At 42.9% G+C, this 144,179-nt stretch overlaps 1 protein-coding gene and 1 non-coding gene across 7 annotated transcripts; both read right to left on the bottom strand.

Moving 5' to 3' along the window:
- Positions 1 to 1,488: 1,488 nt before the first annotated feature.
- LOC142438059 (U2 spliceosomal RNA) lies at positions 1,489 to 1,679 on the bottom strand. Its single transcript, XR_012782525.1, has one exon. It is a non-coding gene; the product is annotated as a U2 spliceosomal RNA (small nuclear RNA).
- A 48,308-nt stretch (positions 1,680 to 49,987) lies between these two features.
- On the bottom strand, positions 49,988 to 135,468 carry PRRX1 (paired related homeobox 1). 6 transcript variants are annotated; one of them, XM_075564853.1, is made up of 5 exons: positions 135,337 to 135,468; positions 133,282 to 133,435; positions 66,785 to 66,975; positions 60,924 to 61,105; positions 49,988 to 51,350 (listed from the first exon to the last, which is right to left on the bottom strand). In XM_075564853.1, exons 2-5 carry the CDS (start codon positions 133,379 to 133,381, stop codon positions 51,212 to 51,214), a joined length of 612 nt encoding a protein of 203 aa, XP_075420968.1. In that variant the 5' UTR covers positions 133,382 to 133,435; positions 135,337 to 135,468; the 3' UTR covers positions 49,988 to 51,211. The 6 variants fall into 6 exon arrangements, with proteins under 6 accessions (XP_075420968.1, XP_075420960.1, XP_075420922.1 ...); XM_075564845.1 differs by lacking the exon at positions 135,337 to 135,468 and adding an exon at positions 133,828 to 134,660; XM_075564825.1 differs by lacking the exon at positions 135,337 to 135,468 and adding an exon at positions 57,132 to 57,203 and having other exon boundaries at positions 51,212 to 51,350; positions 133,282 to 134,666.
- Between the last annotated feature and the right edge of the window lie 8,711 nt (positions 135,469 to 144,179).

Genomic DNA, 144,179 nt, shown 5'->3' with positions numbered 1-144,179 from the left:
TCATTTCCTACAGTAGGCAGGGTGAAGTTAATAACCTTTGATAGATGATGAAATGAAGGCTCGGAAAGATGAGATAAATTTATTGAATTCCCAGTAAACACGTTGTTCTAGTCCCCCACTTCTCTGAGGTTACAAATGCAGTAAACGACAAGGACTTCTCAGGCCTTTGGCCCCCCCGCTCCTCTAATAATCTTTCTCCTCTTCCTCCTATCCCAGTTGTACTTGCCCATGGTCAGTCCCTGGATTTTGTCACTACAATAACTTCAATCTCTCCAAGATCTCAATTTTTGTTAATCTCATTCCTATTTCCCCCTACTCACTCCCTTAGGCAATTCAAGACCCAACCTGCAACCTCACCACACTGTCCATATAAACCTGTTGGCTCACTGTCCCACCCTACAGTAATGTCCTTATCCAATTCACTCACGCAACCTAAATTCTATAGTCAATCCTTGTAATCACTCCTTTGTATACAGTCTCAACAACAACCTTTCCCATTTTTCACTTTGTTATATGCACTTGACAAAAGCACACCCATCAGTTTAATCCTGGATCGGTTCCAGGCCTGCACTCATACAGTTGGGTGTTGCTGTAAAATATATGCCCAGTATATTGTCAGGATTCACCTTCACTTCAAGACCATAAGCTTCAAGAAAGCCTTCATGCTGTCAGGAAATGAAGCTGTCCACACCTTTTCATGGTGCTAGATGATCACTTAACACCTTCTTCCCTTTCTTCAGGAGACTTCCTGGTTTAAGGGTCGCTTTAAAGTTGTGGTGCTAACCAAAGAGCAGAAACTTAAGCCTACAAGCCACTCCTCAGAAGAAAGATGAGGCAGTCTGCTCTTGTAAAGATTTGCAGTCTTCCTTTCAACTGATGTCTTTGCTATCTGTCTCCCAAGAAAGCAAAGGCAATTAGAAAAGAGTGTTCCACAAACTCCCATCATCACATGGACCCCACCATCACCACATACAGGCACATGCTTTACCTTCCTCCCTGCTGTCAAGCATGGCCTTTCCATGCTCCTGCACAAGACCTCTTTATCCACGTGTGCAGCAGGACCTCTCTCCTCTCTCCTGCTCAAAAAGAAATGATCTTCCACCATACCCACTCATCAAATTTCCTTTTGTACTAAAAGATTGCAACCAGCATATAAATATTTATTTCTTTTGCCTTGAGTCTAGAAAGAAAAAAGTGTCTCTAGTAAACTGTCTTGACTAGAAAGAAAAATTGACTCATCAACTCTAACTCCATTTTTTTGCTTCCCTCTGTAGGAAAGCCTCATCTACTGTTGGTATTTTCAATTCCTCTCCTTCCTTAAATTCATTTTAATCAAACCAATCTCTACCTTAATCAAAATGAGTCAAAGTAACTAATGATCTTCGCATTCTTAAAACCTAGTCTCAGTTCTCAGACCTCATCTTACTAGAGATATCTGGAGCATTTAATATTGTTGATCTCTTTTTTTTTTTTTTGAGAAGTCCCTCGAGGGGGTGCACCATTCCTGGAAGCACTGCAATACCAGGTCGATGCGTGGAGTGGACAGAGCAAGCTCCTATTCCAACTCCCTGCTCCAAAAATACATTTAATATGTTGTCCTCGGATAGAGGATGTATCAGGTATTAAACTGATAAGAATAGGTACTACACTTGATCTTAGCCAAAAGACCGAGAAGTGATTGATCTCTTTTCCTTGATATATCTTCTTCTAGTGGCTTCTAGAACATCAACTTTCTTGATTTTTTATCCTGCCGTTGCTCCTTCTCAACTTCCTTTGTTGATTGCTCTTGTACCCCTCATTTCTTAATGCTAGAGTACTCCAGAGCTCAACTCCTGCTCCTCATTTCTTCTCTATCTGCATTCATTGCTGCGTGATCTCACCTAACGGCAAGACGTTAAATAATATTTGTCATCTTTCCTGTGCTTTTATACCTATCCCAGAACTCTTTCCCAAACTACAAATTGTGTGTATACTTGCCTATACTTACCTGCCTATAGATTTCAAGGAAATTTGGGGCTAACCAATGGGGGGCTGTGGGGGAGGGTATTGAGCCAGTATTTTGCCTGACCCACTGAGAGTTGCATGCAGAGGCTCATCCCCTGCAGGCATTCTTTCAAAGGCAAGTGACAAAATCTCTTGTTCAGAGAACTCCAGAGGTGGCAGCACCTCCTAAAATGACAACTGTTGTGTCCTATCTAAGGCTACCTGATAGCGAGTGCAGTTTCACAGCATCTGTGTGAGGGGATGTCAAAAACTTTGTGGGAGAAATTCCTTTTTATTTTCCTTCCACTTTTCAATGGCTTTTCTGAAGCTCCCCTTGTAAAGCAGCTGGTCTCTAAGTGGATAAAACCCAGCTTTGGGGGGACTATTTTTAAAATAATGTGTAAATTCTGATCAACTGTTTTTGTTGGTCTGTTTGTTTTCCTTCTGGAGCAGGCCTAAGAGGCCTCAACTTTCTATGAAGAAGTAAAGAACTTGGAACCAGGCACAAATGCCATCTGGAGCTTCTTTTAAATTTTTTAATAGTTTTACTGACAGAGTGACATGTAATTCACATGTCATACAATCATTAAACACATTAAAAAGAGTTGTGCCATCATCACTACATCAATTATAGACCATTTTCTTCTTTCTTGTACTTGTTGTCATTAGCTCCCCATTTCCCACCAACCCCAAGAGACTATTAATTCAGTTACTATCTATCTAGGTTTACCTTTCAATAAACCAAACCAAGCTCAATGACAACAACAAAATCGCACATAGAAAACCTCCGTTGAGAAGCATGTGATTAGCTTTCTAAGAAGTTCCCTGTTTCCGAGAAATGCTTTTACGTAAGCTCATGTAGACAACATCGATGAAAAAGAATTCTAATTTCTCGACATTTTTGTTAACAGCTGTCTGTGTTCTTTATGAGTGGTTATGAAGTGAGCACATAGTAGTTGTTGTTTTTCACATACCGTTCAAAGTAATCAATCAATCATATTAAGAAGACTTGTGCAATCATGATCACAATCAATTTCAAAATATTTTCTTCTCATACTCATTATTATTAGCTTCCCATTCCGCCCCAGCTTTCCTTGCCCTGCCCTGATCCAATTACTGTCTGTCTACCTATCCTGGATTTCTTCAGTCTAACGCTCTCCCAACTGAGCTATTTCGGCGGCCGACATATCCTGGATTTCTTATACAGAAACTCATACAAAACCAAGTACAACCACGCAAAGCAAACAAAACCAGTAACAATGACGGGAAAACATCCATGAAAAAGAAAGCAGAAAGTACTAAAAACCAAAACAGCAAAAAACTGAAACAACTTTAGAATGGGTCAAAAAATCAAATGTTTGGGTATAACATTTTAACCTAACTGGCATAGTGGTTATGTGTTGGGCTGTTAATTACATGGTCATTAGATTGAAACCACCATCTGCTCCATGGGAGAGAGATGGGACTTTCTACTCCTGAAAAGACTTACACTCTAGGAAACCTACAAGAGCAGTTCTACCCTGTCATAGATGGTCACGATGAGCTGTCATCAGCTCCATGGAAGTGAGTTAATTAGATGTGGTCATATCTGCCATAGTCAACTTTACCATGCTCACAGTCTCATAGCGGAGCTGTGCACATCCCTCGACTACGGTCAGAGGGAATTCACGAGACTTAATCCATGTGAGGAGGCTGCCAATGGATTTTGGGCTCCCACTGTCATCCACATCCTTCTGAAAATGAAGAATTCACAATTTAAGATCTGATGCTATTCCCTCCTTTGATTTAAAAAAAGCATATAGACTGGTGAGCTTTTTTATTTGGACTTAGTTGACCCCTCTCTTAGAGGGCTGCTTATTTTAAGACAAGCCTTTAAAAAGCCAGGTACTATTCTCTCTGATATCCGGGCACCATCTGGTGTCATTTCTATGCTTTTTGTAGCACCCATATTTTCAGTGATCTTTTTATAAGGGCAAGCATCAAGCAGGGCCACGCCCACAAGAATTAGTTATTCTTAGATCGGGATAGAATTTAGTGAGCTCCAACTCCATTCTTATATCTATGTTTTATATATGTCTCTGGTTCACCTAAGAGGCATCATTATGATTTTAGGATAAAGAACATTATAGATTATAAATCAGCATAAAGTAATTCTGTTGATACTCTCATTAATTTAGGCAATGGTATAGAATGTAAAACACTCTTGAGAAAAGGAAATTATACAAGTATAGGCTGGGTTCAGAATGCAATACATAAACTGTTGACTTACACAAATTAAATTAAGTGACTGGACCCTATTTATACAAACAATGGGAATTGGTGACAGGACAAAACTTTCCAAAATACTCATTCACAAAGACAGAAACATGCCTACAAGATTAATAAATGGTGTGTGTGTGTGAGAGAGAGAGAGAGCGAGAGAGAGAAAAAAAAAACCTCACAGTCATTGAGTTGATGATGCTCACTAATAGCAAGCTTACAGGTCAGGGTAGAACAGCCCCTGTGAGTTTCTGCACAGCAACTCTTTTTAGGAGTAGAAAGCCTGTTTTTCTCCATAAGAAAGCAAGGGGGGGCATTAAAATAGTTAATATATGGCAGTTCCAGGCCACCATTCATTGTGCACCCTCAAAGCAAGGGATCTGAACCAAAGTTTAACAATAGCCAATTCCCTAACTTTGGGATAGCAGTCATCTGCTTTTTCTCCCATTGGGTGCTTCAGTCTTAAGTCCAAGGGCATATGTCATTTCCATAAATCTGCTCTAGGTGAGTTTGAAGTAAAGGGCAGTTCATTGAGTGGGGTTTCCACATTGACTCTTTCTGGTCAAATATGGATGTTGTGTGTCTCTTAAGGACAGAGTCTAAAGTTCCAGTAGTCTATAACACATGGCCTGGGGTCACTAAGGACTGGAGAGAAACTAGGTCAAAAGTGGGGAATTATGAACATAGTACCAGGCATATTCTCCCCCTTGGGTTCTATATGCATGTTGTTAAGTGTGTTGTTTTGTTTTCCAAATGAGAGTTTTCTCCTCCCTGTTTACTCATGAATAGTAATGCAATCACTTCCCTGAGACTTACATGCTCCCCTCCATGTCTTGATTTCAATTTCCAGTAACGTTCGTTGATCACTCTTGTTGGAGTGTCTGTTAATTCGGAATGACCTTAGTACAATATTGTATGGCAGCAAACGGATGGTCTTCTCTCTCCCCCCTCATCTTGAAAAACACCCCAGCTGAGGTGAAGTCTCTCCTGTCAAAGAGGTTTTTAATACGTACATATAAAGGGGGTGATAGATACTTCGTGGGCTTTGGATAAGCACTCTACCTCTGTCTGGGAGACAAGATTAGAAGGTTGCATGGACAAAAAAACAGAAGTCTGCCTTCTTCTTGGTGTTTATGATTATCATAGTAGACTCATACAATATTTTTCCTTTTGTGATTGACTACCTTCACTCAGCATAATGGTTGCCAGATCCATCGATGTTATGAGATGTTTCATGGTCTCATCACTGTTTTTTAGGGATGCATAGTATTCAATTGTGTGTCTGTACCAGAGTTTCTTTATCTGTTCTTCTAGTGTGGCCCTTTGGGCTGTTTCCAGCCTCTTGTTGTTGTGAACAGTGCTGCAGTAAATATGAAGAGCATACATCTATTCATGTTCTGTCTCTTATTTATTTGGGTACATGCCCATTAAAGGTATTGCTGGACCATATGGTATTTCTATTCCCAGTTGTTTTAGGTAGTGCCATATCACTTTCTGCAATGGTTGTACATGTTCACAAGCTCACTATCAGTGTATAAAAGTTTCAATCACTTCCCACCTTCTTCAGCATTTGTTGTTCTCCGCTTTTATGAATTGGGCTGTTGTTGTGGGTGTAAGGTGATACCTCTTTGTTGTTTTGATTTGCATCTCTCAGATGGCTAGTGATCATTAGCATTTTCTCATGTTTGTTAGCTGTCCAAGTGTCTTCTTTTTGAATTTTCTATTCATGTTCTTTGTCCACCTTTTAAAAAAAATCATTTTATTGGGTCTCGTACAATTCTTATCACAATTCATCCATCAATTGTATCAAGTACATTAGTACATTTGTTGCCAGCATCATTCTCAAAACGTTTTCTTTCTACTTGAGCCCTTGATATTAGCTCCTCATATTCCCCCTCCCTCCCCACTCCCTCCTCCCTCCTGAACCCTTGATAATTTATTATTTTGTCATATCTTACACTGTCTGATGTCTCCCTCCACCCTCTTCTCTGATGTCCCTCCCCCAGGGAGGAGGCTACACGTAGATTCTTGTAGTTAGTTCCCCCTTTCTACACCGCATTCCCTCCACCCTCCAGGCATCGCCAGTCTCACCACTGGTTCTGAAGGAGTCATCTGTCCTGGATTCCTTGTGTTTCCAGTTGCTATCTGTACCAATGTACATCCTCTGGTCTAGCCAGATGTGTAAGGTAGAATTGGGATCAGGATAGTGGGGGAAGGAAGTATTTAAGAACTAGAGGAAAGTTATATGTTTCATCATTGATACCCTGCACCCTGACTGGCTCATCTCCTCCCCACAACTCTTCATTAAGGGGGTGTCCAGTTGGCTACCGATGGGCTTTGAGTCTCCACTCTGCACTCACCCACATTTTCAATGATATGATTTTTTGTTCCTTGATGCTTGATACCTGATCCCTTCGACAGCTCGTGGTCACATAGGTTGGTAACGTTTCTTCCATGTGGGTTTTGTTGCTTCTGAACTAAATGACCACTTGTTTATCTTCAAGCCTCCAAGACCCCAGACACTATATCTTTTGATAGCTGGGCACCATCAGCTTTCTTCACCACATTTGCTTATGCACACATTTGTCTTCATTGATCATGTCAGGAAGGTGGGCACCCACTGACATGATTTTTAGTTCTTTGATGTCCGATAACTGGTCCCTTCTACACCTCGTGGTCAGACAGGCTGGTGGGCTTCTTCCATGTGGGCTTTGATACTTATCAGCTAGATGGCCGCTTGTTTATCTTCAAGCCTTTAAGACCCCAGACGCTATATCTTTTGATAGCTGGGCACCATCAGCTTTGTTCACCACGTTTGCTTATGCACCCATTTTTCTTTAGCAATTGTGTAGGGAAGGTGTGCATCCTGGAATGCCAATTTAATAGAACTCCATTTTCTTCTATGTTCTGTAAGAGTTTGTTCAAGATTGGTATCAGTTCTTCCCTGAATGCTTCGTAGAATTCTCCTGTGAAACCATCTGGCCCAGGGGATTTTTTGGTTGGTAATCCCTTGATTACGTTGTCTATTTCTTCCATTACTATGGGTCTGTTGAGGTTGTTGACATCCATCTGGGATATTCTAGGGAGGGATTTTGTTTCCAAATATTTGTCCATGTCTTCCAAATTATTGAATTCGTTAGAATATAGACCTTTATAGTACTGTGTAATTATCCTTTTGATTTCATTGGGGTCCGTTGTCCTGTTTCATCCCTTATCCTTGCAAATGTCCTTTGTTCCTTCCTTTCTTTGGTTAAGTTTGCCAGAGGTCTATCAATTTTGTAAATTCTTTCAAAGAACCACCTTTTAACGGCATTAATTTTTTCCATAGTTTTCTTGTTTTCCCTCTCCTTTATCTTGGCTCTGATTTTTATTATATCAATCCTCTTGCTATTAGTAGGGTTATTCTGTTGACTCTGCTCTAATTGGTGTAAGTTTTATGTCAGCATATCATTCAAGTGTCTCTCTTCTTTTTTAATGTGTGCATTTATTGCTATCAGCCTTCCTCTGATAAATGCCTTTGCTGTATCCCACAGGTTTTGGTACATCGTGTTTTCATTCTCATTGGTCTCCAGAACTTCTTGATTTCATCTCTGATCTGGGTCAATACCTACTCCTTTTGCAATAGGAAATTGTTTGTCCTCCAATTGTTTACCCTTGTTTTCTTCACTGTTCTTCTGTTAATTTCCAGCTTTATAGTGCAATGATTAGAGAGAGATGTCTGTGTAACCTCTATGTTCTTAAATCGACTCAAGTTCGATTTGTGTACCAGCATGTGGTCTATTTTGAATATGTGCCGTGTGGGCTTGATAATGATGTGAATAATTTGCATGTGGGTGGAAAGTTCTGAAAATGTCTATCAATCAAGTCATCCAATTGTGCTATTTAGATCTGTAGCCTCCTTGTTGAGTTTCTTTCCCAATGATCTATCTTTTTCAGAGAGTGGTGTATTAAAGTCACCAACTATAATTGTTGAGTCTGTGATCTCTTTTTTCACCTTTTGGAGTGTTTCATTTACAAATCTCACAGATCTCTTGTTAGGTGCATATATGTTTACTTTGCTCACTGGTTCTTGGTCTATTGTTTCCAAGAGCATTATATAGTGCCCCTCCTTGTCTCTTGTTATGGCCTGTATCTAGAGTTCCATTTGGTCAGATATTAAGATCATTACCCCTGCTTTTTTTGCATTACCATTTGCTTGGTATATTTTTCTCCAGCCTTTAATTCTCAACCCGTTTTTGTTTGTAAGTTTGAGATGAGTCTCCTGGGGGCAGCAGATTGATGGGTTATGTTTCCTATGCCAATCTGTTAGCCTTTGCCTTTTGATGCCTGAATTCAGGCCATTGATATTGTGTTATTATTGCCATCTGTGGACTCTGTGATGTCATCTTGTACCTTTTGTATTGTATATTTTCCTATCTACTTATCTTATCCGCTTGTGTTGTGTGTGTGGTTTATGTTTTCCTTCTTTCCACTATTGAGCTGATGCTATCCTGGGGACTGTTTCCTCTTTGTCGCCCTGTGGGTGGAGTTGTTCTATGTGATGGTCTCTTATTTGCCCTCCGTGAGTGTTGATCTTCTGCCCATACTAGATCAGCAAGGATCTTTTATAGGGCTGGGTTTCTTTTTATGTATTCTTTGAGGTTGTCCCTGTCTGGGAAGAGTATTACTTCTCCATCTATCTTAATAGATAATTTGGTTGGGTAAAGTATTCTTGGGCTTGTGTTGTTTTCCTTCAATTTTTGGAATATATTACTCCACTCCCTCCTCTTCTTTATCGTTTATGCTGATAGATTTGAACATACTCTTATTGGGGTACCTTTGTACGTGACTGTTTGCTTTTCCCTAGCTGCTTTTATGATCTTCTCGTTTTCCTCATAGTTGGATAATTTGACAATTATGGGTATTGGTGACTTCTTAGTATTTAGTCTGGCTGGTGTTCTTCCAGCCTCTTGAATGGTTGCCTGATTTTCATTTATTAAGCTGGGAAGTTTTCCTCTAAGAATTCCCTTGCTATTTTTGCTGTTGACTTCTTTGTTGTGTCTTGTTCCAGTAGTCTAATTATTCTAATATTGTTCCTTTTCATAGCGTCAGACATGGCTCTCAGGTTTTCTTCAACTTCTTTGATTGACTTATTTGACTGCTTTTCCCATTTGCTGAGGTCTGTTTGGTTATCCTCTAGGTAACTGGTGCAATTCTCTGCCTCCTCAAGCCTATTCGCAAGACCTGTCAATTTGTCACTGGATTTTGTTACTTCATCCCTTAACGCTTGTATTTCCCTTTGGTGTGTTGCCTTTATCTCCTCTATCATTTCATCTTTTTCTTCATTGCTTCCCTCATATCCTTTATGATTTCAAGCAGCATTTTGAAAATTTCTTTTGTGGCAGGTCAATATCTGCTTCTTCTATGCCCATCATTTGGTTCAGGACTTCTCCCAATATTGTCTTCTACTTCTCCTGCTTTTTCGTTGAACCTGTTGGAACTCGTTGTTACTTATGTGTCATTTTAGAGGAGCCTGGAGCCATCTTCCTCAGCGAAGAGTCCTGGGCTCTCTCTTAGGGGTTTGTATGAGTACTTCTAGAATTATCGCAAGGGAATTACCATAGATAGAGAGATTGCCTTGGAGGTTGGGTAGATGTTCCTGCAGTAGCGTGGAGCCCCACAAGTGGTGGTCAGGTGTTTCCCCCAGTCACTTGTAGGGCCTCAGGATTTAGGCTGGGGGTATCCCACTTTTTGTAGGAGAGAACCCCCCTGCTGCTTGGTATGTGGAAAAGGACCAGTGGAATTCCCCAGCTGCTTGTCAAGCCAACAAATGCAGGTGGGAGCTACCCTCGTTGGGCCTTCATAGTTGCCCTAGGCAGAGGGGAGTGGCCTCGAGGCTGCTAGTGGCTTGTGACAGGAAAAAGATTGAAAGGAGAGGAAAAAGAGAGAAATAGGAAGACACAGACTGGAGCAGTAATGCCAAGCAAACTGACACCCACTCACACACACACCACTAAAATGCACAGAGTAGACAAAAGTGGAAACAGTAAAAAAAAAAAAAAGTAGAAAATAACTAAAACGGAGAATTAAATCTACTGAGGTTGTGGTACAAAATAGAGAAGAGCTAGAGGAAGAGGAGGAAAGAAGAAAACGTGAAAGGAGAACACAAAGAAAGAAAGGAGAGAGAAGAGAAAAGGAAGGAGAAGGAGAAAGAATTTTAAAAATAGTTAAAGAAATAGCTGACCCCATGCTGTGCTGTGTAGCACTGACTCGTCCTGTGTGCAGCAGTGTCTTAGGGGTCAGGCTGCCCACTGTGAGGACAGGGTTGCCCGAGGCAGAATGTAGGGGTCTGAGAACCAGCCGTGACATGTGAAAGTTATGAGAGGGAGCATAGAAAATGATGCAAACAGAGAGAGAACAAAGAGAGAAAGAGGAAATAAAGAACAAGAGAATAAAGAGGAAGAAGGGGGGAAGCTCAACTGTGTCCACTAATATAGGCTGTTATGGCAAATAGGGAGGCAAGAGAGAAGGATAAAATAAAGAATAAAGAGATAGGTTATTCCTGGTTGCTTGAATGTGGGTCCAGAGGGGTTTAAACCTTGCCCCACAATGGCAGATTGGTGTGCCCTTTTAGTCCCGGGACACAGTGGTGCTGGGTAGAATTGCTCTTGTTGACAAGATCGCTTTAGAGGTCTGATGGAGGTTTCCTCAGCTGCACAGCATGGTGTAGATCTTTGTCCCAGATACCTTGTGTAGTGTACAGCACTCCCATGGAAGGCAGGCTGGAGTTCCTCCTGCTATTTAGGTTGATTTGCCCTAAGTGGAGGTTAGTGACCTGGAAGCCAATAGTGGCATATGATAGAAGAGAGTGGGAGAGAAGAGGAGAAAAGGAAAAAAAGAAAGAAGAGGGAAAAAGAAGAAAGGGTAAAAAAACCCAACATGAACCTGAGCTCATTGAGACTGACTGTGAATAGAGAGAGAAGAAATGGAGTAGTAGGTAAGGAGATAACTGAGACTTGATCACCTGTCTGTGAGGCTAGAGAAGTTCCAACTCTTCCTTAAGGCAGCAGGGTGTACCCATTTGATGTAGGGTTCCACAGATGCTGTGTGGGATTACTTCAAAGTCAAGATTGCACCTGTGGCCAGGCATCAGTTGAGTGCTGGAGTTCGCTGGTGTACCTGCCTTGTGCTGTATGTAGCACTGCAGCAGGGGCTGGGGGTGGTGGGGGCTGGGGTGTTCCCACAGCCCTGTCTAGGGCCCCAGGGCAGGCAGGGCCTCCCCAGCTATGTGTAGAATCACTGAGAGGGAAGCTGGGTTATTGTCCTATCCAGTCTATTCTAATTTATGTTAAGGGCCTCCAGCCTATGTGCTCCTTGGAGCTGGGTAACCAGACTTGGGTTTGAGTTTTAAACCAATAATATATTTTCACCCTTTTTTATTATGCTTGTGATGTGCTCTGATTTGGGGGCTATCAGGCTGACCCTCAGAGGGGGAGACACAGCTTATCAGGGGGGTTGTTGCTTTTTAGGCCAATTGGAACTAAATTTGCTCCCTGAACTCCAACTATCCACCTATTTTCTCCCACACCGTGATCTACCTGAGGTAAATATCTGCTTTTTCTTCTACTCCAAAGTATGGCTACCCGCCACTGCCACTCCCCAGGCTCAAGGCAGCCAACCGCTTGGAGAGCTCCAGCGTGGGGTTCCCCGCCTGTCTTGAATTCTGTCCCCTCTCAGGAGTCAGCCTGGAGAAATCACAGATCCTGGTGCCTGTGGGCTCACCAAAGCTAGAGCGCTTTAGAGCTTTTGGGGTTTGTTTTGTAAATGGAAATTCCACACAAAAAGGGGTTCAGGAGAGACCCTGATACCCTAGTTCTAATTTGAGGACTCCATCTCCCCGTTTCCTTCACCTTACCTCCCAATTTTCTGGTCTGGCAACAGGAGCTCTGGACGGGTGAGTCCTGTCGGGTCACCATTTTCCACCCCCTTCCCTTTGCCCCCTTTTAATTGGATTATTATTTTGATGTTGTTTTTAGCTTATTTATATAATGCTACTTGACTTCCCTACTTGAATGAACTCTATAGCATCCCAAATTCAACGTACACAAGCTAAACTCCTGAACTTCTTTGTTGCTCTCTCAAATCTGGTTTCCCAATAGCATTCCATACCGTGTTTAAAGCAACTACAACCTTCCAACACTCAGGCCCAAACCTCCAAGTCATCCTTAACACCCCCTTTTGTTCTTGGACCCCACATGCAGTCCATCAGAAAATCTGTTTGGCTCTAACTTCAAATTCTATACAGCATCCATCAACTCCTCGTTATGTCAACGGAGTCCTATTTTGTACTCCTCCTCAACCTAGAAATTAATTCGGTAATGTCAGAAGACATTTGTGACTGTCATGACTATGGGTAGGGTTGCTATTTCATTTGGGGGTAGAGAACAAAGATGTTTGAAACATCCAACAACGTACAGGAAGGCCCTCTCTGCAAAAAAAACCTATTTGCTCACAAAGGTCAATAGCTCTAATGTTGAGAAACCCTGATTTACCCTTACCATGGTGGTCAGAAGGATCCTTTTAAAGTAAAACTAAATCAGCTTAACTCCTCAGTTGAAAGTCTCCAGGGGTTCTCTCTTTCATTCAGGGTAAAACCAAAGTTTCTATGATGGTCTTTAAGGTCTTCCTTAGCCTTTGGGTCCCATTGAAACTCCACCTACCCTCCCCATGCTCATTTTGCCCCAGAAGCAGCAGCCTCCGTGCTGCTTCTCAAACATGCCGAGGATGCTGTCCTTGGCGCTAGCCATTCACTCTACTGACACACTCATTCCCAAGTTACAGTTTTCGCTAGGTCCCTTCCCTCCTGGACATTTCACTTGTTCTGACTGGTTAGCATTATCCTGGCATACCCGGCCGATTCTCTGCTGCTTGTGATTGATCCTTACATTTTCCATTACACGGATTACCTTTCAACGGACTGTGAGATTGTCTGCGTTGTTATTATCTGGTTCTAGAAGGTTCCTAAAGGCAGGAACCTCTGTTAGTTCATCAATGTATCAAAGCATCTAGAAATGCCACTGTCACCTGTTAGATGGCCCCGGCTGGTTGTAGCCACATTAAGTGCACCAAGATGAAATGACTCTATTTAGTGTTTCTGAGGCTATTTTTTTTTCTTTAAAAGAGTGTTTATTGAAGGTTTTGTTTATTTTTACAGAGCAACATCCATGCAAAAGATCCAATTGCCAAGGAGCCCCTGTTAGGCCACGGGGACTGGCTGAGGCATGGTTGGCAGCTTGGACTTCCCACTCTTGCTCAGAGATGAACACATAAGACCTCGCAGGGGAAGCTGGGTATGCTGGCATGACCAAGCCAACAGGGTCGTTCTCACAGCAAACCTATGAGCAAATGCTGTAGGTGAAGACACTGACACTAGTATATTTAAGTAATTTGTCTACAGTCACATAGCTAGCCAATTGTGAGTCCAGGACTCAAACACAAGCCTAATTGACCCTAAACTCTGCCTTGTGACTAAACTGTACTTTAAGCCGCTGTCGGGAATTCACAGGGGACTGAAAGAGGGTCACTTGGTGTGACTGGCCTCACTCGGGGAGTGAGGCAAAATAACGATGGGGGCAGGCGGGTACCTGTAAGCAGGCCAGCTGGCAAACTTCTTTCCTGAACGAGTGAGAGTAGAGGAAAGGGGCACAGAGGTGAGAGAAGCTGGTAACAGGTGAGAATCTCGGACACTGCGGAGCTGTCAGCGATGTAGAGGACAGAGGTCCCGGTGCCGCAGTCACCAGGAAACCTGGACATCTCCTCCCTCTCCTCGAAGGCCCTTTGAACCATGACTTTTCTGTAGGAAATGGAGCCAGTCTCCAAAATGAAAGCGGCCACTGTGAGAAAGTAGAGCTAAAAACTTGAATCCCTGGATTTAACTCAAGGGTGAGGGAAGTGACCATTCAGAATAATAAACTACGTTTCAAAAAAGGATGATTGTCAAATGCATGGGCACAAAAGCGAAGTGGAAAAGGTGTTATTAAATGCTGATGCGTCCATGACCTGTTTTCATAACAAACCAGAAAGAGTTGCAATTAGCGGTACCTTTTAATGCATAAATATTGTTTTTAAAGTAACTCAAAACGGTTTTCCCTCTTAAATTCCCATCTAAGGAATTTCCTCGGGCTATGATCCACACTTTCAATGTAGCAGATACGCGTTTACTTATGCGCACACATGTATTCTATGTGTATATAGGCGTATATTTATTTATCCTTTGTCTCTGAGCATGCCAAGAATATGTACTCATTTCCCCCATTATGACGCCCCCACCCATGTGTATTTATAGCCGTCAGCACTGTTCAGAGGATGGGCGCGTTCTCCACAGACCAGCATGAAGCCACATTCCACAACACCAGATTCTCCTTTCTTCTCCAGGGCCAGCATATCACTGCCATTAAAGACTTGAATCTGGCTGGGTGACAAACAGCCACGACAGCTACAAAATCTAAGTGGGGAAGAGTCCGAACTGGCTTCCAAAGGATCGTCCCCTGGGGGTCGAGACTGTTCAGTTAAAACTACAAATTAACTGCAAAGAAATAGGAGCCTCGGTCCAATTTATTTCCAATATACTAAATTATAAAGTGCTTTCTTCTGCTTAAATTACACATGTTAATGCACGGGAAACGTCATATTTACATTATAAGCTATGTTCCTTGGTCTCCAGGAAAGTCTATTGGGATATAAGCTTTCCTCTAATAGGGCCTGTGGTCATTTCTATCGCACCAGCATAAATGTCCTCCGACAGACATCATTTGAAGTTGTAGTGAAAGAGTGACGTAGTGGTAGACCCAAACCCATTGCCCTCAACTGGATCCAGAACTGCCCTGTGGTGTTGCCAAGGTGTGATCTCTATGGAAGTCAGCTCTCATTGCTCTTTCCTCAGGGGCAGCTTAGGGCTTCAAACCACTGCCTTATAGGTTAGGAGCTATGCTCTGACCGTAGTACTACCATATCTCTGTGTAGTCGTATTCAACTTACCTACATGATCAATATACCTACTAATGAGACTTCCCCAGTTTCCAGGTTATGACCGAGATGCTCACATTATTGGTCCTTCAGCTGTTTTGCTTCTTCAACGCTGCCTCTCAGCCACAGACAAGGGACAGTGTCTCTTCGCTGCTGCTTCTATCACTCCTGGCACGGTTCCCCGTGCTCTCCATCTGCCCATCCTTAAGGTTCTAGAACTCTGTTCCAAAGACGCCTGGGCTGTCTTTCTCTTCTATTGCTGCTATTATATAATGCAGTACAAGATTTACTATTCCAATAGCTAGTGTCAGACTTCTCTCAGAAAAAAGAAGTGACCCCGACTAGAAAGAGTCCCGGAGAAGCCATCTGGGCTTGAAGGTATGATTTTACAGATAAGGGTGTTGCTTGAACGGAGCCTGGGCAGCAACTACAAGGGTAAGACTAAACTAGTTGTTAGAAATTTACACAAAACTTTGTTAAACAGAAACATAAAACAGTGAAGCTATTGTTTCTTGATATAGCCACTACCTAAATCTCTATGTTGCTGAAGGCAGTGGTTTCACCTCTCTACCCCTCCTGATTACACACTGGGCTGGGAACCAAAAAGTTAGACGTTTGAAAAGACTAGCTTCTCCAAGGGAGAAAGGTGTCAATTTTACTAACTCATAAATGGTTAATCTCTGAAACCCACTGGGGCAGTTCTACCCTGTTTTATAAGGCCTTTATGCATTGAAATAAACCCAATGGCATTGAGTTGAGAGAACCCTTTTGAAACTGTAAATCCTTAAGGGAGCAAACAGTTTCATCTTTCTCCTGGGTGGTGCTGGCAGGTGTGTGTGACTGGTGGGTTTGAACTGCTGACCTGTCATAGCAGCTTAATCCATAGTCCACTACAACACCGTGGCTCATAGAATTGTGAGTACTTCAACCTTTCCCCTAAAGAATTGTGCATTATTCAATTTATACCACATGGAAGTTTTGTCATCATCAAGCAACTGAAATTATATTCCTTGTAAATGTGCTTTTAGTTTTGGAAGCATACAAATAAAAGTCTGAAGGGTCAAGATGGGTGCAGGGTGAAGAGGAAATTTTTCACAACAAAGTTCTCCTGGGACAGTCCTTGCTGTATACTTCCAGAATGCGCTGGCATATTGCTTTGATGGGGGAAAAATATTCCACAACACAACTTCTTTTTCTTGCTGTGTTGGTCTCAGTAGACCAGAGAAACAAATTCATAGACACTCATATGTGTATAAGAAAGAGCTTTGTATACAAGAGCAATTGAATATTGGGAAAATATTCTAGCCCGGTCCAAATGAAGTCCATAAGTCCTATATTAACCAATATATCTGATACCAATCTATAAAATCATCTTCAGACTCATGAAACACATGCAATAACACTGAATACAGGAAGATCACAGGCCAGTGGGTGAGAAGTCTTGTGGATCCAGTGGCATTGTATGCATCTGTGTTAGCAGTCGTCTCCACATGGCTTCTCTGGCTCCAGAGGTCTGGCTCCATCAGCCTCTCTCCATGTGTCTTCTCCATAGGAATGTCTCATGGTAGTGAGCTCAGAGAGACAGAGACAGAGAGACAGATACAGACAGAAAAAGTCTCCTGCATCCAAGGAGGAATACAGGAGTTCCCAGAATCCTTAGGAGAAGGCCATGCCCACACAGAGGCCTCTCTTAAATCCTGTCAAATTGAAAAACAATTATATAACTACCACAATCGCCAATGCAGGTTTCCATTTTCCTAAGAAGCTCTCATTACTGTCATGTGTCCTAAACCTAACCCTTTCACCTTTATCTCTACAAATCATATAATAAAGTGAAACATTTATTATCCCAAAGCTAGTGCCAGAATTTCTCCAACCCTAACTCTGGATTGATTGCTTTCTATCAAGATAACTCCTATGGATTCCCAAAGAAGAGTCACCATAACTTTTTGAGCAGACCTATCTGCCTTGAAATTACAGGTCCAGCAGATCCCCTCAGAAGCCACTTTAAAAAACCATTTTTAAATATTTTAATTTTAAAAAGTTTCTCAAAATCTTATGGATAGAAATTTTCCCCAAAACAATTTTATTGGGAGCTAATGCAGACATCATATTGTTCCATAGTTCAATCACATCAAGCAGTATCGGACAATTACTGCCACCATCAGTTTCAAGACATTCCCTTCCATCTTGAACCCTTGACATCAGCTCCTTTACCCACCACCCCTACCACCTCCACCCCCACCCTTACCACCACCCCCATACCCTCACCATCACCACCACCACCACCACCACCACCCCCACCTCCACCACCTCCACCCCCTCCACCACCACCACCATCACCACCACCACCACCTCCTCCACCACCACCACCTCCACCACCACCTCCACCACCTCCACCACCACCACCTCCACCACCACCACCACCACCTCCACCACCTCCACCACCACCACCTCCACCACCTCCACCACCTCCACCACCACCACCATCACCACCACCACCTCCACCACCAACACCTCTACCACCAACACCTCCACCACCACCACCACCACCACCACCACCTCCACCACCACCTCCACCACCTCCACCACCACCTCCACCACCTCCACCACCACCACCACCACCTCCAAAACCACCTCCACCACCTCCACCACCACCACCACCACCTCCACCACCTCCACCACCACCACCTCCACCACCACCACCACCACCTCCACCACCTCCACCACCACCACCTCCACCACCTCCACCACCACCACCATCACCACCAACACCACCTCCTCCACCACCACCACCTCCACCACCAACACCTCTACCACCAACACCTCCACCACCACCACCACCACCACCACCACCACCACCACCACCACCTCCACCACCTCCACCACCACCTCCACCACCTCCACCACCACCACTGTAACCCGCAGAAACCTTTATTCCATTACTTGCTGTCTCTACAGGTTCATCAATCCAGGATTTCATATACTGGAAAACAGAAAAACCTAAACAAAATTTCAAGCAGGTCACCCCTAGTGACAACATACATCTGAGTCCCAATATGAAAAAAACAAAAAAAATTACAGAAAATGTTGAAATTCCGATCAGGCCCATCATTCATCAGAGGGGAGATCAAGTGATGAAGTTTTACCCATTCAATTCCGTTTGCTCAGTTTGATCACCTATCGTCATCTCTCCAATGCACTCTGTTTGGTAACCAGTTTCTTCCCATCCCTCTATTATGGAGAGAGGGAAATCACCAGAGGCTATTTCCCAAGTAGATCTCACAAATGTAGCTTGGACTTCCACTGCCATCTATAGCCTTCTGCAAACCAGATTCTCACAGGTTAGGCTCTGGTACTATTCCCTTCTTTGGCTTCAGATTAGATGCCACTTGTAGGATTGGATCTTTTTATGAGGACCTAAATCATGACATTGGAGAAGGATATTGAGATCAGTATGGACTTCTAGAACCAAGAAGTCTATCTTGGAACAAGTACAGCAAAAGTGTCCCTTAGAAGCATCCCATGACTTTGTTTCATGTACTCTGGATATGTTATCAGGAAGGACAAATTCTTGGAAAAGAACATCATGTTCCATAAAGTGGAGGGTCAGCAAAAAAAAATAGATGAATTAACACAGTTGCTGCAACAAGGGGCTCAAACGTAAACCTTGTGACCAGGCCATTTTTGTTCTGTTGCTGGAAGTTGGAACCCACTGACTGGCCCCTAACAACCATGAGACTAAGACAAGCTCTTACTGAGGGAACTCGTGTGGAGCCGGTCACTGATCACAGAGACGTGTTTAAGCAGTTTTGTTTGGAGTAAACCCATAAGGGTATAAACTAGAGTCTTAGAAGCAATATTTTTTATTTACTTTTGTAGGTGGCTAAATTCCATTGAATGGATTTTATTTTACTCTAGAGAGGAAAGAGCAGATAATGGAAGCAAGGATGGGGGGATAGGATTTAGAAAATTGAAGTCTACATGGAACAAAGGGCTGGTAGAACTTTCCCGGAGTTTGAGACATTTAAAGAAGGCTAATATATAATCGCCATCATTTGCCATTGAGTCCATTGTTATTCATGAAGACTCCGTATGTCTTAAGATGTGTCATTTTAGTTGAGCCAGGATGCTCAGTGGTTTTGTAGTTAAGCCCCAGTAAAACCCCATGACGACGTCTCCTTATAGGTATGGCCTGCTTCCAATATAAGTAGATGCTGTGGTAAAGGTTGCTTTGTTTTCCCTAGATTTGACCGTGCCTCAGGCCTATTAACCTCTGATTCTTTGGATTTCAGCCAATAGCTTGCTGTCTTACCTGCCAATCCTGAAAAGCGTCAGTGGTCCGCCATTCCATCTTACAAGCAAGCATTGGATCCATTGCCGTCAGCAGCCACAAGCCTGACTTGCTGTCCAGACTTAACAGCTGCTTTATGGGAGAAAGATGAGGCTTTCTGCTCCCATAAAGTTGTACATACTCTGAAACTCACAAAGGAAGTTCAACTCTGCCCATAGGATCACTATGGGTTGGATCCACTTGAGAGCAGTGAGAAGTTGCAGTCGCCTGGACTTCGGAGATGAGAGATACAACTCTGTCCTCAGGAATTTACCATCTACTGGGAGCTATGATGCAGAACCTTGGATGGGCAGTGGATCAAACATTGGGCCGCTAACCAGAATGTTGGCTCTTCAGCCAACTTCTCTATGAGAGAAAGGGGAGGCCGTGTCTGCTCCTGAAAATATTCAGTCTCAGGTGTCCTACAAAGCAGTTCTACTCTGTGCCATAGAGTCACTATGAGCTAGAATTGACCCCATGACAGTAGGTGTGTTGTTGTTGATGTTTTGTTGTTGCTGCTTGTTTGCATTTTTTTCAAGGGTGAGGGACAGGGTCCCTGGGTGGAGCTCTTCTATTAATCAAGAGTTTGGAAGTTCAAGTCAGAAGAAAGACCTGGGGGATGTCGTTCCAAAGATCAGCCATTAAAACTCCCGCGGAGCAGTTTCCCTCTGGTACACATACACTCACCAGGAGTCAGAATCAGCGCGAGAGCAACTGGTCTGGAGGGAAAGACAAACTGAGCAATGGCTGCAGGCACAGTGCTGGGAGGCTCTCATCAGCGTGGGAGGGGGTCCGAGGGAGACTTTGTAAAATGAGTTTATGATATTTCCTTGAAACATTTAAGAAAGTATTTCTGATACTCAGACATCGTTCTCTTTCTTATTGCAGTGATGTCGTGAAATTCTCACCATTGCCTGAGCAAAGAAGCTCCTTTGGGGAGGGAGACCGACTGGGAGGCATTTGATCCTCCGAGGTGCAGTTCTACTTCCAGCCACCATAAGGCACTGTTGTGCAATGAAAATCACCGCAGCTTCCAGCAATCTGGCCTTTCCCCTTGCCTACTTAGACTCCAAGGAGTATCTTTCTGTTAATCCCATGATGTCAACCTTTCAGTTAGCAGCCAAGTGCTTAACCATTGTGCAACCAGGACTCTTTTTTAAGGTTCACTTTCAAAGAGTTGAGGTTCTTAACTTTCCCTAGAGGTTGAGGGAATAGCTGGTGTAATGCTTCTCTCAAAAAGCCGCTGGGGTACATTTGCCATCCCACTGCTTCATGGGAGAAGGACTATTCTCGATCTGTGATTTGGCTGCATTTCCCTACAGCACCGCATGGGACAGTAGTGTTTGGGTCCTGTTCCCCTTGGCAGCGACCCTGTGCACAGGATACCCCCGCCTGGCTGTACCAGCCAGAGTTGGTGGTAGACGCTCCTGATCTCGTCCAACATGGGGGCTGCATAAAAACCGTGACTCCCTAAGGGAGAGCTGAAGCGCCCTCATGGCACCACTGTGAAAACACCTGTCTGCTCGCCTAATTGGCGGTTTGAATCTACCAGGGGCGCTCTGCAGGAGAAAAGTCTACCCATCTGCTTCCCTGAAGACACTCTCGGGCAGTTTGACACTAAGGTTTGGGTGCAGGGGAGAGCTCCTGCTGGACCAGCTCGTGTAGCAGGACCACACGCCAGGTTGAGTTTCGCATCAGAAGTCCAAGAGTCTCCTTGGTAACCCTGGTAACCTTGGTAACCTTGGTGTTTTAAGTACAAGTCCACTTGTGCTCGAAAAAAACAATACTTGGCTTTTTCTCCATCATCATCATCATCGTCACCAGTGTCTATTAAGCTTTTAATGCTTTTTTAATATTCTGCTATCATATCTGGATAGCCAAAATAATGATTCTGCATATTTGGAGAGAGGCAGCACATATCGATGCACCTGAAGGTCATTGGCATTTGGAACAAAGGACACAGGTAAGGACGTAAGCAGTCATGGGAAAGCAGGGAAACAGAGACCCTCCTCGGAGGGAGTACAATTTTAATCATCAAATGTAGTACACGCTTTGAACTTCCTTTAGGCAGAATTCTTAGGAAATAACTTGGAAGGCAGCAAGAAAGTTGATTTCACATATTAAAAAAAACCACATTCATCAGCTAATGTTTGCCATGATATCTTTCATTTGAAAATGTGCTTTGCACATGTGAGTGCCTAATAAATGTTAGTTGATAATGACAATGAGGGCTGACTGATGAACTGCCGTCACCTTGGGCACGGAGCGTGTCAGTTTTCACATGAGTAGCATATGATGAAGAATGCTGTGTCCCATTAACAGCTTGCTGAGCCTTCGGCTCTGTAATAGCAACTTTTTGAACGCACTGCGGCAGGGGTACAGGGCTGCTAACACAAGGCCACATACACCCGATGCCAATCATTCCGATGAAAACTGAAAAATTCAGTCAATCATCTGGGGATGTAGCCGCATGACCCCGAACATCTGGATGCCTGACTGGTTGCAGTTTTACCAGGATAGTGCCGTGGATATGCTTGCATCCACGACCGGAGACCAGAGATGCTGCACAATAAATAAATTGTAACACTGCCTGGCATGTCGAGGGCCACAAAAGTGGTTAATGTGTATTTCATTAATTCACTCCCTCCGCAAACATGCTCGCAGGAAGGAGTACAATGCAGTATCAATCATTCTTTTGGGGTAAGGGACCAAACATAACCAATCCAGTTCCTGCCTCCAAAACATCCCCAGTCTGCTGGAGGAAATTAGTGAATTCCATACACTGTGATAAAGTGTCCCTAGTCCTGGTGGCATAGTGATTATGCTCTGGGCTGCCAACTGCAAGGTCAGCAGTTCAACACCACCAGCCACTCCACCAGGGAAAGACGAGGCTATCATACTCCCATAAAGAGTGAGAGTCTCAGAAACCCACAGGGGAAGTTCAACCCTGGCCTGTCAGGTTGCTATGGGTCAGCAGACTGAATAGCAGTGAGATTTTTTTTTTGTAATAAAGTGTATCATGGAGCCATAAACAAAATATCAAAGGAATAAAAAACAGGAAGAAGCCATCTCTGCCTGTTTGTAAAACTTCAAAGTTGAGGTGGCATTTGGACCAGATCTCCTGGTCCTTGAACTGAGCAGAATAAAGTGTCCGAGGTGAAAAAGAAAGACAGAGGGTGATAGAAACAAAGACAGAGAGGTTTTTGTTGTTGATGAAGAGATGCTGTGGCGGCGATAGTATACATAGTGTGTATTTCCAGTACCTGGTCTCAGCTATGTGTAGTGGACAGCACGCACCAGCTCTCCTCCAGCTACCTGCCTTCCCACGAAGCACAAAATGCATGAATACAGAAGATGTGCCCCTCTTCCTGATGTGATTGAACTATTGAATTGTATGATATTTGAATTACATGCCAATAAAGCTGTCGAGAAAAAAAGAAGAAGGCATGCTTACCAGAGTCCATGCCTGTGTCTGTGTAAGCAGACCACGGTCTGGTTTCCTGGGCTCTAGTTCAGTCCAAATGGCCCCCCAATCCATTTGCTTGCATAGGCCTCTTCGGGAAGAGGTATACCATGCACCTGATATGAGCACCCTAACACTACGGGGACCAAGGGGCATCTGTTTGTGTGTGAGATGGAGCTGGGATGTGTGATGACACCACTGCATGTGCACAGGCCCCTGGAGCTGCAGGCGGGAGAAGGTGTGGGAAGTCAAAGGAAGCAGAGCAAACACTGGCCCTGAGGGCCCACTCACCATGCTCAAGCACAGTAGTCCTGAGAGGAAACTGGCGGAGGATATGACCAAGGAGAGAGAGGATGGAACTAGAACCTGAAGGGCTCTCCAGGGCAGGCTTCCTTGGGTATGTCAAACAGTACGTGGGTGAGATGTGACCATTCCAACCCTGATCTCCTCACACCTCCTCCAGGGAGCCCTGCCTTCGATAGTCTTCCTTTTCCAAATTTCTCCTCTAATTACTATCCATAGCATACAATTTAGATGTTAATTATAGAACATCCAATTGCTTAATGGATAAACCATTTCATTCCTCCAATCTGACTATAATACTAATACTTGTTAATAGATACTGAATATTTCTTGTCTCTCATAGTTTTAGGCTGGCGTTGTTGTTTTTCTTCTGATAACTACATGCTGACTCATTGAAAAATAATGTTGATAAAATAACAAAGAAAAATTCCAGAGTGACAACTGAACCATGTTCCAATTCCAGCATTTTTTTATTCCTCTGGCTTTTCAGGAGCTACAGGAATATAATTGGTGGCTATATAATACGCAGGATCTGATGCAAAATGAAAATGTGAGACTTTTTGTTCAAAAATTAAGAATTTCCATATAAATATATGTACATAGGCCATTACCTCTATTTTTATGAATTAATGTATTTTCATATGTATGCACTTATGTTTGTACCTCTATCCACAGCTTTGCATCCTAGATCCTTCCTCTGTTTCCTTTTACCTTCTTCATGTGCCACCAACCCCCGTGCCCTTCTTCTGCCTCTTAGTCATTCCTCTCAGCTAGCTTGCTGTTGCTCCAACACCCCCAGGATCTGTACGTCCTCCTCATTATTGATTTTAGTTTCCTAGTTGTTCCCCTGTCTATGGCATTGCTTTCTCATCACTCTCTTCCCCTGCCAACTTCTCCCCCCCAAGTCTTCCTGGAGCCCTCAGTCCATTGCTTTCTCCTTGAACTTGCTCCCCATGTTTATCTTATAGAGGGAGGCAAAACCATGGGTATCAGGCATCAGAAGATGCAAAACAAACAAAAACATATTGTTGAGAATGAGGAGGGGTCAGAGCAGAAACCCCCAAACCCATCTGTAGACAATGGGACATCCCATCACAGAAAGGGTAAGCCAGCCAGGGCACAGTTATAGCACCAATGAAACACAATATTCCTCTGGTTCCTTGACGCTTCCTCACCTTCCACTATCATGACCCCAGTCCTGCCTTTCACTACAGACAAGTACATATAAGAGCTCATGACACATGGAACCCAGGAACAGGAAGTAGCCATACCAGGAGTGTAGGGGGAAGGTGGTGGGTGGAAGGGGAGGAAGTGGGAACCACCGATTGCAATGATTGACACATAACCACACACACACCCTCCCGTGGGGACAAACAAGACAAAGTGTGGGGGAAGGGAGACAATGGTTGGTGTAAGATATGAAAATAATAATAATTTATCAAGGGATCACATGGGTGGGAGGGAAGAGGGAGGAAAAAAAGAGGAGCTAATACCAAGGACTCGAATGGAAAATAAATGCTTAGAAAATAATGATGGCAACATACGTACAAATATTCTTGATACAATTGATATGTGGATTGTTATAAGAGCTGCAGGAGCCCCAATAAAATGATCTTTTAATTAAAAATAAAAAGAATTTTAAGGCAGTGACAGCGGTGTCCTTCGAAGTATGAGGTCTGTGTGAGTGAGTGAACACACCAGCTGCCCTTCGGTCCTTGAAGGCTTGGCACTCTTCATTCAAGCAGCTTTTGCTCTGTTTTTTCCAGTGAACTCAGTGAAAACACTCAGTCTGAATCTTTCTCAGAGTATGCCTCATTGGTGGACAACATGGCTCATAGACATAGAGTAGTTTTACCCAAAAACTATGTATCAGTATGTTGTGATATATATGAGGGGGCTTCCAAAGGTACATGGAAAATCCCATTACTTTTTAATCTTACTTTTCAAAGAACTATTTGAAGGACTCCCTGCCCACCCTACTGCCCTGCCCCCTCCACTTATTTAGTTGTTATATGCTTTAGAGAAATATCATTTGTAAATTGTGATGATTGAGGTAATGTCTCAATCTGGCTAGGTCATGCTTCTTAGTGATTTGGCAGATATTATGTAATTATTCTCATTTTGTGATTTGACACCAGCAATCCGTTGAAAGGGGTGTTGCACCTTTGGGTGGGAGTGGCCTGCATCCAACAGACATGGATGTAGCACTCTTTCTTCTCTCTCTCTTTCTCTCACTCACTCTCCTTCTTGACTCATTATCATCTTCTAACATCTAGTTACTGGGACCTGAGCCAGCAGTTACCAGACTTGCTGAGTTTGGGTTCATCGGTCCCTGTGTATGTCAGGAGAAGCCTTCAGCCTAATGCCTGATCATCAATTTGAGATTTGCCAGCCCCCACAATTGTCTGAGTCATTTTCTTGAAATCAATCTTTCCCTATATTAAAGAGCTTCAAAGATTACCCAGAAAAATGAAATGAAAAGATAATGGAAATTTTCCACACACATTTTGAAGCCCCTTCATGAATATCTGCCTTGGTAATTTTGCTCCTCGAAAGAATCTAGTCTAAGGCAAACAGTGGTCAATAATTTTCTTGCTTATTATTTTTTAGGAAAAGGCTAACTTTTAAAATGGGATGGATGAAGGAAAAGCACTAAATAAATAAGAATTTGGGTGGTAGGCAGAAATTTCAGAAGGTAAAAAATGGTTCTTAAATGACTGAAGTTTAGAAACAGTGAAAAGATGGAATGACTGAGGTGCCTGGATGGGATGTGGGAATTGTGACTGGGCTTCAGCTAACCTTCTGCTTTATCTTCTGGCTGTTCTATTTATGTAGCTTTTCCCATTAGTGTGGTAAAAATAATTCCTACTATTGAAAAAGTAAGACCATTGATTCAAAAGCCAGGGTAGAGGCCACCACCAGAAACATCCTAGGTCCCGAAGTAAATTAGCCAATCAACAAACCCTTCCTGAACCTGTAGACAGGAAAGACTCTTCACTGGGGGAAAAATACTTCGAATTAGCCTCAACATTCTTTCTACCATTCCCCTAATCTGCTCTCCACCCCAGTGATGGCACTTCCCACCTTATGCATGGGAACCCACAATTTAACCAAGCACTGCTGAGAAGAGCGCCCGCATGTCTAGCTGCAGGGCAGCTGTTGCTGCTCTCACGAAGTCCCATCGAGTCGGTCCTTACTCATGTGACCCTACTTTGTAAAGCAGAGCAAAGCACCACCTGCTCCTCCGTGAGCCTCACAACGTTCTGTTTGAGCTTGTGGTGTAGTAAGTGTGCCAGTCCATCTTGGGGAGGCTCCTTCTCTTCTCCTCTGACCCTCGACTTTGTCCAGTGAAGAAATCAGCTGGGGCCCATACCTAACCTCCTCCAGCTTCGGTAGGGAGAAGGAGGGTCCGATCTTACCCCAGCCAAAGACTGATTGCCACAGTCATAGGTCAAGCATGCCTCCACCCCCTAACCTTCTTTACCCTACTGTGATACCAACTGCACCTCCCATCACTCTCTTTCTCTCTCTCTCTCTCTCTCCCTCGGCCTTCACCTTGCTCAAGCGAGTGTCATCACAAGCCAGCCTCCTGCCCAGAGGCGCTCAGACTTACCATATGGAACAGGAAGCCCGTGCGCCATCTCGGCCCTCCATGCAGGAACCTTGAGTGGGCTTCACTCCTGGCTCTTCTTTCTTGGGTGTTAGTGGGGTGCTTTCTCCTGCTTCCGAGATGACTCCCTTTATACCCAGAGTGACTAAGCAAGTCTCACTTTAGAATCTTCGACACCTTATTTGCATGCTCCGACCCAGTCTTTGGGCGGGAGTTACAGCACTATGGCTAGAAGAGCCATACAGGGTCATTTCACTTCACTGCCTCAAGCAGGATGGCCTTTCAGGGACTGTTTGGTGATTCCTGATAACAAGTCATGAAATGAAGTCATGAAATGAAGACATGAAATGAAGTCTCCCTGATCCTTGATTCTAGGAAGGTTGTAGAGCATATAAAAAGGATAAAAATTTCATTTTTCCAATTCTATTTGTTTGTTTTTTTAAGCAATCCAGTGAAGGAAAGTATTAATATTGCCACATTACAGATTAGTAAACTAAGTATTAAGAGGTCAGATGGCTTGCATAAGACTACAAGGGAACAGGTCTCTAAAAGAAGGTAAATATCTATTTCAGTTGCCACATTCAAAGCTTCTTTACCAACCCTTGTTAGGGCACATAGTTTAGGCACTGAGTACTACATTCTGCCATGATGTTTCTTCAAACTTCCCCAGTGGTCAATCCCCCACTCCCACCCCATCCGATGTTTCCAATTACCAACAAAAATTAAGTTTAAGTATTTGGGAATGAAAATGTAGAATTTTGGGGAATTCCCAAAGTCTTTCCTTAAAATACTGTTCTGAAAATAAGCTTATCTTAAAGTATTTCCAACACTCTCTCTTCTCCTTACTCATTACTTAGCACCACTCACCTGCCAGTCTGTTGCACTATGGTGGCTTCTGTGTTGCTCTAATTTGGGAAGTGATGTCATCAAATACCAGCAGTCACCCGTGACGAACTGATTTCAACTGAGCTCTCACGCTAAGAACAGACTATAAAGAAGAAACAGGCTCTCCATTTTAAGGCATTAGCCACTGAAAACGTTATGAACAGCAGCAGAGCATTGTCTGATATGGTGCCGGAAGATGAGCCCCTCAGGTTGAAAGGCACTCACAATATGACCTGGGAAAGATCGATTCCTCACAGCAGAGTGAACTTAATGACATGGATGGGGTAAAGCTTTCAGGACCACGACTCAAAATGAGAAGACAGAGCTGAAGTGTACATTAACAATCAGAGAATGAAAGAAGTATGGATCTAGGAAAATTGAAAGTCATCAAAATGCATGGATGTGAGGGGAATCTAGAGACCTTTCTGATGGAAACTGAACACTGCAGCCTTCAGTAAGGATTGTAACTCAATGTCAAGAGAACAAAAGCTCACACAAGACCAATAACATCAGGTCAACACAGAAAATAGAGAGAAGTTGTTGAGAATTTCATTTTGGTTGGATCCACAATCAATGTACATGGAGCAGCAGTCAAGAAATTAAAGGATTAATGCAGTCGATATATCTGCTGCACAAGACCTCTTTAAACTGTTGAAAAGCAAGGATGTTGCTTAAGTCGTGGTATTTTCAAGTGCCTCATAGGTATGTGAAAATTCGACAATGAACAAGGAAGACACAGGAATTACGGATGCACTTGAGTCATGATGTTAGTGAAGAACTTTAAAAACACCGTGGACTGTCAAAAGAGCAAACAACGCCATCTTCGAATTAATACAGCCAGAAAGCTCCTTAGAAGCAAGGCTGGTGAGATTTCACTCTCATACTAGGGGTATGTTGTAAGCAGACACAAGTCCCAGGCAATGAGCATCCTGCTTGGTAAAGAAGAGGGCCAGTGAAAAGTAGAGATCCTCAATGAAAGAAATTGACACTGGGCCTGCAACAATGGATTTATGTGGGGTAGCCAGCCCCCCGCAACTAATCATGGGTTCAGTAAGTGCAATTGTACGGTTGCGATAAAGATTATTATGAAATCATAGAGAATGAGAGACATAGAAGAGAGAGTAAAATAAAGAAGTCAGACACATTTCATGGTAGCATGCTCACCTCCTGGATGGCCATGATCTCAACAGCCAGGTCCGTGCACAGCACAAGCCAAGCAGGCCGGGAAGAGAGCGCTTTATTGCTAACCAAGGTTTATATATCTTTGGGGCTGTGCATGCCTGAGGTAGTTAGTTTATTGTGCCAACCTGGCCTACAGACACATGTAGGGTTAATTGAAAGGCAGAGGGATAAATGGCTCAGTGAGCCTTGCCTTTCTAGTTCTCGGTTCTCTTGCTTTCTGGTGGTCAGACCAGGGTGTAGCTGCCTTAGCCAGTTCCCTGCTTCAGCTGACAAAGGCTCACTTCCTGTGAGACATCCCCAAGAAGAAGCCACATGGACCTAACCCAATGCTGCCCTGGGTGCTGGAGCAGCTGTGTGGAGACCCCTGCCAGCACTGAGATGCTTACACATTCACTGACTCGGCTTTTCTCCTGCAGTCGGCATCATTGTGTGTTTTGTGAGATAGCGGAGGACTTTATGGATTGATGTTGGACATATGGGTTAATGAGTTAATGTTGGACTTGTGGGCTTGGGCAGCACTGGGTTGGGATGTTTTCTTGATGAGCACTTAACCTTTATATAAAACTCTCTCTTATACATGCATTTCTGTGGATTTGTTTCTCTAAAGTACCCAGACTAGCACAATGCCTCCTAATTACAGGTAAAGACATACGTCACAGGAAGGGGTTGTACAATAGGCAATACAAGCAATAGGGAGGGGATATACCATGAGCGTAACAGGAAGAGGATGAGCTAGGGGTGGACACATGATAGGAGGGGGAGGGACTAGGGGTATACATGTGACAAGATGGGCAGACCCTAGATTCAGGATGGCAGCCTAACCTTGGTCACCCTTGTTTGGGCTTGACCTCCCTGGGCTCTCCTTCATGGAAACAGTCTTCTACCATCCTAATCAGAAGGGAGTGGGCCCCACTTAGGGTTGGACAGACTATACAGTCTGATTGCTCTAGATGGCTGATAACCCTTAGGAAGAGTAACCTCTGATTTACTTTCGTTGACCTCCAAGGGTATAGTCATTTGCCATGTGTAGCAAACAACTAGGTTTGGCATATATTTGGGGGAGACAACTTGGGAGAAATCTTTCGGCTTCCCACAGATTTAGGCATAACAACAATTGTGAGGATGGCACAAGATCAAGTGGTGTTTGTTCTGTTGTAATAGTGTCGCTATGATTTGGAACCAATTGGAAAGCATCTAACAACAACATGGTTATCTAAAAGTTTTTTAATACAAAGAATAGATTATATAGATAGAGATAGATGATGGTAGATAGATAGACACCGTTGAGTTAATTCTGATGCATGCCAACTGCATGTACAACAGGACAAAGGCTGTCTTGGCCTACATCATTTTCACAATCATCAGCATGTTGAGTCCATTTGTGTGACTCTCTCACTGACTCTCTACTTCATCAAACATTATGTCCTCCTCCAATTACTGAACACTCCTAATGACATTCACAAAACAAACAAGTTGGACAATATGGGGCATTATTTTCTTCTGATCTCACAGTTTTTAATTGGCTAATGTTTGAAAGTACTCCACCAGGCCTTTCATTCTGCCCTTAGTCTGGAAGTTCTGCTGGAACTTCTCCACCATGGGTGGCCATGCTGGTCTTTGAAATACTGGTGGCATATCTTCCAGCAACACAGCAACACACAAGGTACAATGCTAAGACAAACTGGCAGAGGATTCTGGGTGCTAAGTCTAGGGAGTAGTTTTTTAATTTATATCCTATGACAAATATTAAAATCCTAGAAAACACATGAAAACACGATTGGATAACAGGTATTTTAATAATGTATCTTTTGAGCTTCTAACAAGGTGACTAGCAATAGATAGACGCACATGTCAGTATTACCAACTTTAAGGACTCACTTTGCTTTCCAAATTGCTATTTCTTGAAATACAACTCCTAATATTTGCACAAAGCATACCATGCAATTAAAATGACTAGTGTTTATTTTATTTACAGGAGTAGCTCGCAATTAGCCACACATGGTCATGAACCATGCATGAACAAGGGCAATAGCTGCAAGCAAGTCCGACCGATTAGCCTGTGATTACTTCTCTCCTACGTTCTGGTCTGACACTAAAAATGTCACCTTCTAGTTTGCCCTTCAAGGAGTCTTGGCTGGGCAGCGGTGAAGGACTCATCGGTGAACTGGAGGGTTGGCAGTTTGAGCCCATGAGTAGCTCGGCAGGAGAAAGACGTGGCAACTGACTTACAAAAAGATCATATTTTTCCCCCAATTTCACAACTCTTTTTCCTTGGGATTCTTGATTTAGAAAAGCCAAAACGAGAAAAGGAAGACTGGAGAGGAACACTCGAGCAGAAACCCTGCCCAGGACAGGCGACACTGCGACCCGAGCAGTAGGGTGGGTGTTCCAAGAAAGAGAAGCACAGGGACCGAGTAGTGTTTCAGACAGCACTTCCTCCCTTTTTTGAAATAAAAAGCCTTTTAAACATCATATTAGGTAGGGAGTGTTCTATGTGGAATCAAAATCCACTGTCTTCCCAGAAGTCCTGTTGTTTAGGAGTTAATTGCTAGTCGCTTGTTTAGCCTTTGTGTGGCTGTCAGATTACTGCTGAGTGGGGGCCTCGTAACGAGAAGCTTCCTAGCATGGCCGCTTTAGACCCAACAGACATGTGTTTCCCATTCAAACATTTCATTGCCTCGAATGAGAACAAATCAGCTGTGTCTTTGGGTTCTTAAGGGGAGACGGTTGGGATTTATTCCTGGACAAGGCCGAGGACAACATTACCCTAATGGACGAAATATGTTTGTACTAAAGATTTCTTAAAAGTATTGAATTGGTCTTTCCCAATTTGATCTCCTTTTCCTTGAAAAGAGAGAAAATTCATAGAAAAACATGTTCATCTTCTATTAGCCTAACTTTAGCCGTGAGGAAGGGATAATGAGTAAACCTTGTTTTGGCTTAAGTGAGCATCAAAAGGCGGGATCACTGCCTCTCGAGGTGATTCACACACCTGCCACATGTGGTCCAGAAATCCCATTCTTTCTTGTCCATCTGAATATAGCAATAGAAACCCACTTACTGTTTTCTAAAGCCAAAATTCCCCATTAATTCATTTTTCCTCTAAGAAGGTTCTGAGATTTCTCAGGGCTCATTGTGGCCAGCAAGAAAATTGGTTTGGGGGGAAAAAACATTTGACTTTCTGAAGAGCAAATAATGGTCTCTTAAGATTGCAAGCCCACTGTGGAGGAATTTTTGGCTTATTTTATGTTTTGTACCCTAATGGAGCATGGGGACTAGAAAATAAATTATTTTCTTTGGCTGACTTGGAGAGTATTGGGTTTTGAAATTGGGCAGTTTTAGAGTTCAATCTGGGCAGTACAACATGAATCCACTATTAAAATTATGCATAACTTTACGCAAATTCTCAAGCGTAATAAAGAAAATTCATCATCACTAATGATTTTACTCTGAGATCTATATGCTAAGGAAGCCCATAAAACTGCATATGTTGGATACGTTTCTTTCTTATATTTCAGTTTAATTTTGGCATTAAGTGTTTAGAAACTCAAAGGAATTCAAAACTGGCAAACTCCACAGTGTACCTGAGGCATAACTGTGCTAGCTAACCAGAAGCTGGACTCTCCTACTGAAGCCAGGTCTCTGAACACTAGAAATATAACAGCATCATGCTTTATTTACTTTTAAAGAGTATTTCATAATTATCCTCCTATAGATACTTGCTTCAAATTTAGAATGCAAGGTAGAAGTCACTTTTCAATCATTTACATTGGTGGGCTTCTATCAGGAGGCAGTAGGATATATAGATTTACTTGTGTTAAGTTTGCCTCTAAAACCAACTTGAATTTGTATCTCTTAACAGAGAAAAGTTTTACCATCATGAACTGTCAGTTTTGTGATTTGTATCTAAGTTGTCTTCTGGTATCCTTATTTATTCCATTATTAAGATATCTATTGTTTAATTTAAAATTTTTCACTAAAGTCAGACCTCAGATACTCCTTAACAGTGTCATTCTATGATACAGAGTGTGACAAGGCATTGCTTGACAATGTATTTCACACTCATGTGAAATGTAAACCAATTAACACATATTGGTAAATAACATTCATTTGTTTTTGATATCATCTTCCATTAAGTGACTGTGCTTAAATTTCAGGAAATTTCAATGTAAACATGTAGATATGTTGGGCATCAGGCAAAGTGTAAGAATAATTTTAAAAACATGATTATTATCATTTACTCCTTTTCAGACCTCAGCCTATGAGGGATTACCCCCCTAAAACCAGAATTTTTTCAAAGCTATGTATTTTTCAAAATTGTCATATTAAAGAGCAGTTTTTAATATATGTATATTTACCATATGCCAGGAATTTATTATTTCATATATATTATTATAAGCCAGAAGTTAGAAACGTCAATTAATTTTCATACTCATTTGCTTAGTGGTTTTTTTAAGTCACCTTCAAAGTATTCTCCATGACACTTATTTCATTTGTCAAATCTCTGATTCCATTCTTGGAAAGAGCTTTCACACTCATCTGTTTGCATGGCTGACAGCACCTCCCTCATTTTATTCCTCACCTCTTCTCCATCATCAAATCACTGTACTGTCATGTCCCTCTTCACTCATGGAAACAAAAAGAAGTCTCACAGAGTGAGGTGAGGTGACTAAGGTGCGGGGGGCAAGAGAGGCATGCTGTTTTTGCCAAAAACTGGCGCACTGAGATGGCTGCATGAGCAGATGGCTTGTCGTGGTCTCCTGTCTGCCCCAAATCAGACCTTTTTTGTTGTATACTGTTAGGCAATCTTTTCAGAACCTCTAAATAGAAAGCTTAATTAACAGTCTGAGCTGGTGGAATGAGCTCCAAACGCACTATGAGTCAGCATTTGCACTATGAGTCGACATGTTCATACATACAAAGAGGTTCAGATGTCCAGATGAATTTTGGGCAGTTTTTAGGGGTACCCCCTCATATGTTCTTTATGTCTTGAGGGTTATCTGAAAAGTTATCTATACCAGTTAGCTGAATTAACTGCATCCAGAGTTTGCTCATTGCATTCCACCTGTGCCATGACTAACAGCTGTTGCCTAGCTCCCCTTTCCTAAGGTTCTAATCCTTTATCAGAGCGCTACTCTTCCCCACCCCTGACTGCACTCGCCTCTGTCCCCCAGCAGTGCGTATTTTATTGGTTTGTTCTAAAATCACAAGTCATATTTTCAAATCAACTTTATTGGAACATAATTTACATACAGAGAAAGATACAAATTTAACAGTATGGTTTAATGGGCCTTGAAAATATACATATTTATTAATACATACATTTGTCAAAGCCCATCAAATTGTATCCATTGGAAACACTGCCCCCATCAAAATACAGAACTATTTGCTTACTTCAGGAAGATTTCTCATGACCCTTTGCACTCAGCCCTCCCTAGGCCCAGCCCTAGACAGCCCACAGAACTGCTTATGTTTTATGATAGATCAGATCTGTTTTTTCTAGGGTCTCATCTAATCAATGAATCAGCATGCACCCTTTTGTCTCTGGCACCTTACACTCAGCATAATGTTTTGAGAGTCATCAATGCTACTTCATGAATGAGAATATCTTCTCATCGTTGAATAGCATTTCATTGAACAACAACCATGTCTGTCCATTCAATGGAAGGAATTTGGGTTGCTTTCATTTGGGGCCATTATGAGTAAAGCTGCTATAAACACTTGTCTATGAATCTTTCTTTTAGGTAAACATCTAAGAGTGGGATTGCTTAGCAATAAGGGTTTCACTTACCTCCAAAGTGATAGCATTGCTTATCACCATCAGCAGTATACAAGATTCCTAGTTGCTCCACATTCTCATAAACGGTTGGTGTTATTAGTCTCTGATTGTAGGCATTTTAGTGGGTGTGTAATAGACATCAGACTGGTGTTAGATCTCACTTCAGACAGATTTTGTTTCTTCTGAACATAGGGGCCCACTACCTCTATTACCTAAATGAGTCTTGATGATTTAAGATTTGAGTCTTTTGGAATATTGACCAGCATAGTTGTTTTGTTTCATCTTTGTGTAAATAATAAGTGATTGAAACAACTGTCTTCATTTCCAAGGGAAGCTATAACAAAATACCACAAAGCGGGAGGCTTTAAAGAACAGACACTCATTGTTCAACAGGTCTGAAGGCGAAGAGTCCAAATGTGGAGCGTCAGCAGCATCTCCCTCTTCCTCTGTCCACTACAGGGGATGGCTGTATCTTGTTCTCGGCTTCCAGGCGCTCCAGGAGTCTATTGGCTTCTCCTGGCTTGTAAGTGTTACATGTGGGGTGGCCTTAAGTCAGAGCCAAGAGCACGTTAACTGGTAGCACCAGTGATCTTTCTCATATTTTAGAATGCCTTTTTGCTTTAAAGTGTACATATCTGCATTAGCATGAATACACCAATTTCCATGTCTCCAGTAGTCATCTCTTTTGTATTTTCCCATATTTTTATCTTAAAAATTCTATATTATTGTGTTTCATCTCAACAGCATATTTGTAGGATATTCTAAAATTTCTCATGATCATCAAAGATTTATTGGTGTTGGGGTGAGAGGGCAGGGATAAATCATATGTAGAGGCATGAACAGAGCAGTAGGAACATGTGGAAGCCTGCCCCAGACATCCATCTCCTGAGGTTCGGAGAAGTACAAGTCAGCAGTTGTCCTTCGGTCCACATGGTGACTGCTGTTTTTCCTCACTGAGCATCCTATAGGTAATGTCAAAGGGACCCATTGGAAACTCACCTAAAAGAGAAGAGGGCAAGCTGGGGGTGCGGAAGGAATAGTGATCACTGGTCAAGATGAGACAAGTTCTTCTAGATGACCTTATCTCATGTTCTGTCTCTGACAAGGGGACACATTTCACAGAAAAGAACCAGCAGGGGAAGGGGACAGCTGATTCTGTTCTATTGCTTTGGGGCTGTGCGTGTTGGTGATACTAAAGTGGAAGAAGCCATGCACCAGAACTCTCCCTCGGTCACTCTTTTGTAGAATGTCCATGGGGTTGGAAAGGATATTTTAACTTGAGTGTGTCATTTAAATTTTTTGATTTTTTTTTTTTACTCAAGCCGAAACAAAATAAGAAACAAAAACAAACCTCCCTTTTTGAATTAGCTAACCAATTGCTGTCAGGGCAATTCCAAAAACCTTGGTGAGAGTAAATGGTTAAGCGCTCAGGTAGGAAGCAGAATGTTGGGGGTTCAACCCAAGCAGAACCTCCCCGGCCCACCTCCCAGAAAAAGAAAGCAATGACATTTGCTCCCCCAAAGTTCCAACCTTTAAAATCCTGTGGAGTGCAGTCCTTCTTTGCACACATGGGATTGCCATGATTAGAGGTAGCGAGGCAATCGAGAAAACATCTAGTGTCTAATTTTAGGATGAGCGGCACAGTCATGCACATTCTATACCCTCTCTCTTCTGTATTATTCACCCTGTTCTTGCTGCCCCACCTCTCTTCATTGTTGTAATCTACCTCTGCTAGAATGTACCTTCCAGCATCTCACTCTACTTATGCTATCCAACTTTTCCTTGAAAGCATAGAAGGAAAAGAGAAAAGTCTACGCGATGCAGGTCCTGTATTAATGACCATAGTCTCATTTCATTCTTCCAACCAAGCTGTGATATAGGTTGATTTTACAGGAAAAGAATGAGATGAGTGGGAAAAAAGTAATTTGCTCAAGGTTGCACTGAAAATAAATAGGCACGGGGAATTGGAAGCAAGGCCCATGGTTTTCCCATGACATCATGCTGGCCCCTGAAATTCCCTTCTGTTGACTTTCCATCAATGCTTGCTCATCTGCAACAGGACTCCGTGCCCCACACACATATTTTTCTGTTGCCTCCATACGTCAAAACGAGGTCCTGTTCCTTCAGGACCCTTCTGCAGTGATAAAAGCTAATACTGACTCATCTGAGGCATTTCATTTTTATGATAAAGCAAGATTTTGTATAATACAAACATAACACACAAGCCCTACCCTGCTGAGGGTAAAGGTATTCATAATACCCCTTATTTTCCTCTATATTAAAAAATAGAAACATAACAAGCTCAGAAGGAAGTACAGATATCAAGATAAGAGCACTCTATACTCACAATCCAGCTTTGTCAAATGTTATTATTTTACTTTATTTGCTTTTTGCCATTTTTGAGAAATAAAATATTTCAGATGTATTTAAAGCACTGAGTATATATCCCTCATTCCCCTTCTTCCCTAATCAGAAATAATTTTTTCTGATACTGTTATTCTGAAATTGATTTCACTTCCCAGGAATTTTAAAATATTATTGCCCCATACTTTGGGGTTTACAAACAATATAAGGGTATTGTGAAAGCTTTTACCCTTATGTAAATAGTGCCGTGTGCCCTTTGGTAACTGCCCGCTCCCAATGTTGTTATATTTCTGAACGGTATCTAAGTGGATATATACAGTAGTGGGTCATTCGTTTTTTAATTTCCAAATACTATCCCATTGTCTGAATTTACCACAGTTTATTTTCCCATTGATGGACGTTTTGTTTGTTTCCAATATTTTGTTATTACAAATCATGCTGCAACGAATATTTCTGTCCATGTCTTCCTGTGCACATGTGTGGGTTTGTCTAGCTGTCCAGGATTGCTAGCCTTATTTTACCTTTGCTTAACTGAGTGACACTAAGCAAATAAATATGTGGCTCTAAGAAATCGTTTTCAGATGTCTTCAATTTGTAGATGACCTGCCTTTCTTCATTTCAGGAAGGCTGTCTTTTTATAACTAGAATAACATTTTGAGATATTTCCCAGGCACTTCATAGTATCAGGCATTACTTTATTTAAAATGGATATTTAGAGCATGCATTCAGTTCGTTCTTTAATGTTATAACCCAAGAGGTATAAGCAGTCACAGAACTATGGATCATATATGGAAAGGGCCTGATGCAGAATAACTTCTCCAAATCAACGAGAGCTACACACCTATGGATTTCAACAGAGAGTGTAAAATGCTGCAGGTATAGAATCACGAAGGGCAGAGGGAGAAAGAAAAGAAGTAGAGCAGAAAGACAAGGAGACAGGAAGACAAGAAGGCAGGAAATGAGGAAGAGAAAAAGGAAGAAAGAAGTAGGAAAGATAGAAGAAACAGAATTGAAGTATGTTAGGCCAGGCTAAGTTTCAGTAAAAATAATGAGTTGTAACATGGATTCTAATCCATGGTGACCTCATGTGTATCAAAGTTGAACTGGACCCAATAAGGTATTCAATGGCTGTTCTACATTTCTGAGCCTTTCTTTTGAAGCATTTTCGGGTCAAATTGAACCACCATACTTTGGGTTTGTTTACGCCATCCAGTGTAGATTTTGTTATGTCATGACTCAACAGAACTTTATCCCACTGTCCTCTGAGAGTGCAGAGTGGCTCCAGGTCAGTAACGGCCACAGCTTTGCTTCTTATGGTCATACTTCAGGATCTCAAGATGGCTGCTGGTTTACCATCTTTACAAGACAGCTCCCAAAGTCCGTGGAAGTTTGTCAGTTAAAAGGACAAAAGACCAAAGAAAAGTGAAAATGGGAGGTAGCTTCATGAGTCGAAATTGAACTTGTCAAATGCCTTTGCTGACATTCCACTAGCTAGGAATTAGTAAGGGGCCATATCTAATTGCTAGGGGTGCTGGGAAAGGATATCTGCCCACTTGTCCAGAAAGCAGAGAATATGGACTTTGTTGAAATTCTAGTTCTTTCTCCACAGGAAAGAGAAAATGATCTGGTATGTTTTTAATTGAAGGATTTTCAGCAAAGTATTTGTTAACATTGGTAAGAAAGAAATAGTTATAAACAATGAACCTGGAAACAATCTGTGGTGATAATTTCTTTTGTAAGAGTTAATACCAAACTAGTCCCAAGGAATTGGAGATGGAAGAAGTCCCAAATGTCCACTCTTCCAAGATGCTCCATCATCCCATTCCACCCACACCCACCTTAATTTTTTGAGTATATTCCCTCATTGTTCTGAGTTCTGCAAATTGCTGCAGTGCTCCACAAAAATTCAAGAAAACTTGAAGAAAAGTCTCATGTGGTGGTGGGTGCTTTTCAGTCCCAAACTCAAAAGTCAAGCAGGTGGAAGTCAGTTGCTGGGGCTAGAGGATGTACTCGACTCTTATTTCTTACCAGTGATGAGATCATACCCTCTGCTTTTCAGAGGGCTGGATTTATAATACAGCACGATGGCACTGCAGGGAATCCTATTCACAATTGCAGGTGAATAATACCATCAGTACCTTCCCCCACCTTCTTACCAGACCTATCAGGGAAATATATTTTGGTAGGCATTACATTGAGTATCAATGGTACAATCAAATTAACATATAAGTCTTCACACAAATAATAACCTAGTCTCCATCCCTAGACTGTATCATATCAATGCACATATGACCCGGGACCTCTGGCAGGATGTTTCCAGTAGGCATTGACCTCCTACTAATCTTAGATGAACTAAAGCAAATGGAAGAAATGATGAGTCAAAGAGCTGAAAAAGAAAGTTTTAAGGGGCATGTCAGGAAGGCAAAGTAAAATATTATAATGAAATGTGCAAAGACCTGGAATTAGAAAACCAAAAGGGAAGAAAACGTTCTGCATATCTGAAACTGAAAGAACTCAAGAAAAAAATTCAAGCCTTGAGTTGCAACCTTGAAAGATTCTATGGGCAAAATAATGAATGATGCAGGAAGCATCAAGAGAAGATGGGAAGAATACACAGAGTCACTGTACTGTACCAAAAAGTTCTAGTAGATAATGCAAAATTTAAGGAGGTAGAATATGAGCAAGAACCAATGATGTTGAAGGAAGAATTTCAAGCTGCGCTGAAAGCATTAACCCAAAACAAGACTCCGGGAATACATGAAATTACAAATTGAAAGGTTTCAATGAATTTATGAAGCACTTATTCATCAATACCAGAAAATTGAAAAGACTGCTACTTGGCCAACTGACTGGAAGAGATCTATATTTGTACCTATTCCAAAGAAAGGGGACCCAACAGATTGCTCAAATTATAGAACAATATAATTGATATTGCATGCAAGTAAAATTTTGCTGAAAATTATCCAACAGTGGTTGCAGCAGTACATTGACAGGGAGTTGTCAGAGGTTTGGGGCAGATTCAAAAGAAAACATGGAACATGGATACCATTGCTAATGTCTGATAGATCTTGACTGAAGGCAGAGAATACCAGAAAGATGTTTACTTGTGATTCATTGGCTATGCAAAGGCACCTGAATGCATGGATCACAACAAACTATGAATAGTTCAGAAGAATGGGAATTCCAGAACACTTCATTGTGTTCATTTGGAACTTTTACATGGATCAAAAGTTTAGTTGTGTGTGGCTTAAAATTGTGACAGGTGTGCAACAGAGATGGGTTTTTTCTCTTTTTTTTCCTTCTAGTTTCTATTTTCTTCTGGTTTATTTTATTTATTTATTTATTTTTAAACATATTATTAGGGGCTCATACAACTTATCACAATCCATACATACATCTATTGTGTAAAGCACATCTATACATTCATTGCCCTCATCATTTTCAAAGCATTTGCTCTCCACTTAAGCCCTTTGCATCAGGTCCTCTTTCCCCCCCACCCCTCGCCTCTCCCTCCTCCCTCATGAGCCCTTGATAATTTATAAATTACTATTTTGTCATATCTTGCCCTGTCTGATGTCTCCCTTCACCCCCTTTTCTGTTGTCTGCCCCCCAGGGAGGAGATCACACATAGATCTTTGTAATCGGTTCCCTCTTTCCAAACCCCTCTCCCTCTACCCTCCCAGTATCACCACTCACACCCCTGGTCCTGAAGGTATCATTCGCCCTGGATTCCCTGTGCCTCCAGCTCCTATCTGCACCAGTGTAAATCCTCTGTTCTATCCAGACTTGCAAGGTAGAATTCGGATCATGATAGTGGGGGTGGGGTGGGGGTGGGGGTGGGGAGGAGGAAGCATTTAGGAACTAGAGGAAAGCTGTATTCTTCATCAGTGCTACATCGCACCCTGACTGACTCATCTCCTCCCCTAGACCCCTCTGCAAGGGGATCTCCAGTGGCTGACAAATGGGCTTTGGGTCTCCACTCTGCACTTCCCCCTTCATTCACTATGGTAAGATTTTTTTGTTCCTATGATGTCTTATACCTGAACCCTTCGACACCTCGTGATCGCACAGGCTGGTGTGGTTCTTCCATGTGGGCTTTGTTGCTTCTGAGCTAGATGGCCGCTTGTTTACCTTCAAGCCTTTAAGACCCCAGACGCTACATCTTTTGATAGCCAGGCACCATCAGCTTTCTTCGCCACATTTGTTTATGCACCCATTTGTCCTCAGCGATCGTATCATGGAGGTGTGCACCCAATAATATGATTTTTTTGTTCTGATGATGTCTTATACCTGAACCCTTCAGAATCACGTGATCACACAGGCTAGTGTGTTCTTCCATGTGAGCTCTGCTGCTTCTGAGCTAGATGGCGGCTTGTTTATCTTCAAGTCTTTAAGACCCCAGATGCTATCTCTTTTGATAGCCGGGCACCATCAGCTTTCTTCACCACATTTGCTTATTCACCTGTTTTGTCTTCAGCAGTTGTGTCGGGAGGGTGAGCATCATAGAATGCCAATTTAATAGAAGAAAGTATTCTTGCATTGAGGGAGTACTTGTGTAGAGTCCCAATGTCCTTCTGCCACCTTAATACTAAACCTATAAATATAGGCACATAGATCTATTTCCCCATCCTCATATATATATTTGCATATGTACATGTCTTTGTCTAGGCCTCTATAAGTTCCCTTTTCTTCCCAGCTCTTTCCTCTATTTCCCTTGACTTTCCTCCTGTCCCGCTATCATGCTCCATCCCCACTTGGATTTCAGCAATACCTCTTCATTACATTACCCTTGATCATGCCCTACCAGGCCTGCCACACACACCTCACCACCAATTTAGATCACTTGTTGTTCCCTTGTCCCTGGGTTTGTTAACACCACTTCCTTACCCCCGCACCTCCCCCTATCCCCCCGGAACTGTTGGTCCCATTGTTTTTCCTCCAGCTTGTTCATGCAACATAGTTGTATAGTCTTACCATACTTATTGAATCGGCTGAGCAAATAATCCAAGAAGCTGGCTCACATGAAGAAGAATGTGGCATCAAGATTGGAGGAAGGCTTATTGATAGCCTGTGATGTGCAGATTATGCCACCTTGCTTTCTGAAGGTGAGGAGGACTTGAAGCACTTGCTGATGAAGATCACAGACTGCCACCTTCAGTGTGGATTATGACTCAGTGTAAAGAAGACCAAAGTCCTCACAACTGCACCAATGGGTACCACCACAATAAGTGGGGGAAAGGTTGATGCTATGGAGGATTTTGTCTTGATTGGAACCACAATCAATGTGGATGGAAGCAGAGTTAAGAAATCAAAAGACGTGGTTCATTAGGTAAATATGTTTCACAAGACCTCTTCAGAGCTGTTACTTTGAGGGCTAAGATGCACCTGGCCCAACCCATGGTATTCTTCATTGCCTCATATGCATGTGAAAGTTGGACATTGAACAAGGAAAACCAAAGAAGACTGGATGGATTGGGATTATAGCGCTGGAGAAGAATATTGAAAGTACCATGGACTGCTAGAAGGACAAACAATATGTTTTGAAAGAAGTACGGCCAGAGCACTCCTCAGAGGCAAAGATATAAAAACATTATCTTACATACTTTGGACATAACGTGAGGAAAGACCAGGCCCTGGAGAAGGATATTATCCTTGGTAAAGTAGGGGGCAGCAAAAAATTTTTAAAAAGGAAGGACCTCAACAGTATGTATTGACACAGGGCCTGCAATAACGGGCTCTGGCATAGGAGCAATTGAAAGGATGACTTGAGTTTCTGCCACTTAATATTGAAATATGGTATCTGAAAATATAAAATTTATAAGTGAAAATAGAATGTTGTTAATTATAGCCTTAAATTGTAGAACTACATGATCTAAGACAATTCGAGGAGCAGGAAAAGAGCCCAACCTGAAACCTATTTGCCAAAGACTCCTAAGGGTCCGGCAATAGCAAATGCTGCCAATCCCCACCCTCCTATTCCTTTGTGCATAAAGTAGAAGGTGGCTGAAGTGCACTGGAGCATGAAATGAGGCACGACTGGCCGTCTCCTCAATCTCTTCTCAAGCCTCTCCAACTATTCTACTTCCTCACAGACCTATACCACATAACAAATACCTCATCTACTATAAATCATAATCTACTGGGAAGCTGTCTGAAGATAGAGGACAGAAAATCTCTGCCTTTCTGGCCCAAACTCTTATATCACCCTGCCCCAAGGCAGAAGACTCAATAAGACTTCTGAAATTGGTAACCAGCTAAAGGCATTTTTGAAACTATTTAACAGAAGAAAGTAGGGTGTGCAGGCTAGAGAGTAAAACATGGAAAGTATTGAATCGGCATTGTTTTCTGTCTGTCAATTATCTCTTCCCTCTGGTAATAGCATCTTTCCTTTTAGGAGGCAGTTCCTGCTCCACAATCATTCCCTCAGGGTCCTAATGGAACTATCAGTCAGATAATTCCACATACTTGAGCAAATCAGAGGACCCTAACCCTCTGACCACAGTAACTAATTAATAGGTGGGCCTATAACATAGGCCAATCAGAATCCTTCATTTAGACCTTTCTATTTTGGATCAGGAGGAAGCCCATTGCCTCTTGAAAGAATATGAATTCTAAAGCTGCCACTAGACTCTGAAACTACTACCATCTTCTCTGAAAGGGATCACATTGGAAAGTCCTGAGTAGAGAGGATGAAAATGGGGAGCAACACTAAAAACACTGAGACAGGTTTACTGGTCTGGCATAGTGGTTACAGGTTGCTGTCGTCCTTCAGTCAGCCAATGGAAACCACCAGCTGCTCCACAGGACAGAGGCTTCTTCAAAGTGTAACAGTCTTGGAACCTCGTGGGGTCAGTTCTACCCTGTCCTGTAGTGTTGCTATGAGTTGGCATTCACTATGAGTTGGCAGTGAGTTTAGGGTTGTTGGGGCGGGGAGGGGTGACGCAGGGCTTAGTCATTTAGAGACTGGTGGAACCCTAGAGACTAGTGCCCTTTCCACTCAGGTCTGGGAATGAACTCACCCCTGTAGCTCAATGTTTCCAGCAACCAATAGACACTTTTACAAAGGAAAAAAATTACTCTAGGGAGTTATGCACACCTTAGAATAATCTATCTTTTGAAATAAAAGGACAGTCATTACCCAAGGACAAACTTCAGAGGCGTTAGGAAAGAAGGCATAGAAACAGAAAACAGGAAAGAAGCAAGATAAGTTATATTACCTTGACATTCCATTCCATGACATGACACTAAAAGTATAAGAATTGTTGAATGGAAATCGTATCTGCTCTGTAAACCTTCACCCAATTCACAATAAAACATTTAAAAAGTAAATTAAAAAACTTTAAGCTGCCAGTAGCAGTGCTGTCTGTGTGCTCCAATGCCAATCAGCTGGAAAACATTAAGAGAAGCAGAGAAAGTTAGAGGCAAAAGAGGGAAAAACAGAGACTTCCTGAGGATTCATGCCTCGTCAAGCCCAGGGCCCAGGGCAAGAGTAAAAATGAAAATCCACATATTTATGTCGGTGTATTTATGTTATAAATCAAGCTAACACACTGTTACATAAATTAAGGTCTTAACAAATATTTTTACTTCATGACCTGAAAAGCCTGGCTTAAATTCAGAATTATCAGGCTATTCAGAGTTCCTTTCCAGTAGGGGGAATATTGGGCTCTACCTCTCAGCCCCTGGTTTACCCACCTCTTTTATAATCCCAGTTCCATCCTTCCCCCCGAAAGTGAATGCACACATTAGTCTTTGGCAACTACAGCTCATGCATCAAAGTTGATCGGTGCGTTCCCATTCCCACACAAAAGCAACTCCTTGCCTATTTCTCAGTAACATGAACCAGGAAGAAGAGGTATGGGCAAATGGAATGTAGTATGAACTTTACAGTGGGTCTGGACTCATTTGGGGTGGAAATGAAATCCAACCTTTGTCTTTGGGGGTTGAAAACATTACATAGAAGCTTAACAGATACGAAAACACAAACAAATCCTACACTGCAACATAGTAATTATTATATATTACTCACAACAAGATGTACAATATATACACACACCCTGGCTAAGTGTGGTTTGTTGTAGCTTGAATAAGAACTAAATCTGGGGACTATGTATAGTTCCATTCATGATCTCATTGCAAATCTAACTTTCAGATTATCATTTACTGGAGATTTGCATTTTAGTTTTCAAATTCAAGACAGTGTATAAAAATGAACAGAAACTATCTTCTCCAGAAACTCAATGACTCCCCAGTTTGGGGCTCATTTATTTTTGTTCATTTGGTTTTAGTTTTTGGACAGCTTTTGTTCATTTTGTTCATGGTTGATTCTCCCAGTCTTCGGGTCTCAAAACAATGCAATAATGTGTTACCTTTTTTTTTTTTGCTCACCATGGAATGCTTTTGATTCTTTCCAGGCAAGATGCTTCCTACTCATTCTTCTTATTGGTCCCCCGTGCAGTCAAGCGCTATTGGGTCTCTTGCTTCCACTCTTGTTCTGCTCTACTTTATTTTCATTCTCTTCTCAGAATAAGTTTTCCTGATTAAAAGTCATCAGTGAATTCCTATGTGACAAAATACAAATCCAGATTCCTCTATCTACACCCGGTCTCTTCCAAGTGCTCCTTGAATCCCCAGTCTTTTCTTCTACTCTGCTTCCACATAAACTCTCCATCCTGTGCCACCCCTTCTTGCTATAGTTGTCTGAATTTCCCATCCCAGTGTTCACCAGAGCCCTGATGATGAGACTTCGGTCCGGAAGCCCTCAGCCCTCCAGCCCAGTGTGTTTCCTTCCTCTTCTAGGTTTCGTCTCCTGTTCTATTTGTTTGACACTCGGATCCATTCATTGTCTTGAACTGATGCAGACATTTGGACATGCTATACTTACTTGCCTTCCAAGTGAAATTTTAATTTGTATAGAAAAATAATTCTTTTATCACAGGTGGTTTAGCTACCCTTCCCATTAGCAAACCCCCAATGGTTAGGCACCCTAATAGGTGCCGAAGAAGTCTTATTTTGCTACCTCTTTACATTAAAATTGAAGACTGCAATTTTAAAAAAATCATTTTATTGGGGGCTCATACAACTCTTATCACAATTCATACATACATCAATTATATCAAGTGCATTTGTACATTCGTTGCCCTCATCCTTCTCAAAATATTTACTCTCCACTTAAGCCCTTGGTATCAGCTCCTCATTTTTCCCTGCTCCCCCCTCCCTCATGAACCCTTAAGAATTTATAAATTATTATTTTATCATGTCTTATAATGCCCAACGTCTCTCTTCACCCATTTTTTGGTGTTCATCCTCCAGAGAGGTGGTTATATGTAAATCCTTACAATCATTTCCCCCTTTCTACCCCACCATCCCTTCACCCTCTGGTATCCCCACTCTCACCACTGGTCCTGAAGAGATCATCTGTCCTGGATTCCCTGTGTTTGCACTTCCTATCTGTACCAGTGTACATCCACTGGCCTAGAGGATTTGTAAAGTAGAATTGGGATCATGATACTGGGGGGAAGGAAGCGATTAAGAATTAGAGGAAAGTTGCATGTTTCATTGTTGCTACCCTGCACCCTGACTGGCTCATCTCCTCCCCATGACCCTTCCGTAAGGGGGTGTCCAGTTGCCGATAAATGGGCTTTGGGTCTCCATTCTGCACTCCCCCTCATTTACAATGATATGGTTTTTTGTTCTTTGATGCCTGATACCTGATCCTTTTGACACCTCGTGATCGCACTGGCCAGTGTGCTTCTTCCATGTGGGCTTTGTTGCTTCTGAGCTAGATGGCCGCTTGTTTGTCTTCAAGCCTTTAAGACCCCAGATTGTTGTTTTGTTGTTATATAGTACCTAAGGAACTCTGGCAGCATGGTGAGATATGAGGTTTTTTGCTAACCACAAGATCAGTATGTCAAACTTACCCATTGCTCCATGGGAAAAAGCAGGGGGGCGGGGGACTTTCTGCTCCCATAAAGATTTAGAGCCTTGGAAGCACACAGGGGCAGTTCTACTCTGACCCAGTGGGTTGTTAGGAGTTTAAATTAACTTGATGGCGGAGTTGAGTTGTTGATATGGTACCAGGTATTATGGATGCTAAAGATGATGGTAAGTCTTTGCTAAAGTCTATCTGCTAAACACTATCTCTGTACACAAATCTCATTATACTAAAAATGTTCCCCCTACAATTATCTTATGAATAACAATGTTATTGTTCATTTTACATGAAATGACATATTCTGATAAAAAAACACTAATTAATTTACACTTTTCTGAATGTAATCTCCGAGCCCAGCCTATCTGGCCTATCTGTGTTTGGGGAATTGAAAAAGAAAAGAGTCAACAAATTCAATATTTAACAAATGTAACAAAAGACATAGTTATTTCCTTCTTTCTTTTTATTGAAAAGGAAAAATTTCTATTCTAGCGCAAACAATGTATATTTTACATCATAAAGCAAGATATAATTTACATATTGCATTTTGTATGAGATCTTTATACTCTAAATGCCGTTCCATTTTTTTTAATCCCTCATCTTTTTTGGATTGAACCTGCCAAGTACTTTGCAAATCAATTCTTTGTTTGGGGAATGATTAGGGACCCAGAGAGACAGTATACAGATGTTTTCTATATCTGTCTCCATGATGGAAAGGAATATGGAAGTGCCTTGAATTTGTGGCCTGGGGGCCTCAACTGACACCTGGTTTAGGAGCTGGATGACTCCTCCTCCAAATCTGCTATGGAAATATAAGTCATTTAAAAAAAGCCAATACTAAATGAACAAAACTGAGTGTTTACACCATGTGTATGCTTCTTGATCAAGTGCTCAGATAATAGACCCTTGGATGTTCCTTCAACAATGGAAGCTCTTGTACTGCCTAGCCAGTGCTGACTACTCTGTGTATGGCGCTCCCAGAGTCTACTTGGCCACTCATGGGCTGCTTTCACCTAGCATTCAGGTATAGGCACAATTTTTCTCTTCTGTGACAGGGGGGAGAGTATTAAGTGGATTTTTTTCATGTAACCCACTCCCTACCTCTTCTATAACCTCCCTTCTCAGGAAAACCCTCTCATGTATTAGTTCAGTTCCCAGTACTATAACCCTGATCCGTTCCATTGTTCTCCTTGAGCTCCAAGTTCCCAAGTTCACTCATTTCTTGGACTGCAATCATTTCACAAGTCAAAGAATGCTTCAGTCTGTTAGAGTATTCTGCTGGTTTGGAATTTGATAATCCAGAGAGGCGAGTAGGCCAATGGACTCCTTAGGGAGCAAGTGAATGAACCGGAATGAACCATTCAGTAAGAAATGCTTTCAAAGTGGGTTAAAAGAAGGAATCAGCTGAGGAAATCACAATGGACTACATGGGTTTCCTTCTTGTTATTCTGAGCAGTATTTCTGTAATATTTTGGAGTTAATTTTCATATGGATGTCTGTTAGAAATTTTTCAATACCATTTGTTCAATCTGATATGCCAAGGGAAATACAAGTTTGTAATGAAAGTGCATCTTAAAATCAAAAGTTCTTGCCTGTCACTCAGTACAAAGTAAGCATATTTGTCCAGAGTCATTTTTTTTAAATCACTAATAAGTAAAATTAATAGCACCAAGCTGGTCAGATGAGACTATAAGTAAAAAAAAAATATGCTTGTTGCATGTGGCTTAAATTACTCTTTGGTCAGATGATATGACATGGGTGAGATCTGTAAATATAAATCTATTTCTCATTTCCAAATACAAGGTTATAAGTATTTACAGCAAGGTAGCATTTCCTCACTAGAAAACAAGGCTACCAGGTACCGTATCGTTGTGTTGCTATTGTGCACTTCTATAGTCCCTTCCTCCCTGGGCTACAAAGTGCTAGACATACAGGGAATGCAGAAAAGAAGAAAGGAGCAAATGAATGGAGCCTCACAACACCCCTGTGAGGTAGGTAAAGTCGTGTTAAACCCATTTGACAGACAGGCAAGCGGAGGCACAGCATGGCAATGTGGTTTGGTCAAGTCGACTTGGCAAGCGTCAAAAGTCTAGCTGGGAACAAAGAGAAAGAAACAGAGAAAGAACAGTCCCAGCTCCCAGCACCAGGACATCAAACTTTATGTCAAAATGTCAAAAAACTTTTTAAATAGCCCACAATTGCCTTTGGCATATTTGGAGTTTAGACAAATCTTAAGCATTCTACTTAAACATGTGTCTTTCAATTTCCTGTTGGGTAGAGAAAAGGCAGATGGCTTTCCTTTCTCTCTCTTAGTGCAATTCTCACCATCAGGACACATCTTCATTTCCTCGGAGTTTGGGCTTCTAACAAATGGACATTAAAATATATATATATTTCGAATTCATTTAAAGCCATGAAGTGAAAATGAGGCCTGTTCTTAAAAAGCTGACCTACCTATCAATTGCTTGTGGCCTTAATGAGAATTTTGTGCAGAGAAAGAAGCCAGATTCCATGTCAATCAGTCTCATCACTGTGGAAACGAGAACAGTGGTGGAAGGGTTGAATTTGAGGGTGGTGGGTTGTAGCATTGGAGAAACTGTAGATTCAAGCTCTCAAAAATATTTTATATATATTTAAACTATATAAATATCTACTATATATATAGATATATATATATAAGTGTGCATCTGACTACTCTTTACCCAAGGCACCAAAGAGATGGAGGCAATGCTGCTTACAAGTCAGTCTTTGCTTCCCCAGAGAAATTCATCTTCCTGTCTCAAAGAAGAAATAGTTGTTCTATCAAATCGCCTGTGACAGCAACTCATTCAAAAGCAACACAGATTTCTGACTTATGATGGTCGGTGGGACAGAAGAGAGAGGGATGGTGGTAATGGTGATATTTGACACATAGCTTAGAGCTTAAATCTATAGCTTATATCTAGAGACTGGATCTATCGTTTGTAGCTTAGAATTAGCCAGAGGCAACCAGTCATATTGGATCAGACAACTAGTAACCAGATGTTGTACACATACCTTATCATAACTAACAGAGATGGAGACAACAATGAGAAAGGGAATCATGCCTGGCACCGATGTTTTGGAGAAAGATGTTGGATTTTTGAAAGCTCCCAGAATTTTTGTGCAGAGAATTGGGAAGAAAGGCAGGGAAACTCACTGAGGTGCAAACAGGTCAACCAGAGAGTCTAGGCCCTTATTCGGAGTCCAGGTAGTCCCCAGGGCACAGACAAAGCCAGCTCCTAATGAGTCATTAAGTCCAATTGATAGGTAAGTCAGAGGGGTGCATAAGGTTCTTATTTGGCCTTACTTTAGTGCAAGAAAAGGAGGCCTGGAGGCACCGTGGACCAGGCTCTGGACGACTAAGGGCAAGGTTGGCAGTTTAAACGCACCGTTCCTCTGAGAGAGAAAGATGAGACTGTCTGCTCCCCAGATTTACAACCTCAGAAACCATCGATCGTGCCGCTGTGGGTGGAAATCAGTGCAGCCAGTAGGTTTGGGATTTGTAGTGCAAGAAAAAAACTCAAAACTTTCCAATGATTTAAAAGCTGCACATGCAGCAAGTGAAGGTGACTGTGACGAAGAAGTTTTTGTTTGAATAAGAATCGGTTTAATCGTTTCAAAGTCAGGACACATTTACATAACATTACAGGGCAAGCACAACATAAATCCAAAATTCATAACCCAGGGGCTTACTGCACCTTGTAAGTATAGATATACTTGTATATGATTTCTTTGGTTGCTGTAGGGTTTGGTTTTGTTTTTAAATCTCAGACAACCAAGGGCATGGGTGGGCGGGCTGGACCTAACTGAAAAAAGCTCCGAGTATATTAAGCAAAGCAGAATGGAAGAAAAGCAAAACAAACACACAGAGAAACAAGCGGTGGTGGGGCCCCGAGGAGGAGGAACGTTTGTTAACTAATCTTCATTTCGCTCCTCTCCTGCTTCGCTCTGCCATGGTCCCAATATTTTAGTTCTGGTTTCTGTTTGTTTATTTTTATTATTTTTCCCCCAGCAGATGAAGAAATGACAGAGCAGGATAGGTGTCTTATGGTTTTTGATTTCTTCTTAGGCCTGATTTATTTATTTATTTTTCCTCAGTTGACTGTTGGCACCTGGTTCCTCTGTAAACTATATTCCTTGGCCTTCAGTCTCAGGTTGGCAATGCTGTTGGCCATGTTGATGCCCTGTGCAGGGCTATTGTTGGCACACGTGGCAGAATAAGTAGCCATGGCGCTGTAGGGACAAAGGAGAAAGCAGGGAGAATAACAGGCATTAGTTCCACAAAGCTGACGTCTGTGACCCACGATGGAGGTACTGTCATGAGGGGGACAGGGAGGGGCATTGGGTTAGACTAGATATTTCTTTCTCTGCGTTCCCTGTTGGCCCCTGTATTCCATGACCTTAATGCACTTGGAGAAGAATTGCAGCGTTTCAAAGGGTCGAGGGAAATGACAGGGGATGGAACAAGGAGAGGGAGAGGTATTTGCTGTGCTGGACGCAGTGAGTAATGATTTATTTCTGGGGTGAAAAAAGAGAGTTGTTTGTGTTGAATAGCAGGTGCTTCATCCACTGGTCAATATAGTTTAATCTCTCTCCCTGCCTACATCGCTGGCCAACGGGAGCAATGAAGAAAAGTGAGCATTTAAAAATATTTAATTGAAGAGAAATTTGCCTTCCTCACTCTGACTGCTCATTCCTAAGTAGCTGGACTTAATTCCAACACATTGGAGAGAATCAAGAAACCCCACTCTACACAGTGTGCTAGCCAAGCTACTTAAACAACCCAAGAGAACGTCTCTGCATTTTTCTTTCAATTAGTTAATAGCTGCAAGCACTGCTGAATCCAGATATTCCCATTAGGTGGCTCAGACTTTATAGACTCTCTTCAAAGATCCTTGTGTCTCATGTGCCTTAAATCTCGTAAATAACATATCAAAAGTTCTAGAATTTCAGGAGTTCAGAGGTAATTGTTCCTGACCGTTACTGAGAAAAACCTGGAGTTGTTTTACATGGACAGAGATTGTAACGGAGACCTAGGAACACAGTGCTGGGCAGGGTGGCTTTCTGTTCATTGCATCCATACATCCAACTGAAAATGGAACTTTTTGTTTGCTTTAGATTTGGATGCAAACTGTCCACTACTATTTACTAAACAGCTGAAAAATGATGGGCGGTTTATTTTAATAAAATGAAAATATCTCTAATTGCTCCAAGCATCGAGAAATCTCTTTCAATCGCAGGGTTGGCATGAGGTAGATTTATCAATGGAATCACATATACTTTTTTGTTTCCTGCATTCCAGTGGAATGTGGTCAGTCACACAGGAGTTTGTCATACTGAAGATCAAATGACAAGACTAGGATAAGAGAAAATTAAAGCTACTCGACAAATACAAAGAATATATAATTAGTACTCTTTTAGCACACCACATGGTCAAGATTTCATAATCCAGACTCATGGTCAAGACTCACAATAGTCCCTTTCTGCTCAGGTACTAGCAATTGACAAAAGAAAATTACTTTAAAGAAATACAATTAATCCCATATCACTGTATCCTTGCAGAAAAACAAACAAACACATGCTTAATAACACTGATATGTGTGTACCTGTGTGTGTATGTGTGTAACAAAGGAAAATGAAGGCCCAGGAGGGTAAACAAAAAAATCCCAATTTCTTCTATTTAATCTCAGCTTGTTCCACTCATCCATCCTGTCCAGGTAGTCGTTCTGATAGCTCTCGGCAAGGTAGGTTCTCCTGTAACACCTTGTCCTTTTCATTTCAACAGTTGTTTCCATTTAAATTAATAGCTCATTGAATATCTACAAGGGGACTTCAAAAATTCCATTGGGAATTCTTTTATTACCTTTTCAATCCATTTTTCCCCACAAACTTTCTAATGCCCCACATATTACTTTCCTCAGCAATCAGCTCCTGGTTTGCCACTGTATCGTCAGGTAAAGCTAGCACCATACCTATCACATATTTGGTGCCCAATAAGCTAACTAATGAGTAAATAAATAAGAGAGAGGCATGTGTACTATGATGAAGCTGATCCCTGCTCCATATCCCCGTCTCTTCCATTCTATGATCAGCAACGCTTTTTAAACTTTAAATACCAATGCATGATTCTTAGGAGCTTACTAAGTAGAAAACAAAATGAAGATGGCAAGTTGACTGCATGTTCTTGAATCCATCGGAAAATATAATTTCATAGTAAAAGATGCACAGGTATTAGTACAGGTTAGACGTACACAATAGACTATCTATCACTTCCACCTCTCTACCAAAGGACAGAATCAGGAGTGCCCAGTTAAGGGAGGCTTCAGAGAGGAGTGAAATAAATCGCTACACAACATACTGCAAAGGGTCAAGCTTTGTTGTTGTTGCTTTTACAATGTATCAAGAAACCGTTTATTTTTAAAAACCTATGTGCACATTATCATTTAACTCATATGAGTTATATGTTTCCCTTTGAGACCTATCAGGAATGTATATAAATTCAGAAAACCTATTGTCAAGAAATTTCTCAAATGTGCTAAGGTCCCAAAGATCTAGGTAGCTAAGAAAAGACACAACTAGATTTGGGAAATGTACCTAGTCATGGATTACTAGGATTTGGTTTCTATTGGAGAATTAAGCCCAAATGATGGTCCTTGATTAGTACCATTTAAAATACGTAGGAATGAACCTGGAAATGCAAGCTCTCTGTAATATTGCCAACCTTTGAAAAACCAATTTGAATGGCTCTGAATACTTCATTTGAGAGAGTAAAATGAGAATTTTGATGATAAATGAAAGATTACTGTGGAGTCTTGTGCGGTGACGTAGTTGGTTTGTGTTTCTGAGGAATTTTTTTCTATCTTTTGAGATTGTGGCCAATGTATTGCTCAGTCTTAGTTTAGTTTACGTTTGTTTTTTGTTTTTTTGCCTACTGACTTCTAAATCCCTTCTTTAAGGCTTTAAAGATTAAGGCGTCAGTCTGTTTCCTTGCAGGAAAAGGAAAGAAAACCACCAACTCCATTTTAGTTTATTGAAGAGGCATTAGCTTTTTTTCGCCAAGTATTGGCTATGGTGGTGATTTCAATGTTACCTATTCTAAACCATTTTTATTGTGGCTCCTTCGTTGGCTACTCACGTTATCATTTGATATTTTAGTCTGAGAACCTAACATGGTAACTCGTTTCTTTACAATTAAGGCCAGATAAATCTGTAGATAAGAAAATGGAAATGCAACTTATCTGTACCATTGCCAGACTTTGAGAGTACATTTGCATGGCTCTGAATATTTCATTTCAGAGAACAAAATGAGAATTTTGATGAATGAAATGAATGTTGGTCTACTTTCTATCTCAAACCTAATTAATGAAAATTGGAGTTAAATTTTGAGTAGGAGATTAGATTACCACCAGTACACTTCCATCTAATTGCAGTCTGACATTCCCAGAGTCGAGAACAGCATTCGCTTGGTGGTTGCTGCTGTAGGGACACATTATTATATGAGTGAAACAGTGACAGTATCATCTGGGTAGCCCCCAAATTATTGGGCTTGAGGATACCAAAGTAATAAATGCAACCCCCATGAGCTCAATAAGTGAAAGCATTTTTACTTGGTTAATGTTTTAAAAAGTTATAAACTTTCAAAAATTGATGTGATTAGTTTCATCTTTTCATAGTCATAAAAGTAGAGTAAAAATAGGAAGCTTTCATTCCCAGGCTCTTAAATATCTAGAAGATAAAACACTACCTGCAGGGATGCCAGAGAGATAGGGTATACATTCTGAAGAATGACATGGGTTTGTTTTCCCCCCAATACTTGGACACGGGTCTAGATTTTAAGCTTGGGCTAAAAGTACTGCCAAGGCAAGGAGGGGACAATCTTTTGATAGAATAGTGACAAGGAACACATGTCAGAAGGGACAGAATTAACAAGTGGGTAGTCTAACAGTAGCTTAGTCATGCTTTTAAAATGGCATTAGAAGACGGGAGGACCTTCTCTTTAAAGTGACAACAGATGCAAGAGGGCCGCGAGTTGTTGCCAATGTGAACGACTGCTTCTGACCACCTGTTCTCCATGTCATCAAAACTTCTAAGGCTCTGTTTTCAGAAGTGAAAGAGAGCCCCGGAAATATTTTCTTTCAAGACAGAGAACAGTGAGAGCAAGTAGCAATTCAATTATTGCAGAGGGCCATTGCAGTTATGTAAAATGTTCTTCTACAGGATGAAACTTCGTAGAATAAACAAAGTGAGGTTGAAGGTAAATAACTTGAATGGATTAAGCACATGATAACCCCCACGAGCTTGCTTAAGATTTATCTAAGATCCCGTCCATCGGTCTGGCCTTCTGAATGAGAACCCACTATTCCTCTAAGCAGCGCACCAACACTAGGCTGATTTGTTTGGGCTACAGCACCTTTTTAAGAACATAAAGTTGGGCCTGTTGTCAAGAATTTATGTTGCCAAATAAAGTGCATCAAAGAATTAGATGTGAAAAAGTCCTGCTCGTCTCCCATCTGTTGACTCCTCAAATCCACATTGGGATCAACACAGAGATTGCACAGTTAAGCAAGCTTGAAGTTTTTCCATCTCCCGTTTTGGAGATTCCCAGTAAATGCAGCCCAGCCAGAGAAAAGACAGTGCTAACCACTTGTGAGGTGAGAGATCTGTTTTCACTGGGGACAATTTTTTTTGAACATTTCAACTTACTCTAAAAAACACTTGTCAGGCATAAGGGAGCATATGACTGCCAAGCACCAAAGAATTATGGGAGCTATTACAGATGGTCTACTTTTAAGACCAGGGAACATATGGACATCTGCCTTGTGGCTATTTAATCACCAAGAGCATAAAGTCCCACAAGGCACAAGACTCTTGGAGATAGCTTTCAGAAGAATACCAGACCCAATTTTCAATTCTTACTTTGTTTCCTGTTTGGCCCCTTTGGACAAATGGTAATGCAGTGTCTAAAATTCTATCCTAAAGACAAGTCTGTTGATCCTACAACTGTGGGAGTCTTCCTGAGAACCAAGGGTTTCACCAATGCAAAGGGGTTTTTTGGTTTGGTTTTGTTTTTAAGCTAGAGAGGTGGTAGGTCTTTGTATTTGTATGGCTCATGATATGTGGAAATTGAAGGTCTTTTCTTGGTCTGTCCTTTAATCAAGACAAGAACAATGGAAGAGCTATTTTTGCTTCATCTAATAACACCCAATACCAGTTCTCCTAAAGAAATTTACTCTAAAGCAGGGATCCCTTAAATGCTTTTGGAAGTGATCTTTTGTAACTTAAAGGATCATTTCTAACTTCTGTTTTTAAACTTCAGGTGTTGATTTCTTACATAGATAGCTAGAGCTTTAAATTGAATACGCCCGGACCTCATTTCAGTGGTAGGGCTTCGATTTGCACTGCAGAGATTGTTCCTTCTGCTATCTTTAACTGTTCTTGATGGAATATTTCAATATATAAAGCATCTTGGATCTTTTTATTATCTCAGGTCTTTTGTTTTGTTTAATTGCTTACCTATCGGTTGCAAACACACCCTGTGCTTTATATATTATAGGGAACACCTGCTAGCTCAATTTGAGATACAAAGGTTACCTAAGGGACCAGTGAATCACCTGAGCTGGAGTGCAACAGGAGCTAAGACAGGAACATTGAGTCCTTCCAACTCCTGCTCCACACCCAACAGGAATACTCAATGTATGTACCAGGTTGTCAACAGCGTTGCCATCATCTGAGATGAGAAATCTGAGGCCCAACCCCGGAGCCACTGAATCCATCTGCCCTGTTACAAGGTCCCTGGAGGTTCCTATCCACAGTCCTCTTTGAGGGACTCTGTTCTAGATCAACCTTTATTGTGTGGACACATTCTCGCCGAGCTCCAAGTGCTAACGGCATTGCCCACTCAGGGATCCCACTGCTTACAGGACTAGGACTGGGAGCCCCACTTGCTTGCACACACTTCCTTCCCACTTGAACCCTACCCCCAGCAACCTCCCTCTTCCCCCTCTGACAAGTTACCTTTGCAGTGTCTTCCGTTAGAATCCGTTATGAAGCCCCTCGTGTAAACAACATCTTGGGAGGGACGAGGATCTATTTTTGAAAGTGTGAAAGGGAGAAATGAGCCAAATGCGTTCAGCAGATGTCGGCAGCACTGTGACCACGATCAATGAGGGGCTGGGGGAGGAGGAGGAGGGTGGGAAAGGGAAACAATGGACAAGGGAGTTGCCTCTCTTTTACTTGTCAATAGTTTTTTGAGGGGGTTGTTTTTAAGTCCAGTCAATCCACCCTCTGGAAATGGCACTCTCGACAAACGCTGCAAAGCCACGGCCTTCTTGGTACCTGTCACAAGACACTCTCTAGGAGAAGGCTTCTTGGACACTTGATATGAAGTAATGGTTCAAGGCCCAGGACTAAGTTAATCCCTACTACCGAAGAGGCAAAGTACTTCAAAGAGTAATGAGTTGTACAGTGCTGGTACGTGTCTTTGCTTTAATTTCCACAATTTGCCTAAGGAAACTTGTCCTGAGCTATGGAGTGGGATCTGAGCCCAAACCACGTTTCCTTCGGCTGGGCATGGGTAGAGAACGAAGACGGCTGCCAGGACAGTAGCGTTAGAGAATGCAACTCAGTTGCCTGCCTGACATCACAACCTCCAAAGTGCCAAGGGTCATGAACCAGGTCAGGCCATGCTATAAATAGAGTGAATTGTGTGTTCCAGTTTGCCAGGAACAATCCCCACTCATGCCTCTTGTCCCAGGGCAATTATTAATAGCATTTTCCTTTCACTCTCAAAGTCTCCCTGGTTTGAATGATAAATCATACAGCTCCTCTGGATGTAAATGACACAGGGGGGAAGGGAAGGAGGATTTGGGGCCCTTCCCCAGCCTTTGATTCTGACATTATGCAAACAGTTGCTATTGAGCCGTGGTTTTCTCCTTTCTTCTTCAAGGGGGGAGCTTTGTTGGCAGCCAACTGTCCTCTCTGGCAGGGCAGCCTGCTCAGTGTCCCTGGGTTGCAAGATCCTGCCACCTCAGTTGCCCCCAGGTGCTGCCCCCAGCCCCCTGAAGGTGGACCCTGGCTGACAGCATGCTCCTCTGATCTGAGAACCCACCTGGATCAACAAGGGACATTTAGAGAGTGTTCCAACTTTATGCATGTGGTTTACTACTTCCAATGCAATGCGGTGGTGCATGGACCCGGGGTCTAATACACTGAGCATTGGTCCTAATTCTGCTGGCTGAAGACTTAAGCACTTGGTCAAGTGTTTCCTCTTCGTTTGACCTGGAGTAAGAACAGCGCTACCATAGGGCAGCAAGTCCCAGGGTTAACCAAGAGAAAACCCTTGTCGTGAATGTCACATGGGAGGTTAGTAACTTGACATTAGAGTACCAACAGGAACAGCAAGTTGCTATTCTGTAACACCGCAGTCTAACATTTACTTTGTTTCTTGCCACTTGTTTTTCTTTCATGTTTCCTTAATATGCATATTGTCTACCAAGCTCTGGTATATGGATGAAATGATCATGTACTTTGCTGTTGGACACCATAGAAAAATCTCAAAGAAACTACGTTTAGTAATTACCCAAAATACAAACACTTGAGTGAAAATTGGGTCTAACACGTTATTATGAGATTAAATTACTGCTTTACACCACCACTTCTCTATTTGAAACTGGAGATTAATTTATTCTTCATGCACAATAGGACCAATCCCATTCTACAAGATTGCTTTCATTACTTTTTACCAACTGTACCTATGAGACAAGCTATATAAAGTATATCTTGAAATAAGTAAGAAGTACTAAGGTTACATGAATTGGAGCAAAATGATCAGAATACAAATTAATATGTACACTAAGACTACACCTATAAAAATACTGAACTCTATTGGCCAAAAAAAAAATCACCAAACTAATTATGTCAGGATGATGGACTTATGAGTGATTTAAAAAATGATCTAGTATTCCTATACTATCTATCAGTTAAAATAGAGTATCTCCCCAAAGGACACATGGTCATGTTAGTTCCAGTTAGATGCTTATACACAGAGTACATACGTAGGATGCATACACTAGGGCTTGAACTTCTGCTGAATCCAGTAATCTAATCTAATCATCATTTAGGAAGATTTCATATTCTCAAACATGCAGCCTTCTGCCCTAAACCTCTCATTAGAAAGAACCAAATGATTGGTATCTGGAGTGTTTATCGCTGCTGCTCAAGTTCCTAATTAAGATCGAGGCAGGAAAAGGAGCAATACTTCCTGGTTACAATCAAATTCAAACGAGAGATCTTAAAACATGCGATCTTGAACCACACCATCTCCCAAATCATTTAGTGAGTCTACGATCGACTACTAAAATTTATAAGCGAAACAAAGCAACCTCACAATAGGAAGGAACATGTGATTTCAGAATGCGGTTCAAAGTGTGTTCAGAGGAAACATCTATGAGAAAGGGGTGCAAATGTTAAGTCCTACACACCGGTGTGTCTCATCTCTCAAAATCAACAAGGTATACCATGTCTGAGAGCAGCGAGGGCTCAGAATAATGTTTTTCTACATTTGGAAATACTATGGATTAAAACCAAGGTAATACTGGCTAATTTCACATGTGAGGATGCAAAAGAAATTTCCAAATGCATTTACAGTGTTTCCTTCAAATGACTGGTTGGAACAGAAACAGGTTCAGGTGACCACTTTGGTTTTGCAATTGTGTTCTTTCAAATCAGCTGGGAGAGAATCTATAATTAGTCTACATCACTCCTTAAGCTGCTAATTAACCTTCATGTTGAAAAGGTAGATCAAAGCACACTAAATAAAATTTTAAATACTTCTTCCTCCTCCAAAATCAGCCAGAGAGGATCTTCAGCCTTGATCTTCTTTCTAAGAGAACTGGGATTCGGCTTCATTGAAAGGCACTCTAGACTAATCGCTATGTATTGGGCACTTGTGGTCCTCTGCCCTCTATCTTCTTCCCCATATTGTCTGAGCCTCGTAAGAAATGGAGACAGAAGCCCTCATAAGATTGAAATTCTATTGTTATTTTTTCCTTTGAAATATATCACCTTTGTAACATAGGAGTTTTGTGTAAACTTTACAGTCTTTTTATGTTAAAAAAAACAAACTCATACATACAAATTGACCCCCAAAGAAAACTTAAGTAGATAAGAAGCATCGATGAAACAGGAAGGCATTTTGAAGCATAAAATGTCCCCACGTTTTAACAAAAAACTGGCCCTGAAAGCGACCAGGAGTAGCTTGGGTTTCTTCCTTTCGTTTTTACTATTGCTCTTTCTTTAACTTTTCCTTATTTTTATTTCCTTCCCCTCTCCCTCTCCTTTGGTCATTCCTTCCTCAATAATTAGAAATCAATTTTGCACTGAAGATTGCCCTTGAGTCTCATCCGTAGGGCCTCACATGTTAAGCTTCCACTTAAGCATCATGAAAGCCATTCTATCTTAAATTTAGCTATAGGATCACATTTTGTTCCAGAATAGTTGCAAGTGGGACATAGGTGCAGCTTAATGATATTTTCTTTTAGATTACTTGTCATCTTTGAAAACTTTGCAAAAGTTCCCAAGTCCAAAAGGAGACTGTTGGTGCCCTTGCCCCTCTCTCTTCTGCCCCAAACCCTGCTCCTGGGGCAACTAGTAATCTCCTGTGAAAATCTGGGGATGCCAGCAAGTTGAATGTCTCTGGAGAGGTTAACCCAGTAAGAAATGTCAGCCGACTGCACGGGCAGCCTGGAGCACAACCCACGCTGAGGAACATGCGCACGTGGTGCAAGGGAGAGTGGGCCAGTCATTCACCTGTACGGAGAGGCCGTCCCCCAGGAGAGATAATCCGTGGGTCTTGGAGCAGGACGAGGTACGATGGGCTGCTCCACAGCAGTCACGTCCCCTGAGTAGGATTTTAGGAGGGAAGCGTTTTTATTGGCCAGCATGGCTCTCTCGTTCCTGCGGAATTTAGCTCTTCGGTTCTGAAACCACACCTAGAAGGTTGTAGGGAAGAGAGAAGGCCATGTGGGGGGAGAGAAAGAAAGGACTCCATGAAAACAGCTCTGCTTTTTCTTACTACAAAGACCTTCCCACAGACAACATCAAATGCAGAATGAATTTTCCTTAAAACAACAGAAATATGTCATAACCCCTTCTGAGGTAAGCAATGTTATAGAGCCATTAAGCGTTCAGACTGCCTAACAGGATCATGGGGTATTTCTGGTCACCCAGTCTCCCAAGCTCAGATCTCTGAATGATCAAAAACTGGGACAGGGTAGAACTGCCCCGGTGGGCTTCTGCAACTGTAAATCTATAGAGGAGTAGAAAGCCTTGTCTTCCTCCCACAGAACTGGTTGGTGATTTCGAACTGCTGACCTTGTGGTTACAGTCCAATGTGTCACCATTACACCACCATGACTCTTTGATTGATCAAAGTGACATAAAAATATGAATAGTTTGTAAACCTGATGGTAATCAAGAAAAAGAGAACTTTTTCTTGCTGTACTTTGGCCACAGATACAATACCATTTCTAAAAGATTTCCCCCAAAAAATATTCTCTAAAATGTCAAAATTGAATGTGCTCCTTCAACATAATAATTATTAAGTAGTTAAAGTAAATTCTGGATTCCCCCAAGATGAGCCTGGGACAAGGCTTTAAGAAGCAAATGGTTTCTTTTGGAGGCTCCAGGAACATCAGCCGGGGAGAGGAGAAGTAACCCAGAGAAGAAATAGCAGCCATTAAAGAGTGTAGTATTCTGAGTTGATGGTGTGGTGCAAAAGAACCCCAGTGATGCAGTGGGTGAAGTGATGGTGGTTTAAGCCTGCTCCACAGGAGGAAAAAAAGTTACTATCTGTTCTCAAAAAGATTTATAGTCTCAGACACCCCAGGGAGAATCTCTATAAGGTCACTACGAGTTTGGAATGAACTCAATGGCAGTGGGTTCAGGTGGTACAAATGATTATTGACTTCAGCTGCTAATTGAAAGCTTGGACATTCTAGTCTACCCGGAGGTGATTTAGAAGAATGGTCTAGATCTGAAAAATCAGCCATTGAAACCTCTATGGGGCACAGTTCTACTTTGATAAACATGAAGTCATCAGACATCAAAGCTGACTTGATGGCAACTGCCTGGTCTTTTTTTTTTTTAACTAAGCCAACTACTAGACCTCAATTCAACACAGACTCTGTAGACTCATGTATAACACATTCTTCAGAATTATCCTACCAAAACTCATTGCCACTGAGGCAATGTCAACTCTTGGTGACCCTTAAAACTGGTAGGACTATCCCTGTGAGATTCCAAGGCTGCAGCCCTTTATGGGAGTAGAAAGTCTCATCTTTCTTGTGTGGACTGGGCTGATGGTTTCGAACTGCTGACCTTGAGGATCACAGCCCAACTCGTAACCACTATGCCAAGGAGCTGGTTATTTGTACTCTAGCTCTGAACAATGGTTGCTGTTAATATTCCAGCACTTCCAGCATGCTGAACACAAGCAGGGTGATATTCTACAGTTCTAGAAAGGACCTTGGGTCAGGGATGTGCAGACACTAGAAACTGTAAATTCACTGGGAACCATTGAACTCCGTATGGATTCAGTGATACCACACTAAGAAAACAGAGGTGCCATGAGATGAAGGAACCTGTGGACGATCACTCAAGCAAATGCCTGCGATTATTAACTCAAGGATGTGCAACTTGAGATCATGTAATCTGTTCTGACTATCATGGATTTTTTCATTTATTTATTCCTTTGAGAAATATTTTTGCCGTATCTGCTGTTCTCCAGTCCCGGTGCTGAATGCCGAGAATGCAGAATGGCGAAAGGCTGTTCTCTGCTCTCTGGTTCTCACACATTGTTAGCTTAATGTACAATAATTTTCTTTTATGAAAAAAGAGACAATTTGGCCATGAACTATTGGTGAAACATAAGCAACTTATGAAAATACAGTAAAGTGAAAGCAATTACACTGAAAGAAACTGATACAAACCAAACAGCTGTCGAGTCAATTTCAACTCATGGTGAGCCAAACAGGCCTGAACACTCTACTTATGTGATTTCCAAACTGAACATCTTCGGGGTAGTAAACTGTCGCCTCTTTCTCCCATGGAGTACCTAGTGGATTTGAACAACTGAACTTTCAGTGTAGCAGCTGAGTGCTTAACCACTGCACCACCAAGCTCCTATTACTAAAATTAAAATAGTGGTAGAATCTATATGATGGGTATTTGGATGCAGGGTCACTTCATGAAAATCAGCTCACCAAAAAATAAATCGAAAATTTAAAAATCAGCACACAAAATGATACAAAATCATGAGCATTAGAGTAATGTACATTCTAAATAAAATAACAAGATATTGTATCCCAACATGGTTAACTTTTGAAAAATTCTGATTATCTAAGTGCTCAGATACAGAAAGTAGAAGCATGTATTACTTACTGAGCAGTACTTTCTAAAGATGTATAAAGATACCTTTAAAACATTCAGAACAATACAAATGCTTTTTTTTTATTCCACATACTACACAGTAACACATTAAAAGAGTTAACCTCTGAATCCTGGGATTTATGGGTGAAATTTGTATGATCTGCCTTTAAGCAGCTCACAATCTATTACAGGAAGGAAAGCCTGTAAATGTGACAAACTGTGGGTCAAGTGTTACAGGTGCATTTACAGACACCGATGCACAGCGTAGGGGACATCCCCGTACAAGATGATGTGGTGTGACCAGTGAATGCCCCCAGAGTTAGGCCGCAGAAAGGCCTGGGTGGAAAATCAGTAAAGGTGAAATCAGGCCATCTCTTTCATGGCTTCCCAAGCTCCTGGCTCTGCTGCTTCACGTGGCCTTTCCTTAGCTATTGTTGTTGTTAGTTACTATGCGCTGGCTTCCAGTAGAACGGAACATTGCCAGTTTGATGCCATCTCTAGGATTACTGGTATGCTTGAGTACCGTGTTGTGGTCACGGTTTATTTGGATGCCTTCCAACCTAGGAGACTCATCTTCCAGCTCTACATTGGACCAGAGTCTCTCGTGATCAATAGGATTTTCATTGGGTGATTTTCAGAAGTAGATCACCAGGCCCTTCTTCCTACTCTGCCTCAGTGTGGAAGTTCCACCTACACCTGTCCACCATGGAGGACGCTGCCGGTATTTGAAATGCCAGTCATATAGGTATCAGCATCATAGACCCCGGCAAGCCAGCGCAGTATGACACAATGACAGACAAGGCGTGCCCATTGCTGTCAGAGTTATCATTTCAAAGCAAACATAGTAACATTAGCATAAGTGAAGAAGTCCAGAGCCAGAAGAAATTGGTTTAGGATTGGAAGCAGAAGGATTTGATAGAGGAGGGCGACAGTGAAGTTTCTGTCCTACTCCCTCCCAGAGTGAAAAATCCTGTCTTTTTCCAGCGGAGTTGGGGGGGGGGAGGGGGATTCGATCTTGCGGATTGCAGCCAATGTGTAACCACTATGCCAAGGGGGCTTCTCCTGGGAACTGGTGAAGGTAAAATCATTTTCATATATATTTGCCTGTTACTGTAACGATGGCAATGTCATCGCTAACCACCACTTGGTCCCTCATAATATTTTCTTTCTAATTTCAGGCATTAGTAAGCCCATGTTGTGCTTCTTAAAAATTCATGTTTCAAAAGGGCTCTTCTAGGTACCTCCAAATCCTCACTCTAAAATTATCCATTATATCACAGCAGGTCAAACTACTTTTTAAAAAAAGACCTGGGTGACTGAAGAGATCAAAGAGCTCAGGGCTGGAGAGCCATGGTAAGTAAGTCGCACAGGGGTAAAGGCTGCGGGCCAGCCAATGTCGCCGTGTTACTTTAGATAGCAGCATGGGAGAGCAGGGAGGAATCTTCCTCCTGGGGATGACTTTCTGCTGCGTCCTGAGGGATGTGAGCAAGTCATGTGTGCACCTCCCTCCACACGCTTTCTCTAACCTCTCCTCTGGTGCCCCCTTTCCCTTTGTGTTACTGATAACTCCCCATTTGTCCCTTGGGGAGTGCCTTTGCCTGAACTGTCTGTCTCCTCCTGATGCAGAAAGCATTTGTAGAAATTCTCCCAGGCTTCCTCTCCAACTCAACACGATTATGTCACACTTCACTCTGTCGTGTGGTGGGAACACAGTTCCAAACCTCAAAGCCCTTCGGTTTAACTAAAGTCTCTGTTAGTCAGGAAGGTTATCATTTGCAGAGAGAGGCTTCCAAGTCAGACTAAACAAAGATATACAAACAGTACTTTCTTTAGGAAGACAGACAGATTTGGTCCGCTCCTCTCATCAAAACAGCAACTGACCACTGGCAACATGGGAGACAATGAAACCTCTGTAATCTGAGGTTTTCAGCAGAGACTAGAAAGCACTCATTAGAAAAGCATTTAGCCAAGGGACTCAAAGTTTATTGCAGTGGTTAAGAACATGAGCTGGACATCGGCACCAAATTCTAGTGCAGTCACTTCCATGCTGTGTGACTTTAGCAAAATGCTTTAACCTCTCTGTGTCACACACAATATCCTCAAATGCAAGATGAAGAGTAGCAGTCACTTCACTGAATTGTTGTATTGAACAAACTAGTTATGTAAAGAACTTACAACACAAATTATTAAATACAGTTTTGAGTATTACTTATTATATTGCATTAATAGCACTATTATTTTTACTATAGACAGATAGTATTATTTCCCACCAGCATTTGGCTGCTTGTTGTACTGTGGTGGCTTGTCTATTTCTTACTATCATGCTGGGAGCTAAGTCACCCGATATTCAAATTCCAGCAATGTCACTCATAGTGGACAGGTTTCTGAGAAGACTAATAAGAAAGGTCTAGTGATCGATTTCCCAAAATTAGCCAATGGAAATCTCAGGGCACACAACACAGTACTGTCCAATATGGTACTGAAAGGGAAGTCCTCTGGTCGAAGGCACGACCCATAGGCACAACAGTGACCTCCAGCATGCGAAGGACCAGGAACATGCTGTCGGGCATGGCCCCAGAGCCCCTCAATGGCGCCTATCAGCAATATCGTTGGCTAAATGCTGCCTTACACCTGGTGTGTCCATAGTCTTAGTGTTAAAAAAAATAGATATTCTCTCCACACCATTTTACCTGCTCTTATCCTTCTTCATTTTACAGAGATGTTGTAAGGATAAAGAAAATCATCTCCAGGTATTTGTTCTTAATGCAATTTCTAAGTACAGAGTCTTTAATGTACTTGTGTCTCTCTTCTCCCAGTGTCCATCACCATGTCCAATACGTGTCTGGAAGACCTGCCCATTCACAGAGACTGGAGAAAATACTGAGGTGGGGGACAAAGGGTATGTTCTTTGGCTCAAATTAAAAATCTGAGGCTGCAAAGTCAAGAGCTCAGCGAGATCCCTGGTAACATGAATCTGGAGGAGTAGAAAACAATGGGGAAGTATGAAGAACTCTAGCAAGAAAAACTCCATCCTACTCAGAAGCACTCCATTCATTTTTGTTTTAAATAGTAAACTGCCCAAAGCAATCACTAAAAATTGGATTCTGTCCTCAGGAGGTCCAATTTTAGCCCTTTGAATACCCAACCTCTACTGAAACCCCAAATTGGGTTTCTAGGCATTTTTCAAGGATGTGCCTCTGAGAAGAGGAAGATGGGGTGCCAGCACCCATGCAGCATGTTACCTGCACTCTGGCCTCAGTGAGGTTCACCCTGCGGGCCAGGTCTTCTCGCACAAAAGCATCAGGATAGTGTGTCCTCTCGAAGACACGCTCCAAAGCCTGAAGCTGGCTGCTGTTGAAGGTGGTCCTGTTCCTCCTCTGCTTTCTCTTCTTCTTCTCCTCTGAGTTCAGCTGATCGTCTGGGATAGAAGAAACTGATGATAAGGAGCCAAAATCATTTTGACATTTCTTTACTATTTTTCATCTACAGTAAGACATCGCTTCATTTGCTCATGCCCATATCACAGGATCACGGCCAAATGCCACTTTCAGTGCGCCAATGTGGGAATTTGTACTTGGGCATTCAGGTGTCAGGAACTCCAAGAAGTTCTGAGGCTTGCTTTTTGGCCTCTGAATCTGGGGCAAACCTGTTCTATCCGAGGGACACTTCATGCATTCTCCTTCATGCCAAAGTGGGTTAAAGAGGGACTTCCATCCTGCCCATGCTGTCTGAACTTCTCCAGAATTGGGACAATAGTAGAGCGTTTTGTACCTTATTGTCCCTAGACAGTATAGATCCATTCCTTTGGCATCGTAGTTTAAATAGACACTTGTCATCTGGTTCCTTCTCGCTCAACATATACACATAGATACACATTCAGGAGGATAGTGGCAAATTTATTTGCAAACCAAATTAGAAAGTAATTCTTAACTGCATTCATAGAAGGCTTCATGTGATTGATAAAGTATGTCTCAGGGGTCTCAGCCCTTTCTCAAGCTAAAGATTCATTCTGTGAGATCCCAAGAACAGGGAGTCACACTGAAATGCCCTTAAAGTACTTTCTTTCAAAGAGCCTTAAGATCTTCCGTTTTGCCTATCAAGATTCTTCCTGGTTTTTCTTGGAGTTCCTTGGAAGCTAATCACGCAGTTTGCCCGTGGAAGTTGGCTGTGGCCTACTCCTGCCCTGCCTCCTCCCATTCCATCCCCATGAGGTGTGACAGATTGTAAAGCTGAGAACTCCAGCTGTCACCCTGAGGCCCAAGCCACCGCAGAGCCTATTGGGCGCTTGGAGATTTACAGCTCAGAGCTGCCAAGGTCCATGTCCCGTGCTCCTTCTGGCAAACTGAACTTAAATTTCAAATAGTCAGGTTCAGTCCAAAGAACAAATTTAAAAAGGAAGAGTTGGCCACTTGTTCCCATTCTATAGAGAAGCGTTCTCAGCCCTTTATTGCTAATATATAAGGTTTGCTAATCCACTCTGCGTATAAACTCTCAACACAAACACTCAACTAAACGGTGCCTAGAAACCATGCTGTCTTACCTGAGCCATAGTATTATTCTTGGTACACATTAAGAGCATATTGTAGATTTGTGTGTGGATTCAAAGTGCAAGGAAAAAGAGGAGCTCCTAACCCAGGTATTTCAATGACAAGATGGAGACCTCTAAGTCTTGCTTCCTTGCTAAACAAGACCCTTTCTCCCTGGATGCTGCCTCACCACAGATGCCCTGGAGCTCAAACGGAGTCTGCATGTTGCCCATGATTTTGAAAGCTCTGAGGCATATAGCATCCATATGCTGGCTGAATTTGTTTCAGGGAAAACATGCCCTTAGAAAACTGCACCTGTAGAAAAAATCCTATGATCCCAACCAAATATCTCCATTCAAGAAACGGCTGACAGCCATTCGATCTGCTTCTTGGGAGAGCTGAATTTGACCTTCTCCTCTTTTCCACATTTGTATTATGTTCACTAGACACGTGCTCTGGTGACACATTTGCAGCACTCTCGGTAAGAATACCAGATCAACAATCTCTTGAGAATGGAGGCAATTCAGTCACAATGATTGCTGGCCTATTAGCAAAAGAACAAACAAATCTATCTTGGAAGAAGTGCAGTACAGTAAGAATGCTCCTTAGAGGCAAAGATGGCAAAATCTCATCTCATGTACTTTGACAATGTTGTCAGGAGAGACCAGTCCCTGGTAAAAGACATCCTGCTTGATCCAGTAGTCAGGGAGTAGCGACAAAGAAGACCCTCAATGAGATGGATGGACACAGTGGCTGCAGCAATGGACTCAGGCATCGGAACAATTGTGAGGACAGCACAGGACTGGGAAGTGTTTTATTCTGTTGTGCAGAGGGGTCACTATGATTCAGAACCAGCCCAATGATATCTAACAGCAATACCACCATCAAGGCTTGGAATATCCCAGTCAGCATCACTGATTACAAGGGGGTACCCAGCCCCAAAAAGAATTTTTTTAAGCTATGTATATATATTTTTTTACAAAACAACTTTTATCACCTTCAAATTACTCTCCATTACACATTAAACATTTGTCAAATCTGTAATTCTATTCTTGGAAAGTTTTCTAATTCATCTGTTTGATGGCTGACATTACCTCCATCGTTTTTTTTCTTCACCTTTCCTACATCATCCAATCGCTGTCCTTTTGTGGTCAGCGAGGTCAAATGAGTAAGGTGTGTGGGGCAAGAGAGGCGTGCTGCTTTTTGCCAAAAACTGGTGCAATGAGATGGCTGTGTGAGCAGGTGCATTGCCGTGGTGGCAAAACCAGTGCCTCGTCTGCCACAAACAAGGCCTTTTATGTCACAAACTCTTATGCAATCTTTTTAGAACCTCTACATTGAAAGCTTGATTAACAGTCTGCCCTTGTGGAACGAACTCCAAATGAACTACAAGTTGACATTTTCATCCTTCTGGGAAGTTGACAAACAAGATTTGTCATCACTTGATATTTCAGTTTTTTTGAGAAGAGAAAAACAGTCATACACTCGAGTTTTCCCTATAGTGTTGTCCTTGTAAGCTGTGTTCAACATCACAACAGTTTCTGACGCATTTTTCCCAAGCAGGAAACAAAATTTCACAGCCATACACTGTTCTCTTGAATCGGCCATCACAAAACAACCAGGTTTGAGCGAAACTGTTTTTATGAAAGAAATCACTGTGACCAGAGAGAACCTTCCCAGGCTATGCCACTGGGTGCACTAACTCAGAGTGCAGTTGCTCAATTCTCATCTAGCAGGAAACATGTATACGATGAAAACTCCTTTCCGCCCAGAGCAATTCTGATTTGGGGGATGCCCCCTCACGCATCACTATTTGTTCTTGGTTGGTTGCTATGGCCAACTTTCGTATAACAGATGAGTAACTAAACATTCCCCAGTCCTGCTCCATCTCCGTGATCGTATTTAAATCCATTGCTGTTGTTATATAGGCAATCCATCTTACTGAGGATTTATCTCATATTTGCTGGCCCTCTATAGGCAACACTAGTTTACAATGATTTCAACAGTAGAGTTCAACACCTAGGAATAATAACCTTTTAGTAGTTGTCTTACGTCCAGTCCTGCTCAAATACTTAGAGAGATCATAATTCCATCAACTTTGCCAAATCTTTCTGTCTACCGTTTTAGGGATCTTTTGTATCAAATCTCTCTAGGCTATCCAGGCCTTTGAAAGGCACCACAGACCTAATTCCATGCCTCGGTTAGATAGAAGTCTGCCAGAACTCATTAGCCTCACTACCTGCCCCAAACGGAGACCAATTATAGAGACTTTGGATATGATTTTTAGTCACATGAAAGAGATCCCTTATTAAGACCATCTCATGATTTGTGTTCTTCTCGCAAAGAAAATTCTTTTTCAGGTGGAACCACAAATTCTGTCGTTTTTGTTATTTTGTAAGCCTATTTTTCCTTATGCTGCCAAAATATGATCAAGACCTAGCATATTTTATATTTTATACTTAGTACTATAACCTGCTACATACTCTCTCAGTAGTTCTTTGGAATCTCTCACTGTTCACTCAAATCCTCCTGACTGTCAACCAGAAACCACCAACTCCCCTGACGTGGGAGTAAGGGAAATGGAGAATTATCGTTTATGACAAGGAAGAAAGAGCTATGACGGCCTGACACGATGCCAGCAAAGTTTCCCAGTGAATGTTCGTGTTGTTTTTAACAAATGAAAACACCAGCCCAGATCATGTTGAAGGTGAGAAAAGACACTCAAATCACAAGGGTCCAGGGAGCCTGGGTCTGGTCAATGTCCTTCAAAGTACAAGGATAATAGAAAGAGGCAGTGAGTGGGCAACTGAGACAGCTGGAGTAGCGGCCCTGAGGCTTGTCTGTCTTTGCTCACAGTGAGCTCCCTGTTTTCCTCCAAGAACACAGAAGGACAGAACCCAGCACAGCATCTTCAGCAGCACCAGAGGAAAGGTAAACATGGTAGGTGCTCCAACTGCAGGCCATTGCCGTATCAGATTCTGTGCTCTAGTTGAATGTAAGGGAAGGCAAGCAGTGGATTTTATCATTGCAGGAAGATCACCTTTCTCATAAAAACAATGTCAACAAAGGTTATTTCTGTCCTATAGTTTTTAACTGCATTTCAAAAAAGTATGATTAAGTTGTTACTCATTAAAATCCTAAAATGTTTACTATTCTGAAACAAAGGTCAAATGGCTGGTGATTACTGACAGATAGTCCAGAGAACTAATTTTAAAGAACTTCACTACTTAACTGTTTTGTTTTCTAACATACCCTGCTTGACAAAGAGCAACAAACCATGTATGGCTGTGTGACATTCTTGGAATGTGCTGTGAACATGCTTTTTAAAAAATTAAAATATTATTAAAAAACAAAAATCACCTCATTCTTTGGGATTCTGAGCTGGACAGGGTTCACTAACTTGCAGAATGTCACAGGGAACATGGGTGCATTCTTATTAAAATCATGCTTCAAATCCAAGGTGAGTGGATTTTATCATTTTATTTGTCGTGCTTGGTAAGGTGAAAGATCAGTGAAAAAGAGGAAAGACCTCAGTGTGATGGATTGACTCAGTGGTTCCAACAATCGGCTCAAACATAATAAGAATTGTGAGCGTGGCATAGGACCAGCTGGTATTTCCTTCTGCTGTTCAGAGGCTCTCTATGACTCAAGACTCACTTGATGGCACCTAACAACAACAACACAATTTCATTGATGGCTGAGCAAATTGCAAGTATGTGGCTATTGTCCTTATTCTTTCTAAGAAAAGCAAGCACCATGACCTTGTATATTGACCAGGTGTATTGCCACTTAAAATCATGAGTCATTAAATATGAGCACCAAAAATGATCTAATATGCTTCACCCCCATATTTTCCAGAAGAGGTAAATGAGACCAAGGAGACTAAGCAAGATTTGCTCAAAATCACAATGCAAGTTCATGTCTGAGCCACAGCTAGTAAGCAGGACTCCTGGTTTCATTCCATCCTTCAGTGCAGAGCAACAACTAAGGAGTTACGCTATAGAATGACAAAAAATCTCCATAGACATAAATAGAAACCACGATGCAGGGAAATCAAGTGAAAGAAAGGGTTTTTTTTCCATGTGCTATTCTGAAGGTCTAAGAAAAAGGGTTCATGAGTATTACATATTGTTATTTCTAACAATATAGCTATAAAAATATGCAACTGTTCTCCTCTAGAATAGTGACTTTAATCCAGGAGTTCTTGCATTTTACTTATCATGGATCCTTTCTTCATCAGCTAAATGTGTGCAGGGTTACTCTAGCACAGTTGGATAGCCTTATCGAGAAGAACTGGTGGTACAAACAATTAAGTGCTCAGTTGCTAACAGAAGGGTTAGCAGTTCAAACCTATCTAATGGCCCCTGGAAATCTGCTCTTGTAAAGATGACAGCCTAGCTACCACCACTGGATCCACAAGATCTTCCACCCACTGGCCTGTGATCTTCTTTCATTCGGTGTCATTGCATGTGTGTGTGAATCTGAAGAGGAGTCTATAGACTAGTATCGGACATGTGGGCTAATACCGGACTAATGGACTTGATTCGGACTGGGCTGAAATGTTTTCTTAATATACAATTACTGTATGTTTTATATAAAGCTCTTTCTTACACACGCATACACAAAGGATGACAGCCGAGAAAAGGCTATGGGAGTGTCTACTCTGGCACACGGAGTTTCTATGAGTAGACGGCATAAAACAACAGCGTGTTACCATCTTCGTCCCCACAAACTTGGCAATTCGCTTTCATTCTAGGACACATTCCAAAATCTCCATTTCCTAAGATGCAGCTCAGGTTTTACTTCCTCTATAAAGCTTTCTGATGACTCTGACCCATATTGGTGTCTCCACTCACTGAGTTACTACAGCATACCTTGGGATGGAGTCCCGGGGTGATGCCAATGGTTAGTGTTCTCTGCTACTAAGTGAAAGGTTGGAAACCAAAGCCCACTGCGCGGCACTTTAGAAACAAGTCCTTGCAGTCTACTTATGAAAAGTCAGCCATTGAGCGCCATCTTGTTAGAAACCTCCGAGCCATGAGAGCCAAGTGGAGGAAGAAGAGAATGCGCAGACTGAAGCGCAAGAGAAGAAAGATGAGGCAGAGGTCCAAGTAAACAACCAGGCGCCCCTCCGAAGCCACAGCTGCAGGACTGACTAGGGAGTGCCTGAGGCCGGGACACTGCTACAAGCTGCTGACCGCGCACTCCCCAGCGGCTCCGCATCTGCAACTCGGTCGCCATTGGATCGCCGAGAGACCCGCCACCTCCTCTCATAACCGGTCGGGCTTTGAGCCTTTGCCCCGGCCCTAAGACATTCTGGGCTCGTTCTGCCCGCAGTTGTGGCTCGATGTAATGTGCACAATAAATCGTCTTGGCTGAAGACTCAAAAAAAAAAAAGAAAAATCAGCCATTGAAAACCTTGTGGGGCGAGTCTACCACAAGGGCTACTCTACCACATATTGGTTCACACATAGGGTCACCATGTATCAGAGGTAATTTGAAGGCAACCAATGTTATTTTAGTATAAAAATCTAGTGCTTTTTTGTGAATTATGGTCTGATTCGTTCTCTGTTAATGTTTTGTCACTCAATATATTTAGGTGTTCCTATTAAAAACAGATGAGTCCCTTGATAAATTAAATGACAGCATTTGAAAGAGTTTTTGAGTAGTACTATGGAATGGGAGCAATCCCAGAACATTAGAACCTCAACATTTTACCAAGGTTTTAAAAGTAGCTTCTACCTTCCCATTATTATTCTTAACAGTGCATAGCAAATTAAGCTAACATGATTATTTGTTTCTAGATGATTTTATCCATAGCGTAAAACTCTCTTTAGCATTTCCGTTTCAAATGGGTTGGTCATCACCGCTAGAACTGGGAGAAGAATTGTGGCTTGCATTCTATTTTAGGCGTGATTTTCATCAGTTCCATTCCTTTTCCGAGAAGGAGCCCCAGGATAAATGATTAAAACAAACAGGGACACATATAAGAAGGGAATCTCTACTGCTAGAGACACGGGGTCTCCAACGGCACAGGATGCTAGGAATTCACAAGCACAAGGTGGAGTTAGCCTGCGCATTCACATGTGAGCTCAAGAGAACAGCTGTGTCTTTGACTCTAGCATGAAAACCCACTTCAGCGTCTACACCTTCCGCCTAAGGTTGCAGTGTAGAAAGGCTGGGGAATCCTTTGTGAAGTGCCATTACTAAACATGAGGACCAGCAGGGCGTGGTAATTTTTACATATTTACTCTTAAAATTTACCAAATTTTACATATTTACCCTCCACTCACCTGGAAGGCAAGCTTCAGTCAACTCCCAGAGTCCCTGATCCTGGGAAGGGCCTTCATGATGCCCAAATCAACACTCTGCCAACCGTAATTTAAAGGTAGGGCAAGAACATATTTTAGGAATAAAATCTGAAGGCAAATGTGTTTGGTATGCGTGAGTCACCTCCATTTGGGGAGAAATCTGATGCAAGCAGATAAAACGCCAGCTTCAGTGGCAGAAACCGACCACCACATCAAAGCTCCTGATCTGCCTCTTGGTTGAAAACAAGGCAGGCAAGCAGACGGCCATTTTACGGGCATCGAAGAATGTTTTCAAAGGAACTTATATTGCACAACAGCTACTTACTTTAATGGGATTTGTGTGGCTCAGGCCCTGTAACTTTTGGAAAATTGAAGGGAAGTATAATTGTAAAAGCCACTAAAAACTGCTTAGCTTTTATTGCGAAACCTATGAAAAGCAGCGAAATACAGCTGTGGCATTTATTTGAGTCTCTTTTGGTTACACTTAGCTCCAACTGCAATTAGGATGTCATCCTCTTAATTGAGCCTGGATAAATGGCACGCAGTTCACTTAACTGCGGCGAGTGTCCTAGAGCAGCCCCAGTGGAGAGCATCACAATGGCTCAAACCAAGATCAGCGGCACAGCCACACCTCTCAGCGACCTACCTGGCCTCCTCCGCCATGGACACCCAGCCCCAAGAGTCAAGAGCGGCCAGGTTTCTGCCAGCACAAGTAACGCAACTGCGTGGCTCTGGTTCGTTCAGGCTGCTCTCTCATGTCAGCTGCCAACTGGAGGCTGTATGCTGGTGTTTGATGTGTGTATTTTTTTACTCTTTTACTGTCTGCATTGCATAGATACGGCTTCTTGTCAGTCAAATATTAGTCAGAACCTTAGTCTATAGCACTCAAATGCCTTAAAAGTCATGGGGAATGATATGTTCTTCAGAGAGTGAAATGCTCTAAAAAGTGAGAAATGCCATCATGTTCAGTGGATTGGAACAAAGAATGGTCCTTAGCCTATGTAAGTCACAAGTCTCCGTAGACACATCAAGATTTAGCTCTCTCGGCGTAGCCACTCCTCCTTTGAACTAGAAAACACTGAAGAGCTGAAGACACTGAAACGTGATTCGCTTCTTCCCTCCGCCACTTCATTGCAATTCACTTCTCAGTGCATTTCCACAGAGCCAAACACATGAGCACAATTCCCATTACCTTATCGGTTTTTATTCTCTCGATTGTTTTCCTTCCAGGACTCTGAATGCAGACCTCAGGGTGCACTGAGCTTCGAGTAACCTTCCTATATTAGAACTTTCTCCTGAGGGTACCCTGGTGCTCCCCCACCCAGTGCCGGGACGGTCTCTTTCAGCCCGCACATCCAGATGGAATGTCTGTGTTTGTGTTTGATTGAAGTTTTTATTAAGGATGATGAAATACAAGTTAATAATCAGGAGCTAAGTGAAATTTGGACATTGAATGTTAGCAGCCTAACACTAACCCGCTATCCAACCAGGGCTCATTGCAGACATAGAAATTACGGTACCTCGAACTTCCCTATGAAGAAGTCACTGCAATATTTTTTTTAATTGAGAGGTACAAATCTTTGTACGAGACCCAGGCAGCTCTCACCGGGGAGGAGGTGCGGTAGAGCTGGGCGAACGACAGCAAGGTTGGGATATGAAGGCCTGTGTTCTCCCGTCGGCCGTACCACATACTAGCTGTGGCTGGTGGCCAGGCAAGCCACTTCTCTGAGCCTGTTTTCCATAAAAACAAAATATCCCCCAGGTTGTTTGAAGACCAGTAAAGTAGGAGATGGCACAAAGCAGGCATTTGGCAGGTGGTGGGCTTTGCTGTCACTGTGGGTGCTGTCATTTCTCCTATTCACAACGTTTGGCTGCTATTTCCTATTTTCTTCTGTTCCATGCTATTGGACAAAATTTTTGTCACAGAGTGAGGAGAGAATGATAAAAACCATTCAGAAAGTGTTCCTAGGGCTTCGTCTGTTTGGTGAAGAGCCTGATGGTGGTCCAGGAAGCTAGAAGAAGGAGTAACTGTTTTTGAAAGTCGGCAACTGAGACATGGCGGTGGCATTAAAATGACACAAGGGAAAGCGTCTCACATGACTGTTTCTTCAACGAGGACCATTTGAGACATCTTTCTGACAGCCAATCCCTGGCTTTCTAATGAGCTATTTTTCTTCTTCAGTTAAAATTTTAAAAAGAAATATTCTGAAAGCAAGTAGAATTTCACACTCAAAGATGAGTAAACTATTAGTACTCTTTATAAGTCAACTCACTAGAAATGAGTTCCAAAGGGAGGAGAGAAAATAGAAAGAAGCAGGTCATGAAGTAAAGGCAGGCTATGAAATCTCAATTACTCCCCAGCGGTTAGCCTCAAGCTGTCTGATTTGATTGCCACAAGTCTAAAGACACAAAATATCGTGGGTTGTTTTACTCAGTGTTTGCTTGGTGAGGTTTTGGGTTTGTTTTTTTGTTTGTTTGTTTTTGTCTTTTAAATATCTAAGCATTTTGGTAAATTCCAACGAGATAAAAAGAAAGTAAGGAAATCAAATTTCTGGGGAAAGAGTGAGTTCTAACAGATTTTTAAAAAACATTCTCAATTTGCAGAGTTCCAGGTGTGTGGTCCTCTTGACCAGAATCACAAATAGAGCTCACGATGGGTGTGTGTTTGTGCTTTCTGATGGTGCTTTTCTTTTGAAGTGAGGATGTTGTCACTTTGTAAAAGGCTCAGGTGCCATCTTATCATTACCATAGAAATAGGCAACTTCATGTGAGCTAACTTCCAAGGGTCATTTTTTTAAGTGATTCGTATTTGGGGCAATAATTTATATTTAAAAAAAGAAGATTCTTTTTTTAAAAACTACTTGAAGCAGACAGCAATGGAAAATATATACATCACTAATGAGTAAGTGTAGCTCTTGGAAGAAAACGTGTGATACAACAGAAATCTGCTCCAAGATACGTGCAGTACGAGGCATTTGAACTCTGGAGAAAAGAGACATGACTTGCTCATCCTCATAGTTTTCCATTTCAAGTGAAAAAGAAAAGATATCTATAGCAGAGAAGGCCACAAAGAACAATGACACAAATTTTCATCAAAATAAAAAAGGAGACAAAGATAATTTTCCAGTACTCTAAGAAAACAAACAAAATACTCAATGTCAGCAATATGTTTCCAACTCATAGCCAACCTATAGAGCAAGGTAGAACTGCCTCTGTTGGTTTCTGAGACGGTTGACTCTTCCAGGGAGGGGAAAGCCTCAGCTTTCTCCCCAAGAGTGGCTGGTGGTTCTGAATTGCCAATCTTGAGGTTAGAAGCCCAAAACATAGCCCACGATGCCACAACCCTCAAGAGAGTAAATGAAGTCTCAAGGCTGTGCAAATGGTCACCGTGGTCAGCTACTAACCAAAGGTTGAAGGTTCTAGTCCATTCAGAGGTGCCTCAGAAAAGGAGGCCTGGCGATCTTCTGAAAAATCAGCCATTGAAAACCCTACAGAGCAAAATTTGACTCAGACACGCCTGGAATTGCCATGATTTGGAGTCAACTGGATGGCAACTGGTTTAGAGGAGAAATTCAAGCTCCTCTCAGATGTTTCTCTGGTCTTTGACACTAAATATCTGAAGGCCAAAATGTGCTACCATGGCCCATGTTAAAAAATAAAGAAAGAAAAGAAAAACCTTGGTATTTTTTTAACAAAAACAGAGTGAAAGAAAATTAAAATTCCCTCATAAGAACCAGAAAACTGCCGTTCAAACTTTAATACATTTTGGAGGAAAGTGCCGCACTGTAATGCCTGTCACTTTCCCCAACTGCAAAGTGGTTGCTTCTGATATGAATAAAAGCGTGTATTCAAAATGACAGGAAATGTGGCGATTCCGTAAGCACATCTCTATGTATTTAGTTTTCACTTTCATTAGGGAGCACTTGCTTTAACTCTTATTGAGGGCTCTGGGTTGGGAATCGTGGAGTTTAGGACTGAATCCAGAAGGATGATTGACTACATGTGTGATGTTAGCTAGGTCTCAGCGTCCTTACTGACAAGGCGGACGCTGGATTAAGTTACTAAGGCTGCTTTCATTGGGGGTTATAGGATTATAGTGTTCAATGCCTAGCTCAATAGGAAATTTTAAATAAGTGCTCATTTAAGGTGATGATTGCATTTTGCCCTTGTTTTGATTATTGTTGCTGTTGTTTGGGGTTTTTAAAATCATTTTATTGGAGGCTCATTCAACTCTTATTACAATCCATACATACATCTATTGTGTCAAGCGCATTTGTACATTTGTCGCCATCATCCTTTGCAAAACACTTTCTTTCTCCTTGAGCCCTTGGTATCAGCTCCTCATTTTGCCCCTCCCTCCCCCAGCCTCCCTCATGAACCCTCTATAATTTATAAATTATTATTATTTTTTCATGTCTTACACTGTCCAATGTTTCCCTTCACCCATTTTTCTCTTGTCCTTCCCCAGGGAGGTATTATATGTTGTTTGGGGGTTTTCAATGCTTGATAAAAACTTTGGCTCAATGAAATATTAGATAAAGATTGGCATTTATTACCCAGGCTTGGAGAAAGTTCAAGTGATTGACCTGTTCCTACATGTCTATATCTGTTCTCCAAATACAAATCAGTAGAACTCTTTATTTTAAACGAAATTATGTGAGAGCTGGGTTCTGTGTGAACTTGGCTGGGCCAGGATTCTCAGTGATTTGTCAGTTGAGGCCTAGTAATCCCCCTTGATATGACCTAACATAATGTAGTCAACTCCATGCCGGGATCTGCTGTGAGAAGCCAAGCAGTTGTAAGAAGATGAAGGTAGAATACAAACCTTTTACTCAGATCACAATCCTGATGCAATTGAGAGGAGATTCCATCCGGGGTGTGGTCTATTTCCTGTATAAATAGATACTGTGGGAAAGTTGCTTGCTTTTTGGTGAGTGTAGATCCTACATCTGGCTCCTTGCCCCCTTGTTTTTTGGACTTGAGTTAATGACCTGTCATATTGCCTGCCCACCCTGAGAGTATTCCATGGTCTGCCAGTGTGTTGTCTTCCTGCCGATCTTGGGTTCATAAGCTCCTGCAGCTACATAAGTCAGGAGAAGTTTCTAGTCTAACCTCTGACCCGTGGACTCGGTACCGAGAATTTCTGCAACAGTGTGAGCCATCTCTCAATGTCGATTTCTTTCTATGTAGATCAGCATCGTTGGTTTTGCTTCTCCCGAGAATCCAGTCTAACACATCCGATAACCAAATTATTGAGAAGAAGAAAACCTGAAGGATTTCTGAGACAATTATTTTTATCCTCTAAATTAACTAACAAAAAATGAAGATAAGACGTGCTTTTTTTTTTCTTTTTCTTACCAGCCTGACTTCCTCCATATGGGTTGGGTAATCATAGTTTTGCTGCAAGCACTGCCTATGTGAACCACCTATGGCCAAGCCCCAAATTGGTGCTGCCAACAATGGTCTGCCTTAATCTTGACCTCCACATCCTCTTGCTATCATATTATTCATTCACTTGAACAAACATTTATTGAGGACCTATTACATTCCAGGCAAGTAGGAACTTCAGGGAATACTGAAAAATATTACAAAGTTACACAATCTGACTTCGAAGGCCTTCATTTGTAGAGAGGTGAGAGATGTTATAAGTCCTTGGAATGTCATGTAACAGTAGAAAAAATATTCCAGCAGCTTGGTGGCCATCTGATTAAGAAGGAGGACAGAGCCACTGAAGCAGGTCAGAAGACATAGTCATCATGAGGTTGACAGTCATACTTGGAGTTTAGAATCCCTGGCTCACGTGCCCTATGACTTGTTCCCCCATTCACCCTACTTTAGCTGTGCTGACTGTGACTAAAACACCTGGACTTGACTTTCACGTATAGTCCTCTTGAATCTTACTCTCTTTGCCTAACAAAGCATACTAGGTTTTACCTAGCCAATCCAAACATCCAATGAGTCTTTAAGCCGATGCTGGCTCCTTCATCTCTGAGCCTCAGCTTACCTGTCAGCTATTCACAGGGACCTCCTCTGACCCCTGACTAGAAGGTGCCCTTCTCTCATTGCACTCTATCCCAGCAGCGTAACCATTTGCATTACAACACTCATTTATTCTGTAATGATCCATGCTGATTGCTTCACACACGAGTACACAAGGCTTGTCTGCCTTGTAGCCATTCTTCTTAGAAAGACTGGAAAAATACGCTAATGGTGCTTGGAGACAATTTTGCACAGCCTGACCCGCTCACACTCAGCCTCCAAACCTGGTAGTCCTTTCAGGGAGGAGCTTTGGTAAGGTCGCGTCGCACAATCTTTCCTGTTCTGAAAGCATGACTCCTTCCCTGCTGGACATGTACATTCCAGGAGCATGTGTTGTCCGGCTGTTTCATGCACTTTATCTGCGCATGACTCTTTTATCTGGAGTTGTCTGCCCGAGTCAATGAGAAGCTTGTGGGCAGAGACTGAAAAAGTATATAGAACAGAGTCCTATACATCTTGGTAACCAGACCAGTTGCTGTCAAGTCAATTCCAGTTCATAGTAAGCCCTGCATTTCTGAGGAGAACGGCACCCCATAGGATTTTCAAGATCACCAGGCCTTTCTAGTACCATAGATTTCACAATTTGGGTTGCTAACCACAAGGTCTGCAGTTTGAAGCCACCAGCTGCTCTGTGGAAGACAGGGATTTTTACTCCCATAAAGAGTTACAATCTCTGGGAGAGGATTTTTAGCAATGACACAACAGACAGAGGGCTTTTAACTAAAATCTACAATACTCTGCTAGCCTACAAAAAGAAGAAAACAATTAACCTCCTGAGGGAGTGGGCAAAAGACCTGAACAGACGTTTCACTAGGGTGGAGACCCAAATGGCCAATAAACACATGACAGAACGCTCCCGATCATTAGCCATCAGAGAAATGCAAAGTAAAACAGCTATGAGACACCACCTAACAGAGGGCACCAAATGTTGGAGGGGATGTGGCAAGATAGGAGCGCTCCTCCACCGCTGGCGGTCTTGTAGATAAGCACAGCCACCGAGAAAAGCCATTTGGTGATTTTTAAAGCAAATGGAAATTGAGTTATCTTACAACTCAGCAATACCCCTACTGGGAATATACCCAGAAGAGGCAAAAAATAATAGACCACGACCAGTCATCTGTGCTTCAATGTTTATTGTGGCACCATTCACATCGCAAAGATTTGGAAACAACCTAAATTTCCATCGATAGACAAGTGGATTAGTAAACTCTGGCACATACGCACCATGGAGAACTACACATCACTAAAAGACACCGATGACCGCATGAAGCACATAGCCTCATGGGAAGAGTTGAAGGAAATTCCACTAAGTGAAGTTTGCCGCTCACAAAAGGGCAAGTACAACATGAGTGCACTGAGGTAAGTATAATCAGCACAGTAGGTGAAGATGAAAATCACTTATTCACTTATACAGGCAGTCAGGCCGGGGACAGGCCGAACCCAACGATCTACATGCCATGCCAACACCAAGAAGGGCAATGGGGTGGGGGTGGGGACAGAGACAACAGGGCACTAACCCACCCAGGGGGAGAGTATTGGTTATGTCCCCACAGAAATGGGAGAGTGCATGCAGACCCCACCATGGCACCCAAACCTTGAGGGCAATGTAACCACATGGAGCAACTCATGAACAGAGTAGGCTACAGGAACGACCCCAATCAAAACCAACTGACCCTCTCCCTAGAAGTATATGCTACAGAGGACAACAGTAAATCTACAGGTTGGGGTGAGGGGCCGGCCTGTCATGCCTACATGGAAGCAAACCAAGAAGGAAAAGGAGGGTGTGAGGGTCTAGATCCCATATTGGCACACCAAGCTCTGAGGATGACATTTGTCCCTGCACGGAACAGCTAAGAGGGGACTGTCGGGTCTACAATAGCTCAAGACATGATGTCCACTCACTGGAGCATGCAATGACAGGGGACAATACTGGGGACACATGGCGGGAGTGAGTCTAGTCTGAACCCCCCACAGTAGGGCAAACAAGAAGGGGACATAACAGAGCAGTAACAGGAGCAAAGCCAAGACACACAGTCCCTGAGAAGTCCCCAAAATAGACCAGTTCCAGGAATCCCCCAGAACTGGTGGAGAAATGGTCATAAAGGTCACCGGACAGGCCTGGAACAAGGTAGGCTGTTTCGTGGTTGTTGGGGTTTTTTGCTAATTATTTTTCCCCTTTTCATTTACTCTTTTGTTTGTTCTCTGTTACTGTTGGTTTGCCTTCCTATAAAAGATAGGCATGGGTAGCAAGCCCAAGGAGAAAGCAATGGGACCAACAGTTCCTGAGGGACATGGAGGTGGGGAAGGAGGAGGCAGGGGAAGGGAGAAGTGAGCAAACAATGCCTTAGACAGGGAACAACTAGGGAATTAAAATCAACAATGAGGAGGATGTAGAGATCCTGGGGCTACTGGAACAACAGCAATCCAGCTGAGAGGAATTACTAAGAGGCAGAACAAAGACAAGCGTGATAGTGGGAAAGGAGGAAATTAAAAGGAAAGAGAAGAAATATCTAAGAAGCAAAGCTATGGGTAGAAGTACAAGCATAGATGTGCACTTATGTAAATATAATAATTCATAAAAATAGAGGTATAGGCCTATGTATTTATATAGAAATACATTGAGATGGTGGACGAATTTGTATCTCTGCTCAAGCCCTCCCTCAATACAAGAACACTTTGTTTTTCAACAATCTGGCATTCTTTGATGCTCACCCTGCTGGCACAATCCCTGAAGACAAAATGGGTGCACAAGAAAATGTGGTGAAGAAAGGGGATGGTGCCCAGCTATCAAAAAATATAGCACATAGGGTCTTAAAAGCTTGAAATTAAATAATCAGCCAAGCCAACATGGAAGAAGCACACTATTCTGTGTGATCATGAGGTATCTACTGGATCAGGTAACAGACATCAGAAGACTCAAAATAAACACGAAATCATATTGTTGAGAATTAGGGGGATCAGAGCAGAGACCCCCAACCCATCTGTAGACATCCCCTACCAAAAGGGTCACAAGGAAGGGATGAGTAAACCAGAGTGCAGTATAGCTCCCATGAAACAATATTCCTCTGGCTCCTTGAGACACCCTCACCCCCGCCCCCATTATCATGTCCCCAGTCCTGACTTTTACTTTGAGCTAGACTGGAGCATGTACACTGGTCCAGATAGGAACTTACGACACATGAACTCCAGGTCAGATAAACCTTTCAGGAACAGAACTATGAGGAGGGTGGGGGAAGGTGTGGAAAAGAGGGAAGAATGGAGAACAGATCACAATGATCAACACATACCTCCTAGAGAGAGGAACAACAGAAACCATGGGGGAAGGGAGATAGTGTTCGGTGTAATATATGAAAAAAATTATAATTAATCAAGGGGTCACAAGGATGGGAGGAGGGAGGGAGGGGGGAAAAGAGGAACTGATACCAAGGGCTCAAATAGAAAGTAAATGTTTAGAAAAATAATGATGGCAACATATGTACAAATATACTTGATATAATTGATGTATGGATTGTTATGAGCTGTAAAAGCCCCCAACAAAATGATCTTTAAAAAACAAACAACAAAAGAGTTGCAGTCTCAAAAACTCGGAAGGGTAGATGTACTCTGTCCTATAGGGTCTATATGAGTTGGCAGTGAATTTGGTTATTGTTTTGGTTTTCTAATGAAGACCGTCTAGGTGGATTTCAACCAACAACCTTTTGGTTAGTGACTTAGCAGTTTACTACTTCCACCATCCAGGGATTCAATCAGCGCTAACTACTAAGTTTAATGATGATGAAACATATAGAAATATTGACTACTGTTAGCCCCAGCAAGGACTAAGAAAGTATCAAGAGATGTGACCTGCTCCAGCTATTTATTTCTATGTTCCCACAAATACATAAATTTAGCTTCAGACTGTATGCTCTTCTAGTTAGCCATTTCCAGGGACTGTTTTCTGTTCCCTTCTACTGGCAACAGAGCTTGGGCAAAAGCCTGACTAATTCATTCTCCAACATATAAGAACATCACTGCCTGTCAACCACACCTACCTTAATTATATGGTGATTTCCTCTCCAGGGATATGTGACTATTTTAACTAGTAAGGACGCCAATGCACTGAGGTCCTATGAGAAAAAGAAGTCTAATTTGGATAAAACATCCAAGAATCCATGTGGAATAATCTTATTCCACTGAATCATGTCCCCTGTTGTTGAGCGGCCTTAAGGAGCTCCGTGGTAAGAGGTGACTCTGTCTGCTGGGAGTGGAAACCTATGCGTCATCTATGGGTCACTGTGAGTCACGTCATAGGCACCACTTCCAAGTCTCCATCATCTGCAAGTTGGCAAGAAGAATTCAGACTACTCAGCTCATAACGGGAATAGGCCAGGACGGAGCACAGACACAATTAAAAATGTTATTGATTTAAAACAAAATGATAACTGGAGGTGGAGGATGGCCAGCGATAAAGGCAATGGACTTTCAGTCACCTAGAGGATCTGTTTCGGACGTGGCTTCCAAATCAATCCAAACATTCTTTCTTTCAAGATCACGAGGTCTTTTTTTTTTTTTTTAAGTTTTCCACATCTTAAGAATTTCCCCAATTTTTACTTTGCTTTTTAAGAAGAGACTTGATAGTAACATGTTGAACCGGCACCAAGGGCAGACGGAGACCTACTTCCCCTCTGAGCCCTGCCCCAGCCATGGAGAGAATACTCATTAGCCTTCGTTCTTTCTCTGCTCCTCTAGAATTCCAATCTACATGGCAGCACAGGATTTACTCGGTGGATAACTTACTTGAATCAGCCCTTATAAAGTAGCTTAAAATTGACCATGAAGATTCTATGGACTTGGGACACTTAAAGAAAAAATAAACAGATTAGGTGAATAAGTGGCGGAGGGGATTTTTGAAAATCAGATTTATAAACACAGTGTTTGCCATAAATCAGTTAAAGAGGGTCTGTGCCTAGCAAATGTTTGGATAAAGACAGAGTATCCTAGGGCTGCAGTTATCTAGCCCAAAAGAAAGGAGTCCTGGTGGCCCAATTGTTCAGCCTTTGACTGCTAACCAAGAGGTCATCAGTTTGAATCCAGCCAGCAGCTCTAGAAGAGAAAGGCCTGATGTTCTGCTTCCATAAAGACTTCAGCCCAGAAAGCCCATTGGGACAGTTCCACTCTGTCACATGGTGCCACGTAGAGGAGGACACCCAACAGCAGCAGCCATGGCCAAGGTTATTTCCCAGAAAACCTGCCCCTTGCTCGATGTTCAAATGTGGGCCTCAGTTGGACGACTTCACTTGGCTTTCTTTCGTTAAGTCTCTACCAAAACTTTAGAAGGGTCAAGGTCACACCTTCCTTGATAACAGCATTAAACCTGTTACTTGAGTACGGATCTGTTTGTTTTAAGAGAAGGCTTTCTGGCAAGAAGGGTGACCATAATTTCCTTTTCCAGAGACATTCACTTTTAGCACTAGTCCTGTTTTTGCTAGGCCAGATGGCACTGTGATTTTCTGGCCATTAAACCAATGTGGCTATTGACTATGGCTTCTCCTGGTCACCACATCATATCACAATAGCTAACTTCTTGATCTCAGAGAGCTGACTTTTTAATATCCCAGCTTATCTTTAATCAGTGACAATATTGTTTAAATCACTGTCATCAAGCAGATTCTGACACATGGAGACGCTACATAGGACTTCTGAAACTGTGACTGTTTACGAATGCAGACAGCCTCATCTTCCTCCCACAGCGCAGCTGGTGGGTTTGAACCATCGACCTCGAAGGGAGCAGCCAGCCCAACTCCTAGCTCACAGTGCCACCATCCAGACAAAATTTATATGATTTAATATGCATCCTCACATTTTCAGCAATCTGATATTGGTAAAATGCTTCCAGTAGAATTTCATCAGCAAGGCAACTTTATGTGATAAGAAGAAAGAAACCACAGTGATTACATGTCTTATACGCTGTGTTCCCACTTACGGTCTAGCCCCCTAACAGTCATGTGATCTTAAGAAGGTCACTTTACCAACATGGGTTTGCATTCCTGTTGTCAATGTTAATATCTCTCCTTATTTACAATGATAAACTCCTCATCAGATAGTTGACCAATATACAAATCTATGGCCCCAAAGTATATAATAGAGGATAATGTATTCATATACTAATTAGCTCCAATTTTTGGAATCTAGGGATTTAACATTGGATAAACTAGATAATATATAATTGCAGGAAAACACATTTTTGTAATCAAACTTTTAAGGTCCTTGATATTTTAGACAGCATTACTGGTGGTTTTTATGGATATTAAGGTTATTTCAACATTGCGCGGATGCATATATTCCATTAAATATTTTTCAAAGAAAATATCTAGATTTTGCAGATATCTTGAATCTAACATCTAAGGAGAAACCAAAGAAGAAGCATGTTTATAAAATTCTGAAATTCTAAAATAATTTCATATTGAAAGGCAGAGGCCGAGTTTCTGATTGTGTGTGTGTGTGTGTGTGTGTGTAGCAATTGTGAGTACCCTCATTGAAATGGTAATAACAGTGTTATAAACATAGGAACTAATATCATATCCAATTTCCCACAGTGGTAAGGAACATCCTACTTTATTGTGAAAGATTTTTTTCCTTGGGCTCTCTGTTATAGCCACTAAAACTGCTGAGAGCAATCACCATTACTTAGTCCAATACCATCTAAATCTGGTAACTCACTTTGACAGATTAGTTTCTAGGTAGGGGCTCCCAGACAGTGACTCATGTGACACTACTGCCAGCTGGACTCAGCAGTAAACAAAAGTTGAATTTTAAATAGATAGGCTAAATGTTCGATATTTAAATAAACAAGCAGCACCAAGGCAGAGTGAAGTTCCAAATGAAGTCAATTGCCAAGGTGTACTGATGGGTGCATTCATGAGCTGGATCAATGGGATCTTAAATTGCTGCATTATGCAGATGTGGAAAAATGAGAGGGAATGAATGGGTTATATTCAAAGTGAATCACTAAGGATAGGTATTTTTCTTCCATTAAGCTCTAAAAGTTTATACATTGAAACCATCCCACTAGGACCCAGGCAATATGTGAGCCTCTGGAACTATTCACCACGTATGTTTCAAAGCCCAGACCAAAGTCACTAAATAAGTTTTATGGGTCCCTCCAGAAAGGCAGTCTCTTGTCAGAGGTGGAAAAATAATGGTCCAAAGGATCCAGTAACAACAGAATCCAAGCCTGTTAGTTAGATTCTGAGCTGATGCTTCTTCCAAAAGGAGAGCATCCAGAAAAACAATTCATTCTTCAGACTGAGAGTAAAAGTCTAATATTTAAGATTTGGAAAGATTTGAGGTGCTGTCTTTTTATAGAAGACAGCCTAAGCGCATGGATTTGTGGGAGCTAATCTGTTTCAACTAAGGTTATTGTGAAGGTGAGTTTCTGTAGCAACGTCACCTGTAGGAGCTCAGAACAGGAAACAGGAAGATGTATGCAACTGGATTTCCAAAGCATATCTTGCTTCTCAAGGTCCCTTTACAAATACAGTACAGTTCAGAAGGCAAGTTTACATATAATCCTATACAATGACTGCAGTGACCAATGGTCAATAAATCAATTTTGCCTTGTGTACCCTACTTAACCTTTGGAGATGATGGATATTCGGTGTGTGTTTTTTGTGGTCTCAAGCCAAATGTCAACCACACCTAAAAATTTTTAAATTTCTGGACAAAAACTAGGAGTCTATGTTCCCTTCTTTATTCTCAGTGCAGTTGGAGAGTCCAGGAGTCCATTAGAAGGAGGCGATGTAATTATGTTCATAACTTCTGAAGGGTAAGAGGTTGTGTTTACATGGTGCATTTCTTCCCAAGAGCATAAAATGCCTCATATAGATTATCTCATTTATACTGCAAATGTCTTAGGGTATTAAGGAAAGGACGGTAATTATAATGTTTACAAAAAAGTTCTACTAATAATTTAATATAGTTTAGTGAAGCCATGTAACACCTAAATAACATACCATGGAAATAATGATTTAATAACATTTCAGATTTTTTTAAAAGTTTGTGGGTTAGTCCATGATTTTTACCTTTAATTAAAATTTTTATTTTGCATTTCCCAACTCCTTTAGGTCATTATAATTATTCCCTTTACTTAACTCTGATTGCACTAAGTGCTTGAGCCATACAATTGTAACATGTCAGTGTATCATCAGACTGTGTGTTTTTCTGTTTTGTTGTGCTTTCTATGTATTTTATTATCTCCTACCTACTCGGAATGGGAAATGACGATAACTGTCGACAAAAGCCCCGTGTTTCAGTTCTGACTCTCTCATTCATTGCCTTTGAAGAAACCCATTCATCTGCTCTGAGTTCCAGTTTCTTCACTAAGAAAGAAGCATAACTAAATCCTCAAAGTCCTTAAACCACTTAAAGGGCTGTTACCGAGCTACAGAACATGATTTAACGAGCCCCACCATGCATGCAAACAACACATTCTTACTGTAAACTCATACGTGGCTGAGGAAATAGTTTGTGCTTCCCTTATAGACTCTCAGCGTCCATATGTGATGGTTGGGCAATAGGATTTTCAAAGTTAATACCTGCAAATAAATATTTATTAATAATGGAGTATAGATATGGCGGATAGGATTTTATATGGGCTCCTTCTTTCAGCCCTCACTGCAGCTTTATGTGGAAGCTCCACTAGTATCCATCCCCATATTGCAGATGAGAAAGCGGAGGCATGGGCAGCCAAGGGCAAGGGCACATCATTGATGCCTGGCGCTAGGCGGTTTGTCTCCGCAACCCAAGTTTTGATTTGTTCTGCTCAGCTGGCCATTTACAGAACCAGTGGTCCTGAAAGGATGCTTTGGTGTGGTAGTGACTGTGAAATATCCTACCTAAAAACTGAAAGAAAAGAGCTTTCAAGTTGTGGATGAGTGTTGGGTATAATACTAACCTAGAAATTGAAATAAATACGTGGACTAGTTTAAGTTCCATTCATGGATTATGATCACAATTTTCATTAAGAGATGTTTTTGCCAGAGAAAGGCTTCAGAGTCTTTGATTCGGCAAACCTGAGCATGTGAATTTCCACCATGCAAGATATTTCTGCTCTTCGCCCCCAATCGGCTAATTACAAATCTTCTCCCGGCATCGTGGGAGCATAAATCTGATCACGCAGGAGGCCACTAGAAACCATTCAATTGCACCAATCTAGTGCCCACCCATTACACTCAGCACCGTAAATCGCAGAGCTGCCACACCCTCAGCTTTCTGGAATCTCCAAGTTGTTTAAAATACTCTGCTCTTGCATTTATGGGAGAGGCATAGCATGCTCTCCTTCCTTACACACTCCAAAAATAAAATTTAAAACCCAAGTGCTGCCCGTCAGGAGGTGTGTGTTTGCTGCAACAATGGACCACCAGAGAAAACAAGCCAGAAATTGAGATCTTCTAACGTGAGTATGGAAGAACACCTTGAGAGTAAAGAACTCATTGGCCAAAATTTTGGAAGTGTGATAAATATAATCGATCGAACATGTAAACATGTTGAACTGGTAAATGTGTTGTGATATCTATGAGTAGCACCAACAATTATACCTTAAGTTGGGTAGTTCTCTCTTCAAGGCTCTGGGTGGCACAAATGACTAAGCATTCAGAAGCTAGCCAAGAGCTTCGAACCCACCCAGAGGCATCTCAAAGCCAAACCAAACATAAGCATCTGCAAATAACGTGCTTCCAAAAGGCAAACGCCTGGAGAGTCCTATGGAGCAGTCCTGCTCTACACACCTGGGGTCACCGGGACTTGGGTCAATGAGACTGATGGCAGCTCCCTATTGATAACTTTTGTGACGGCAACTCGATTTAGTAACAGAAATGTAGGGTTGCTTTTATCTCACATACACTCTTGGCAGTGCCAATTCTACGGGGAAGAGTTGGATAAGTGTGTAATCCTTGGGCAAAACAAACAAAGCATTCGGTCTGAACGGAGACGGATGATCAGACAAAAACAAACTAACCTGAGTTCAGCAGGCACAAGGTTCGGGTATGAGCCCTTCAAGCAGAGGACTCAAACTAAGTTACAATGATGCATCATTATGGGCATTTCCCATCAGGTATTGCTTTCTACTCCCACGGGAAGGGCGTAGTGAAAAGAACAGACGAGCAAAGAGCTTCAACGATGCACTAAGTATTTACTGGAAAGCATACACTGATTCCGTAGCACAGACGAGGGGCCAAATGTACCTTAATAAACTAATTGCCATCAAGTCGATTCCACCTCATGGGGACCCAGGTGTGTCAGGGTAGAACTGTGCTCCACAGGGTTTCCAGGGACTGTTGTGTTTTTTCTTAAGGTGATCACCAGGCCTTTCTTCTGAGGTACTTCTGGGTGGACTCGAACCACTAACTTTTCAGTAGGCAGCTGAGAGCTTAGATATTTTTGAAGCACCCAGAGACTCCAGAGCCACAGAAACACAGACTATTCGCAGTGGATTTGAAAGGGAAATTGCACATTTTTGAATAACGGAAAGAGATTATTTGCACTGTGCAGAGGACAGTTATTAAATGTTGCATTACTCATCCCTAATAGTAGATTTTCACCTTTTTTTTTTCAATAACAACCCTATGAAGAAGGGTGCCATTGTCCTAAGCTTTAAAACTGGAGAAAGGTCGTCTTCTCATGAATGCCCAGCTGGCAAGTGGTATGGCCCGTGTAGCATTTCATCTGAGAGCTACTGGAATCCCCTGGGCTCCCTGGACACCTCCCTCTGGGCAACTTGATTCAGAAACACAAAGATTCCTAAAAACATAAACCCGTAGTCATTTTATATGTCTTTAATGGATCATAAGATGCTTATAATCACAAACCCTGCTAGTACATTTAAAATATTATTGTGTTTATAGGAAAAGCCCAGAAAGCTATTCACTGGCACTTCCTGTATATTTCTGTGTCGCAAATCAGAGCCATGAAAGCTTGGACCACAGAAACCAGTATTACTCTCCTTTTTAACAATCTCCAACACAATTTACTGTTGTTGTTGTTGTGTGCCTTCAAATTAATTTTAACTTATAGCTCCTCTAAAGAACAGAAAAGAACTGCCCCATAGGGTTTTGTAGACAAACCAGCCAGTCTGGTGGGCAGCTGCGTACTTAACCTTTGTGCCACCAAGCCTCCTTCCTCTTACTGTAACTTCCCTCTAGTTCGGAGACAGACAGATCCCATTGGGCCCTCTGTCCCAATCCTGTTGCCCCGAGGCCATGGGAACTGGCTAGAGAGCGAGAAAGAAGGGAGTCCCGGTAACAAATGCACAGGATGCTTTCGATTTCTTCCAATCAAGTGTTTCCAGCCCTGAAGGAGTTATGCAAAAGAATAAAAATTAAAAGTTAAAAAAGAAAAGAATAAAAAATATCCTAGCAATGTTTGCTGCAGAGGCAGAAATGTGTTTCCCACAAGAAAGGTCCTTTTCTACTAAGATTGGCAGGCAGACTGTCTGCGCATTCATCTCCTGCACAGAAAGTGCTCGGGCCGGCAAGCTGGGAGTAAAAATGAGCTGAAAAGCACGCCACGGACTCCACTGTATTTTATTTGGCAGAGAGGAATTATTGCTCAGCACAAAGTATTTGCAACTGGCACCGGTTAAGCAAGAAATTACAACCTTTAAACGACCTATTTATCATTAGGGACAAAACTGCCGGCTTCACCGGCAATTACTCTGACAAAGGATTACACACCGTCAACACCGCACACAGGATAACAACAGTCCCTGAGACCAGCAAACTTCCCTAAAGGAAGGATTAGAGAGTGCCCAGCTGGACCCCTTCTCCAGAGAAGCCTTTACCTTCCCCCACCCTTTTCCCCTCCTGGATGGATGGACTCTGGAGCTTTGGCTCTGCTTTCACAAGGGCCAGCAGGGGCTGGTAGATCAGCAAGCAGTCAACCGAAAGCTGTGAAATGACCAAAGAGTCATTATTTTTTTCAAAGAATTATCAGACAAATCAAGTCCCCAGCAACGTTCCTCCAGGTCTGCTGTGAATGCATCCTGTTGATAAGAATAGAAATTACGAGTCTGAAAGCTGAAGAAATAATCTGGTGTATATTCCTCGGAGCTGCTCCAAGAGCCGTAATGGTCAGAAAAATAATGGATATTTCAATAAACAAAAGGACTGTGTCTCCAAAACACCCTCCCAAAGCCTGAATGGTGCCATGTATTTTTGGAAGAAGTCATTTTGTGTTTCACTGAGGCATTGGCCAATCTCTAAATTATTTCATTCCTCAGGAAGAGAAAAGCAGAGGCAGGCTTTGTTTTCCAGTCTGGCATTTTTTTCTTAAGTAGTTAAATAGATGTATGTTAAGAGTCCTTTCTCAAAACGCACAGTATGTCTCCCCATTTAGCTCTTTCTGTCCAGTGAAGTTTAAGGTGAGCATCAGCCCTCCCGATGATGCTCCCAGTTAGGTTCACTTAAATGGCCCTGGAGTTTTTCTCAGATGCACAAGGTTGATCTTATTATTCTCTTCAGGAATCTTTTCTTGGCTTTATTTGTCTCAGGACACAAGCATTAATATTTCATAAAAATGAAGTGAGAAAACATAATGGGTGTTAACCCTTATACACAGAGCCTGACACAGGGTTCAATAAATGACAATAATGATCAAGGCGCCATGACAACGATAAAAATAAAGATGATGATAGCGGGGAGGAATATGAGGGTGAGTCAAAAAGCATCCCACTTCATGCACGCATGGGTTTACTCCAAACAAAACATGTTTAGACGGTGGACAGTGACAGACAAGTGCTCTCAGTATTCACTCTTCTTAGTCCTAGCTAGGCAGCCTTCAAATCAAAAGTCCCATTAAAATAGTGGCTTCTGAAGGACTCAGTGAGACGTGTTCAGGTCAAGGCAGAGGGGTCAACCTAGAAAGTAATAAGAACCAGAAAAACACACTTCAACTGAGTCAGTTGTGACTCATAATGACCCTATAGACAGGGTAGCGCTGTCCCTGAGAGGTTCTGAAGTTACAAATCCCTCTGGGAGCAGAAAGCCTCCTCTCCCCCAAGGAGCAAACGGGTGATTCAAACTGTGGATCTGGCAGCTAGCAATCAGCATGTAATCCTCTAACCTTTAGAAGGTTATGGAGATTGCTTTGAGGCTTTCAATGGGGTAATCTTGATAGATTTTCTCAAAGGACCAAAGTTTTTCTCAATGGACCCAAGGTAACCATGCAGACTTGTTCTGAAGCTGTTTTAAGAAAACTGAAAACTGCATTGGTGAGAAGACTGGGAAAGCCGCATTAAGGATGTTTTCCCCCATGAGACAAGAGACCTATTCAATCTACAAGGGTAGCAAGGTCTGCCCTGTGAGAACTTGTCCTGCCCGTCTTACACCCCTGTTCTTGCACCTTCACACATCTTCTTCCTCCACAACCTCAGAGAGCGTTTAAAAGGAATTGTAATGGCACAAATGAAAAGGCACAGCATTCTTCCGCGAAGTGTCAGAGAATGGAAGTACCACACTCAGAAAGGAATGGACCTACACGGAAGATTGGTCAAGAAACAATAGTTTCACACGTTGACATTTTTGTTTACTACAGGTTTCTATCCTTTTCTAGCAATACTTTTCACATACCCTATGCTTATAAAGAATTTTTAAGATACGTGTGTGTAATATGCACTTGAAAGAATTTTAGTTCCATGCAGGGCATATTTTTATTATATAAAATAATGTTCATAAAATAAATGACTGGAAATAAATAAATAAATGACTGGAAGGAAGGAAATCAAAATGAGTGGTGTAATAATGGGCAGTTTTCCTTTACCTTCTCTTCTGTACTCCCATTTAGTTTTCTAGGGCCTGCTTGAGTTACATTTATCAAGAAAAAAAAGAAATCAGAAAAATAAATACAGGCAAGGAAAAAAATCCAAACTAAAATATGACACTGTCATATATCATAATGATTATGGATTTACAAAATGCTTCCATTTGTGATGTTGTAACTCTTCCCCAGAGATAGTGATTCCTACTTTCTAATAAAGAGCCTGACGCTCAAGGCAAATAAGGGATTTGCTCAATAGAAATCCATTCAATCCATCCAATGTTCCAACCAAAAACCTTGATTTTAGTTTTAGGTTCATGTGCTTTCATTTTCCCTGTTGCTTCCTAGACTGACTGGTGTGGGTGTGTGGTGGTTGGGGGGTGGGGGTTGTACACACGAGAGCACAACCTATCTATGCGCTCAAGTACACATGCATGTTCACAGTCATATCTTTTCCAGTATACATGCGTTTACAATAGAGGTGCATTCTAATCTCCAGATTAGAAAGCATTCCCCGTGTTCATAAAAAGCAATTGCATGGCTATCACTTGTAGATGTCTCCCTCTAAATATCACAGGAGTTTTATTTAGCTTTATTTAGCTCTATCAAGTTCAAAGAAGGTGCCAAGGCAGATTCTTAGTCCAAAAATAGTCTTTTCTTGGCACTCTATATTAACTCATGGAGGAGTGAGCTGAGCTAAAGTAAAGCTTCATACAGAAACACTCAGGGATTTTTACTGAGTGGTAAACGGTTTCTCTCTGTGTGAGAACTTTACTGTTTCCTTCCTAAGAGAGGTTGTGCTTCAATGCAAAGAAAGTAGCTCAAAGCAGATCTGGGAGAACTCATTTTATTTGATGAAGACTCTTAGTTTAAGCCCCAGGTATTGAGCATTTAAAACTTTATAGGTTTTGCTAGCTTTTAAAGTAATTTGCATGTAAACCAAAGATCACAATATCTAGTCCAAATGGCAAAATATGCCCTTAGCCTTTTTATTTTTTAAACAGGAAAATTGGACTCAAGAGTCACTGGGTAATTTTTACTTATAAGTGACTTCAAATGACCTGACAAACCTTAACCACACCCCTTCTGGACCCCTGGGTGCACATTATGTTATCTTTTCGTGCCTATTGGAATCCTGTGGTGCGTTTCCCTCTGAGCGTCACACACTGGGGGAAAGGCAGAGCTGAAGACACGACATACAATATTAGAATTTGTGGTTGCCCCTTTTGCTCTAATACAGACGTGCCACTGCTAGTCATGGCTAATGACGTGCTTACCACCACTCCTGCAGCGTAGAGTAGCACCTCCTGAGTTTTCACATAGCCGCTGACAAGCGTGCCTCACTTTTCCTATTATCAGATGACTCTGGGATTTTTTTTCATGTGTCAGTTTCCTGGGCTCCTGCCTACCTTATACCTTGAGAGCAGTATAACTTTGAGTCATGTGCCTCTTTCCCTAATGGCTTTGACACGCATACCAGTATATACAGAGAAGACTACACTAGTGAACAAATGTCTCTTATAGAAGGGGGAGGAGGGATGAGAGGAAGAAGAGAGAGTGTATGTGGAGACGTGGGAAGAGAAAGAGCCAGAGAGGATTCTCAGAGATCTCTTAAGGAGTCCTTAACTGGAGAAGTAGGTTAGAATTAACAGAAGTCATGTGAACTAATAAAACTGGGAATTGATATTTGCATATTTTTTTATTCCCCCAAAGCTGGCAATGTAAAGATGTTTGGTCCTGAGCTCTGAAGAATGCTCTCTTCTAGTTACAGTAGAGCGTTCTCATGGCACAGCTGCTGACAGAAAGGTCTGTAGTTGGAGCTCACCAGTGGCTCCTCAGGAGAAAGATGAGGCTCCCCATTCCCATCAAGGTTGAAAATCTCAGAGACCCCAAGGATTATTCCCTTTTCCTATAGGATTCCGACTTGAGTCAGAATCGACTTGATGGTAGTGGGTTGGTTAGCGGTCGTGGCAGATCTGACTCTTGTACACATTCCCAATGAAAAAGACTGGCGTTTTCATGCCAGAACACTTCTTCTGCCGACCATACATAAACACGTGACACTGATAGCAAATGTTTTCCATGAAGGGTTTGCTAAAAAAACAAACTAGAAAATGAATGATTCATTGATTGAACACCTTATCTTGAGTGGCTACTACCATACTGCAACTTGGGGAAGCCGTCATCGATAGACGATAAAGAGTGTTTTTCAGGTTGTCATGGAGTTCATACCCATCCAGTGTTTGCAGCCTGATGTGTGCAAAGCAGAACACCTTGCCCATTAGAAATTTCTAAGCTCTCACCTTGGGAAAGCTAGATGGTCAGGGTTTTCTTCTGAGAAGCACTGAATGGATTTAATTGTAGCCAAGTGGTGAGACCAGGGCCAGGACTTTGCTCAATAAACAAGGCAAGCATGCACTTCTTTGTGCTTACTGACTAATCTGTAATGAACAGTTTCACATGGGAGAAAAACATACGAGCCTGGTCGCCATGCTGTCACTGCAGATGAATAAATAAGCATCAGTAAGCTTGTGCTTACGTTGCTAATTGTGTACGCTATCCCTGTCAGGCATTATAAATATGCAAGAAGGATTTGATGACATTGAGGGTACCATGAAGTTGGGAAACAGACTACACCTAGATGCGGAATCTTTGATGGAGTGAAAAAAAAATGTGAACTTGTTCACTACAGATTAGTAAATGAGCACAAGAAAGCTAGTGTCGACCTTGCTTTCCGGACAATCTGGCACTGGCTTTAAGTGTTTCACCCACCAGGGACTCCTTGGAACAGGACATTAAGCAAGACATTCCGATTCCAGAGACAGTTCTGTTAACTAGTTGGCTAATCTTGAGCAAATCCCTTCCGTTTCTGTCTTTTTGAAGAGGAGAGGCTTAGAGGACCCCCTCTCTAGTTTCCTCCAGCTCTAACACCCATGGCAGTACAGTTAGCTCATTTATCTATCGTCGCATCGGTGACTTTGTAGATCAGGCCTCCAAAGACATCCTAGGGAGCCTTCCCTGCCAGCACTGGGAAGCTAGACCTTGGTCCACTGCATCTTCTTGCAACTACCAGCAGCTTCTTTCCCAAAGCAGTGGATGGTGAGACTTTGTTGGGCTTCCTACAGTATTTTGTGAAGAGGCTGAATTGACAATGAAAAGAATCGATGCCTTTCAGACCTCTTCCCCTTTTATTTCTAAGATATTGTTGCAACAATAACAACAAAAAGCCTTAGAGAGTATCATGGTGTTGTTTTTGAAAATTTTTATCTATAGGAACAAGCAGCTGTTACTCATTAGACTCCAGTGACTGAAAGCATGGGGTTGCTCCAGGAAAGGGGAAAGGGAAAAAAAATCAGTAAAGTTTTATTTACAGTCTACCTTCATTGTGAATCAATATAAATCAAAACAACACCATGGTACTAAAAGTATAAGTATGTTTTTGGAAAACAATAGTAAACGCCATGGCCTCATTTCCTAGATTGCTATAGAGTATCCCCATTTTATCCTGGGCTTCCTGTGTGTGTGCTCACACTTCTCATGACGGTTTGAACTGTGTCCTCTCAAAAAACTGCGTGTTGCAAATCTGGACCCCTATATTTGTATATAGATATGATTTCTTTAGGGACTAGAGCTTTCTTTATGTTAATGAGGGTGTGGTATAGGGTGTGCCATAAACCAATCACTTTTGAGATATGAAAAGCTGGATTAGACCCAGAAGCCACTCAGTGAGCATGTAAGCATGAATGGGGGGATGAGAGATGCTCTTCAGAGATCCCAGGAGAACTCCAGGTGAGCAGAGACAAAGGCTGTGGGGAATAAACGTGCTGTGCTTTAAAATCCCCTATTTGTGGATGCTGTTACAGCAGCACTAAGAGACAAAGACACTTCCCAACCCATTTATTTACCGGCCTTATTTAGGGAATATGTGCTTTAAAACACGGGTATTTATATCATGCAGGCCGACAGGCACGCACACACAGAGAGAATTTTCAAAGGAACTTTAAAAAGCATCTCTACCCTACAAAGAAAGCAACTGCCCCTGAAAGGGGTACCCCTATCTCTGAAAGCCATTACTCAAGACTGGCTGCCCTCTGCCAGGCACGCCAGAAAAGGAATCTCAGCCCTCGGAATAGGTTTGATTTGATGACTTATAGGATCTTCTTCAACTTTTGGATTCAATGATTCTGTTGTTACTGCTTTTTTCCTAAACTCATTTTTTTTAATGGACCCAGCCCTTTGTTTCATGTGTTGTAAGGTACTATACGAAAACACAAGTGAGAAGCTGAAGACTCGTGGTGCTGAAATTTGGAAGCATTTTCCCCTGGGATTTTGAATACACTCGCACTTGGAAATCCAAGCTTGTGCTGATAAAGGCCTTCGAGGCAGCAAGTTCCCCCCAAGAAAGCTGCGAAGTGCTTTGGAAATCAAACTTCTAGACCCCTCTGGGGTTCTCTAAGTAGTAAAGACTACTGCTCTCACTTCCCCTGGGCAGAAAACACATGGCTATTTAGAATCAAATATGTGTAAATACAATGAAATGATTGCTCCCAACCATTTTACTTTATGGGCACAAAACTCACCCTCATTCTATACTTGGGCTGCTGCTAGTGGTCCTCAAGTCCATTCTGACTCCTGGTGACCCGCGGGTCACAGTAGAACGAACTGCTTTACAGGGTTTTCAAAGCTGTGACAGTTCAGAGGCTTGTCACCAAGCCCTCTTCCACGGCCCCTCAGGGTGGCTTCAAATCTCTTCAAGGAGGAGGGGAGCAGTTAACAGTTTCTGTCACCCAAGGCCAGCCGGATTTATAATATTGACGCTCATTGCCTTAACGCATGTTACCTTTCTCCAACGGGTCAGATTTCTCGTAGGAGAAATTTCCCTTCATCCTATTCATCATGTGAGGCTAATCTGATTGAAGATCTGGGCTTCTCATCCTTTCCTCCTGTTCCCAAAGGAATGACACGTCATTCGTGATACATCAATCAACCCCATAGACTTCATGATGTCCTTACTATCAACCTTCTGAGTCTTCTTTTTTTTTTTTTTCCTTTATACCGGTCAAGCGAAGCAGTGGAGGTGGCGAAGGAACAAAGGAACCTGTAACTGGCTGTGATCATTAGCTGTGACCCTACTGCACTCGGACCAGCCACTTCTGATTCTTAGAAGTTGTTCACTTTAGAATCTGACTGAGCCAGGCCCGATATTTTCCAAATGATTACAACAGCAATGGTTAAGTTGAGGCAGGGGGTGGGGAACAGGGGGAAAAGGGACCACAGCACAGCAAGAAAGTCAACTGTTATTCTTTCTTGAGCCCCTTCCTAAGTAAGGCAGTTCTGCCATATCAAATATCCTGTTTCCTGCAAGCCTGTCTGTGAGGTTGGTATGTGCAGGAAATTACATCATAGCAGGATTCAGTCACACGGACCCCAAGTGCATCCATATTCCAGCATTTACCCTCTGACCTCATCTCCCCTAATCACATTTGCATGTTGTCTCCACTCTTTATAGTAAAATTTAGAACCTCCCTCCAGCCTTTTCTATTTTGCAAGTCATCTGTCAATGCTAATACCCCCTTCTCACACCCTCATTCCTTGCAGATACAGTCTTGTGCATAGTAATAATAAGCAAATCACAGCACTTGACTTCTCTATATGTTTGTCTCCTGAAAGCTCCACACACATTAACACCATGCCAAGCAATCTCCCAGAATGGCGCAGCCTGCAGAAGAGACGATTGCCATGGCTATAGCCACAGTGGGATACTTGATGGTTGGGTTGGCACTAAATCAAGATGCTGGTGTTACTACACCCCACCATTTTGGAAAAGTCCCAGGACCACTCCATGATGAGAGGCAGTGTGACTGTCAAAATTTGCCTGGAATATATATAGGATTAGGGTAGCTCCTAACATTTCCCATGGTACCTCTAGGTCAAGGGCTTCCTGTAAAAGGTAAGCCTTTTTGATGATGTCAAAGTTCCAGAAGTCCAAGTTTCATAAAAGTGTAAGAAATCTGAGAAAAGAAAAACTTTTTGAGACCCCCTCACACATGTATGAGAAAGAAAGTGAGGGAGAAAGAATTACGAATTAATTCAAGCTCACTGCCACTAGGTCCATCCCCACTCACACAGGTCTTCAACAGAGTAGGCGCTGGAAGTGTGTTCAATGGTGGGGAGCAGGCACAATGCCCATATTCTTGTGGATCATGAGTGCTCATTGAGAAATCTTAACTCCAACACGTCCAAACTGTGCTCACCATCCTCTGCCCTAATGCTCCTCTTTCCCGAGCGAGAAAGCCAGCAAGTACCCCAAGTTCTTCCCTCCTTATCACCCTCTCTCTCTTATGCAATTTCAAAAAAAATCCAAATTCACTGCCATCGAGTCAATTCCAACTCCCAGTGACAGTAGGCCAGAATCGAACTGCCCCTGTGGCTTTCTGGGGCTGTAAATCTTTATAGGAGCTGAAAGCTTCGTCTTTCTCTTTCTGAGCGGCTGGTGGTTTCAATCCACTGATCTCTCAGCCAGCAGCCCAGAGCTCCGTAGTTATTAAGGAGTGCTATGGATTCCATGCTGTCCTTCCAAAAACATGTGGTAAATTCCTTGTCCTTGTAACTGAATGTGATCTTGTTTGAACAGAAGGTCTTTGTTTTGTAATGTTAATGAGATCATAACCATCTAAACTGGGTCTTAAACCTAATCACTCTAAGTTATTAAGTGGCCACAATAGACCAAGAGTGTGCACACAGTGTCAGGAGCACCGGAGCTGCCAACAGTCAACAAAGAGACTGAGAGTTCCCAGAAGGAAGCCACACGCCACACCCTGACTTGGACTTTCAGCCTCCATGACTGAAAACATAGATTACTGTTCTTCAGCGCTAAGTAACAAATGGAGTTAGTCGCTGAGCGGGGGTGGGGGTGGGGGGGGGTGGGGGGGGGTGTCTCTCTCCCGCGCTTCCTCCGAGGTCCTCAGTCCTCAGGATTTGACAATGATCACTTCTTCTCTCGGAGGTGCGGGCGTAGGAGTAATCCTACAACCAACGATGGTCTGATTCTTAAAAGCACTTAATTTTCTGAAATAAAATCAAGATTCTTTCTTCATCTGATAGATCCAGCAACTTAATCACAGGACAGCATGTGGCTGCTAGCTGGAAGACCAGCAGCAGCGCGGTGGGAGGAAGATGAGGCCGTCAGCTTCCGGAAAGATGGCAGCATCGAAAACCTCGCGGGGAGTGCTAGTCTGAACTAGGTCACTTGACTATGGGTCAGAATTGACCCTTGGCAACCAAGGTGGGTTCTGATGCAGTCTTCTCTCAGTCTGCTCTACTTTGACGTTCATGTAAGAGCCATTGCATAACTATTGTGTCCAGGACACTGCAGGAAGCATTGTGCACAATGTGAGTCCGGATTTGTAGGCCTCGCTAGATTCTGGCCCCTGGAATGGGTGTCTGCACCAAGTAGAACAAGATGCTATGAGAGAGGAGCAAATGACAACTTACAGGAGTTGTTTCTTGACAGTCAAAACCTGCAGTAGGATCTAGTCGGGTTTACATCGCCAGGAAAGAACATACATTTATATTTACAATTACTCTGGATTGAATTCTTCTTGATAACTGACAAATCCTTGTGTGTTAGAATCTAATTTCTTCCTTTTTTTTTTCTCTCATAATTTTTACCCTGTCAATTACCGTATGTACTCGAATATAAGCCAACCCGAGTATAGGGCGAGATACCTAATTATTACCTGGGAAACCAGAAAAACTGATTGGTTCAAGTATAAGCCTAGGGTGGAAAATGCAGACGCTATTGGTGAGTTTCAATAATCAAAACAAAATTACTAAAAATTGAGACATCAGTGGGGTAATGTATTTAAATATTTTTAAACAAGATTTTGAAAAAGAACTTTCCTGGTAATGCCCCCACCCCTTGCGACATGTTAGCCAGGAAGGAGGTGTGTGTGTGTGGGGGGGGGGTTGTCTGTGCCCAGAGGGGAGAGACAGAGCGCAGCCACAGACACATCCTTACCAGTTCAGCTACCGGTGTAAGGCATAAGTGAATCACTACGGGTGCTTCCGTGAATTGGAGTTGTCTGCATCATAGGATGGCTCTGATTGGTTAGATGTGAGTAAACAGACATTCAAAGCCCTGCAGTGTCAGCAGGGCTTTGAATGAACAGCGGAGGAACAGCAATCACCACGAGATGTTACATCTCACTGGGGTACCAGTGACCCGTGTATAAGCCAAACCCCTAATACACGAGTATATATATACACATTATACACGAGTATATACGGTAGGTCTGAGCTTGAATGGTTCTGCTCAGGAAAAGAACTTAGTAGCCCTAGTTAAGAGTCTGGTGCGATGTTCTGCTTAGACTTACTTTAAATCACTGTTTTATAATATAGCTAACTTTTCAGAATATAGTTAAAGAATTCCCTTACTACAGATCTTTGTTAGAAGCTGAGTGCTTAACCTCTGTTCCACCAGGTCTCCTTTAGAGAAGACGACTTCTCCCAAGTTCCACACCAGGCCATATTGTTTCCTGAACCTGCTGTGGGACTCGGTCAAGCACCCAGAGCATAAGGGTTAATATCTCTTCACTTCACATTAATTCCGGGATGATGCTCCTTTATTTTGCTTGTTTTCAGTGCTATTTTGTCGCAATATGCCAGAGCAGAGAAAAAGAAGGAGGAGCAGAAGCAGGAAGGAGCGAGGAGGGGAGGGAGACAATTAGCAGAAAGAGACAGTAGAGAAGGATCTGGAAGGAGAAAAGCGAGAGACAAAAAGGGGAGGGTAGAAGGAAGGAAAGAAGGAAGGAAGGAAGGAAGGAAGGAAGGAAAGAAGTTCTTCTTAGTGGTGTCAGAATCCATTGGAGTGGCAATTTTATAACAACAAGTTGGTTGCCATTCCTCATGTAAAGGTGACCTTGTTGAACCCATCAGGAGTCTCAAGGGACATTAGTTTACACTTCCTCCTTCGATGGGCTAATGCACATTTTATAACCCAGTCCTTATTTGCTATCTGACATGAAATACACCTGCTTTACTTTATTCATTCATTCAACAACTATTTTTGGAGAAACGCTGTTCCAGGTTCTGTGATTAGCAGGAAAAAACAGTAGTGAACAAAATCAATATATCCTTACTTTAAAGGCTTAGACTGTTCCCCTGCAGGCCCCTAGAACGGGAGTCAATGCTAAATTTTGTTAAGGGCCTTTTGATCGCCTCATCCTCTGGAGACTCTGTCTGCCGAGAGAGCCAAGCTGCCTTCCTCCTACAGTGCAACCTATTGTAATGGGTTCGCTTCCCGCCAATTCATGCACCCCTTTGTTCTGAGGCTCATGGCGGTGACTGTTAACCCATGAACATTCTCTTGCTTTTACTGAAATTGGCATCTCCAAATGTATCCTAAGGAGCTCTGGTGGCACAGTGGGTTAAACGTTAGTGCTGGGTTTTCAACGCCACAGTCAGCAGTTAGCTGCATCAGCCACTTCATAAAATACACATGAGGCTATCTATTCCAGGCAATATTTACAGTCTCAGAAACCCAATGGAGCAGCTCAACTCTGTCCTACAGGGTCACTATGTGTTGGAATACGCTGAACATCAGTAAGCGGATTTAAATCACTTCTAAATTTTACTTCATTCCTATTATTCCCAGAGCCACCCCTGGATCTGTGTGGCATGTAATCCAGATGGCTCCTATTTAGTCCATCGTGACCCTCCCCCCACAAAAAAGTACATTAGTGTTAAATGCCCATCTGCATTATAATAACTTTATCGCACACGAGCAGCCCTTGTGACACAGTGGTTATACATTGGGCTGCTAACTGCAAGGTCCTCAGTTTGAAACCACCAGCCCCTCCATGTGAGAAAGATAGGCCTTCTTACTCCCATAAAGAGTTCCAGTCTTGGGAACTCCCGGGCAGTTCTGTCCTCTCCCATTGAGTTGCTGTGTGTCAGCATCAACTCGACGGCAGCGAGTTTGAGGTATTGCACACATTTTCACATGTGCGGAGACGGTAAAGTTTTTCCAAATGCTTCTTTTCTAATTCAATCAGTAGACTACTAATAGTAATGCATGATATAGTTCTGAATATGGCTCAAGTAAATAATAAGAGCCACCCAGCTTTGCTCTATCACACATACCCTCTCTCAGGACAGTGGCCTGTTAGAACAATTTTCTTCCCCTCAATCCATTCTAACTGATGAACATACATCCGTGTGTCCTAATTCAACTCCGAGTTAATATCTTCTTTGAGGATTGCCCTTGCATGTACAGCTGACAGCACTTCCTTTTGTCTGTCTTGATCCCGACTCCCTCCAAGAGCCATGATGAGGTGCTCGTGTGTCTGCCTCTTCTAAACTTTAAGTTTCTATGTGACAGAATCATAACGCATTTATTACGATATGTCCAGTGCTTATTGTAGATACTTGATAAATGTGTATTGGATGGGAGGGTCAGAAAGGAGGAAAGTCCTTACAGGTAATAAAATACTAAACAAGATGGCTAGCAAGATCTAGACACTTCTAGCACCTCCTGAATTTTCCAAGTGGTGTATTATCTGGATTCTGTGGAGAGAACATCAAGTCAATTGCAAACGTAGTCCTTCTCAGCCCAAAGGCAAGCAACTCTTTACAGTTCCACCCTTCCCTCTTCTTTTTTTTCCACCTTGTTGATAGCTCTCCCAAACCCACACAGTACCCAAACTGATCAGTTTGCCTTTGGAATCTCCAGGTATTTCATTATTAACTGTGACATAATCTAATGTCTGGCCCCAATGTACACAACACTTCACCTCATATCGCCACCTGGTGTCCAGAAGAGAGGAAAGGAAGCGGTTGTGTTTCTTTTAACTGAAAAATATAGACATCGAATCTATGCCAACTCATAGCAACCCGAGTGAACAGAATGGACCTGCCCCTGTGGGTTTCTGACACTGTAAATCTTTACAAAAGCAGACAACTTCATTTTCCTAGTAGTAGTCCATTATTTAACCACAGTGCCACCAGGGATCCTTGAAAAATGCATAGGTAATTAATATGAATTGTACTTGAACTTGAGTCTCAGGTAAGTTTCAATAAAAAGTCAGCAATTATAGAATGAAGAAATAGGAAGAAAAAGAGACTATCTCAACCAGTGATTTAAAGTCAATAATCCTTAGAACAATGATAGCGTTTTCAAGGTTTCCCATTAAAATGGGAAAAATTAGTGTGACATATTGTCTTTCATAGTCTAAGTGTATCCATTTATTTGAGACTATAATCATTTTATTTTTTGGTTCTTTAATGTCTATTCTTTCATGAAATGATAATATTGGCAGATGGTAGCTCTATTAATTACTTGGATAAATAAGCCAGGGTACTTACTTTTTAAAGTAAAATGAAACTGGTAAAAACATTTCTAAAGTCTGGATAACCAAAAGTATTTGTCTAAAATGGTTTAAAGTTGAAATATACCTGAATTTATGCTTGTCTGAAGAGCTTTGTTTTAGCAATTCAATTACTTTTCCAAATGGATTGGTTAAATAAAGGCAACTTCAAAGAACAGGAAAAACATCAGACCTTAATTTTCAGACATAAGTATAGCTAAATTTCAGAGATTTAAGGGAGCTTTAACAAGGTCAGAAAAAAATGAAATTTAAATTTTTCCACCAACGTTTTAATGGTCTCTGTAGATACTGGCAAGATATTATGGTTTTCTGACCCACACCATGTTGAAGTGTCAACATCTCTGTAGCTTATCCTATTTTTATTTTTATCCAAATCAATGTTTGGTTGTTGTTGTTCCTAAGATCTCAAAGCTCATAAATATAATCACGACAGAAAACTACCAAAAATGGATTTAAAAGATCACACTTCAGACAGCCTAGATGTTTTGACTTCTAAAATCACTTGATAAAACAAAATGTTGTTTTGCCATAAAAATCATCTTGATGCTTGACCTCAAGGGGGAAAAAATCTATTGACGCCCCCACCCCCGCCTCTGTCTCCCTTTCTTTTTCCCCTTTCTCTCACCACATAGCTCTCTGGATTGAGCACAAGTATTCCGTCACTTGCTCTTTGCCCCTCGTGTCTCCTGGGACTATATATTCATTTTAAGAATGAGTCCCTTTAGTTACCTAAAGTGTCCTCAGACTAAATTGTTTCCAGATGTTTACCAATATCTCAAGGAGATATACACACAGTTTGTATGGCTCCACAATGTCTGCTGAATTGTAAACTAGGAGCCAAGCCTAGAGCACTAACCTCCATTTGGCAAATACGTGCTGCATGCCAGGGACGGTGCTGAGTCCTTCCAACCATTTCTTTGAATGCCCATCGCAACCCTGAAAGGGAAGCGCTCGCCTTTTCAGGGAAAGGAAAGCAATCTTCAGGACAGTGACTTCACAGGAGAGATGGAGGTCAGATGCCACCCCAAGTTCACATTCTTCTTGTGTGTATCCTGCTGCGGGCAAAGCTCTTCCACTGCTGGCTTCAAACAGGAAGGAATTCACCAAAGCTGGGGGGCATCCCTGCCCCACCAGCCAAATTGCTTTCAGGAGGCTAGAGAAGGAGGCTTGTAGACCAAGAGCTCTCCTTTAGCCACAGCAAATCTCTCCAATGAGTTTTTTCACAGCGGATGATTTCAAAAGACTGCAAGCACACACTGCCAAGATTTTCCCGTTATTGAAAAGCCAGCTGGTGCACATGTGGTTTTGAAGAGTGGTTCTCTGGTGTTTAAGTCACAGTATTCTCTGACTGGCAAGAAATAATAATAACAACAACAACAACCTTAATGGGCAAGGCAGGGACCATGGACTACAAAATCAAGGTAAGCTTACTTACTTACTAGTCTGTAACTAAGACCCCACTGACCTTGCTTGTTCGGTAATCAACGGGTCAAGATGACCTCAATCTAAAGAGCTAGAAGCATCACTGAAATCGTGCTTTTGATTTAGCCACAGAGTACCCTGAAAGAAGCTACTGTTAATAGGACAGGGCTCCAGGGTGGTGCAGCAGCTCTGGCAATGTGCATTAGTGACATTCACAGCCAAGGAAACCCTATGGCGGTGGCTCTCAACCTTCCTCATGCCGGGCCCCTTTCATACAGTTCCTCAGGTTGTGGTGACCCCCCAATCATAAAAGTATTTTTGTTGCTACTTCATCACTGTCATTTTGCTACTGTTATGAATCGGGCGACCCCTGTGAAAGGGTCATTCGACCCCCAAAGGGGTCGAGACCCGCAAGTGGAGACCCGCTGCCCTGTGGAGCAGGTCTCCTCTGTAACACGCTGGTCGGTGGCCATGAGATGAAATGGACTCGATGGCAAACGGGCTTGGTCTTGTTGTTTCTGTTTTATTGAGAGAACCCAAAGGACTTGCATTTGGGTGAGGGTGGGGACATGCCCCAGTAATTCGAGATTACTCTCAAGTGGAGAGAAGCAAAGTGCAGTGATAGGCACACACAGCACTTGGGGAAATGTTATTCCACATTAGGGTCAATGCAGGAGACAATCCAAAGGCCTTCTGTGTTTACAGTTGAATAACACTATGTAGTTTCTATGTTTTCGTTTACCTAGGACATACCGTATATACTCGTGCAAAAGCCAAGTTTTTCAGCACACTTTTAATGCAGTTTTGTGGTAAAACTAGATGCCTGGTTGATATTCTGGTTGGCTTATACTCGAGTATATTGGTATATATTTCTGAATTTAATTTCCAAATTGTTTAAATCAGGGAAGGTGTATGTGAACATTTTATGTTTTCACCATATATATGTGCAACCTGTATGCTGAGCAAGCTGGATTATGTGAGAAAGCACAGCCTAGAGAAAGATGCAGTCACAGTTTTCTATAGGCAGATAACACGATTGCTTGCTAAGAGCAAGGAGGACTTGAAGCATTTATTGATGAAAATCAAACACAACAGTCTTCAGTATAAATTACACCTTAACATCAAGAAAATAAAAATTCTCACAAATGGACATGATCAGGATACACAGAAAAGAGACTGAAGTTGTCAAGGATTTCATTTTACTCTATTCAAAATCAAAGGTCATGAAATGAGCAGTGAAGAAATGAAATGACGGATTGATTGCCTTGGGCAGATCCCCCTTCGACTGTTAAAGGCCAAGATGTCACGTTACAGGCTACGGTGTGTCTGATTTGAGCTGTGCTGGGGAAACTGGGAGATGAATAATAAAAAACTAAAGAAGCATTGCTACATTTGGAGATGACTGAGTGCCCTAGAGACTGCCAGAAGTCCAAAGAGATCAGTCTTGGGAGAAGCCAAAACGCTCCTTCGAAGTGAAGACGGTGAGACAGCTCACATCCGTTAGACACGTTACCAGGAGGCACCAGTCCCTGGAGATGAACCTCATTCTTGGGAAAGTAAGGGTCATCAAAGAAGAGAAAGATCCTTGATGAGATGGGTTGACGCAGTGGCTGTAACAATGAGATCAACTATAGCAATGATTTTTGCAGGGCTTTCTTTCTGTTGTGCATGTGGTCACTATGAGCCAGAGCCCACTGATGGTATTTAACAACCTTTCCAAATAATGTTGGCTTCAAAGGAGAGTCTCTCATAATGAAGTAAAATAACTCTGGAGTGTGCAAGTGAGAGTGACATGTCAGCTGTAGATTTGTAAAGAATCCACCAAGTGGGAAATCCATATGTAGGCAATTAAGAGGTGACTGTTTGTTCTGAAAGAGAATGCACAAGCTGCTGCAGCCGCCTGTCTCCTACTGAAGCCGCGCCATTCAGTCATGCCACCTCTTCCTCTGTTCTCGTCCAATAGTTGCCCCAAAGGCTAGAATCTGAAATCATGTCTGAAATCGCTGACCTTAGTTAGTCACACGTTCCTTAGTTCCACTTCCCAGGACACCACAGAACTCTCAAGTCTTTTGACCGCGTTCAAAATCATGGGATTTTTTAAGAGAAAAATTCTTGTCCACGCTCCTCATCCTTCTCCTTCGGCTTCCCCCAACTCTCCAAAACTACCACGGCTCCTTTGTCAACGCCCCTGGGAGACAGGCACCTGTAGACTGCCCTATTTGGCCCTATTAGGTTTGTGACCCTCTGAGCCCACATTCCCGCCCCGCCCCCCCGAGCTGCCATTCTCCACTTCTCCACTGACCAAACCCCCCTCCTTTTAAAATAATATGTGGAACCCACAAAACTTCTTTTTTTTGTACCCTTGACTAAAACTCTAGCAGTCTTTTTGTATGCAAGGGTTTTTTGTTGTTTTTTTTTGTTTTTTTCAGATAATTTTTTAAGTGAGTTTAATGCTGGTGAAAGGTGCCAGGGTGACAGCCATTAAAGTGGAGAGGCTGTATTTTTAACCATAAGAGGGTGAACCAAGGTCAACTATTGCCAAAGAAGTCCACTGGTCTGACTCTTGCTCCTTGGGAGAGTTCTGTGACTGAACAGGACATGTCTCTGAGCTACACTAAAGCCGCATTCAAATGCTGCCTCCTCCACGAAGTCTTGCTTCAAGCAGGAGTGAGTAATCTAGCCTTGAAATTCCCAGCAGTTTGTTTCTTCTCCTAATCCCAGAGCTTTATAGGATGCTACTCAGACTTCAAGCAACTACATCCTTTCCTCTACATTGCATCTCTCAAAATCTCAGAATAATTATTGTTCATCAAACAGGCATATTGTTTCTTGCCTTTTGGCTAAGATCAAGTATAAAACAAGCAGGCATCGCCACTTCTATTTTTCAGATCTACGATACCGTCAAACACATCACACTTAGACAGAAGCAGGAGAGGCATTGAAATCTAGATTTTCTATCTCCATACCCCAAGGTCTTATAGTCTCTGTCTTATCAAAGCCAGTCCTTTTTAAAATTTTACAGGGTTCTTCCCTGTAAACGTGTCTTGCAGGTTCAACATCTTCCTTAAAAGCAAAGTCTCTCTATTCAAATAGTTTCTTATGCTAGTTTTTCAATGAATGTTTTTTGTTTGTTTGTTTGTTTTTAAGATCATTTTTATTGGGGGTTCTTACAGCTCTTATAACAATCCATACACCAATTGTATCAAACATATTTGTACATATTTACCATAATTATTCTCTAAACATTTACATTCTATTTGACCCCTTGGTATCAGCTCCTCCTTTTGCCCTCCCTCTCAGCCCCCTCCCGCCCTGGTGACCCCTTGATATATTATAAGTTATTATTAGTTTCATCTTACACTGAACGCTGTCTCCCTTCACCTGAGGTTCCTTCCCCCCTCTTCTTCCTAACATCCCCAGACCCTCCCGGTATCACTACTCCCATTTCTGTTCCCGAGGGGCTTCTCTGACCTGGATCAATGAGTGGGTTTTTTATTTTTTTAGAGGTTTAAAAATCCCTAGTATCTAGCATCATTTCAGACTGATAGGAAATACCATATTCTACAAGAAACTATAAGAACAGATCTGCTTGAGCTTCTGTGAGATAAAGCACAGTCTTCAGAAGGCTGCTTAATTGTTCTCCTGTCAGCCTCTGGCCTAGACCTGAGTTGTTCATTGATAAGACTTCCCGAAGCTGAGTTAACTCCGACTGCCGCCCCACCTGAGACTATCTGAAGGGCCTAGACAGTCTGAGAAGCGCACCACAAACTGACATATTGTGACCCCATCACCTCTGTTCCCTTTTTTCCAGTTCATTTATGAAGACATCAGTAGAAATTCAGAAGAAGGGATAAATCTAACAAAAACAATACACACACACCCCAAAATCCTAAAACCAATATACTGCCCACAGGAAAATAACTAACTTTCTTGAATTAAGAAATCAGTAAATTGATTTCCTCTACAATGTGGCTTAGAAGACAGGTGGCTGCCATCTTATTCCAAAGTTCCATTTATATAAACTCCAGTGTTTCTTTTGAAATGAAAAGTTGTAAGCCCTTGAACGCTGAGGAAGAAGTGAGAGCGAGATATTTCTTAACTGGTGCCACAAGTTGCCAAATGCCTAAGATATTCGAGATTCAGCATAAAGAGCAAGATGTATCTATTCAAACAAATTCTTCTGATAGTTTATCAGTGAGTAATTTCTTTTTAATCATTTTTGTTCTTTTTAAAATCATTTTACTGGGGCCTCATACAATTCTTATCCCAATCCATAGATACATCCATTGTGTTTAGCACATTGGTACATTTGTTGCCATCATCATTCTCAAAACATTTTCTTGCTACTTGAGCCCTTGGTATCAGCTTCTCATTTTCCCCCTCCCTCCCTGCCTGCCCTCCCCACACAAACCCTTGATAATTTATAAATTATTATTATTTTATCATGTCTTACACTGACTGATGTCTCCCTTCACCCACTTTTCTGTTGTCCATCTCCCAGGGAGGGGGTTATATGTAGATCCTTGTGATCTGTTCCCCCATTCTCCCCCACTTTCCCCTTCCCCTTCCCCTGCTGGTATCACTATTCTTGTTATTAGTCCTGAGGGGTTTATCTGTCCTAGAGTCCCTCTGTTTCCAGTTCTCTGTACGAGCATATGTCCTCTGATCTAGCCAGACTTGTAAGGTAGAATTGGGATCATGATAGTGGGTGGCGGGGAGGAAGCATTAAAAAACTAGAGGAAAGCAGTAGGTTTCACCCTTGCTACACTGCACCCTGACTGGCTCATCTCCTCCCCGTGACCCTTCTGTTAGGGGATGTCCAGTTGCCTATAGTTGGGTTTTGGGTCTCCACTCCCCATTACCCCTCATTCACAATGATTTGATTTTTTTGTTCTTTGATGCCTGATACCTGATCCTATTGACACCTCTTGATCACACAGGCTTCTTCTATGTGGGCTTTATTGCTTCTGAGCTAGATGGCTGCTTGTTTATCTTCAAGCCTTTAAGACCCCAGACACTATATCTTTTGATAGCCGGGTACCATCTGCTTTCTTCACCATATTTGCTTATGCACCTGCTTTGTCTTCAGTGATTGTGTTGGGAAGTGAGCATCATGAAATGCCAGGTTAATAGAACAAAGTGTCCTTGCATCGAGGGAGTACTTGAGTAGAGATCCAATGTACATCTACTACCTTAATGCTAAACCTATAAATATATGCACATAGATCTGTTTGCCCATAATCATATATAAATATATTTACATATGTACATGCCTGTATATAGACCTGTATAAATGCCCTGTGCCTTCTAGTTCTTTCCTCTATTTCCCTTTACTTTCCTCTTGTCCCACTAACATGGTCAGCCTTGATTTGGATTTCAGCAATGCCTCTCAGTTACATTGTGCTTGATCAAGCCTTACCAGGCCTCCTACACCCTCCTTGCAATTAATTTTAGATCACTTGTTGTTCCCTGTCCCTGGGTTTGGTAACACTCACTTCCTTTCCACCCACCTCCCCCTCTCCCATGTCCCCCTGGAACAGTTGGTCCCATTGTTTTCTCCTCTATATTGTTTATCCCACTTATGTAGATGGACCTGCAGAGATAATAATATGCACAAAAAACAAGACTGAGCAAAACAAAGCTACAAAAGAAAACAAAACAATAACAACAACCAATGACAACAAAAAAAAGGAAAGAAAGAAAAGTCTGTAAATAGTTCCAGGTCTGCTTGTTGACCTTTAGGAGTGCTTTCTGGTCCAGTCTGATGGAGTGCCACACCCTGGTCCCAGTGTCTATTTCTGGTATTCCCTGGAGACTTTGTTGCTCTCCTCCCCTTACTGTTCTGTTGCATTCCCTTAGTGTTTCGACTCAGGGTGGTGGGGTCAGATCGGGCACAATTCCCACACTGTGTCTCCAGTGTTGTTCCCGTAGTGCTTTGGGTCAGTGAGGGACGTCGTGTCTCATTGTGGGACCAACCCTATTTTTCCTCTCTATGCATTGGCTGCTCTGAGTGGGAATATGGTCCTCGGGGTTGGGTGGGCCAGAATGTGCTACACAGTGAGGGGTTTCTTATAGGTTAGAAATCTCACCATCTGGAATCACTTCGGGCTCATAGAAATCCCTCGTGAAGAACTACTAGTGTAGCTAAGATGTCTGCCCTGGAAAAGATAGGGCTGGCCTGAGACACAGCTGTGTGGGACGGAAGACAGAAGGGAGGTGAGGTTGTCATTGAACTTTTCAGCTGGGGACACCTGGTAGACTGAGACAGGGCGATAGAGCAAGCTTGAAGAGCAAGACTGGACATGTTACAATTGCACAGAATGGGAGCTGGGTGAAAGATACCATGTTGTGTTTTTCTCAAGAACTAAAAGAGTTGACTCCTTCACCAGACGCTGTGCCATGCACATCCTTAGCCTCAGCCGAAGTCCTTGTCATGGTGTGGAATACAATAAATAGTCACGAGCTGAAAGGTGAAATGATGTCATTTCAGCTCACCTGAGATAGGGTTAATATTTCATGGTCTGGAGAAACAAGTGGACCTTTTCTGTCAGTTGGCTCCTGTGATGTGTATAAACCAAAGGGGGCAGACTCAGACCTGAAAATTGCAAATAGGTACTCGAGTCATTTCTATTACACAAGTCTTCACATATCTGAACTGTAGCCTTTGGTTGTGCTGCCTTTTAATGTTCCACTAAATGACGAAGAGGCCGCTTTTCCAGGACATAAGACAAAACCCCTTCTTTGTGGAGAAATTACAGGAAGTACCTGAATTACAGACTCTAACTTTCAAATAACAAACTCAAAACCAGTGCTTCCATTTCACACCCTGCCACTCCCCCCCCCCACCCACCCCCACCCCACCCCCACCCCGGACAACTTCCTCCATTGAGGAGGCCTCCATTCAAAGGCTTGGGGTTTCCGAGGAAACCTGGGAATGAAGGAGTGAAGGAGACTGAGGAAAGTGAACACTCTCACTCTGTCCTCCTCTTTTCCTCTTTGTCTACCAAGCTCAGGCCCTCAGCCCATCGCCATGGCCCACATTCCTGGTGGTGCAGCAGAACTGCTCAGTCCTTCGTTCACACAACTGGTTCAAAGCCGCCCTCACTGGGGCCCGAACTTCCTCCTCCTGGAAAACGCGCTCTCCGTCTGCCAGCCCACTTGCTCTTTAGTCAGTAACCACTTGTCAAAGGCCCCGAGTGCGTGTGGGTCTAGAACTGCACTCCATCCGGTTCCCAATGACTGCTCTTTTAGAAGTACATCACCAAGCCTCTTTCCTAAAGAGCTTGTGGGCGGACTCAAACCCCCAGCCTTTCAGTTAGCAGCCAAGTGCATTAACCCTGGAACGCCACTACTGTGTTACAACAAATGAGCAGAAGAGGGCCCTCCCCCGTTCCAGTCTCTCCAACGACGTCCACTGCCATCATCCTTAGAAGAAAAGCACACTGGGACCCACAAGTGCCCTATCCCTTGGTCCCTACTCGCCTTTCTGAACTCATCATCCCCCCAATGTCCATCATTTGCCATCTTCTAGTCACGCTGACCTGGGTCTGTCCCAAGCGTATTCCTTCGGGCTTTGCACTTGCTGTTCCCTCTGCCTGAGAGGCTTACACCTCTACTCATTGATATCGCTCCCTGCTCAGATTAGCCTGCTTCAGAAACTATCATCATTCATCACTGAATGATTGATCTACTGACTTCTTGTAAATGTCTTATAATTATTGATGAAAATATGCGTAGCAGATTTTTGTGCCATTTCAATATGTTCCGCATATACTGTTTAGTGGCATTGTTTGTTTGTTACTTGTTGACTGTTTTCCTTTCCCAGGAAAGTGACACTGTAAGAGAGGAAGCAATGTCTCCGGGATTCACTGCTGTAACCCAAGGACAACAATGGCGACTGGCGCAGGACAAGTATTCAATGCATACAGGAATAAGCCCAAAAGTATTGCTACAAAATCGTAAGAACCTTTATTAACCAAAAAAGAAATCAAAATGTAAAGTGATTGTTCCCTGACACCTCCCTCATCTAGGTCTGTGTGCTCCTGAAAGTGGTTTTTCCATCTCTAGAATATGGTGTACCCCAGGGAATCACACAAGGTCTGGTTCTGTCACCAAGGCTGTGGCCTCAGGGAAGTTGCAAAGCCTGAATCGTAAATCTCTTTGGTAATTGAGATGATAGCACCTATCACGGAGTACACTGGGTATGATCGTGAAACCGTACCTAGAATGGGACTCGGTTCGTGATCTCGCTCTCTTGCTCGCTGCCATTGGGGTGATGCTGACTCATCTTACCCTACAGGACAGGGAAGAACTGCTCCTTGGGTTTCCAAGACTGTAAATCTTTGGGGGAGTAGAAAACATCATCTTTCTCTCGCATTGTGGCTGGTCCCTAATTAAGGAGGCCTGGTGGTGCCATGGATTAAGCATAGGCTGCTCATCCCAGAGCCAGTGACCCAAATCCATGAGCTACTTCATGGGAGGAGGAGGAACCTGCTCTCTTAAGGATATACTGTCACAGAAGCCCAAAGGACCAGTACGCCTCTGTCCTACAGGGTCGCTATGAGTCAGCATTGACTTGATGGCCTGGAAATAACCGAACAAACAACCTCGCTGCCATCTAGCCAACTCCAACTCCTCCTGACTCTACAGGACAGAAGAGAACTGTCCCTGGGGATTCCTGAGATGGTAATTCTTTGTAAGAGTAAAAAGTCTCATCTTTCTCCCTCAGAACAGCTAGTGGTTTCAAGCTGCTGACCTTTTGGGTAGCAGATGAACACATAAGCAGTACTCCACCAGGGCTCCTCAGGGAAACCCCAATTCTCCTGACTTTGCAGAAACCTTCTTTGTGTTCTCATGCACACATTTTCTACCCCTGTGGGTTTAGAGGAATAGACTCACATTGTACAATTGCATTATAGAAGTCAGTGTCACATGGGAGATTCTCTTTCTATAGAAGCATTAGCCTTGCTACTCAGTAAACTGTATTTGAACCAGGAAGCCCAACTGTGTGTGGTAACCACTCCCCCCAAAAGGAAAACTCACTGACAAGGTGAGTCAGTCAGGATGACTTCTGGGACACTCACCACCAAGACCAGCATCTGCAAAGCCTGAAATACGGGATGTTATGACACTTGGTGAATTACTTCTGACGTACTTAATTATGCACCAACAAGATTTGCAGGAGCATAACCACATAGTTCCTCTGGGTATGCTGCCAGTGAGCTCCACAAATGATTAAATATAAAACAAACAACAGCTAACTGTGAATTATGAATTTGTAATCCACCCTGGGGGCTCCGGTGATGTCATAAACCACTAGAGCAAAGCTCATGTCACCAAAGGGTCCCAGATGGGCTCAGAGGCCTGCAGCTCAGCAGTGGTCCCTGCTGCAGGCTCCAGCTCCAGAGAAGCCCTGTCCTTCCCCCTCGGTAAGGGTCCCCTTCCCCAGTTCTTTCCCCTTGAGCTTGCTAAACCTCACACCAGCCATGCTCCTCTAAATGCAGTTCCTCTTGATGTAGTTAAACAGTCAGTCATTTAGTGAGGTGGTTCCTTCCCAGCCCACCCCCTCATCCATGCTAGCCCCCATTTTGGAGAGCTCCCCTTGAACTACATAGACTTCATCAGAAAAAAATTAAGTCTGAAATGTAATAGAAAACTCATTGAGAACAAGAGCACTGGAGCACACCGAATGGAATTGGAGATCTCACTTTAGTACGTGCCAAGCCTGTTGTTGTGTGCTCTCAAGTGAATTCTGAGTCATAGTGACCTGATAGGACCCAGATGAACTGCCCCTGGAGGTTTCTAGGCGGCCCCTGGAGGTTTCTAGGCGGTCATCACGATGGGAGCAGATTGCCAGGTCTTTTCTCCTGTGCAGCCACTGGTGAGTTAGACCCATTTTCTCTTCCAAGGTAAACTTGGAGACATTATGTTGAGACTTCAGAAGCAACCTTCCCTGTGTTTGAAAAGAGATTAAATTAAAATGCGGACGTCTTGGTCCTGTGAGCACAGGAGTTAAGCATTGGGTTGCTAACCACAAGCTCAACCATTCGAACCCACCAGCCACCCAGAGGGAAAGCGAGCCATTTCCCCTTCTGTAAAGACGTACAGCCTCAGAAACCCCACAGAGCACATCTACTCTGACCTATAGGGTTGCTATGATCAGAATTGAATTACTGGCAGTTTTGGGGTAGTCTGGCTTAGTAAGAAATAAAATGCATAATTACTAGCAAGATGATAGATGTTTTAGCAGACACCTGAAAGTGAAAGCATTGTTAAGAAAAGACATAAAATGCTATAGCATAACTTCCTAAATTTGGCATATTTTCATCAAAAAGCATACTTACACTCACAGCTAAAATGTACGTTACAAATTCAACTATCTTTCAGATAGATCGTCACATCTTTGAGATGTACTTTTTCTCCTAACTAGAAGAGCCAAGGAAGCAATCAGCTAAAACCGATCCTATGATGTTTACATTTTTCAATATTTGCCACAAACTGTTTTCTTTTTATGTAAAGTGCTTAGAACTGTGCCGCACATCCAGTCGCTATACTACAATGTGTTTGCACTTGTCAGTTCATGCATTCCTTTGTGCAGTTGCTGTGGAAAAAGTCACTTGCAGTGTGAAAAAGCACCCTGATGGGTGCTCTGAGGTATGAAAAGTCTGCCCTTGGCGGTAAAATTGTAACTATCTGTTTGGAGAGTAGAGCTGGCACCGGTGGTGAGTTCCATAATGATGGAATGCATACGGTGCAATGGTTTCCACAAAGGCAGAATCACGCAATGCCTAACTGCTGTGGAAGAAAGTGGCCAGGAATCGTGTTTACAAACTTCAAACTACTGCAAAAACTCCTAAATAAAGCATACGACCCAGAGGAGGTCAGTCACGGGCAGAAAAATTGAGCATTTTTTAAAAGCATTCTGCTGCGGGCAAAATATCACACTTTAATATATATTGGATCAGATTGTGACGACATTGGCTCGTCTATCATCTTTCTTTATCCCTTTTCGCTAATTGTTAGAAATGAACTGAATGCATGTGAAAGACACGAACAGACGAAATGAAGGCAACCCGAAAGAAACGTTTCCAACATGAGAAGGTATGCAGTGTTCTCCAAAGAACAGCAACCTAGAGTCATCTGCACCCGATGGCACACTACACCGTATCGTGTAGGCACACATTTTTAGCAAGCACACACACTTTGCTTCTGTCAGAACTGACCTGCTGAACCGAATCGGGCTGCCAGTCTCTGACTGACACCCCTGGGCACACAGGAGACAACCTGCTTCTCTCTTACCTGTGGTTGGGGAAGTCCTGCTTCCCTAGACCACTAGCCCAGTAGTCTTACAACGAACTTCTCCAGGTGCCCCACCCACAGGGTCCCCTTTCTCCACAGGGACCACAACTCTTAGCCATGCTGACCTACTCATATTATCTAAGAATCTCACGGAGATTTGATTTTTAATTACGTGGCCCACAAAAATAGACAAGCCCTGGGTGTTTCACAGTATAGAAACCCAGCCGGCATGTGTTTCAGGCTCAAAATGCATCCAAAAGCAGTGATATGGCAAACCGAGGAAAGCGTTTTTATCTTACTCAACTAGTTAAGAAATCTAAGTTGGCAAATGAATACTAACTTCATGTGCAATCCCAGTGAACGTGGAGAATTTCATTCATGACCCACAATAGAGTCACACAGAGATCTCAGTCGAGTGGCAAGATAGTGCTATGTTAGAGACATATTTAACATGTGGCTGTCCTAGGAATTGCTGGTTATGGCAAACTGGAACAAGAAGTCTTGATAGCTGGTCTCTTGACCACATATCAGAGGGGAGGCCTTCAAAAGGTTTGTGGGAAAAAAATAATTAAATGATAATGGAATTTTTCCAGGAGCTTTTTGAAGTTCCCTCATATGTTCATCATAAAATCCAGAGGTTCGACTGAAAGAGAAGAATTTGTCTTCTTCAGTGACTCTCAAGTCTGAGGCGATGAATGAAGTAAGCGCACGTCTAAAAGGCTGGTGCCATCTAAAGTTTTAAAAATATTTACATTACTGTTTCATACTGAATAAAGGGACGGCAGGGGGCGGGGGGCATAGTCAGAAAGTTCTGAGAAAACTCCTGGCTCTGCCAGAGACTTAGAGGGTGGCCTTGTGAGTGGTACTGAAAAAACAATCATGGGCCTGAGCTTCTTGCTGTAGATAAAGAATTAGCATCTAGTCACTCAATAGTGAAATGGAAAAGCATGCGTTCTGGGAGTTTGGGAGAAGTCCGGATTTCGGTAGTATTAAATGCCTTCCAACATTGACTGGAAAACCATATTGAGCATCTGTCCAAGCCTGGAATGTGTCAGCAATGTTGCAGAGTTGGAAGAAGGACAAGAGCAAGCATATAGTGCCTTCATGGAAAAGGAACCCTGGTGTTGTCATAATTATCTGTTGGGCTGCTAATTCCAAGGTCAGCAGTACAAGACCAGCAGCCACTCCATGGGAGAAAGATGAGGCTTTCTACTTTTTATTTATTTTTTTTTATGACAGTCTCAGAACCCCCAGGAGCAGTTCTACCCTGTCCTATCATGTTACTGTGAGTCAGCGTTGACTAGATGGCAGTGAGTTCGGTTTTCCAGTTGTTTCATTGGGAAGAATTTTGCTTACCTGGTTTTGGTATTCCAAACAACAAAGTTGGGAAGTAGCTATTAATGTGACAGAGGAGAAAAGAAACAGGGGCCCAAATATAGATTTGTCTGAAAGTTAAGTAGCAAGTCAATGGTGGAACCATAATTTAACACTGAACTGTGATTTAACTTAAGACTCTTAGAAATCTCTAATATCCCTAAATCTAAACCAAAGATTATCACTTTATGATGAAAATCAATCATCAATTTATATAAGTAATCCGGAAAAATAATTAAATAAACCAGCAGTTTGAGCATATTAAATCAGTTAAAATGATCCTACTCTTAATCCTATGCAAACACAGCTTGAATTTCCTGGCTATGGAAGGTAGTCTTGAATCTTTCTCTTTCTCTCTCTCTCTCTCACACTCTCTCTCACACACATACCACACACACACACACACACACACACACACACACACATTCAAAATAGTGACGAAAACAGATTCTCACCAGTCTGAGAAAAAGGATGTTGGAGTAAAGAAGAAAGAAAAAAAAGAGAGGGAGAGGAAGGAAGGAAGGAAAAAGAGAAAGAGAGAATTAAATGTAACTTTAACTCTAAAAGTCGATATATTTGGGGTAAAAATTATCATACTTGGAAAATTATCTTCCCTGAGGGAAGCTAGGAACAGACTGTAACAGCCAAAATGTGCAGTGATATTATTTTCTGTTTCTCTTGTCAAAAGGGATTCAGCCTCTGAAATATGTCTTGCAAAACTGTAGACTTTCGTTTTGTGATTAATGAACTAAATTACGTTTTATTTCTTAAATGTGTTGAGGATTCATCCTGTGGTCTTGCCCCATCTTGATGATGAAAGCGGTGGAGAAGCACATCTGGCTGCAGGCAGAGAGCTCTCTGGGTGGCTCTCCTCCCCTAGAAATAGGCAGTAGTGGGGATTGCAGAAACGTTTATTGGGGAAGAGTGGTTTTTATTCTTCAAAATCGATGATTTCTTTCTTTCCCAACCTTTCTCTTGAGGAGAAAAATGAATTGTTAAGACTTATTTAAGTCATACCTTTAAAATGTTAATCTAACAAGTGATACAATATCACTTGTTTGCCTGAAAAAACAAACTTTTTTTTTTGTATTATGTCGGGCAAATGTTGTGAGGTCAACTTGTCTGGGACTGATTCTTCTGCACACTCACAATAATAATTTCCAATTTTCTCTGCAGTTAAATAATTGGCTGGGATCCTATAGGTTTTCATATCTGGGTTAATGCACTATCATCGATTTTAATCAGTGCCTTTACGCTAGACTCTGCCCCTACCCTACCGGATCATCATCTGCCAAGGAACTGAGAAACAAATGTCATTTGCTTTTCCTTTACTACAAAAGCAGGCTGTGTCTTAAAACACTTAATGAAAGAAAATGTAAGTCCCAGGGATCCACAATAATAGAAAAATGTCCGTCGTCTACATATTTTCTCTCTCCAGCCATCTGACTGAGCTCTTCCTTTCGATGCAAAACCATCTAGGAGTTTAAAATCTGAGCAGTGATCCTCGAAGGGTGGTCTGGGAAAATCCAGTAGGTACACTATGCAAGCGTTTTCCACACATCAAAAAGGAGACGTGCGCTCGTGTCTAGGGAAGGTTCTCAGCTAGAACAAGCACAAAGAAAAGAAAGAGAAACTGTTTACTCGGAAGGCCTCGGCTCCTGGGACCGTACCCACAGGAACTGGGTGAGGCCGGGCCAGGGCTGTGATGCCACAGTTCTCACGGTCTTGGGGGATTTCTTGTTACTCGTGTGTGTGTTTGATTTTCCTGATAAAAGTGAGAGGGACGAGTGTGGGTGGGTTTCTGTTGGGGAAACACCACCTTTGAAAATTGGATTAAAAAAAAGAAAACTCCCTTGATATAAGAAGAAATCAAGAATATTAGTACAATCTAATCTTAATGTGCATCAAAAAAAACCCAATTTAACAGCAATCTGTAACTCAGGCTATTGAAATATAGGTGATTTTACATTGCAATTTAATTTTTTAATGTAAAATGCATTTTCTAAAATGAGCATGAATTTCACTTTTGCATAGCTCTTGCCATTTAAAAACATGCCTGTGAGTTTGCAAAAACAATAATATCACACGCAAAATAATAATAATTATGTAATGTATTAGCTAATTGCAACTTATGCACTCTGTAATATAGCAAGAAATATTTTTTAAATTTAAAGTCTCAAATTTTAAGAAAAAGTTGTAAATGAATTAACAAGCATAAAATACACGAGAAATGAGTGCGCAATATTTTCTGGAGGCTCTGTTTATTTCTAGAGGAAGCACTAAGAAAGGGGCTTGAATGGGAGTAGTAACACCAGGAGGGTAGAGGGAGGAAGGAGGGACCCATTAATTGCAATGATGGACACATAATCCTACCCAACCCCAGGGGAAGGAACAACAGAAACATGGGAGACAGTGGTCAGTGTAAGATATGAAAACAATAATCATTTATCAAGGGGCCATGGGGTGGGGGAGAGGGGGAAAGAGGAGCCAATACCAAGGGCTCAAATAGAAAGTAAATGTTTAGAAAATGATGATGGCAACAGATGTACAAATATGCTTGATACAATTGCTGTGTGGAATGTTATAAGAGCTGCAAGAGCCCCCAATACAATTATTTTTTTAAATAAATAAAACTTCATGACAAAAAATTATTTGTATCATCTGGAGCAAAGGAGTAGGGGAAGTTGGCATAATGGGAGTAATATTTTAGGGGGACAATGATGGAAGGTAGGTTTTCAAAAGAGGCACAGAGAAAGAACATTTGAAAGGAGAACAGCACACTTGGTAGACTCCTGGAAAATTAGCACCAAGGGGAGTAGAGAGGACGTGGTTGGGATCTGAACCTGTGTGTGTCTGAGAGAATGGGCAGATTGTTGGAGTCGGAGTGGTAATAACAGATCATGCATGTGGTTTAAAACAACAACAGGACAAATACTTTGGTTGGTCTGGATGTAGAAAAGAATAAAAAGTGACTGTGAGCTGTAAAGGGAAGGAGAGGCTTAGGGGGAAAAAAAACCGTGTGTAGAAGAACATACTCTCACCGCCATCGAGTCAGTGCTGACTCATAGTGACTCCCCCTATGAGACTATATAACTCAGCGGTTCTCAAACTGTGGGTCGCGACCTCTTGGGGGGGTTGAACTGATTCACAGGAGTCAACCGATTCTTAACAGTAGCAAAATTACAGTTATGAAGTAGAAACAAAAATAATGTCATGGTTGGGGAGGTCACCACAGCATGAGGAGCTGTGTGAAAGGGTGGAGGCATGAGGAAGGTTGCTGGTGATTTGGATCTGCTGACTGTGTGGACGACAGCCCAATGAGGAGCCACTGCACCACCAGGGCTCCACAGAAAGATAGCCTCGCATTCCTCATTCATTCATTCAACCATATTGAATGAAGCCACTCCATCCACTGCTTTTGTTATCTACACACAGAGAGGGACAAGGATGGATGGATGCCAAGAGGCTCAAGTAACATTTAGAGCAGCACACGTGAGAAGTCATGGGAATTTAAGAAGTGGAGAGATGCAAGTGATTTTAGAAAGTGCACTGGTGGGGACTTGAAGATGAATGGGAGAGAGAGGCATGACGTTAAGGAAGGCCTCAAGGATGAGTCTTGAATCTCTGTATTTCCCACTCAGGGCCACAGGGAAAACAGTAAGAGAACCAAGAGCCCAGGCGGTATAACTGTTAAGTTAAGCACTCAGCTGCTCGTTCGAAAGGTGGACAATAGGTTTCCAAAAATACAGCCTTTAAAGCCCAATGGATGGATTGATGGATTGTGATAAGAATCGTAGAAGCCCCCAATGAAATGATTTTTTAAAAAACCAACAACAGCCCTATGGAGCAGCTCTATGGTGTCATGAGGTCGCTGTGAGTCAAAAACCAACAAAATAACCCCCAGCAAATGCGAAGATCAGACTGGGGGAGAGGAGCTCATGATTTCCACGTTTGTTCTTTTTGATGTCAAATGTCAAATACGTAACACTTGTGTGAGGACATGCATGAATCTGCAGCCCCACTGAGGAGGGGGATGGCTTGAAATTATAAACTGTCAGTCATTAGTGTGCAGACGGCCATGGGAATTGTCTGTGATGGACAGAGATGGACTCCTTGATGTGACCTCCTAGGCAGAGGGTACAAAGTCTGAAGGGGAAGAGGCAAGTATTTCGACTAGATTGAACGGGGGCTAGACTAAAGGTGGATCTGTCACTCTGTCACTTAAGAAGCATTTACCAGCACCGGCAGTGATTCAGCAGCTGTCTCAGTGACTCGACGGTTGCAAACCAGTGCAGAATTTAGAGAAGTAGCATTGATAGAAAACAGAAATAGAAGGCAGTATGTACATATATGTTTAATGTCACTTCTTAGTCTAAATCTATGTTTCTATATGTTAAAGCCCAGGTGTAAAGGTCTAGATTTATTACCAATTTCCAATGGAATGTCTAAGTTCACATATTTATGAACCACCACAGAATGGTAACGCATTCCCAAAACTCATCTTCCCAAAGTCTGTAACTCTGCTGTCATTATACAAGGTCATCAAGAATTTCAGAGAAATATGAAATTGAAAAATAATGGAGTCTTTCCACAAAATTTTATGAGCCTTTAGTGAAGTAGCACAGAGGAAAAAATATATAAAGATACCTGACACTTTATATATCATTGAGTTCACTAGCCCTCTATTTTTACTGAAGATTCTGAAAGAATAGGGGGTCTCTGTGATGTCTAGGTCCCAGATTTCCCTCCAGCACACAGATCTTGGACAGAGAGTTGGGACAGAGGAAGTACAAGATACAAAAGATGGTAAATGAGGACAGGAGGATGAAATAGTGATTCTTTTCTGTCGCACCAGGCCTGGCCAATCCCACAAAGTCCTTTGCACACAGCACTCGATTTCTGTGGATACATATAATGGAAATCTGAGAAAATGTGGTTCTCTCTACGTATCTAAAGCACTGGCTGTGTCTTGCACGTTGTCCATAGTCAGACTGATTGAATTTAACAGATCCTGGCTCATATTTTGATTGAATTGAGCCCCTTGGCCTTTAAGCTGTATATCTGAATCCTCTTTGAAGAGCTTTGGCCTCTCCATACATTCAGAATACTGGAAGAACACCCATCTGTTTTTATACTTATTTATAACTTAACCACCTTCCAATACTGTGAGGTCCTTTAAAATGTAATGACATGACTGATGATGAGAAATTAAGTGAATGGGGTGGATGTTCTTACTCTCAGAAAAACGTTTGTGGGAAAGCAATTTCCCTTACAGTTCTGGCCTGATGCTTCTGTTTCCAGTGGTCACCCGAGCTCAAATTCTCTTGGAAGGTATGTATTAACCACCACCTGAGTTAAATAGATGGGTCTCTGGTGGCTCAGTGGGTTAAGCATTGGGCTGCTAACCTAAAGGTAGGGAGTTCAAACCATCCACTTTGTTCAGGAAAGATGAGTCGGTGTGCTTCCATAAAGATTCTTGGCCTTGGAACCCCTGCGGGGCAGTCTTCCTCTGTCCCACAGGAGCACTGGGAGTGCAATCAAGTAAACAGCAGTGGGGTTGTGTACCTTAAGAAGGGAGCCCCTGGTAGGTACAAAATGTTAACATGCTTGTCTGATAACCAAAAGATCGAAAGTTGGAGTCCACCCAGACGTGCCTCAAAAGAAAGGCCTACTGATCTACTTCTGAAAATGCAGCCTTCCCAACCCTGTGGAGCACAGTTCTCAGTCACACTTGGGTCGCCCTGAGTCAGGCTTGAAGTCACAGCCATTGGTGTTCTGCTAAAAAGACATGCCATTTGTCCTGCCAGCTTGTTCTTCCTGGGCTGCTTTGCCTTTTTAACCCTGATTGTCAGGGTAGGGAAAGGAGTGGCACAGAAAATGATAAGATTTACAGAGTTGGTTGGCAGGGGTTAAAAAAAATCCTCTTCTGTCTCATATGCCCTTGAAACTCCTGCCACAAAGAAGGGAGGATCAATGGAATAGCCTAGTCAGATTTGGGGGTAGGAATTGGAACTGGCTTTAGTTGCAGGTATATATATACATATACATACCAGACCCAGAGCAGCTGTTCTCTAGAGAGAAAGAAGGCTACCCTAATCCCAAAGTTTGACTCTAAAATAGCTGGTTTTCTGCATCACTGGAGGACACCGAGTACCCTGAGGGCTTTGGTGGCAATGTTGTAGCATCTCCCTAATAGCCGTCAAAGTCTCCATCTCCCAAATCTGCCCCCTCTTCCATCGAACACACACCAAACACACAACACTGGTCTCTAGAGGGTCAGATGATATCCTTCCTCAGGCAGCTCAGGTAAAGGTTCTAGCACCCGCCCACTCCAGGGTTGTCTGTCCTGCTTCCTCCTGGCCCTGCCTACTCACTCTGGGATCCTGATCGGTCTCACTTCAAAGAAGGAAAGGAAGCGGTGCAAGGCAGCACTTTAGCCTTAACTGCAAGCACATGGATAACATAGATACACAAAATCCCTGAAGTGTCTTCACACTTTCATCTTTGGAGAAGGATATGCTACAAGCATGTTTTGGTATTTGCATCTTTCTCAGAAGGATCTTCCAGAGTGCATCTCCTGCGGGAGTCCAGGGGTTCTGAGGACAAAGTGGGTCTCAATACCTGACTAGGTGGGCAGGGGAGGATGAGAAAGGGCAAGACTGAAGAATCTCTGGGGTCAGGGGAACATTTCACCAGCGAAAGTGCTGGGCCCAAGCTTCTTTAAAACAGCACAAAAGGAGGTAGGAATGGGAGTAAGGGAGTTTGCATCTTTGCCCCAGCAGAGACTGAGAAGCTAAAACTCTTCACTGAATTAATTCTCCCCCACTCTGTTCCACATACTCCCCCAAAAGTTGATATTCAAAGAAAGTCTGATATTCAGCCATCCCTCTGAGAAAGTGAGTTTCCGTATAGTCTCCCCTCACTGGTTAAGGGAATTTCCAATGGCTGGCAAATAAAGCAAGGAAAGCAGACAGAAGGGAAGCCAGAAGATCCATCCTTTCTCCTATCTCTGTCTTGGGGATTCAAATTAGTACACATTTTTCTAATTTATTCCAATTTTCCTAAAGTATTCCTTATTTAGCGCTGAGCATGGGAAATCAATCATGGTATGGGTACATATTTATGTCTAAGGCCCAGAATTCTCAGGAGTAGATTCCCTCCTTATGTGGTGAAGAACCTGGGACAGGCAGGACCGAAGGGAAGAACATATTCTGGTCTAAATTGGGGCCCCTGTTCTTGTATTTGCAAACCAAGAGCCAGCAGAATCCTCAAGATTCCAATGGCCCTCAAACTCTTCTGAGAAACCACTTGTTCTGACATGTTTCCTTTATTTCCTGGCCCAAATTTTCTTTACCAACTATCGCCTCCCTCTCCCCAACTCCACAATGACCACCGCCCTATTATTGGGCTTCTCAGTGAAACCCCCCCCACCCCACCCCAAGAGAAGTGGAATCAGGGCAAGTGAAAATGTTTTGTTTTTAAGTCGATGGTCTTTACTCTGCACAATTAATTCCTCGAGGCGACGCATTAAATTAGACAAATGACGCCAGCAATCTACAAACTCCCAAACTAAGGCGGAGACTCCTTCCTCCCGAACTTCCACACGTGGAGCGCTGCTGACCCGGAAACACCCCTGACCTGCTGTCCCAGCTCAGTTTTCTCCTTCACGTACCGCTGCCTTTACTGATTTAATAAGAAACAGAATTCCGAGACTAGGGGGCTGTGGCAATTTGTTGATGTTATTATGGCTGTTCTGGGATGGTCGGGTTTTAATTGATTGTTATGAGCCTATTCACCAAGCGATTTGATTTTACGAGAACCCAAATATTTGAGAACGCATAACAATGCTGACCATCTTTTGGATGGTGGAGAAGGGAGTTAAAGGACAGTTTGGAACCCCGGCGACAAATTAGAAACGAATCCCACAGCGTTCGCCCGGCTTGTCACCGCCAGCGACCATGCCAGGGTCTCACAGGCAGTTTTATAAATGTTTGGATGTAAAGTGGCCACAGGGAGTTGCCTCTGACCCAAATATTATCTGTACATGTCTACTCACTAGCTGTGCGGCATCCTTGGAGAGCCAGGGTCCTGTTGATTAAATTTGCAAATGGCGTGGAGGATGGTGAGATACTACACTTTAGTTCTTTTTGGTGCGGGGGGAGGGGGGCGAGGTTTAAGGGTGGAGAACTCTGCCATACTTCTTCCAGCCCCTGCAACAATTAACAAGCCAAACACACTTCTCTAGGGAACACGCGCTCCCTATTTCTTAAAGCAGTACCTGGGCTGGCTTCCGCTGCGTTCACCTCTCAGAAAGAGCAGTAAACCAATTTATAGTCTCCGAGAGGTTGGAAGTGGGCACCGCCAGGCTACAGGAGCGCACGAGAGCCCCGGCGCGCGCAGAGACGCACCGACCGGCACGGGGCAGCCTTGACCTGACCTGCCCGCCGGCTCCTCCCGACGGAGCAGGGCGCCCGGGGTTTCCGTGTGCTTCCACGGTGTCCCGGCCGAGGGAGCCAGAGGGTACGCAGAGAGGCGGCATTGCAAACTAAAACTGCCTTTTAAACTAAAGAGCAAACGGATCAGTTGATCTTATTAGGTGAAAATCTACAACTGACCTTTCGTGGGAGGGAGGGGGGGAGAAGAAAAGGCCCGGCGCGGGCCGCGAGCGGGCAGAGTGGGTCAGAGCCTGCGTCTCAGTAGATCTGGAAGCGAAGTGGGAAGGCGGCGCTGCCTCTGAAGTGGCCGGGCTTTTTTTTTTCACACCGGGGAGGGTGACATCGTGCTGGTTTGGGGGATGATTTATTCGCTCCTGTTGTAAAATCTAAAATGATGCCTCCGAGGAGACGAAGAGGCTGCGGGGACCGCTGTGAACCACCGCTGGCCGCCTAACGGCCTCTGCGCGCTGACCTTCGCTCCGCGTCGGGAAGGTCCCGGACCCCAAAGGCCAGGCTCCCGACCGCCCGAGGCTCCATGGGGGTCGGTCTTGAAAGGAGCGGTGGGGGCTGTGGCGCTCGGTGTCCGAAGGGTGAGGGATCTCGCATCTGCAGAAGAAGCCTCCGACTTCAGAGGTCCATGTCCCCTCCATTTCAAGCTCGAAGTGGTCTTTCGCCCCGAAATGATTTGGAGTCTCTGGACTATCAATTTCTCCATAAACTATTAGAAGGCCACCCAGACTCCCGAGTCCGCATGCAAGAGAAACAGGATTCACTGCCTTCCCTTTCTCCTTGACCTTAGGTTTAAGGACCCGTCTTTCTGAAGAGGAAAAGAAAATGCAGGCTGCCCCGGAATTTTGACTCTCACCTTAAATAGAAATAATTAGGGTCCAGATTCAGGGGTGCAAACAACAGATGGGAATTCTGGCGCCAAGGTTGTTATAAACGCTGTGATATTACAGGGAATCAGTATTATGCTGGAAGTTACCTGGGTTGCGTACTGGTCACCGTGCTTGGCTGCTAAGGACAGGTTAGAAGTGCGCACTGACAAGCCACCCCACTGAAGAACCACAGGACCAGACCCTTCTGTAGGAAGCGTTAAAAACCCGAAAACGCATTCCATAGAGTAAATACTAAACTTGTGGTCCCAGATTGTAACTGTTTATGGGAATAGAAAGTCCCGGTCTTTCTCCCGCGGAGCTGTTAGTGGTTTCAATGGGGATCACAGCCCCAAGTGTAATCACTACACCACCGGGGCTCGCAGGTAACAAGGTGAGGTGTCCTAACTACAAGGTCAGCAGTTCAAAACACCACCAGCTCCAAGTGAGAAAGATGTAAAAATGACTGCTTCCGAAATCCTACAGGGCAGTTCTACTCTGTCCTTCAGAATCAACTATGAATAGAAACGGACTCCAGGGTGGAGGGTTTGGTTTGGATTTTCATTTTATTCTAATGCAAATTCCAGCTGAGAAGAGCCCTAGAGAATGTTCCGTCCCTGGACGCTTCTCAGCGGGGGGGATTCATTTAAGAGGCGCCATCCATGCCTGTGTGCTGGGCGATTGGGAGCGTAGGGCCTTGGAGTCGCGTTTACACCTCTCCCTTTGTGACAAATCGATTTCCCCCGCGTTGCTCTTCTCCATTTGCGTCCTGCCTAGGCCCGGGGCCCATCTGCGCCTGTTGTATGCTTAGCACGGGTTTGTGAGTGTTTGCCTGTGTGTGTGTGTGTGTGTGTGTGTGTGTGTGTGTGTGTGCTCGCGCGCGCGTGTCTAATTGACTTTCCGTCTACCTTTTTATGACTACATGTGTTTCCAACAAAAGGTCTTATTAGGACAATCTGGTTTCACTAATTTAGAAGTCGGGAACGTGGACGGCAAGAGCTGGTTTTTTTTTTTTTTTAAGAGTTTGCAGAAGTTCAGATTAAGAAATGACAGCAGGATGCCAGGTCCTCCTAGGAGGACGGTCTGCCTATGTTTGGCTTGTTCCTCTCGCCTCCCCTGGACTACCCCGTTCCACCGCAGCCCCCACTCACAGCACACATTTCCCCCATAGCCTCTGGAGTCCTAATAGTGCTAAAAACCCAAACGGAACTCACTGCCATCAAGTGGGTGCCCAGCCATAGTGCGAAAGATCCATTAAATCATTTTTAGAAAGGTATTGGTACCTAAAGTGTGAGAGATATGCTAAAGGAGAGTCGGTAAAGGAAGAAAGAAATCATTTTACGGTAAGGGGGAAAAAAGGAAATTGACTATCACTAGAGGGGGGTAAACACTTTGGGGGATGCAATGGAGTGGGCAGCCTAAAACACTCACTTAGGACAAATGGTTGGCCAAGGCCTGTAGTCCACAATGTACAAAACCAAGACCTATTGCCAGTGTCCACTGTAAAGGGACTTTCAGAAGCTGGAGGGGTTAAAATGGCCTCAATAGGTGAAGTGAAAAATCGTCTTTGCCATTTTCCCTTCCGTCTAGAGCCCAAGGGAACACAAGGAGTCCCTAAGTTGTGGTTCCACCCTGTCCCCGCTGTCAGGCAGGAACTGGTAGAGCCTGTGTTCTATCCCTCCTTTGCACAGAGACTGAGTCTCAACCCTTACTGTTTAATTTACTGTGTGAGTCTGAGTAAGGACCACCGCAGGCTGGAGACTCCGCTCAGGCAACAGGGTCCTGACTTTTTAGTAGCTCAGACAAAGCTTTCTTTGGCAACTTCTGTTGGTGGACACAGGACTAAGGATGCTATTGCAAAGACCTTGTCAGACAGAGCCTTGGAGGAGGGGAGGGGGGTTGAGGAAAAACTGCTAAAATTATTCCAATAACAGACTTGGCCATCTCACTAAGAAGCAAAGAAAGTGTATGCACGTGTGTGTGTGTGTGTGTGTGTGTGTGTTTTCTCAGGGACTTTGACAGTCTAGAGGCCTCTCAATTTATACCCATCAGCTCCATTTACATGACCCAGTCTTTCACTGGCTGGCCCAAGGGGTCTTCAGAAGTTTCTGGATCTGTCTCTCCCCAGGTATCATTAGTTTTTCTAAACTATAAGATGTGCTCCCTTATCAGACTTGCTGATTTCCAAAATCTCATCCCGTTACTTAGAGACCCACAGTCCCTAATTATGCCAGAGGCCCAGATTGTGTCTTCCTGTACCTGGCTTAACAGTGGCTGTTAAGTAAGCAGCCTGACCTGGAGGCCTGCAGGTGCCACATCCCAGCTCCCATTGTCTACCAACCAACTCTAGAGCTGAGCATCTCAGGGCTAGCATAAGGCTGCCTCCTCCTCCCAGCCTTTATCTGAGGAACCTGAGCTCCTTTCTGGTAGCAACCACTAAAAGACTAGTACTGCCTTCAATCCTGTGCTAGCTAATTGGTACCCAAAGAGGGCTTTAGGTCCCCGGTTATTTTACGGTTATTTCACCAGGAGCTTTGGGCCTGTTTTTCCTATCCATCTGCCTGTTTAGTAGCAAAGCAGCTCTGGCTAGCCTGTCCTGCCCCGCCCTAGTCCGCGCACCAGTTTCTAGGGACTCTTTTTCTTCCAAGAGTCCAGCCTGGAGTTTTCTGATAAGTGATAGAAATTGCGATCTTGGTAAACAAGGATGCCTGACGCTGAGGGCTAAGCACATGGGGATCCGCGGAATATTAGTTTCCCTAGTTTGTATATCTTAAGTTTCCCTTAGGGAAACGCTAAAAAAATAATCTTCACATTTTGCCAGGCATTTTGTTCCTGCTCAAAGTGCCATACGCTAAACAGGTCACTGTGGTGGCCAGCGAAGGCCACTGGAGCAGGCACTCAGGCCCCAACATCACAAGATATCCCGACCTCTGCTGGGGCCCCAGCCCAGGACTAAAGGGTTGTGACTCTCCAGTTGGCAAATGTTCCCTAGGGAAAAGCCTGACCAGATCCCCTCCGCCAGTACTTCATCACTCGCTTGGTGACAGGGACTCGGATGGATCCACCTCAGGTAGTCTTTTAGCTGAAAACACTGCGAATCCCAGGCCTGGACCTAGGATCTGGAGAAAGAAAGGCGGTCTACTGGCGCCTGCTGTAGCATGTCCCTTTGAGCTCCCCTCCCCTCTCCTTAGCCCTGTTTTTGACTGTTTCTGCGTCTGATTTGTTTCGTATTTCTCTTTACTGAGTCTGAGATCAACTTTCTGGTTGGGAATTATAGAATCCCGGGTGCTTCCGAGTTCTGCTGGTTTCCAAACAAAATAGCATCAAAGAATAGCATGGGAAACAATCCGTCTTCACTTTAAAAGTTACAGAGAAGTTCGGCCTCTTACAACCTGGAGTAGAGGAGAGACTACCTGTATTCACCCTGAATGAACCAGGTTTGTTACAGGCTCGGGACATATAGATTCAAATAGAAGTCATCTCTTCAAAGCATGATTATTAGCAGGGAGATGGAGACTATACTGGGACTTCCTTGGAAATTTGGGTACCAAGAGGGAGAACTCCTGCAATCGGGCACACGGATTAGTCAATGGAGCCCACGCTTCCACTGTGCACCCACAAAGGTGGACGATCATTAAGGTCACTAGCTCCCGAAAAGGACATTCTCAGACCTTCGGTTCCGCCTGGGTCTGTAGAGCCCACTGCAGGTGGAGGTCGCGGTCAAGGCCACCGAGCCGCTCCGGCGGCTCCGGCTCCGCGCTCGCTTGTGCCTTGCGTGAACTGGCCAGGTCCTCGGCGGGAGCCCTGGCCGACCCGCTCCCAGCGCTAGTGCCCGCCGCCCCGCGGCGCCCCACATCCCGCACACGCCTCCTCTCCGCCAGACTGGACATCTTTAAACTCCTGTCTTCCCAAACAGGGAGCGCTCCCCGAGTTTGGGTCCTTTGGGACCCCTTTCTCAGCTCATCCCGTGGCCCAGTGGCTCAGCCCGTGGCAGCCCGCTCGCCAGAGACAGATTGGCAGCTTCGTTGGCCTCCAAGAAGCCCCTGGGGTCGGATACCAGGCTCAGCTCACTGGGCGAACAGAGGAGAGGCGCCCTGAGCCCCCTAGCCTCCCTGGGCCCAGACTCTACTACAACCGCCGGGTGCCCCCCAGCCCTGCCCGCGGGAACCATCCCCACGGTGCCCTGCCCCAGACACCCTCTCCAGACCCCGACCCCTGCGACTCCGGGCCTGCGGCCCCGGGGCACCCCAGCCCGCCCCCAGCGCGTAGGCGCCCCTCACTCACTGTCCTGCTGCGGGGTGTCGCTGCCGCTGGTGAGTCCCGGCGACTCCAGCAGGCTCCGGCCCGCCTCGCCCACGCTCTCGTCCGCCTGCGCCGCCACCATGTCCCTGGCCTCCTCCAGGTCTAGCAGGTGACTGACCGAGAAGTTCTTTTTTGCCTGCAGGGTGTCGAGGTTGCCCGGGCTATCCAAGCGGCCGCCCAGAGCCGGCTGCCGCTCCAGAACGTGCCCGTAGCTGGAGGTCATGGTCTCCCCCTCCGATCCCACCCACCCCCCTCTTCCCGCTCGAATCAACACCAAACACAGTGGGCGAGAGGGGGGAGAGGAACCGAGTGGGGAAGAGAGAGGGGGGAGTGGAGAGAGAGAGAAGGAGAAGGAGAGAGAGAGGGTAAGAGAGAGGGAGAAAGAAGGAGGGGGAAGGTTAAAAAAAGTTGGAAAGAGGGCGGGGGGACCCCCTTCTGTAGCGCTGAGCGTTCTGCACCAGCAGCCGCGACAAGTCCGACGCGGTCCAAAGGGATAATCCACACCAAGAAATAGAACTAAGAAGTCACCCTATGCTCAAGTCAGGAGAAAAAATTCCTTCCAGCTCTCCCAAAGCGTCCGCACGCACACACTAAAAATAATAATAAGGAGGAGAAGGGACCGGAGAGGCCAGCAGGGCGGGGGAGTTAGGCAAACAGAATAAGAGAGAAGACGGGGTGGGAGAGAAGAATCAAAGTGGGGCGTTTTTTTAAAAAAAAGGTTAAAAAAGTTATTCCCAGGCAAGAGTTCAAGCACCAACAGAAGAAGGCTTGTTCCAGCTTTAAAACATCTTCAAGAAAACGTGTTCCCCCCTTTCGGCACTCCTGTGGATTCTCAGGAGTGACTAAAGTTTCAGGAGGAGAGGGTGATGTCTTGCAGATGTATTGGAGAGCAGGATTCTCACTTTACTTTTCGTAAGGAGTAAAAAAAAAAAGGCTTCAGGAGTCCGAAGGAAGGAGGGTGGCAGTGGGTTTCCCCCTTTCCTTCTCGCTCTCCCCCTCTTCTTGCAGAACTCCCCTTTTCCTTCCCAGTTGGATCAAGAAGCTCTCTGGCACTTCAAAAGGCACAAACTGGCGTGCAGAGGAGGCTTTGTAGGGAATACAAGAAAATTGGAGACCCCGGGGAGGGCAGATCTCCACTTAATAGGAGCCTGTAATTACGTGGCAAAGCTTTTGTGCCGCGCCTGACGTTTTACAGACCCCCTTTCTCCATCACAATCTCCTTCTTCCTCCTTTGCCTCGGACCAAAAAAACAGTCTGATTAAGAAAACCCCCTTTGCCAACATCTGAGCCAGAAAGGAGAGGGAGGGAGGGAAGGAGGGAGGTAGAGGGACAGAGAGAGAGCCAGCGAGCGAGCGCGAGCGCGAAAGAGGGAGGAGGAATAGAAACAGGGAGGGAGGAGGGAGAGAGAGAACCTCTTTGGATTTTTTAAGTAAAGGTCTAATTATCATTCCCCTGCAATAGTATCACGGGGAGAAAAGACAAACTGAAACCCACAGTCGCTTCAAACGAGCTGATTATTTTGCTTCGGCATTAACTCCTCCAGATTTGTTTAAGATTCCTTTAAAAAATCTCATTTGCATGTTTTGATAATAGCTACAGGGAAACTTGTTGGGAAAAAATCCACAACGATTGCAATCAAATTTTCTTCTCCTTCTGTTTCCCCCCCCCCCTTTTAAGCCATTTCCTGCAGTTTTAAAAGTGTCTTGGGGCGGGGGGTGGGGTGGGGCTGTGGCTGAGAAAAGAGCCAGAGATCTAGAGAGCCAGCAAGCTTAAGAAGAATACGTTTGGCTAGGTAGATACAACCTACTAAATAATGTAATAAAATAACAGCAGCACTAATAGCGGGAGACTTTCCTATGCTTTCCCTGCAGACCAAAGGCAATTTTGGGGCGATCCGGGAGACACTAACTAGATTCGAAGCTTTGCAGCCAAAAGAAATCCCCTCACTAAGGCAGTGGGAAATCCACTTATTTTTTTAGCCCAGGAAAGGACGCTGAGAACATCAGAATCGTTCCCACCCACCCCCAATATACACACCCGCCAATTTTGTAACCTCGCTGGTACGGCCAAGGTCACTTCCCCAATCCACGAAGCTCCACCGAGGGAAGGGCGCACAGTCCAGATGCGGATTAGGCTGGACGCTCTCAGAGCTGGCTATGAGCAGAGGCTTTGCAAGGTTTGAGGCTCGCGCAGTTGTAGGGAGTGGGGGTGGGGTGGGCAGAGAAGCCCCATCTAAATCTAGGGATCATGCCCTGTCATCCGCTCCACTGAGTCCGACCTTGACACAGGACAGAGAGGTGCTGAGAGATATGTTCATGACCTGTTGGAATTTAGTAACAGCTTTAATAGTCTCGTTAGAAATGAGTTACTAAATGACGAGTAAGTAAAATATTAAGTGCTTATTTGTGGCGTTTTATGTTCTTTAAACACACATACACTCCCTCACTCTCTTGATTACTAGGCGGTTGTGTTTTTTTCCCCCTGTAGTCAAGACTGGACTGGAGAGAGAGAAGGGTCCGAGTGTGTGTAAATGGCTTCCGAGCTCCAAACGGCCATAGTTAGCCCAGAACTTCCAGCCCTGATCTGGGAAAAGAACATTTGATGCCATCAAAGGGCTGCAGATTGAAACCAGATGTGCTCCTCGGTTCTTTCCATGCATTTAATTAAGGAGCCAGGACGGAGGAGACTTTTTCATCATTAGTCCACCCACTCCCCCCTCTTCCTTCTACCCACCCCATTCCCCCACCGCACCCCTCTCCGCACCCCCACCCCAGTCCGCAAGCCCCCAGAGCAAGAGTCCAGAGCTCCGGCCAGCACTGAGCATAGCGCCTAGCCAGCCACACCTCTCCCGCGGTCCAGCTCTAAGCAGTCAAAATCTGTCTGCTTGGGGCCAGCTAGTTAGGCGTGCATGGGGGCGGGGGTACCCAGGCGGGCCCACGCAGAGTGGGGCGTTTCGAGGGCTGCCTTCCTCGAAGACTTCCAACGCCGGCAGCTACCTACTAGAGTGGAGGCGACTTAAGTTGTGCAGAGTGGTTTTCCCCTGGCACCCTGCAGAATTCTCTTAGGTGAAGAAGCTGACGACACCCCCCCCCCCCACGCTGTGCAGGGCACTGCTGGGTTCATCTCACAGGGAGCAAGCCTCCTGCAAACCCTCCTGAACTGTAGACGCCCCTCATCTCCCCCATTCATCCCCGTACCCTCCACCCTCATGTACAAGGATGCTGTAATCATTTATTTTCATCCCTGTACTGCCCTTTGTGACAAAGGTCTGGGAAAGGGGTCAGGGGGCTTCTGGCACCCCAGGGACATGCTGCTTCCCCAGAAGACACAGCGACTTCCCGTTGGCTGGTCAGAGATGACCCTTTTGAGAAAGTTGCCCTGTTCTAGTGTGTCATCCTCGTCCTCATACTTGGTGAACAGGGAGAAGCGACCAGGAAGAGGTCAGAGAGGAGCAGCTGGGAACATGGCCAATGTATTTTGAGGGGTTCTCTGGGAAGAATACGATGCTGTCCGAAATCACTCAATTGTCATTCATGTTAATAAGTAATATCAACCAATCATATAAATACAAACTAGGTTTTATGAAAAGTACCGGACATGACACCCATTTACTAAATATTTATCAACTAAACATTGTGTGTGTGAGTGTGGAGCACGTATGGATTTCTACACATAGGGTTTTATCAATTTATCTCTTGGAGTGCGCAGGTCTAGTGTAACCTGGCAGCTCCGCTCCCTCATCTGCCAGGCTTGATGCCCCCTGCGCAGTGGCTCCTTTTAAGGAATGGGGGCAGCATTTGAAAACTGCCTGAGGCAGTGTGCCTCCAGTGAAACTTTAGGGCAGAGAGCCAATGTGTTCAGGGAAAAGATTGGAGCCAGTGCATAGGAGGGGTCTTGGCCCCACAGGAAGGGTGAGGAAGGCCTCAGGTCTGCTAACATAACCTTCAGAAGTCCCCAGAGGGCAAAGGTTCCTTGGTCTCTTCCTCTCTCTCTGGCAGCCAGTCCCTTCCTGGGTATCCTGCAGGCCTCATCCTGGGCCTGAAAGTGGCCTGCTCTAGGAGTGGCAGTGACAGGAGGGCTTGGGAGATGCGGTTCAGAGAATCCAAGGAAGCAAGCCTCAAGGCAAAGAGCCATTGGATTTTCAGAATGTCTTTCCTTCCTTTTTCTTGTTTTGGATTGCACCATCATGATGTTTACATTCAACATTTTTAATTTGTTGCAATTCTGGATTCTAATTTAAGAAAAAAAAATCTGAGCATTCAAGACAAGTCAAGAATTGTGTGTTCATCCACTAAAGAGCAACGTGCCAGTGCCCTCTTGGACCTGAAGGAGAAGGTATTCTAGGATCTCTAAAGCCTTGGCTCAAGCTCTGCACCCAGCCAAGGGAATAGATGCATTTCCTGGTGCCTCAGGGGGTTGTCTAGGCTTTAGAAATGTTTGCTGGAGGGGTAGAGTGCAGGGGAATCTGGTAGACCAAAGTTGTTCTGGTAGACCAAAGGGCCAAGCACCTTCAGAACGCTAAAACGACCATCTGGCTAAAAGATGTAGAGAAGAGATTGAGGCAGAAGCTGCTGCTCATCTCCCCTATCCAAGCCGGCTGCAAGCCTCCACTGGGAACTCTGACTGGGAACTCCGAAGGCCCCAGAGAATGTCCAGTGGTTTGTTTCTTAATCACCGCTTTGCTTTCCTCTGGTGGCTTCTTTTGGGGAGAGTTAGAAGTCAAACATTTCTAACTCAAAATTCCTAAGTATGTGTAAGCCTTTCTTTGGCTTTAGTTTTGACTTCCATCCATCCATCAATATTTATTAAAAATTTAAACCTTTGGATAAGAATTTTCTGCCTCCTGATCCTTCCAGCACCTACCAGTGGCCTTCCAATTCATCTGTCTGCACCATCACTTTTAAAAGTACTGCTGGTTTCTCTGTTCCTCCAAGTATTGGGGGGTAAAATTGGGACTAGCAAGGAACTAGCCAAGAGATCAAGCCAAGGTGGGAAAGAGGTTTGATTTGCAGCCACACTGTCCTTGTGTGGTCCTATTCATAGTCAGTTATGGCATTGATTACTCTCCGGAGTTTCCCTGGCCCTGGCAGCTGGCAAAATCCTACCTCATCTGGCTAGAAGAATGTCCCCCACTCTGAGCTGCTTCTTCTATGAGGGGGAGGCCAGAAATTGTACTTTGTAGCATGTTAATCATTTGACTTGATTACCACAGGTTCCATGATACAAAACCAAAATAATACCAATCTTACATAAATAACATGCTTATAAGTGTGGGGAGGAGGGGACCTGTAGGAGGAAGGGATGCTTCCATGCTCCTGGCTGAATATCTAGCAAAGGGATGCTGTCCTTAGATGCTGTTAAGTAGACCTGAACCATAGCAACCCGTGCACAACAAAATGAGGCACTGAGAGGCCCTGTGCCATCCCCACAATTGTTGCCATGATTGAGTCCATGGTGGCATACCACGCCATCACCAATACCAGCGAGCATCACAGGATTCACCAAAGAGCAGTTCCAGCCATCACGTTAAGGATGAGCTAATTAAATGTTTGACAAATAATGGCCCTTGGCCGAAAAGAAGATCTCCACACCCAATCTAGCACATCGTTACTGATCATGGAATAGGCAGAAGGAGTAAAGTACAAGACGGGTGTGGCAGGATTCCCATATTGAAATGTTTCAGAGGCAGACATTATGCCAGACCTGAAAGAAACTTTCCCTTGCTTTCCTCCCGTTTGTTTTTTCTAATCCTGAACGACATCAGGAACATTCCTCTTCTGCATGGGCAAATACGTTCTACCATCACTTCCATCTGTTCTCCCTATTAAATTATTTTGAAATTTTATAATAGTCAAGAGAAGGAGGACTCAGTAGGACTAACTACTTTTCCAAGCAGTGAGATGGTCCATCCTGAAGTCCCACCTTCTTACACTGGGACCCAATATAGTTTCACTGGACCCATCTACCATTGCACTGGACCAACTTTAACTAGAGATACCATTGAGCTTTGTAATGGCAAATGTAATGAATTCTTCTCAGCCATTAGTTACTGGGCTAAATCAAGTTCACTGCCATTGAATCGATTTTGACTCATAGTGACCCTCTAGGAATGAGTAAAACTGACCCTGTGGGATTCTAAGATTTTGTCTTTACAGAAGGTTCTTCCTCAGAGTGGCTAGTGAATATGAACTGCTGACTTTGTGGTTAGCTGCTCAATATGAAACCCACTATGCCATCAGAGCTAAATGCCTGCTATAATGTTTAGTATTAACTCCTCTCTCTCTCTCTCTCTCTCTCTCTCTCTCTCTCTCTCTCTCTCTCTCTCTCTCTCTCTCTCTCTCTCTCTCCCCCTCTCTCTTTCTCTCTCTTCTACATTTAGAAAATAAGGAAATTATATATAGAATTTTCTAAACACCTGTTGATCTTCAGAGAGTAATCCATTCCCCGTCCTCATTCCTTAAATCTTGACATTCTCCAGAGATGCATCCTTCATCCTTATTGTTCTTCCCGCTGAACAAGCTTTTAATTTAATAGAAGATAGGAGTCCTGATGGTGTAATGGGTTGCATGTTGGTTAATCAACACAATGACAGTGATTTTCTTTTAGTTTGCTGGTGAATGATATCACGGGGCCAGGGAGGTTCGGGTAGTTCATGAAAAAAAAAAAGGAATTAAAAATCATGGAATTTTCAAGAAACGTTAAAAAAATTACCACCTATTTGCCAATGAATCTGAAATTAATTCTTAAACTCTGTTGCTTGCTCAGTGTCATATTGAGCAAACTGGATAAATTACCTCCGGGTAACTGGGTAAGCTAAGTCCAGTTTAGACAGTCTTTATTCAAATAAAGATGATCCTGGTACCTACTCCATATCTTTGTGAAAAATTCAACGAGGATGAGGCAAAGCACGTAGCACAGTGGTTCCCATAGAGCACACATTGAGGTGTGGGGAGAGACGATACCAACCTTCTTGCTGGGCAAGAATGCTAATTGAGAAACCTTAAATTCAACACGCCTAAAACTGTGCTCACCATCTTTGCCCCATGCTGCTCCTCTTTCCCTAGCAAGAAAGCCAGCAAGTATCCCAAAGTACCGTCTCTGACACCCCCTCCATCTTACCCGGTTACTCAATGAGACCTGCCAATTTCATTTAGCCAGCACCTGTCTTATCACAAAATACCCAACAAATGCTGAATCAGAACTAAAGATTAAATACTACCAGGGCACCTGTATAGGAAAAGACAATAAATATTAATAACTTACTTAATTACATAATTTAGTAACATGATATTTGGACCTGTAGGTATGAAATTATAATGTGTCTATATTATCTAAGCATTACAATTAGTAGTTAGGTTGTCTTGCCAAATGCCCTCTGAGAAAACTTGAGCATGCAGGTGCCATTCCTTCCACTCTGTCTGGAGCAACTCTGAGTCTTCGATACCAGTCAGATTCAAATCTACTCAAGGCTGTTGGGGGTTAGGCAAGAGAAAAAGAGGAAAATGCCTAGCCATGGTCAAGATTCAACAAATCTTAATTCTTTTCTTCGGTTATTTCCTCTTACACACAGATGGTCCAGGTTAGAGGTTCCTTGGGGCTACATAATAAAACAGGAGGCTCAATGTGTGCTACCTCTGCATTGTAGAAAAAAATTCGCAGGATGAGTAGCATGTACATCTGAATAAGAGGCTTAAAATTGGGAATGAGGCCAAGTAAACACACAGAGCTGCCAGGAAAACCATGGCCTGGTGGAATTTTGTATCTCACCGTGCGAACTAGAGAATTTACAGGCTCATGGATTCTTGGCCTGACATAGAATCCAAGCTGAAAGTGAGGGTGGCTTGCGACCGCTCCAAGATCCCCAACTATTGGCGCGGAAGCTGTTCCTAAGAGCAGATTTGAGAAGTACTTTTATACGATAGGTACAAAATGCTTTAGGCCAGCATAATTTGGGCCGACCTGAGCCCATAAGTTCCTTCAGTAGACTTTAGTGCTTATTTATAGCTCATCCAACGAGTAAGGGGCTCACTAGTCCACAAATCTGCAGCCACATGTTGCTCATTTCTCTATCTCCTTTCTTTCCTAGAACCCTTGCACAAATCCCTTATTTCCAGCGGCTCACTCTTCTCTTCACCCAACTCTCCACATTTCCTACAGTGCTAACCCCAAAAGCAAGAAACTTTTCCATTGTCTGGTTACACCTGTTCAATTAATTGATAATTTTACCTTTCTTTTTTCTGTGTTCAACTTGTTAGGCACACCAGGATCTGCCTTGCTTCGAATTTTTGAAGTGTGGAGGTAAATAGCAAGAACGGAATTTTAGAAGCATGTTTGTCCTTGTCTGCCACATGGAGATGCTCTGGGACCGTATGCATCAGAGGAACTTGGTGTAGAAGGCATGGCTGGATCTAAGACTCAGTGCCATTGTCGTTACTTCCAGTTGTCATCTTCTGCCATTCCTGTCTGACTTCCCATCACTGGAGATAAGAAGGAAGGATTAACATAGTGGAATTTAGAAACCTGATTTTTTTTTTAAAGTCTGAAAATGTGTGTTGTTTCGACACTTTTCAGGTCAAGAACCTGTTACTTCAACACTTGGCTAAGTCACTGTCCACCTCTTTTATACAAGGTACACCTTTGCATTCAGAACCTGGCACCTTCCCTCCTGTGGCACACACATTCATTTCTTTCTTTAACCACTTATCTCATGAACTGTTCCTTCTAGTCTCTTTGGCTTCAAGCCGGAAGTTAGAATTATTTTCTTCAAAATTTGAGGTGTGAGATTTATTAATCACCCTAATATGCATTATTGTTGGCTATCTTAGTTTCTCCATTCAAAATTATTCCATGAGATTTCAGGTATTAAAAATATATTTGCCATAATATTTCACCATTACCAGATGTTCTATTCTGTTTCATTATGCCTCATGTTGACCCTTGTTTCATGAAAGAACAGAGAGATTGAAGGCGTGGAGGTGTTTTCCTTGCTTTTATCTCTTACGAGGAACCTTGAACGAGTTAGTTGATCCCCTTGAGCTTCACTACATAAGCTTCAATGTCTCTGTATCCGACAGAGAAAAATGTCGGATACCACAAGAATCGAACCCAGTACCTGGACAACAGTAAATATTCAATAAAAGCTATTTAGAGATTTTTATTTAAGCTATGAGATGGAATAGCTTGTAGTAAGTAGCTAATTACATTGAGATAAGCTAGAAAATCTGAAATATAAGATCCTCTCTTGCCCCAAAGAGCAGAGGCTTCCCAAGGAAGTGGCACAACTTGAGACACCAAGTTCCGGAGAGGGAAGGTCTTGAAGGCAGAAGAAACTAACTTTATTTCTCCTTTATCCTTCAGTTACCTGGCCAAGTTTGGCATGGACAGACAGACTGAACAAGGACAAAGTACTTGCTAAAAATCAGATAACCCAGAAGAATTTTGAGCAATGGTGAGACTCTGGAAGAAGAAATAGTAGAGTTAGGAATCCTGTTATTTCATAAAGAAATGAGGCAAAAAGGAGACCAGCATTCACTCCAGTTTTCCCCTTAAGGTCATTGCCAATTACATAAGTTGCCTGAGAAAGAGGCGGCTTTTTACTCCTGAAAAGAGTTAGTCTCAGAAACCCACAGGACAGTTCAATGTTATCCTCCAGGGTCTCCATGAATCAGAATCGGCTCAATGGAAGTGGTGTTTGGTAAAAAGGAGAAGACAAAAATCAGAACAGAATTTTTCATAGGCTGTATGTGCTAGGGAAACCAAATGTGAAGTTTATAATTTACCAAAGAGGAATATATATAGATATATATCAAGGAGGAATATAGATAGATAGATCTATAGATAAGATCCAAGGAGGAATGTGTGTGTGTGTTTTATTTATAAGAAAACTGCAGGTTCTCTATTTGGAGGAATGCTGAGGGAGCTCAGCCTGGGAATACAAGCACATTAGATACCTGGTGAACCTCAGAAAGATTGAGTTCAGCTCCAGATTGGACTGAATCGTGCTGCCTCTGCGCTTTCCAAAATGGTTGCATTATTGTCTGGGAGAACATAACAATCATAATAAGTGTAACTTTTTCTATCCCAAAGTCAAGCATTCAGCAAAAAACAATCAGTCAGATACATTAAAAAGACCAAGAAGACAGAATATACAGGAGAACACACACAGAAACAGGTGGAGGTAGCAGATATAGATGAAACAATAGTCGTAATGAATATAATCAGAAAAATAAATGAGGAGAACAATTTTACAGGAATCCTGAATGTATAACAATCAAATAAAGTGTCTGATTGAAAACGTAACAACCAAGCTTAATAACACAATTAAAAAATCTCAAAACCAAATTCACTGGCTCAGAGTTGACACCTGTTTATCATGATCTTAGAGGGCAGAATAGAACTGCCCTTTGAGTTTCTGAGATGGTAACTCTTAGGGGAGTAGAAACCATGTCTTTCTCCCATGGAGAGACTAGTGGCTTTGAACTGCTGACCTGGCAGTTAGCAGCCAAATTTGTAACCACTACACCACTACCCGGAATCCTAAAAACACAATATGTTTAAATAAATAACCGCCACAGAGATAATTAGTTATCTGTAAAACAGGTCATAGGAAACTGCCCAGATTGGAACATGGATAACAAAAAAGATGTAAAGCACAGAAAAAGGAAGAAGAAACACATGATACATGGTGATAACATATACATTGATTTCTCAAAAGAAGACTGAAGTGATAGGAAAGTAACAAATTTGAAGTAATTGGACTGAATTGAAATTTGTCCAAAGTTGGTGAAAGGTATTAACTCACTGATTCAAAAAGTTCTGTAAATGAGTCTAATAAAATAAAGAAAAACACCATTGGCATATCATAATACAACTGATGAGAA

The sequence above is a fragment of the Tenrec ecaudatus genome, chromosome 1 (assembly GCF_050624435.1).
Source record: "Tenrec ecaudatus isolate mTenEca1 chromosome 1, mTenEca1.hap1, whole genome shotgun sequence".
NCBI lineage: Eukaryota > Metazoa > Chordata > Mammalia > Afrosoricida > Tenrecidae > Tenrec > Tenrec ecaudatus.
Note: the sequence above shows the minus strand (reverse complement) of the source record. Positions and strands in the feature narration are given on the sequence as shown.

Coding starts and splice junctions, on each gene's coding strand:
- PRRX1 (XM_075564807.1), bottom strand. CDS start 133,522: ATGACCTCCAGCTACGGGCACGTTCTGGAGCGGCAGCCGGCTCTGGGC. Junction 66,976..133,281: donor CGACACCCCGCAGCAGGACA/GTGAGTGAGGGG, acceptor CCTTATCATCAG/TTTCTTCTATCCCAGACGAT. Junction 51,351..60,923: donor GGGACGGCCTCTCCGTACAG/GTGAATGACTGG, acceptor TTGTCCCTACAG/CGCCATGGCTACTTATTCTG.